The sequence below is a fragment of the Homalodisca vitripennis genome, chromosome 7 (genome assembly GCF_021130785.1).
Source record: "Homalodisca vitripennis isolate AUS2020 chromosome 7, UT_GWSS_2.1, whole genome shotgun sequence".
In the NCBI taxonomy this organism is placed as follows: Eukaryota; Metazoa; Arthropoda; class Insecta; order Hemiptera; family Cicadellidae; genus Homalodisca; species Homalodisca vitripennis.
In genome coordinates, this window is record NC_060213.1 from 124592231 (window position 1) to 124734045 (window position 141815).

The following is a 141815-nucleotide window of genomic DNA, read 5'->3' on the forward strand; positions in this document are numbered from 1 at the left end:
AATTGTGGTAAAGTAGGGGTGAGGTTCCCAAAAAAATCAATGTGTTCGTATGCTGTAAAGTGGTTTTGTTTTATTTTACCGAATTCTCTCATTAAAAACTGCATTTAATAATAGCTAAATCTATTCTTCCAAAAGAAGTACAGCAGTAAAAAACTATAATACGTTATGAATACAAATTAAAAATATAAAATTGTTATGCGTAGCTAAGCCTGTAAACGAGCGTGACCAGTCTGTGCTGCTACATTTGGGAGATTTTATGAACTAACTCAGGTGTCAAAGACTTTCCGGGTTTATTTTTGCTGATTTGAATTACTTCAACGTTGTAATTAATAATTCTAAAAAATAAGGCCTTTGTGAGGAATGAGGTGGATCAAACTAAAACGTTTGTGTTTACGTCTCTTGAAAATAAGCCGCAATTTGTCGTTTGTAGTGAAGTACTGTTCGGTGAATCAATGAAACCATCGAAAACGCTACGTCATCTGGAAACCAAACATTATAGACTCATGGATAAATTTGTAAGCTTTTTTTGACAAATGTCAGGCTCTGAAGAATCTATAAGAAAATTACAATAATGAGTAAAGCTAACAAGCATTCTCTTCATGCTTCATATGCTCTAAGCGCCCAATGTCCCAGACCTCATATAATAGCAGAAGAATTGATACTTCTTGCTGCTGTTGATAATTCCCCAAGAAGCTTTAACCTAAAAAAAATTCAACTGCTAAATCACTCAGTAGCACGAAGAATTTCCGACATGGCTAAAAACCTAAAGGAACAATGAAGAGAGAAATTAAACAAAAGTAAAATACAAAGCGACTGACGTTGGCAGTTGTGTCCCAAGTGTCTTGTTTCGTCCGATATGAAATGGGTGAAGCAATCGAAGATAACATCCTTTTTTGAAAAACAATCCCTTATCACACATCAGGTGAATACACGATCTGTTCATAAAAGCTGAAGAAAGCCCTTTAAAATAGATTTTCTTCTGAGATCTAATTCTCCTTGCAGATAACTTATTTGGACCTCTCCCGATAAACATGACTCTAGATTTCATGACTCAAGTCTGTAACATCGTCAGCTTTCAGACCCTACACTAAGAGGAAGGTAAATGTGAGCTTAACGAAACATGTACATGAAATGTATTTCGCATCCGCAACTTTTTTGAAAGGGTGATATTCCTTGGTATCAATTAAAAAAATTGTTTTCCAACGATTTTTTATTTTTGTATTACTATAGTACAGGTTTTATTTTTATTAACAAAGGAATTCAGTTAGGGCTTATATTATTACGAATACTTAGTCTTAGGGATTGATTGATAATTGAGTGAAGTATTGTCTTCCATAATCTAGATCTTTGTAATAGAACTTGCATACATTTTTATGCATTTCATTTCACAGAGGAAGTATCGAATGGACATTTAAGTGCCACAATTACAAGTAAAAGATTAACTAAAAGAACCAATTTTGTACTGTTCGAATTTCATAAGTATATAATGAAACACAACAGTATAGTGTATTTCCTTTCAAACGCTAAACATAAAGAGATTCTATGAAACAAATCTTACTGCTTTAAAGGTTGTGTCTGAATATAAAATTTTTCTGTAATTCATGATAACTATCGAATAATTTCTAACAGTCTACAAGTAATAGTTATGTAATCCAGACTGATATTAAAAAATAAACTGAATATAGGAGAGGTCTCAATAAGGTCAACTGTATATTGCAGTGCAAATTATTACTTTTAAAAACGATTGTTTGAGTTGTTTTAAGTTATTGTAGGGTACTTAAGAAACATTTTTAATTAGTAAGTTTAAAAAAACGTTTAGATGAGTTGGTAAATTTTTCTTCAAATTTTCTTGTATAAGTTATTTTAGTAACTAATTGTTATTAAAGTAACATTACTGGTAACCTAAAATCATGTAAAAATATAACGGTTTCAATAATATTGCTTTTATATTGAAACTTGACAGTGACGGATGAATTTGTGATCGAACAGCTTCTGCTAACGGCTACCAGGCGAACAGTACCGTCTAAATCAGTCCACGAGGTTGTTGGTTGAAATAGTTTGGACTACGGCCGTTAGGTGCGCTGTTATTGTTGCCTCTTCCTCAGCTCTAAACAATTATTGGTATTTAAAAGAAAAATACACATTGCTAATCCATGTTGTAACATTGCAGTATATTTAAAAATTAAGGTTGTATTAAAATATTTGAATTTTGATTGAACATAAATAAAAAAAAAATGAAATTTTCTGTAAATCTACTTAAAGACATTCCCGTTCCTAGATTTTATTGTAGTTTGTTTATAAGATAATGAAAGCCTATTTTTTATCATCGGAATCGTCACAGGACGGATGAATTCATTCTAAAATACTCTTTAAAAGCTGTACTCGGTCATTCTTACTTGAATGCTGAGACACGGCTCATACTGATGTATTAGTTTAGAATCTCAGCACGAGTGGTTCTTAGAGATCGTATTATCCAAGAGGTGGCGAGGCGATCAACACCATTAAATAAATTGGCATCGTATCGTATTTTATAAAATAATGAAGTTTAATTTTACGATACTACATCGCAAATTAATTGGAACAAATTATCACTTATAACACAATGAGAGTATTTCGTCAACTAGACTACACTATATTGTATAGTCTAGGTGCCTGATATCGAAACAATCTATAGAAATAATTTTAACATGACATTCCAGGAGTCAAGTCTGTTACAGCGCCAAATTCCAGTCGCTGCTCTAAGAGACAGATGAACTGGAGCTAAATTCAACATTCGCATTAAATCAACCCTTATCACTATAGCTACGTTATGAGTAGATAATTAAAGGTGCCGGTGATTTGGTCTTCTGTCTGCCCGATCTAACCTGTAAGTTTCACTCTCTACACGTTTTTTTGTTTTTTTTGCTGTTTGGAGTTAGTTCAACGTTGTGGAAGAAGTGCTACCACGAGTAAAGAGACAGATAAAAGTAAAAAAATGCAGAAAATATAACATCTATTATTTGAAGTTTGTGTTTAGGTCCCTGGGAAATGAGCCACAGTATATTGTATGTGGTGAAGGAACGTTCACTGAATCAATGAAACCACCGAAAATATTACATTATCTGGAAACCAAGCATCGTGGTCTCAAGGATGATCGGGAAAGCTTTATTTAACAGTAATTTCAGGCTCTGAAGAATAAAATCATAAATTTCAGTATAATAAGTAATATTAACCAACATAGTCTTCATATTTCATATTATGTAACATTAAAAATTGCCCAAAGCACCAAACCTCATTTAATATCAGAGAATCGATGCTTCCTGCTGCTATTGCTATGGTTTCACAGGTGATAAATCCCTAAGAAGATTTAAGGGGACCTGTCAGCGCCTATCTCGCCCATGTTAAATTACCTATTTTTAGGTACACTTTTCTCAAAAACTATTGAATGAAACTGGATCTATTCTAGTACTTGAAAAATAAAGATAAATCATATGATTTGAGGAATCTAGGACACGTTTTTCTATCTACTACAACTGTTTTTTTCATTACCTGTAAGTTACAAGTATTTTAATATACATTTGTAATGCTTATACTCTATTAAAATAGACTTCAATAATTAATGTATATATCTTTAAGTCATTATTTATTAAGTTAAATAATTCACTTACAAATGAAAAAAAAATTATTTAAAATTAAACTGATTTAAGAATAATTTATTTCCATAAGTAACAAAATATTTTAGGTACAATATACATAAGTTGAGTAAATTTTCTTTACTCTCATAGCAACTTGCACTTATAGTCTTGTGCTTTACATATATCCTATATTTAATAGGTAACTCTAAATAATAACGTAATTCAACATTTATTTCAACAGTCAAAGCATTGAAAACTGAGAGTGGTTTCACTACTTCATTGATAGAAGTCCACTATTCTCCTGAAATACAAAACTTTTAATCTAACTGCAAAACCGCTGTTGAAAATAATAGCGGTTCTCTGTTTTTGTGGAATATTACTAAACTATTAAATGCCAAAGTCCACCTGGTCTCAACATCTTGTTTTAGTCTTTGCTTGGGAAGCTCCTAATGTTTTTGGGTTTCTTGCGTTAAGGTAGACTAGAGCTATTTCTTTTGAAATGTTGCACTATAGCTTTACCTTTAGCTAAGTTGCAGTTCAGATTATTAACTCCTTTCTGGGTAGCCAACCTGTAATCTCTCAAACTAGCCTGACATAATTCCATCTCTTACACGAAACAAGTTCCCAGCATTCGTCCTGACGTTCTTCTAGGGGTTTTCAAATGAAAGCTAATAAAGTAAAACGATACATGTTTAAAATTGTAATAGAATGTAATAGAATTTCAAGGACATGTTTCCCTTCATTGCTATACGTTATTGATGTCTGGTGAGAGGTCAAGCTACAAATAATAGTTATATTAAAAAAAAAGGCCCGAAAGTTTTAATATGTTTCAAACAAGTAGTAGATGATATAAAAACTAGGTTTCAAATTTCCTCCCTCATATAACATTTAAATGAATTAATATAATAAGTATGAATATAAATACTACACAAAGTATACTAAATTCATTGTTTATCAATTATACACGTAATTTTGCCTAGCTAAGTTAGAACTTGTCAGCGGAGTTCACTAATACTAGTTTTTTGCGATGTGCTAGATGAAAAAAAAATAAAATTATTATTTAACATACGTATAACAGGATTTCAGACATTTGCCATCGTTATATGTTATAAAACGTTAAACAAAGAATAACACAAGTGCTGTAAGAGTACATTCTATGCAGTCTATTAGAGGCACAAATGGGCAAATTCATGACAACGATCAAAAAGTGGCTACTTATCTGTACATCCTTACTGCTCTCACCATTGAAATTATTATAAAGATTATCGGCACACCATCTGCAAATCATAGAGCTTGCCAGCATTGTCACAGAGCTATGAACGATAAGAGGTTGAAGTGTGGTATACCCCGCATAAACATCAGCGTTGACACATGTCTGGTAGTAAGTCTCGATCTAGAGAGCGATAGGAGTACTAAAACCTCGCTCACACTCTGATGAACTGCAAGGAATGAGTTTACAGCAATTAGAGGGTTTAGGTATTTTGGAATGGTTGTGCTGTTTTCTAAATAATGTCTGAAACTCTTTTTAAAATTGTTTGAATACAGCTGAAAACGTTGTTTTACAGTCTAAAAGTTCTTTGTATAAGTTAATTATAAACTACGGCAGGCGTGAAAAGGTAATAAGTTTGCGGCCATTTCCATTTTTTATATTATTAAAACATTGTGTTATACATTTTTTAACATGTAACGATGGAAAATGTACGAAATCCTATTAATCTACAAGTGATAGTTATTTGATGAGGAATGATATGAAAATTAATAAACTGAATATAAATTGTTAGGACCAATTGTATTGTTTTGGATAAAAAATATCCTTTTAAAAAATCACTTAACTAGTATAACTTAAAACTCAATAACTAGTAAGTTAAAAATACGAAATTTAAATTTTTTTATAATTCTTTAAAAATCATTGCCTTTTTTACTTATGGTTCAGCTATAAAATATGACTAAAGTAAAATTATTTTAAAATAGTTTAAAATTAGCACAAACATTTATCCAAGGGAAAGCCCCTTCTTAAACCTGTTGGATATTTCAATTATCCAATGACTATATAAATCATTCCACTATCGTGTTTTTTTATAATGTTGTTTGATTGAAACTTGATCGTGAAAAACTAAAATCATTCTGAATATTATGACAGTAAATTACACTGCTTTATTACACGTATTATTGTAAAACTTAGTTATAAGATACTATTCACATAACAAAGTTATAAATATCTTAATATAAGGTACTCAAAATTTGTTTCTTTACAGTTGTAATGCGTGTGTACTGGTATTAATTGTATTCTATTTAGATAAAAGAATAACTTCTGCCAATGGCCACCAGGCAGGAGTACTGCTAGTTTGGTTCCTGTCCACCAGGTTAGAGGCTGAAATAGTTACAGCTGAGACCAATAGGTGCGCTGTTGTTGTTCTATCTTCTTTAGTACTAAAATAATATTGATATTTAAATTAAAATTACCAAAGTTTTATAAATTTATTAAGACATTACTGTATTGAAAAACGCAGCATTATTTAAATAATTTGTTTTTTGTACAATATGAATGCAAAAATATTAAAACTATAACGTTGTTTTAAAAAGTTCTCGTTTTCAATTTAACGTTTCTTGCATTTATATATAATCATTAAATACCTTGCATTAGGTTAACGTATATTAATTCTGGTTGTTCTTTTAGCATGTTTTGAAGGCAATCAGTTGTTCTTACCTGAATTCTGATATACAGCTGACACTTAAAATTTAAATATTGTTAAAATGTGTAATTGAAGACGAACTTAACTGCATTGTTTTTGTCCAGGTAACACGCTGTATTAAAACCCCCTAAAGAACGGTTATTTAAGTGTTTTTTGTTCTAATACGACTTGTTCTTTTGTGTTGCGCTTTAAACAGTTGTTTAATAAATCAATAATATTAAATAAGGGAAGCTCTTCAGGCAGCGCTCAAATTGCTACCTCATCTTCTTTGCTCCAATGAGTTTTACTGTATTGATGAACTCATACATGACTTTTTTAAATAAATTTATGTACAAAAAGTGAAGTAATTTTAATATTCGTTTATCAAAGACTGAATTGTTGTAAAGTAAATGACAAAAGATCTTTTGTTTTATTTTTAGTAGTGAGGGCGGGCAGAACAGGAATATAGGACATGGGAGAGTGTTCACAAATACAACGGACAGGCGGAATACAGACAATAAGTAAAATTCTGTAAGAAGTCCACTTGGGGGCTTAGACCAATCAGCGACGTAACTAGGTTATTTCAGCACCCGGGGCAAACACCTATTTTGGCGCCCCCCTCCCCCCACCAATTGAACTGAAACTAATTCCTTATAACTCCTCTTATAAAAGTGTGGTGTGTCCATCGGTACCGGGTACGCTACATTAATACTATCTTGAATCTTGATCTTAAAATACTCAACCTCAAGTTCAAAGTATATAGGCCCTAAATATATTTGGTAAATAATAGAATACGTATTTTCAAAAACAAATAGTTTATTTCAAAACAACACCATTTATACTAAAACACTTATGATAGTAAATTATGTAAAATATTGATTTTTAAACATTTAATTGTTCTTAGAATTTAACTTTTCGGGCTTTTCTTGCAGCAAATGTACTGACAATCTCACTGAAGCATAGTTTTGAGGCTACCTGGTGCTCAATGGAAATAATCCCTAGGTTTGTCAGCCTCTGTTGCCCCTGTCAAATTCCGTAAATAATTTTTTATTATTTTAAGTTTACTAAAACTTCTTTCATTCGAAGCCACTGAAACCGGAATTGTCAAGAAGATCCGTAAGGCAGTCAATATGTTTGGATATACATCCTCCATTTTGTTCACACACAAAAAATTTTCAGAAGATCAATCGAATTGGCTGTTTGGATATTTGGTACTAAATCCAAACCATGGTATTTGAAAACTTTCCACTTCAGTTGCCAATTCGTCTTTGTCCAAGTCTTCTTTATATTTGGAGGCTAATTCAATTGCTTTAGCCTTTAGGTCATCCCCACTCATTGTTCCAAAGCTAGCTCCGTTGAGAAAACCAAACAAATGATTTATGTTTTGAATAGAGTTGAATCTTTCTCTGAGTTCACAAAGAATGCGATCGACGATTTGTCTAATAGCTGCTGTTGAAATTTCTTCTCTTCTGAGAATTCAGGTGCTTCATCTTCGGCATTCTCATCAAACATGCGCTTTTTTCTTCTCTTTCGAACTACTTTGAAATGAGGATCAAGGCCAAGATTTGTTGCCATTTCTTTGGCTTCTTTCATTGCAGCGTTTTGAATAGTTTGCCCTTTCCGAGTCTAGTTCAGAGATCAATCGACTGATGTGTTTGGCCGATCTATGTATGGTGATATTCTCCACTTGTAGGAGCTTGTTCACAATGTCAATGCGGGTCAATTGCTTGTACCAAAAACAGGAGAGAACTATAAACTCAAACTGCTTGACATTTTTCAAAAGATTAGCTTGCTTCAGTTTTTGTTTCATCTGAGGTAGTTAGGCTGGTTCTGAGGTCATTTAAAGCATTTATAATTTTACCTAGATGCTTGTATATAACTTGTACAGCTTCCCTCTTAGTCGACCATCTGGTGTTACTTTGTAGTTTTAGAGATAGAGGGACATGTTTTAATAAAACCTCCCATCTATTGGTCGAGGAAGCAAAAAATTGTACAAGCAGTTAAGAGTTCCAAAGTATGACTGTACCTCCCCTGACATACTAGCAGCATTTGCACCTACTAAATTTAAGGAATGAGCCGCGCAAGGCACAAAATAAGCCAGGTTGTTTTCGGCAAGAATCCTAGATTGGACGCCTTTGTATTTGCCAGCCATATTCGAACCATTGTCATAGCACTGGCCCCGGCAGTTTCTTCAAATCTAAGCCATCTTTTTTGATTTTCTCTGAAATTTCTTGCGAAAGACCCAATCCAGTTTTTTCACCAACTTTTACAAAATCAATAAAAACTCTCCACTACCTCCGGACCCTGTTCGGTGATTTTCACATAACGAAGGACTTGAGACATTTGCTCCAAATGACTTACGTCGGGAGTACAGTCAAACATAATTGAAAAGTATTTTGAAGCCTTGATGTCACAAAATATGTTTTCTCTCTGACTTTTCCTGCAATAATGTCTAAAAATTCATTCTGGATGAGCGGCGAAAAGTAACTGACTTGGCCTTTTTTATGGCGAAGAATGTGCTCTTTCAGAGGTGCATGGTAATGAGATACTAGTTCAATAGTGTTCAAAAACCTACCGCATCTAGGGTCACTGAAATCCAGGTTTTCATTGGAGCCTCGTAATGGGCTGCCATCTTTTGCTAGGTGTAAGATTACATCAATGGATAGCATACAAAAACACCCTTCCAGTGTGCCTCTTCAAGTGCAATCATGTCTTGTAGTTCTTTGTCAATGCCAGAAGAACGTTTACTTAAACTAGATTCTAAATTTTTCCAAGCACAAAAGCACTGTTTGTGATTTAAGGAGTTCTCATGCTCAGGAATCCGTTCACTCAATTTTCTTCACTGAGTGAACCCTTCATCTTTGGCTAAAGCAGAAAGAAATCTTATGTGGATGTTGATGTTCAGTGTGCGAAAAAAGTTTGCATGGGATACAATACAAGGAATTGTTTGATTTGCTATAGACTAGCCATGTTCGATGTACTTTTAAGCCATTAGGCATAATTTTTGTAAACCACTCTTTAGTCAACTGTCTCCCATCTCTTAAAGTATTGGTTAAGATCAGGTTCTATTTTCCCTTCATTCAATAATCTCGATACGAGAAAACATCTGTCTGCATCCGAAATGGTATTAGGCCACTTCCCGGATCTTTTAGATCAATAGATTTAGTAGACTCACCATGGGGTTGGATCAGTTGTCAAACTCGTAGACGTACCATTATTATACTTTTGCTCCGGTTTGAAACATCTCGATCTCTTCACCCTCGACGTCATCCTGGGTGACCGTTGGTACAACTGGAAGTTCTTTCCAGCTGAAAGATTTTCCGTACCAAGATTAGCATTAGTTGAAAACACGTCTTGGACTGCATCAGCTGATGACCCTCCATCTTCAAAAGTCGTACTTGTACTACAGCTGATTTCATCTGAAAAAATAAAAAATTCGAGTTACCTTCATTCGATAAAATAATATTATTGGTATATTTGTCAATTTGTGGTAGAACTTAGCTGTTTAAATTGTGCCGTATTTATCTAAAAGCATAGTTTAACGCTAAATTAAACAATACTGCCGACAAAGCATCTCCTACTATACTATTTTTTTTAAATAAAATTATGACGTTCTTAGTTCTTGGTTAAAGCGAAATGTCGTCTTCAAGTGTGACGATGACTAGATTTGCTGCTTGTTAGGCGTTTCTAAGAAATAGCTTAAGAAGAAGAAAGCTTAAACCCTGTGTTCAATTATATATTTTTTAAACACAGATTCATATTCAATAGTACGCTGCTACAGTTACAGAAAAGTTAATTATGATATATTTTTAAGGTTTCAATAAGTTAATCATTAATCTGTATTAGTTAATAAATACAAAGTAACAAAGTACTGTATATCTATCTTACCTACCTTTTACTGTTTGTTTCATTTAGCCATGATGATAGAAGAGACGAGGATTGATGTGCTTCTTTTTTTCTCTCTTTAGCTCTTTTGCGATTTTCCGCACCAGACAGTTTTTTCGACATGACTAATATTCACAAACACGAAAATAATATTGCTAGTAACACTCAAAGAAACAGCTCCGCAACCACTTTAACGTGAACCGAACCACTGATGATGTATATAATGAAGTTAGAAGTATGAAACTATTGTCAACAATAGTAGTGCACAACTGCACAACATACGCAGTTAGTCTGTTAGTCAAGGTCAGGCCAGCGAGCATCGATGTGTTGTGTTTGTGGCAATGTGGCATGTGTGGTGCGGTGAGAGGGATGGGGGAGCTGCGGGTGGGAGCCGGGAGGGGAAGGAAGTGTCTGACGCCGCGCCCGTCCTAGTGAGTCATTCCACAGATAACACAGTGTGCCCATACTCGTTCTGTACAAGTTCATGCAGACCGTAAACATGATTCGTAAATAGTCAGATAGCATTCATCATTTTCACTTTGCATTTTTCTTAGACTTAAATCAAATAAAAATAATAAATATAATGATTTTCTTTTTGCAACACACCTCGCATTAAAAAATATTTTCAACAAATTTTTATTAGAAAAATCTGTGGCCGTGTTGGCGCCCCCCCAACAACTTGCGCCCGGGGGCACATTGCCCCGCGTGCCCCCCCCTAGTTACGTCGCTGAGACCAATACACGCCTTCAGGCAATCATTGGTCTACCTCATTGTTCTATGATATTTATTATGGCTAAAGAGTGAAAGTTAATTAATAATCTTAACCTTTGATTATTAATTCATTAATTAATACATGTGGAGGTGCAACAAACTAAATAGTTTGGGTTCACGTCCTTTGAAAATAAACCACAATATATCGTTTTTAATGAAGTACTGTTCGGTAAATCTACCCAAACCATTGACCAAAGATCATGGACTTAAGATAAACCTGTAAGCTTGTTTTTAAAAATTTCAGGGTCTGAAGAATCAATTAAAAAGATTACTATATAGAGTAAAACTAACGAACATTATTTTCTGTTTCATATGATTTAAGCGCTCAAAGCACCAAACCTCAGATAATAGCGGAAGAATTGATACTTCCTGCTGATGTTGATGTCTCCAAGAAGCTTTGAGTTAAAAAAATGCAGGTGTAAAATTACTCAGTAGCACGGAGAATTTCCAATATGGCTAAAAAGGTTAATGGGACAAACTAAACAAAAGTCAGTTTTACAATACAAATTAACGAATCGACCTACAGTTGTGTCCCAAATATCGTGTTTCGTCCGATGTGAAATGGGTGAAGCAATCGAAGAGAACATCCTTTTTTGAAAACCACTCCCCTATCCAACATCACGTGAGTACACATGGATGGTCTGTTCATAAATCCTATTGATCCCTTTAAAATAGACCTTAATTTGGGATCTAATCTTCAGCTTGCAGATAACGTTGCTAATAAAGAGTGGTCAATACAACTTGCTTATTTGGCCAATGTTTTCCCCAAATAAAAATTCTGAACATAACATTGCAAGGTAAAGTAAATAGGTTCCGTGCGAATCTTAAGTTCACTTCATTTCGAGTTCATTTTGAGCATCTTCTTTGCCGACTTTCTTTTGCTCTCTCTAGACGAACATGACTCCACATATCAGAACTCAAGTCATAACAGCGACAGATTCCAGACGCTACCCTACGAGGAAGGAGAATTGGAGCTTAACGTAAGCTATCATTTACATGAAATGTTAGTCGGCTTATTGAAGAAATTATTAAATTCCGCATTTGCAACTATGCTGAAAGAATGATATTCCTGACGATACTTTTTTTATGGACTTGGATTTTTGTAGTGACACAGGCTTTATTTTATCAACGAAGAAGTTCTATAAGTTTTATTATTATTATTTTATACGAATGCTTAGTAGTTGATATTGAGATCTATCACTTATTTGGCATACAGATGAACATACGGCCTCAAGATCTGACTGAAGGGAGAGACGATGTGCTAGGGATTTATTGATTATTGCAAAATGAGTGAAGTGTTGTCTTCCATAATCTAGATCTTTTTAATATAACGTACATACAATGTTGTGCATTTCATTTCACAAAGGACGTATCGAATGGACATTTAAATTCCACAATTACAGGTAGAAGATGAACTAAAAGGACTAATTTTTTATTATGGTGTCTTTCGCGTCACATGCTAAACATAAAAAGATTCTATGAAACAAATCTTACTGCTGTAAAGATTGTGTCTGAGTATAAAACTTTTCTGAAATTCATGAAACCTATCAAATTATTTCTAACAGTCTACAAGTAATAGTTATGTAATCTAGACTGATATTAAAAATATATACTGAATATAGGAGAGGTATATTGCAGTACAAAATATTACTTTAAAACGATTGTTTGAGTTGTTTTAAGTTATTTTAGGGTTCTTAAGAAATATTTTTAATTAGCAAGTTTAAAAAAACGAAAGTTTAGATGAGCTGGTAGTTTTTCTTCAAAATGTCTTGTATAAGTTATATTAGCAAGTAATTGCTATTACAGTAACATTACTAATAACCTAAAATCATGTAAAAATATAACGGTTTCGATAATTTTGTTTTTCTATTGAAACTTGACAGTGACGGATGAATAGCTTCTTCCAATGGCTACCAGGCGAACATTATTGTCTAGTTCAGTTCCTGTCCACCAGGTTGTTGACTGACTTAGTTTACACTGAGACCAGTAGGTGCGCTGTTGTTGTTCTCTCTTCTTTAGCACTAAGCACTTATTGGTATTTAAAATAAAAAATACACACGGTTAATACACTTTTTAACATTGAAATGCATTTGAAAATGAACGATGTAACGAAATATTTGAACTCTGATTCAATATAAATACAAAAAGGAAAATTCTGTGAACATATTTAAAACCATTCTCGTCCCCAGTTTTCAATGCAGTGTATTTATATTAAAATGTCTGCCTCATAGTTTATCGTCTGGGATAGTACGCGGGTGATGTTGGGTTTTTACTTTATATTTTGAAAGCTGTGCTCAGTCATTCTCAACAGAATGCTGAGATACGGCTCATTCTGACATTGTAGTCTAGAATAGCTAAACGAGTGGTTCTTAGAGAACCTTTCTCAGCTGTAAACACTTATTGGTATTTAAATAAAAATACACATTGTTAATTCATTTTTTAACATCGCAATATATTTACAAATTAAGGTTATAAGCAAATATTTGAATTTTGATTGAACATACATAAAAAAATTAAATATTCTGTAAATCTATTTAAAAACATTCCCGTCGGCAAATTTTATTCTAGCGTGCTTATAAGAAAATGATAGCCTAGGAATTGTTTGTGAATAGATGAACTCATTGTGAAATACTCTTTGAAAGCTGTAGTCAGTCATTCTTGCTTGAATGCTGAGATACGGCTGATACTGATATTTTAGTTTAGAATCTCAGCACGAGTGGTTCTTAGAGAAAATATTTGAAACTATTATCAAGGGGGCAGTGGCGAGGCGAACAACACCACTAAATAAATTGGCATCGTATTGTATTTTGTAAAATAATTAAATTTAATTTTACGGTAATGTAAATATGTTATCAATACTGTAAAACAATAAACTGAATATAAAGTTTCATTAATAGGCTACCTATTGTATTACTTTACAATTTAAAAATACAAAAGATCCTTTTAAAACTCGTATGAGCTGCTTTTATGTATTTTCTAGGTGCATAAGAAAAACAAAAGTCTTTCCAATTTACTGTAGATTACTAAATTTTCTTTCAAAAGTTGCCCTTTTATAATTTATCTAAGCAAGAAAATGTTACTAAAATAAAATTAGCTCGAACCTTAACTTCTAATAACAGTTATTTTATTCTAGGTGGAGTCCGTTTAAAAACCTGTTGGATATTTCAATCATCCCCCGAATGTTTTGTCTGGCTACACCACTGCAAGTGGAGGATTTTGTACGGTATAAATAATGTCACAAAATATTATATAACGTGTTTTGATAACGATTTTTATGAAAACTTTATATATATATATATATATATATATATATATATATATTTCAATATATGCAGGTTCGATTCCAATAGAATATGATCAGGGATATCAAAACTGAAAATAATATCAAGGAATGGATAAACCTACTTCTTCAGGGTCGGACACCGGTCGGTCCACAGTCTTAAGATAACGAAATAATTTGTTCTTCTATAAAAATAATCTCTTTAAATATTGTTTTGAAATATATATGTAACATATTAAACAGGAATTCAAAAGGTTTGTTTTATTTCTTGATATTTTGTTTTTATGAAACTGGATATTTTATATCCAATACAGTTGACGTTTAAACATATTGTCTGTCATATATTAAAGCAATGATTGATCTGAGTTTTAAATCTTACTTTTATTCTACTGCAAATAATATCCATTTACAATGTGTGTGCTATAATAAAAACTTGTACATTTGACAAATAGCTAAAACCAATTATTAATACTAGTTTGCTACGTTTGGAACATCAACGTTATAGCACAAAATTATTGAGTACTAACCAAAATTATTCATTAGTACTGTATAATACTTAATACTTAGAGAGTAATATTCTGCTGTTTCAAGTATACTTAAAGTAATTATAATAATTACTAATCAGTTTCGTATAGCTCAAATTATGCTTTGAGTAAAACGCTGTTAACATTCTTCATGTTAACATTTACCTTAGTAGAAGGTACGTTATACAAGTTCATTAGAGTGAAGAGTGTTTAGGTCATTATTAGAAATTAGGATCGGTAGTCCACCAGTATATACGTGGACTCATTGACCTTAACGTGACGTCAGCCACCATCATAAAAATTAAGCATGGACCTAGAGTCCTACAATGTATGTAATTACACTGGTTCATTGTGTGTGTTTCTTATTAAACGAAGTTTTAAGAATTATAATAGGGGAGAGTGGGGGAATTGTGCGCACCTAAGGGAAAATATTTTTCATATTTTTTTAATGGCTTATTTTGTGTCATCCGTTACACACCAAAAGTTGAAGTGGTTATCATACTATATACACTGGTGTTTTTTTTGAAAATAAAATAACCCTAAGGCAAACTATGTACATTTATTTTTCTAAGAGTATGCAAGAGCGCACAATTGCCCGAACGTAGGGTAATGGTACGCAGTGGGTTGGGTAATGGTGCGCGTTTTGAGCACATATCGGAATGTGGAATAAAAGTCACCATTTATAGTAAACACTTTATTATACAGTGTGTAAGTAAAACATTATAGTGAATAAAGTATAAAATGGTTATATAAAATGTTTTTGGTTACAAAGAGATATTTTTAATATGAAAGAGATAATTTTTTAAACAAAGAGGATAAAAATTATTTTAGTATTTACAGAATTCGCAAATAAAGTCTTTAGCTGATTCTTTCATTGTGCATGCTGCTGCGTGATACCACTTTCCGCACAATATACATCTGTACCACAGTTCCCTGTCTTTTTCCATGATCTCCACAAAAACCACACAACTCATTGGGCGCCCCCTCAACTGCGTCTAGATCGATTACACTTCTGTCTACATCGTCAAACTCGTCATCATTGCAGATGGCTGAAGGGTCTATGTCTGATTCATCTGATGTGTCCCAAACGCTTTTCTCTAGTTTGTGATAAGGCCTAACTTTGGTCTTTTTTACCTTACTGGCAGTAGGCCCATTGCTTTTATTAAGTTTAGGAGACAAAGTCTAAAACTTTGAACAACTTTCTGGTTTTTTTTGGTCAGTCCTCTTTTTTTTCAGTTCTTCTTTTAGTTTTTTTCTTTTCTGCATTAGCTTCTAGTTTTATTTTAACTGGAGTGCTAGTTAGAATTTCTGAATGTTGTTTTTCCCTGGGTTTTTTTTCTGATTTGCAGGCTTATAAACCTTCTTATTTGAACTCAAGAAAGGAGCGTATGCCAGAAAGGAGTTGGAAGCTTTGGTCGATGTGCACGGTAACGGATCATCAAAAAGACTTGGTGCAATTGCAGTTGACTGAGGACTTCCGAAAGTTGATGGTGTTGACACTTGACTTGTGGAAGGGAGTGTTTTTTTCTGGACAAACAGTGATCCTAGTTGGTGTAGGCATTTCATGCTCTGGAACTCCTTCTACTGGAGGGATAGGCAAGTCGCGCATTTCAGCCATTCCGTTGTCAAAAAACTTATCAGGTTGAAAGGGAAAATCCCAGCAGAACGGAAGCCTGACGCAGCATTAGACATGGTAGCTACCATTATAAAAGCTTGATTAAGGAGGTCCGGCAACATCATACTCGGTTTATCTTCTCATGACCGGATCGCATTAGATGAAGATCATATTCTCTATACAAGGCGTTTTTTTCAATGGACCGAAAAAAGTCAGGTCCAGTGGCTGAAGCCGATGGGACGTGTGAGGGGGCAAAGAATATCATATGAATGTTGCTGTCTTTGCAAAACTTGTAGGCCGGTATGGATATATATGACTGTTGTGATTGTCCAGGATTAGAAGAACAGGATCCTCGGGTGTAGGGTGTGAGTGTTTTTTAAAGTGAGCTAGCCACTCCAAAAACAGCTCCGAGTTTGTCCAGCCGTTGTTAGAGAGGCAGTAAAGTGCCACCATGTGGTCCATTCACTTGAAGGTTGGGGGTCATTCTTTTGCGTGGATATATCAGCAATTGGTGGGATGTAGTGGCCACCAGCACTTACACAAAAAACTGCTGTGATTGTTCTTCCCCTTTCCCCTGAAGTAGCCCCCACCTACTCTTTTAGCACCCTTTAGGTGCCAACACTTTTGGGCACTTTCTTTTGGACGGTTGTTTTATACCGGTTTTCGTCCTGATTGTACGTACGGTGGGGGTCTATTTCAAATTTATGTATCACTGCTTTCAAGTTTATCAAAAAAAATCATTAACCTCTTGCTCATTGAACGCTGAAATTCTGTTAAGACTTGTGTTTTCAGGCTGGCGTAACTTCAGGTTTGTGTTGCGTTTCAAGTAGCTATATAACCAGTCTTTGCCTGCCAGACAAGTTTCTTTGTTGAAAGAGTGCTTAAGACCATTGTCTTCAGCAAATCTGTAGGCAATTCGGCGAAGCTCTTTGGGTTGTTAAACCATAAAAAAAGACTACTTAGCAGCAAAACAAATTCACTAAGTTCAGCTTCCGTCTCTGCCGGGAAAATAGTTTTCCGACCTAATCGAAGATTGACGTCTCTTAGGCCTATTGGTTCCTGAACGGCAAGGTATTTTCGTAAGGTCGCCTCTGGAATGTTGAAACTTCTTCCGACTTCTCTGATTTTCCTTTTCTCTTCTTTGACAGCCGCAAAAGCATTTTTTTAGGTCCATCTGGCGAGTACTTTAGGCGATCACCCTTTTCGAATGTAAATTTCTCGGCATCTGAGAACAAAACCACGAAAAAACAAAGATTAGGCAAACCTTTGTATATAAGCGTGTGAGGGGGAATCATGCGCGCAAACGCGTACCATTACCCGACTGCGACCATGTGCGAATAAACCTAACCTAAAATATGCAACTGAACTAATCTAAAGACCAATCATATACCGAAAACAACGCGTAAATTAACGTAGTTTAAGACTATGTACAGATTATTTAGATTGGAGAAATGATGTAGGCTTACCTTCTTATTTCCTGATGAGAGAAAATTATAAAGAAAATCACGATAAACACTTCTTTCACTCTCACTCATTAACAACTGCCAGTGGCGCGCCGGGTGTTGTTGTCTAGTAGTTCGCATAGCAACCGCTAGGTGCAGCACTTATCAGACATCGGATTACTATGTCCGTTTGTCTCAAACAGTGATGCGCACTATTACCCACTGCGCAGAATTACCCCACTCTCCCCTAAATAACATTATACGTAGTTTTATTTCCTAACTTTTTGTTCTTGTAAAACCATGAAATATCCGGTACAGTTGACAGATACTGTCATATATTATACCAACGATTGACCAAAGTTTTGAATCTTACTTTTGCTCAAATATAAATAATATCTATTTACAATTTATACATTATAAATAACAATGTGGTACATTTTACAAATAGCAAAAACAAATTATTTATACTAGTTTTCTACGTTAGGAACATTAACATTATAGAATAATTTTATTGCTACTTTCACAATCTATGTAATAACACTGGTTCATTGTTCGTATTATTTAGATAAAAATAAATTCAAGATTCAACGCAATTAGTTGTGAATGTGTAAATAGTATAATTAGTTCTACCAATGGCCACCAGGCGAGCAGTATTGCTAGTTCAGTTCCTGTCCACCAGGTTACTGACTCAGTAAGTTTGGACTGAAACCGGTAGGTAGCTCTGTTGTTGTTCACTTTTCTTCAGTACTAAATAAATATTAATATTTAAAATAAAAATACAAAATAAGATAAATGTTTTATTACATTAATGTATTAAAAAATTGTAAGCATTTTATTTGTAGTTTAAGAAAAATAGAAAAACACCAATCTGTAACGTTATGTCAAAACACTCCCGTTCCAAGATTTACTTGTAGTACATTTATAAAAATTTCATTTAATATATCATGCAATGGGGTTCTGGTCAATCCACGTAAAAAGTCATAACCAACTTTTGAAAGCTGTAGTCAGTCATTCTTACCTGAATGCTGAGATACAGCTAATACCTATATTACGGCTTACACAAATTACAAACCAAGAGATTTACCTTGAGATCAATGCTAAATCTTTTGTACCACCCGTAATGGTATAACATTTTAAATTATAGTTTATTAAATACTTTGTATATAGTTTTATACCTATGTTTTTCGTTATCATTGACAAGCCTATTAGAATTTTTTGTATTTTAAATTATTTGCTTGATGTGTCCAAACTGATAAATAAATATGATAAATATTAATGCAACTCTCAATACTGTACTTGTTTTGGTTAGTTTGTTGATAATTTTCAGATTCGTGTAGACCAAAACTAATTGGCTCGATAGTGTCAAACACAGAATGAAATAATAGTACATACAATTGAAAACGTCCAAAATTATGGGGAGCTAGATATATATTTGTCAATAATCTCTGACTACTCAAACTGGCATAACATAATACCATCTCTTACGAGAAACAACTATTTAGGAGATCGTCCTTACATTATTTAACCTAGGGGTTTCTAAGGTAATTTAATGAAGTGGAATGACACACTTTCAAATTGCTCACATGTCTGTAATAGAATTTCAAAAACATGTTCCGCCTAATTGCATATGATTTTGACTTTTGCTGAAGTCTTAATTACCAGCTCAAATTGATCGACAATCGTATTAGAACCTATTATTGTTCTCTAGTACATGACAGCTATTGAACTATTACTAACAACTTACAGATTCTTAGTAAAAGTTTGTTATTTACGACGGAAGGTTCGAAAGATAATAAGGGTTGCAAACATTTTCCATTCTTTTTTTATAATTGAAACTTTCTGTTATACTTGTTGTAACATATAACGATTACAAATGACCGAGTAATAGTTATTTGATCAAGTATTAGAAACAAATCAATAAACTGGATGTAAAGTTATATTAGGACTAATTGTATTGCTTTACATAAAAGCGATAGATTCCTTTAAAAATGGTTTGTTCTGATGTTACCGGTTTTGATGTTCTAAAGAAACATTTTCAACTAGTAACTTAAAAATATATTTTTAATATTGAAGCAGTTTAAAGGAAATTCGACACAGCGAATGTATACATTGATTGCAAATTTTGAGATCATTCATATACAAATATATGGGACTTTGTAGATGAATCTTATAATTTCCTCTTATAGTTTAACCAAAATTTACACTAAACATGTCAGGGGCAGGGTCTAAACATGGAGGCCATTCACACCTTCTTCTTGAGGGGCGGACACTTGGTCCATGGTCACAGCCTGGGACCTACTGTCCTACTCAAGGGTCTCTTTGACGAAGGGTTGACAAGTGACTGTACTCACGATGCAGTGGTTGCAAGGGTTTATCGAGATCCAAACTAGAGCTATGAGGGAAAGTAAACAACTTCCTGTTCTGAGTACATTACTGTGGGGTAGACCTTCTGTTTGTAAATGTTAAGAACTGTCTGTACTGGCTGCGATCTCTATTTTAGGCCCTTACCAATACTATTAAACTTCAGAGAGAGGACAAAACAGGGTAGGCTAATTTAACTGTGTTGGGACTGCCCACCTGCTTTAATCTTCTCAGATATATAGAGAAAACTTAGTCTTTTACAAAGCAGGTCTACATGGGAATTCCAGAGTTAATAGTTAGATTGCTCCAAGATATTTTGCCTGTTGCACTCTAGTGAGTTCACACATGACAACTGCCCCATTTTCCTTCTGCAAAGAAAATTTGTGGACTTTCGATTGCGTTAAGAACCAGATCATATCACTACAGTTTAGTCATATTAGTTGCAATAAAAGTTAAGTAAATATTTCTTATTTTATCAGAAGAAGCTAGGGCTAAGAAGCCCTCTCTAACACTTAACCTGGGGACCAACGGCTTAAAGGTGACTTCCGAACTACTAGGCGGGCTGCTTGCAAGGACATTCCATATTTATTTATTTGTGGGATGGTGTAAATTGGAGTTACCACGAATAATAATCAGTATTCACGACCAGTACATACAGTATTTCCAAAATCTCAGAATAAAAACTAATAACCGATTTTGTAAGGGTTTACAAAAATTTAATTACGCCTTTAGTTATTAAGTCGGAACTCTCATACTTATAGGTGACTTCTGGACCACCACTAACGGCTGGGCAAGCGGGCTGCTTGCAAGAACAGGATCGCTCAACGGTCACCCATCCAAGCAGCAGCCACGCTCGACGTTGCTTGATCTGGTTATCTTGCGATAACCGTTGTACCCGCTACACTGCGCCAGTGGAAAATATGACGTAATAAAGGAGCGAACTTTATAATGTTATGTTGTGCATCATAATAAATAATATACTTAGCCACTCCAGTATCCCTACTCACACTCCAAACAATTCTTTTTACACCATCGCATTTTTGCACCAAACTTATTCTTTTATATGTAGAATTTTTGTCTAGAGATAAAATCGTTCTCCAGATATCCTGTGGTTAGTTAGACTAGAATGTAAACACTCATCCAGTAGCCATCATCAAATACAACGTTGGCTATATATAAATAACGCTATGTGCAAAGTTTTAACTCAATAGTTCAATTAATTCTTGAGACATCCAGTGGAAAACAGACACACAGATATACAGACCGCCAGAAGAGTTATTTTGCAAGGACCCTTAGTGATAGCTTCAATCCCAACCATCCTCAAGATATCACACAGATTTCCAGGATGTGCTAAATATCACTAAAATTCCATTCATGGATTTGCAACCACATCTCGTCTATATACAAATAAATTGATGCAATAGAATATCAAAAGGCCCAGATTGGATATAAAGAAAGTCCAGCCAATCAATCCACCAAATATCACGTGTTAAAATGTTTACAAATTTGTTTATTCTGTAATTTTATCGTGCCATCAAGGTTGCCAATAAGATCAATGTTACAATATATGCTAACGCTCAGCCATGAGTTTAAGTGGTATATAGGACTTTTTAGCCCTAACTTCGCCTCTAATAAAGACATTTTCATTTCTTTTCATATTTCACAGAACGACATGCACTATCTAACGCAACTTTTCTTGTCTACAAATGAAGCTTCAGGCAAAATTTCGTCTACATTTTTGTTCGTTTTCGACATATTATGCGGACAGACATACAGACAAAACCGAAATTTTTCCCACCTCCGGAAAACCGGAATTCAAACAGGAAAAATCTAAAAATGAGGAAAACGAGTAAACCGAATAAGATAGAGACGTTAGTAAAATATGTAAGTTTAATGCACTAAACGAGCAATGTGCATGATAATGTCTAATGCATTGTAGCTATTTTGGGAAGGGTTGATTCAATTTGAATGTTGAGTTTGGCACTAAAAGGAAGGCGAACTGGAGTTAAACTCACCATTGAAATTTATGCTGAGCATTTTTAATTAATAGAGAAATTTCCTGTAAACGATCATCAACTAGTTTTGGTGGTTTTCGAAATGGGAGGGTATCAATAGAGTTAAAAATAGGAAATGGTAATTTCGCTCATATCATATTATTCGTGACTTTACGAACTTAAAACTGACCGTCAGATGCATAAATAAATCCTTATCGCCAGCTAACCTTATAGGACAGGCCCTTGTATAGGCAACTTTCAGCCTCTTTATCCACTTGTCTGACGATCGGATTTATATTTTGTTTTTCTACAGAATCTTGAGGAGCCGGGTTCCGACGTCGACGTCTTTTCTCACAGGCTAAAAATATGATTTCAAACCACATTGCAATATACATCTTTATTACCCCAAAAATAGCTTATGTAGTGGCTGCTTCTTATGGCGGGCTATGGATGTATAATTTACACGAGGGGACAACTTTCGTTTCGCGTCACGCAACGTCACGTCACGCATGTTCGATCTGCAGGATTCACAGGGAATAAATATTGTTCATGTCTTTTTCAGTTAATAATAATATTGTTCAAGTTCAATTTATCTTACTTGATAATAAAAATACAACTAAAATAAGGTTGTTTTGCGTATTGGGTTTTACAAAATGAATTACATTTATAAATTTGATTGATTTATGTTGGTTATGAAATTAAATTTATTAAAAATGTTGAAATTTATAAGACTATATTTTTTTAGACAAAACTTACTATTTTAAACACACATTGTTCTTTAGTGTTTTTGGAAAAAGTGTATATTTATGGATATACAGCATTGTGGAATACTGTATTCTTCGGATAGCCTCAAATATTCTGAATCGAGTACTAATCAAAAGGTTATGGTGATATGTGTGAATAACTATAACAATAGTTTAGGTAATCAAATGTTAAATCATAAATGCTTAGAAACTGTGTTTAAAGCCATTTGTTATGGTATTAAAATTTAAATTTATCATGGATTTCTCTAGTTAAAACTCCTCAGATATGTAAAAATTTAACATGTTATAGGATGACAGTATTTTTAAATAAAACCTACAATTTTAAAAAAAAGTTCTAGGAGTTTGCTTAAATTAATTTATGTTTTTCACATGCTTTTAAAGTAGAATGCCAGCTTTACCGAAATGTAAAAGACCGTTATACAATCTGATCTGAACTTAAATGCTATTTAAAGTTTGTTTTACTGAAACTACCAGCAGTCTACAACTAGGACAGGTAATTATAAGAAGTAATTACTTCTGTCGGCCAGTCCCGCAACTGCCTTTCGATTTTCTTACTGATTGGGTAGTATTTACTGATTTTTTTGAGTAAATGAAAAATATTTTGTGTACTATTTTAGATTTTGATTACCAAAAATATGGAGAAAAACGGGTTTCTGTTTCAAATTTAAGCTTTCTTCACTTTAACTCTTCATTGTTCCAAAAGTTATAACAGTAAAACAACTTCTGATGCAGCATTTCTTGTATGTTCGAAGAACGACATACCACTTGGCCAATGGCGCAGTGTAGCGGGTACAACGGTTATTGAAAGATAACCAGATCAAACAACGTCGAGCGTGGCTGCTGCTTGGATGGGTGACTGCTGAGCGATCCTGTCCTTGCAAGCAGCTCGTCTGCCCGGCCATTGTTGGTGGTTCCGAAGTCACCTTTAAACCGTTGGTCCCCAGGTTGTGTTAGAGACGGCTTCTTAGCCCTAACTTCTCCTGATAATATAAACATATTTTACACATAAAGCTGCTATGGTGGGAGGGGTTGGTTCAATAAGAATGTTGAATTAAGCTCCAGTCCACCTTCCTTTTAAGTGCAGCATCTGAAATATGATTCCTATTTTGGGATCCCTTCAGACGAACATGACTCCAAATTTCAGGAGTCAAGTCTCCAAAAGCATCATAAATCAGATGTTGCACGTAAGAGGAAGGTGAACTGGAGCTAAATTCAACATTCGTAAGATATCTTTACTTTATTTTACTTTACTTACTTCCTAACAAAAACACTGAGAGTTCCAAGTTAACAATGGAAAACATAATATCATTTTTGTAAACCCTTACGAATTCGGTTATTAGTTATTATTTTGAGATTCTGAAAATACTGTACTTTGCAGTACGTACTGGTCGTGACTACTGATTAAGTTTTGTGGTAATTCCATTTCATACCATCCCACAAATAAATAATTTGGTTCTTATCATATCGACCTGGCTTTGGATTGGTAATCGATATTTTCCACAATGGAGAATAACTCTTTAGTTCTGATCACTTTGGTCTGGCGTACGTCAATAATACTGAAAAGTTCGAGTGCCAACCCACATGTAAACCGCGACTCCTTTCAAACACCACAAAACTAAACATTCACTCCTGCCGTGCTTGCCAGACCGAGCTCCGACTTGGGTTAATTAGTAGCAACTCAATCTAACATTCCTTTGTGTAAAAGTTGTCCAGAGACTCAAGAGGCTTCTTGCCGAACTGACATTGTGCAACCCGTTATGTGAACTTCGTCTTGTTCCTGCGACAAGAAAACGTTCAATTATACTTCATTTGTAGACTTCAGGTTTCTCGCCAAAGAAGTGTTTAGTAATTTTGTTTTAGTTAGACTGTGTTTTGAAGTAGTTTTAGTTCTTGAGTTGAAAGTTGAAAAGTTGTTCGCACATGTTTATTTAACTCACCAAATATCGTAATGAAACAGTTTAACATAACAATGAGACGGTTTTTTTGTCAGTTCTACTATTAGAGTATTTTGTATCACCCATATTCAATAGGCTTATGGAAAAATGTACGTTTGATGAACGAAATTGTTTTCTCATTACGGTCGAATATTATTTTCAAGGTTTCAATTTGATGACCGTTTCTAATTTTGAAAAGATGATTAACTCTCAGTTTAAAAGAAAACAGTATTTTACGGAATAATAGGATTTCGGACATTGACCATCGTTGTACGTTACAAAATGTATTGAGCAACGTTTCGAGGATTAAAATCTATTCTCTTCGTCAGGTAAGAAGACAATTATGTAGTAAATTAGAACTTGAGACAATGGATTACCACTAAAAAGTAAAGAAAAAAGATTTAAAAAAACCAGAGAGCCGATTGGAGTCGAGACAGGAGAAATGTCCAAAATCATACTTTTAATCCTGGTTTAAAACTTCCATCGTCAATAATAAACTTAAAAAAAGGGTTTTATAATTTTCAGTCGTTTATTTATAGAGTTCCTTATGGGAAAATGAATAGTTAATATAAATTATAAAATATTAACAGATAAATTTTAACAATTCGTTAATATCGAGACATTAAAGTTTAAGTTACTGAAGTGAAACATGCAGTTATGATTTGAGACTATATCCTTCTAAGTTTAGCCCCGTGTTAGAGTCTCAGATACGTGGTTGGCAGATCTCGCTAGCGTGCCTCTTAAGAGCCGACCAGAGGTAGTGAACCGTCATTGAGTTGTAGGCTACACAATTTAGCACAAAAACAATGATTTCATAACGTTTTTGTTTTCAATTTTTCTCCTTGTACTCCAAGGGATACATACAAAATTAATTTACCTTAAAAATTAAGCAATCGTGTAACCCCATCGGGCACACGACGCGCTTTTCGGAATCCCGGTGTGTACCCGATTGGGTACACATGGCACTTGTGAAAGATCGAGTGTACCCGTTGTGGTACACGTCGTCGTGAACGTGTTAGGAGCCGGCTGGCGATAGTCAAATGTTCTTGATATTTTCCACCGTGTTAGAAGTGGAGTCTCAGGTGCGCGACCGGCAGATGTAACTACCGGGCCTCTTAAGAGCCGACCAGCGATAGTCAATCGTCCTTAAGGTTTTTCCCATAAGAACAATCTTAGACCTCATGCTAAATTACGCCCGTATCTGTAATCGTAGTATTATAGGAGATCAAACTGTTTTTTAATTTTTTGTAAAGTCGTTACATTTAATCGATGAACAACAAGAAAGTTTGAGACCTTTTCCTGAATAACATATAAAGATATTGAAAGAACTAGAAAACATTTTAACTATATATTTAAAATGAGATATCTTCCATTGATATTCTTCAGTCTAACATCAATATGACCGCCTGCAAAGCTGGCTCATAACTGATCCAACGAAACCAGGCATGTTAATCATATCAGGCCCTTAATAAAGTATTAGTACCTTTTTTGTAAAAAAATATTAAAAATATTGCTTGATTACATTTGCAAAACATTGTATCTATGTGTTTTCTCCACATTCGCCTAAAACGTAAAAAGCGTTTAAGCAATATTAAATAGTATTAGACGCTTTAGTCACATGTTTCAATATTTTTTAAGGTATTAGTGTGAAACCCTTGAAAAATTTGAAGCTGTGTTATGTATGACCTACAGTAACATAATTTTATAGCAAAATTTATTTGCTCTCCCAAAAAGTATTTTGCGGGAATTTTATGTTATTTGAAATGTTTATACATTATAGTTTTTTTTTTACTTTGTTAGGTTGTAATATGCAACTGTTGTATACAGTTTCTTGAATTAATTAATCGAAATAATTAACTGCGTTAGCGACATGAGTATTGAATTTTTGACTTTAACTCCAATTCATTTATTTTTATTACAGCGTCTGGTAATAACGATCTCAGACTTGATTCATGGAATCTGCAGTCATGTTCGTCTGAATAGATAAAAAAATCTGTAAGGAAGAAGCTCAAAACGAAACATTTACATCGTTTCAACATCAGAAGCACCTATAAATAGGTGAAGTGGTAGTCGAATTGTTTTATCAGGTACACAATTGAGTTCAGCTCAAGTTTACCTTCCTCTTAGTGCAACGTCTGGAATCTGACGTCACAGACTTACTCCTGAAATCTGGAGTCATGTTCATCTAAGAGATCCAAAAAAATATGATGACAAAAAAGAAGAAGCTCAAGATGAACTCTTTACATCGTTTTGACTCCAGATACACCGGCTCTACAAACTATAGTTTAATATAGGTAAAGAGGTATTCTTATTGTCTCATCATGTATAAAATTGAGTGCACTACGATGTGATAGACTCGATCTCTAAGCACGGTGGAGCAACCGAGTTTTCTACATATAACGTAGCTATGGTAGGAAGGGTTGATTCAATTGAATTTTGAGTTTAGCTCCAGTTCACCTACCTTCCATTGCAGCGTCTGGTATCTGACACTGTCTCAGACTTGACTCCTGGAATCCGAGCGAAATGGGTAATCAAGATTACCTGAATTCCAACACTTACAAATCACCTCCTTTAGAGATATTACTTGCAAGTTTGCCTTAATCATTCATTCTCAAGTACAGTAGCAATCATTGGCGAGAATATCTATCTTGGTCATGGTTGTGGGTAATGAAAAAGCTCTTTAAAACTTGTATTAGTTGGTTAAATGTGGAATTTAATGTTCATCTGTCTGTTTTCAAGCTCTGCATAGGCTGTACTTTCCGTTGGATCATCGCTAAATTTAGCCTAATCTTTCCTCTTGTACATACTAACTTAAGTTCTTTATACAGCCCAATTACTTGAGGGCAGATTCCCAGGATACAAATCAGTTACTTTTCTAGAAGACTTCTTATAAAGGGATTTTAAAGAATCTTGATTTTCAAGTCGGTATAATAGCATATCTACTCGTAGATATAAATTTACAAATATTTTAGATCTTTCAATTTGGGTTATAATCTACACTATGGTACATTCTACATTTTTATACCAAAATGTCTACAAACATTCAATTATAGTGAATATTTGACTTGCTTGTGTTGAGAAAAGTGTCGTTGTAAAATAATTAAATAATTACCTACATATAAAGAAACAGAACATTACATTTCTTTATATTCTTTACTGTTTTGAGTAGCTGTGTACGAGGTTAGCAGAGCAGGATAAGTGAAGAATTTTTATTATTATGTTCTTAATAGTTTTGTTTTATTAACAGTACTTATATCCAATCCCTATTATTTAGATTATTGTTCTTTGTTTGATTTATATAAGACTTGTAAAGGAAATACTGATTCCTATTGTGCGAGATAAATGCTATTGACTAATTACTGTCAATTTAAACGTAGTAAACTAGTAGTGTTTATTTTGAACGTTGCGCAGGACTATAAATAAGTTGGAATATTGTGATCACTAAAGCAGTTCGAAGTAGCTGGCTCCAAACAGTTGGCTTTCAAGCAGTTGGCTTCCTACTACCTAACAAGTATCTGGCTGACAAATAACTGCCTTACAAGAACAAAGTTTACGAGTAGCTTGCTTCCAAGAGCTTGTCCTACAAGTATCTGGCTTATAAGTAACTGTCTTTCAAAGACATGGTTTACAAGTAGCTTGCTTCAAAGCACTTGTCCTATAAGTACCTGGCTTACAAGTAACTGGCCTCCAAGGACATGGTTTACAAATAACTTGCTTCCAAGCACTTGTCTTACAAGTATCTAGCTTACATGTAACTGGCTACCAAGGAGATGGCTTACAATTAGCTTGATTCCAAGCAGTTGGCTTATAAGTATTTAGCTTACAAGTAACTGGCTTCTAAGGAAACGGTTTAACAAGTAGCTTGCTTCCAAGCGGTTGGTCTAGAAGTACCTGGCTTACAAGTAACTGGCCTCCAAGGACACGGTTTACAAATAACTTGCTTCCAAGCACTTGTCTTACAAGTATATGGCTTACATGTAACTGGCTACCAAGGAGACGGCTTACAAGTAGCTTGCTTCCAAGCAGTTGGCTTATAAGTATTTAGCTTAAAAGTAACTGGCTTCCAAGGAAACGGTTTAACAAGTAGCTTGCTTTCAAGCGGTTGGCCAAGAAGTACCTTGCTTACAAGTAACCGGATTCCCAGGACGCGGTTTGCTAGTATCTTGCTTCCAAGCAGTTAGCTTACAAGTATCAGTCTTACAAGTAACTGGCTTCCCAGGACGCGGTTTGCTAGTATCTTGCTTCCAAGCAGTTAGCCTACAAGTATCAGGCTTACAAGTAACTGGCTTCCCAGGACGCGGTTTGCTAGTATCTTGCTTCCAAGCAGTTAGCCTACAAGTATCAGTCTTACAAGTAACTGGCTTCCTAGGACGCGGTTTGCTAGTATCTTGCTTCCAAGCAGTTGTCATGCAAGTATCAGGCTTACAAGTAACTGGCTTCCAAGGACGCGGTTTGCTAGTATCTTGCTTCCAAGCAGTTGTCATTCAAGTATCAGGCTTACAAGTAACTGGCTTCCAAGGACGCGGTTTGCTAGTATCTTGCTTCCAAGCAGTTGTCATTCAAGTATCAGTCTTACAAATAACTTGCTTCCAAGCACTTGTCTTACAAGTATATGGCTTACATGTAACTGGCTACCAAGGAGACGGCTTACAAGTAGCTTGCTTCCAAGCAGTTGGCTTATAAGTTTTTAGCTTAAAAGTAACTGGCTTCCAAGGAAACGGTTTAACAAGTAGCTTGCTTTCAAGCGGTTGGCCAAGAAGTACCTTGCTTACAAGTAACCGGATTCCCAGGACGCGGTTTTGCTAGTATCTTGCTTCCAAGCAGTTAGCTTACAAGTATCAGTCTTACAAGTAACTGGCTTCCCAGGACGCGGTTTGCTAGTATCTTGCTTCCAAGCAGTTAGCCTACAAGTATCAGGCTTACAAGTAACTGGCTTCCCAGGACGCGGTTTGCTAGTATCTTGCTTCCAAGCAGTTAGCCTACAAGTATCAGTCTTACAAGTAACTGGCTTCCTAGGACGCGGTTTGCTAGTATCTTGCTTCCAAGCAGTTGTCATTCAAGTATCAGGCTTACAAGTAACTGGCTTCCAAGGACGCGATTTGCTAGTATCTTGCTTCCAAGCAGTTGTCATTCAAGTATCAGTCTTACAAGTAACTGGCTTCCAAGGACGCGGTTTGCTAGTATCTTGCTTCCAAGCAGTTGTCATTCAAGTATCAGTCTTACAAGTAACTGGCTTCCCAGGACGCGGTTTGCTAGTATCTTGCTTCCAAGCAGTTGTCATTCAAGTATCAGTCTTACAAGTAACTGGCTTCCAAGGACGCGGTTTGCTAGTATCTTGCTTCCAAGCAGTTGTCATTCAAGTATCAGTCTTACAAGTAACTGGCTTCCCAGGACGCGGTTTGCTAGTATCTTGCTTCCAAGCAGTTGTCATTCAAGTATCAGTCTTACAAGTAACTGGCTTCCTAGGACGCGGTTTGCTAGTATCTTGCTTCCAAGCAGTTGTCATTCAAGTATCAGGCTTACAAGTAACTGGCTTCCAAGGACGCGGTTTGCTAGTATCTTGCTTCCAAGCAGTTGTCATACAAGTATCAGGCTTACAAGTAACTGGCTTCCGGGACGCGGTTTGCTAGTATCTTGCTTCCAAGCAGTTGTCATACAAGTATCAGTCTTACAAGTAACTGGCTTCCAAGGACGCGGTTTGCTAGTATCTTGCTTCCAAGCATTTGACCTACAAGTATCTGGATTATAAGTAACTGGCTTCCAAGAACACATTTTATAAGTAGCTTGCTTCCAAGCAGTTGTCATACACGTATCTGACTTACAAGTAACCGGCTTCCCAGGACGCGGTTTTCTAGTAGCTTGCTTCCAAGCAGTTAGCCTACAAGTATCAGTCTTACAAGTAACTGGCTTCCCAGGACGTGGTTTTCTAGTAGCTTGCTTCCAAGCAGTTAGCCTACAAGTATCAGGCTTACAAGTAACTGGCTTCCAGGAGTAGCAGCTTCCAAGCAGTTAGCCTACAAGTATCAGTCTTACAAGTAACTGGCTTCCTAGGACGCGGTTTGCTAGTATCTTGCTTCCAAGTAGTTGGCTTACAAGTATTTAGCTTACAATTAACTTCCAAGGACAACGGTTTACAGGTAGATTGCTTCCAAGCAGTTAGTTGGTTTCCAAGTGCTAACTTACATGTAGCTTACAAGTATCTGGCTTACAAGCAACTGTTACAGAAAAATATATTACCAAATATGTAGAGTCCCTAAGGATAGTTGAAGTTCATTGTACAAACCCCACATATTCGTTTTACTATAGGAAAAAGTTCAGTATTGTTAGGGATGTAACATTTCTTAACACACTTTTTGTTTTACTTGAAGTATTTATGAACAACAGATTATTTCATATGATCTGTCAACAATTTCAGATTAAACTAAATATCTATCAATTTCAACAATTACATAATCGAAAATATATCACAAGAATAATAAGCTCCTTTTAGTAATTATAGTATCTAAATACTGTGGTTAACACTCTTGTCTGAAGACATTTAACACGGTCTAAATAGATTTTCGGTCATATATTCAAATCTAATGTAGCCATGGAGGATTTTAGTTAATCTAAAATCTCCATATAGGCTGAATTTGGTATAACTAAGAATTTTTAGAAATTGCCTTTACAATACGATAGTACTAAGATAGTATAATATCGTACTTTCTAGAGTTATTTATAATTTTATATTAAAATTACCCTTAGTTTCCAAAAATATGTTTTCGAATTGCACACAGTTTTAATTGAATTCAGTAATAATTTGAACTTTTGGTGAATTTTTATTCAATTTTATAACCAATAATGTTATAACTCATTCAAATGTGGATTGCAGGCTCATCCCGACATTTAGTCTGCGATCTTAAAAAAGGTCATCTCTATCTCGTCTTGCTTGGAGGAATTGTGCTTTGGCAGGAAGCAATAATGTTTCTTGCATCAAAGCATTTGGTCCATTCTCTTTTTCCTTCTCTTTCACGAGATGACAGAAGAATTTAAGCAGCCTGTGGTCTTATGAAGTAACACGAAACCAACCATAAACTTTGACTCAAGCATGTTGGAAACTCTGTTTATTCAGCCAAATTGTCTTAAATAGTGTGAAATATACGTTTTTGAGATGGTGGGCAGAGGTAAACCGCGATAATTAGTTTCATAAAATCCGCAAAACAAATATTTTAAAACTTTGAAACCCTAGTTTTATCATTTTTGTCACCATAACGATTGTTTGCCTATTGTGGTTGGGAGCCATGGGTAAGGATTCGCAAATTGTTATTTACTCTTTCATTTAAACTTTTTTAATTAAACTATATTTAAAATTAGATACAGGAGAATTTTTGATTATGCCTTTGCAAAAGCTTTTCTATCCAAGTACATGAAAAAGTCTTCGAAGATGTAAATAATTCGGGAATTCAGAATGTTTTATAATTTGATAAATCCATTTAATTCTTTGAGGAGATATTCCATAATTCCATAATTAGTTAAGTACCATTTCCTCCAAGAAAACATATATGTTGATACTTCAGAAATGTCCACTGCTACTTAAGATCCGCTGCTGGACTGATGGTTTAGGTAGATTTCAAAATATATGTGAGTCCAAGTTGTAGGGTAAACTTTGAAGTTCTTATTGAGAATTTGGTCTCCGATGTACCATTTAATACTGTTTTGTTTTTGCCGAAAAGAATGGTGCAATCAAAATTAAGAATGGTTCAACCATTTTGAGAAACCTTACTTTAAGAGGAAAATTGGAAGTTCTGATTAGGAGATAGGTATGTAACAAAATGTGTATTTATTAATATTTTTAATGTGCACTAAACAGTTTAGTTTTGATCCCCACTACTATTATTATGTAAAAACAAATTAAATTAGATTTTATATAACTGGCTTATTTCGTTAAGGTTTTAAGAAGTATATAAAGCATCAATGAGAAGAAACGGCCACTTCCACAGTTCTTGAGTTATACCAATAACACGTTATATGTTTACTGTTTATGCCCCGGAAGATTTCAAAAGTTATTTTTAATGGATCAAAATTGTTAGTACAGCCCGTTCTCTTGCACGTTTCTCTACAATTTCAAAATAATAACTATTCTATTAAATAATTTAAATCGGAGAGCTTTTGAATTCACACATTTTTATCAATATTGAGATCTCTTTATGCAATTGAGATGTACTTGCAATTATTTAGGTATGTTTTAAATGATTAGAGCTATTAAAATAAAATACCTTCTAAATTTTCAATATTTCAATATCATTTAGACAGCCATTAAATATTTAATGTGTAAATTTTCTTATAAACCTACTAATGCATCTTTACTCTAGTATTTAACGCTTTACGGGTAATGTATTGTCATCTTGACTATGCTGGGAGGTATATTAATATAATTTCAACGTGTTTACTAAACAAAACCATGTAAAATGTGTAAATTTTGGTTTTTGAATGAAGAATTAATTATTTTAATATTTTAAAACTTCAAAAAATGGATCGAATAAAAAATTTATGAAGGCTGAATGTTGAGTTCAGCTCAAGTTTACCTTCCTTTTAGTGCAACGTCTGGAATCTAACGCTGTCACAGACGTGACTCCTGAAATCCGGAGTCATGTTTCATCTGAGACATCCAAAAAAGGTGGTGACAAAGGAGCTCAAGATGAACTCTTTACATCGTTTTGACTTCAGAGACACTGGGTCCACAAACTATAGTGTAATATAGGTAAAGAGGTATTCTTATTGTATTCAATTGAGTGCACTACGATGTTTTAGACACAATCTCTAAGCACGATGGAGTAGCTGAGTTTACTACACATAACGTAGCTAGGGTGGTAAAGGTTGATTCAATGTAAATGTTGAGTTTAGTTCCAGTTCACCTTCCTTTGCGGCGTCTGGAATCTGACGCTGTTACAGACTTGACTCCTGGAATCTGGAGTTATATTTGTACGAAGAGATCCAAAGAACGAATGAATCAAGTGTTTTTGTGTGAAGAGAGACCTTTTCAGAGCACTGCACTAAGAGGAAGGTGAACTAGACCTAAACTCAAAATTTGAATTGAATGAACCTTTCTCACCAATAGCTACGTAATGTGTTGAATACTGATGATCATGGATCTTTTGCGTTATACGACCTCATTCCTTAAAACGTTTTCTACGTTTACTAAGAGTGGTTGTCTGATGCATTAATGCTATGAACACATTTTAGACCTGTATTACATCAATACATGAAAGTAGATAAGCAGTAACCATTGTTCCTTATCTTATCACAGAATCCGGTTTTATCTGCTATTGGCGCAAGTCCCGGTCTACCTATGCAGTCAAAGTGTCTTGTACTCAACCTAACCTAACCCAACCTTCTTTAAACGTAGAAAACGTTTAAAGAAATAAGGTCGTATAACGCAAAAGACCCATGATCACAATGGAGAAATATTAATAGTCTAAATAAAATGTTAGATCTACAAACTAGTAAAATTTTATTCAGAATTTTATCTCATTTGAAAATATTTTTGATCTAACAATAAAATAATGTTTTCATTAAATAACTGTTCAAGAATTGCTTCCATTAAAAAACATCAAATAAAAATCTAACTTTAAAATAAAATGGAGTTTTAAATTTAATTATATTTAGAATTTATTACTTACAAGCAGTAACGGGGTTTTTAAGTTGAGTGTTTGTCTCCAAAAATATCTTACAACCTTGGATTCTTGTCTGTTAGAAGTATATCCTCCTACTTTGTTGGTATGTGTACGTATTCTAAAATAACTTACGATGTAAAATACATACACTAAGGAAATTAGGGAAAGATTTACAGAAACGTCGCCTGTATTCAGCAAAACTTTATTTCTTTACACAATTAATTATAGTTACATACTAGAACAAAACAAGAACTCGTTCACATGCATTCTCTCGAGGTGTGACAATTCAATCACCAACACAATCAAACCTTGACATTCTCAATAAATAAAGTAGGACAATGCAGGTACAGTATTAATAAATTAATCTATAACAAAGAGTAAAAAGTTATAAAAATAAAAATATTTACAATATTGGGTATAATAGCTAAAAGTTTTTCTCCTGTAGGAAATAAAAACATTTCAAGTAAAATAAATCGTACTTATATTTTACTCTGTATAAAAATATAGAACCTAAATAAGTTATACATTAATTTCATATGCGTAATTTTACAAAAATACATGTTTTAACTTACATTTTATAATTTTTAGTACTTATGATATACAGGTATTATATAATTCTAAAAAGTTTCAAACGTATTCTGGAACTTTTAAAGCAATGATATAAATGTTTTCTCAATTAAAAACATTACTTTGGCCTCACAACATAATTATAATTAAATACATAAAATATCAGCTCCTAAAAGGTTCTTGAAAGCCTGTAGTATTTTCAGGTTAAACAGTTTTTTGAATCCGTTTTTTTATTCGAGATGTACAAAAATGTTTTAAATTCGTTGTCATAGCTATGAGGTAAACTAATAAAACAATTTAGTCATGTCTTAAAATAAATTTGAATAACATATGTTATTATCACCTGTAGGAGAAAATATGGCGTTTTCGCCTTGGGTTGGAGAAACGCAAAGTAAATTTTACAACATAACATTAATAATATCATTTTTATACTAAACTATAATTTCTATCTACTCGGATGGAGAACGCAATTCTGAACTACAATACCTAATAAAGATCTGCACCCAGAAATAAGAAACTTTATTTACAAATTAATAACACTAACAAGTATGAATGTAGAATTCATTGTTATAAAAACAAAATTGAATACAGGTTTAATACCTTTTCGGTTTTGACACCAATTTCTCAACTAATAAATCAATATCAGGAATGCTTTATTTGATAATTTATTTTTCAAACAAACAAAATATTCAGTTTTTTACTTGTTTGGTTAAACAAAATAATACTGTTTGAAAGAAATACAGACAGTAATGTTTTCTTTGAAATAAGGATGAGCTTGTTCATAATCAAATGAAAAATCTATGCTTGACCATTTCTAAGATTGTGAACAGATATATATATGTTGTGAATGTTGCACCTTACAAAATTAAGAACACATTTTCCAAGTTGCCATTTCCAGAAGAAACGTTCCTTTTGGCCATGGCTACTTGTAAACATTAGGCCTTGTTCATTTTAAAATGTATTCTTAAAATTTTATGTTACGGAGACCTCTTGCTCTTTATTACCATCACAAAACATTCCTCAATCAAAATGATATTTTCAAGTTTAATTGCTGTATAAAGGGTGTCAACAGTATATTTTCTATATTTTTCTTGCTCTTTGACATTTTTTTCTGCTGGAAAAATAAAATACCTATATTTACAACAAGGGGTTGTCCTTGGTTGTGGCTGGTTGCCAAAGGAACGTTTCTCGGTTTAGTTTCGACCCCAGGAACTCCACGCGTAAGAGTTTCGCTTCCGCCCCATGTTGCAGATCTTGAAATGGCACAGCGACATATCTGTTATAACACAATGAAAATATAATAATATTTATTTCAACTTAATTAGTATTTAATGTAATCTACTGATATTGCAAAAAACTTATAACGTGGTAGGAGTGTGCAAAAGAATGTGTGTAACAGGTTCAATGCAGAATTTCTAATCTGTAGCTCATTTCATTATTGACAGACTAGCAGTTGTCCGCGGCTCCGCACGTAATTCCATATTAAAAAACAAGGACACCATGAGCGCATTCTTTTTAAGTGGTAACCCAAACAATCCTGGGATGAGTGATAGTCACTGTAAAATATCCAAATCTCTTGATCCATTTTTGATAAAAGTTTTCAAGATGGAGTCCTCAATTCAGAAAGCCTTATTAGGAACCTCTGAAATGTCTATAATTCCATATTGAAAAACATACTATGGGCACATTCTTTTTAAGTGGTATCCCAAACAATCCTGAGATTAGTGATAGTCTATCAGATACAAAATCTTTTGATCCATATTTGGTTGTTTTTCAAGATGGGGTCCTGAATTCAGAAAGCGTTTTTAAGAACCTCTGAAATGTCTATAATTCCATATTGAGAAACATACTATGGGCACATTATTTTTAAATGGTATCCCAAACAACCGTGGGATAAGTGATAGTAACTGTAAAATATCCAAATCTCTTGATCCATTTTTGATAAAAGTTTTCAAGATAGGGTTCTGAAGTCGGAGAGTGAGACTGTTTTTAAGTACCTCTGAAATGTCTCAAATTTCTCTCCGACATTCCATAAGTAGCTTCACCGACTTCAGTAACAATTACACTATTTTAGGCCGGTGTGGGGGAATCCTGTCTCTAAGGAGACTAAAGTAGTTTGCTTTTCAGTTAACACATAACAGATGGCATTTTACTGTGGTTGGCTAAAGTCCTAATAAACGTAAACCCAAATGAAGAAAAGCTTCTTTACTGACTGACAGATTAATAATAACAAACGATTACTACTTATTATTTTTGACTTTGACAGGTGATTAAAAACACATTTAGTATCTGCTCATTAAGCCAAGTCCAGAAATACAAAGGACAATCAACGTAGAAATAGAAAGTTTATTTTTTATTATTTATGTTGTAAAAGTAATTCACCAAGGAATGTACCATCCGAACTCCGCTCGACTCAGTAATCCATTGTGTTAATTAATCAGATGTGTTCAAGTATGAAAGCGCTGAGACGTTTCAAGTGAAAGAAAAACAATAACTACGGGCGAATCTCTTAATTAATATTAGAGTAAGGTTAGGAGTTCGACATCATTTTGTTCTTGTTTAATTTGACAAACTGAACAAAGAGCTGCATAACTCACTAAAGATTTCCTCCACCAGGTCGGTCTGCACGCTGCTGTGCGCTTCTTCTCGGAACTATGTCCAACATTTCTCTTAATCCTCTCCATTAAATACTGTTTGTAACAACATAGTTTTTAAATTTTCAAACCTTTCAAAGTACCCATTTTTCTGTTCCCTTGATTTTATTACTCTCCATGGTCTTTTGTATATTAAATTTGTAATAAAAACGAATGTGCCAATCACAAATCCTTATAGTAATGTATGTGGTTATGAGAATTTTAACATTACTGTGGAAAAAGTGAACAATAAAAATTAACTCCCCCATAGTTCCAATAATAGGGCAGCAGGAAATACCAGAAATATGCCGACAACTTCTACAGTTCTCAAATTCTTGGGATTATGTGGGTTGAACATTCTAGTTAGTACTCGGTCAATTTAACTTCATTTGGGAATCTTTCACTTTAAACGTTCTAGTACTCTGTCATTTTAAGCATTCTAATACCCTGTTACTTTTAACATTCTAGTACTCTGTCGCTTTAAACATTCTAGTACTCTGTCATTTTAAAACACTCTAATATTCGGTCGCTTTAAACGCTCTAGTACTCTGTCAATTTAAACATTCTAGTACTCTGTCACTTTAAGCATTCTAGTAATCTATCACTTTAAACATTCTAGTAATCTTTCACTTTAAGAATTATAGTAATCTATCACTTTAAACATTCTAGTACCCTGTCACTTTAAACATTCTAGTAATCTATCACTTAATCATTCTAGTGATCTGTTATTTTAAACATTCTAGTACTCTGTCACTTTAAACATTCTAGTACTCTGTCACTTTAAACATTCTAGTGATCTGTCAATTTAAACATTCTAGTACTCTGTCACTTTAAGCATTCTAGTAATCTATCACTTTAAACATTCTAGTAATCTTTCACTTTAAGAATTATAGTAATCTATCACTTTAAACATTCTAGTACCCTGTCACTTTAAACATTCTAGTACTCGGTCGCTTTAAACATTCTAGTGATCTGTCACTTTAAACATTCTAGTACTCTGTCACTTTAAGCATTCTAGTAATCTATCACTTTAAACATTCTAGTACTCTGTCACTTTAAGAATTATAGTAATCTATCACTTTAAACATTCTAGTACTCTGTCAATTTAAACATTCTAGTACTCTGTCACTTTAAGCATTCTAGTCATCTATCACTTTAAACATTCTAGTACTCTGTCACTTTAAACATTCTAGTACCCTGTCACTTTAAACATTCTAGTACTCTGTCACTTTAAACATTCTAGTGATCTGTCATTTTAAACATTCTAGTGTCCAGTCACTTAAACTCATATGTGCCCATAGTTCCTAAATCGAGGCAGCAGGAAACCCCAGAAATTTGCCGACGCCTTTTAAAGTCGCTTGTAAAATTTTGGCTTTATATAAGATAATAATATCCATTTATGAATATTTATACACAAGTTTACATAAAGCTCAAACTATTGTATTAAAAATTGGGTTTCACTGACGAGCAGCCTTTGAACAACGTAGAAAATTAGTTACAAGTTCAAAAAAAAATTGTATAATTCTAAACTCGTATACATTTAATATGACAATTTATACTCGACGTTCTTCACGAATTTGTATTTTAGAAGAGGAACTTGTATATTTAAACCGTGATACACCTAATCAAAAAATAAAATAATTTTTATGAAATGGCCTTTGGCAACATGCTTACAAAACTATACATCCACACTATTTGTATACGTGTATTCTTTAAGACTTGGTAACTTCAAAAATGTGTGTTCTTCATGTTCAAACATTTGCACGGTCAAACCAACAAGCGTATTTTGAATCAATCACGGGTGACCTAGAGGTTGACTTGCAAATGAGCCGAGGGCATTTCTATCAAGGGCACTCCACATACACTGAAGTACCAGGTCAACCGCACAATCACGAGGATAATACTCACTGAATGTCTTTTATATTTAGGATAATAGTCAAATCACAACAAAGAGGAACAATGCTGTAAATCTTCAAAGACAGTTGTAAAACTTTATGTACTATGTTTTAAAACTCAACCATGTTGATTTTTTATGGGTACTGAAGCATCTCGAATACGTACAAGTATGCAATATTTTTAAACCTGGCTGAAATTTTATTTAATTATTTACAGAATTTCGAAAAACGTTTTTACGCTAATGATCAAGAACGTAGCCAGGACAGATTTGGGGGGTCCAGACAGCTGATATTTTCCTGTACAGAGGGTAAGGCCCCATTTTGTTCCTTAAAAAGTTCTTGCCTGTTTCTTTGTTGAGAACGATATTTCAGCAGAACATGTCAGTAGTACTGATTAAAAAAAATAATAATAACAATCGTTTACTAAAATCGTAATTGATAAAATTGAACATTTGGGTGGTCCGGACCGCTTGGACCCTCTCGCTGGCTACGTCTTTGGGTAAAGACGAGAAGTGCTTCTTTGCATAAATTTTGTAATTTACAATGGATATTTGAACAAATAACAAGATTCCGGACACTTTTTTTAAATTCAAACACTTCTTTTCGAGGATTTGGATCAATCCTGAGGTGTAAAACCGTAAGACGTAAGGTTAAACGAGCACAAAATCTTAAGTTTGCAATATATTTGCTTCTTTAACCTTTTGTCTGCAGGTTTTTTTACACCTGAAGAAGGAGATGGATGCCAACCATTGAAACGTTGAAATTTTGGGGCCCTCTTGAACCCCATAGCTGGCTACGTCCCTGCTAATGATCATAGTTGTTTATTGGCTTAATTAGCACAGGTACAAATTACAAGAGCCACCCATATTCATAAGGTTACATGTAACAAGTATACCACAAAGTGAATTTTTTGGAGCCAGCACTTCCCTTATTTTTAACCCAGCCATATGCTGATAAGCACAGTAATGCGCTGCATACTCATATACCAATACTTTACCAGTTCGATACTTATTTATACTTAGTATTAAGGATGTTGGCTTTTCTTCTCTAGAACAAGTTAAGCTAGAAATCTATCGCCGTTTTAGGTTAAGTTACTCTTAAGAGCGAAGTGAATGTACATTATTACTGTAAAGGATACTTACAACTGCCTCTTTTGTCCTTTATGAATTCATCCTTGTCTTGCAGGGCCAAGAGGGGTAGCCTGCCCTGGAGGGGAAGAGGAACTGGTAACTCTTCTCCTTCCCCCACTCCTTCCTCCAATTCTGCCAATCGTTGGCGCTGCTGTTGTTGCAATGCTGCCAACTGTAGCAGTTCATACATGCCGGCCATCTTGCGCAATTCGTTGCTTGACCCCTCGTTGGCCTGAATAAAATAAAGTAACTTATTTTTACATCCTTTTTCATAAGATTTCAAAAAATACGAGTAAAATATAGCAACTTGATGGAAAAACTGAAACTACATTTTCATTTTATTGTAACTTTTAATTATGCAATAAATAAAAAAAAATTGAAGGCCTATATTGTAATTGAAATAATGCATTGTCACTTAGATAGTATGACTGAAAAGTCAGAGCGAAGTAAAATCTAAGGCAGCCTAAAAAATTAGGAAAAGCTAGCTTCAACTACGATTTGTCATTTACTCCTTACTATTTATTTCGCGTATTAATATTATTTTCATATTCTTGTTTAAATTCTTCATTTTCAATTTTTAACTTGCCTTCATTCAAGAAACAATAAACTTTATTGAATGAACATGAATTTTCTTCTTAGTTTTTTTAATTACCTGGTTCAGACGGATTCGAAACATTGATAGAAAAATTAAAATTTCGGATGTTTTGGCAGCGCTGTGTACATTCATATTCAGCCAAAAGATATTAAACTGAACTGGTAGACCCAGTGGTTATATTGATTTGGTATGTTTGATTTGATTGGTCTACGAATTTTCATGGGAAACAAGACGTTCGTGAATACGTCATTTCAGGGTAAGAACAAAATTAGAACACAGCAGTCTCAAATCAAACATACAATAGAGCAGGGCCGTGCGCAGAATTTTATTTAGGGGGGGGGGGGTTCTATACTTATTTTATGAAATAAAAAAGAAGAAACTTAAATAAGTAATAGATTAAAAATTAATACTTATGGAAAATGAGTTTATTATAAAATTGTAAAACTACATACTTTTAATACATTTGTAACTCATTCTTTAAACAAAGTAAAAACTTTTTCAAATAAAAACATATGTGATTTATTCTTTCAATAAGTTGATGCGTCGAGGTACAGAAAAAAATTCATCTAATACTGAGTTCACATCTACTTCAATGTCTCGATGAATGTTCAGTGATGCCAATCCGTTCAATCGATTTTCACTCATGGTAGAACGCAAATAATTTTTCAACCTGCGTAATGTTGAGAAAGAGCGTTCGTTTGTCGAATTTGTTACTGGTAGTACAGCCATTACCCTCCGTCGCTCTATCGCTCTGGTCCGCGCATGCGCGCTCCGTTTTTGGTCCCGCGCGACCAATTGTGTAGCGCGTCGGAGTTCCAATTTTTAAACAGTATATAACACAAATCAGGCGGAAAGCGCGCGCAATCAAACGATTGGAAATATTTGCGCGCGCTTGCGCGTAAACTGACGGCGCAATAGAGCACAATTAAACTGATATATGGAAACAATATGATATATCCCAATCTTCAAGGGGGGGGGGGTTTGAACCCCCAAACCCCCCCCCATGCGCACGGGCCTGCAATAGAGTCCAAAAGCGCTGAAGAACTCACAAACATTCCATACTGTAATCAAAGGATAGTTATATATACTTAGAAATAATCAAGAAAGAATATAACTTCAACGAAGAGACAACATTAGATTATCAAAAAGTTGGTGTATTTGTGATGGTCATCCTATTGATCGCATATTGATTGAGCTCCAGCCAGTAATGATCAAGCTCCGCCCCATATGTTCACCTGTATAAGTGGATGTGTATCACTGTGTGGTTTTGTGCGTGCGCGTGCGCGCGTGTGTGTGTGTGTGTGTGTGTGTGTGTGTTGTGTGTGTGTGTGTGTGTGTGTGTGTGTGTGTGTGTGTGTGTGTTCATAGTCTTTCGATTGAAGATGTATTTCGACAGTGAGACGAAAATAGCTCAAAATGTGCTAATAATGTAATTATTCAGCAAGCCTAGATGATGTTCCGCATTTTCTTTTTGAACAAGAAGTGTAAAATTTATTTACAAATTTTGGAAAATAGTGGATATTGCTAACAATTATGCATGTTATATTAATGATTTTCTTCACAGAAATTCATCAACATTCGGTATTTTGTTTTATTAGCAATTACATTGATATTAGGCTAATAGGCCAGTACTAATGTGAACTAGCCGTTTTTGTAAGAAAGCTCAAAATATTAGAATAAGTACAATTAATTTTATTTAATATATTTTATGTTTACTTTTTAAATGTATAATTTTATCTTAAATTAACATTAAAACATTAAATAAACTTTTTCTTTTTTTTTAGTTTGTGACCAAAATAAATATTATCCTTGCTGGCTACCACATTGAGTTTCAGGCACTCCATCAGTACACTATATCAGTTGTTTCAATGCAATATTATTTTCCAGGATTATAAAGTATTATGCAGCCTTCCACATAGAAAGGCAAGAGAAAGAGTGGAAAACTTGATTACTCAATTTATTTGTTTAATTAAGGACATAATTCCCTCAGTTCTAGGAAATTGGGTCTTAAGAAATTGAGTCGACCGCAAGAAAAGGTATAAGGGTTGAACTTAATTTCAAATTAATTGTTCCTCGGTAACTAAAAGAAACCACTTTTAATTCGTAATGATCCATGTTTTGTCTGTCGTTGATTATGTGGAGCAATTACTACTCCTCAACTTGGCAATGGAAGTAAGTTACTTTCGAGGGATGAGACCGCACCTTAATAAGCCAGACTTATGAAAACATTTCCTCTAAGGCGAAACAATGAACCGTTCCGCACCGTCCAGTTTGTAATTAAAGGATCCAATTCCCCTACTTCCCCCTCTTCCCCTTAAAATTCCCCCTCTCCTGGACTGATTGCTTCATCACTTGAATCATAAACACCTCATACTGGGCGTTTTATTACTCGGGAGGACTTTTATGGTAATGTCTGGTTTAAAAAAAAATTAACACTTAAAACCGACAAATTCCACTTTTCACTTTTAGGATCGTGCTTTACGATGTTTTGTTAGTTTCATAAAGTTTCTGACCTTTTTGTAATTAATTCCATTAAGTGTAGCTCGCTTTGAAATTAATACATTACGAATCATTATACTTGTATTTCTTTGGATTTTTGATTTAATATAAAAAAATATTTAATATACAGGGTGTTCACAAAGCGTGTCAAACTTCTGTGGCTGATAGTATTCATCATTTCAAACAAAATAGATCGTCTAAACATAGGTCTATAAATTTGTCGTTCAACCGCTAGCCACCATTTTTTATTTAAAAAAAGGTTATCGCTAAATACTAGTTAAGCTAAATAAACCAAATTTTGCACATAGGTTTGAATATATAAGAGGAAGGTTTCTAAAAAATAATTGCTTTATTTTATTTAATATTAAGAAAATGGTGTCAGTTAACAATTTTTAAGTCAACTTTAAAAAAACTTTTACTTTTAAAAAACCTCGTATAGTTATATAAAATTGACAAGATACCAACTATTTGAAGAATTTCATTATACTTCCTAAGGTACTTTTTTCAACAAAATCTGTCAACGCATAAGCGAGCACGACTGCTTTAAAGATACCAAGCCGGAAGCAGCAAACATTTTGTCTTTTGATAGGCATCAGCTGTTTTTATATAGCTTATACAAATTTAGCAAGAGAACAACTATTTTTCATTTTTTTATACCAATTCTAAAGGTACTTTTTCCAGCGAAATCCGTCAACGCATAAGCGAGCACGACCACTTTAAAGGTACACTTGCACAAGCCAGGAGCAACAAACATGTCACAGTTGAGAGGTATCAGTTGATTTTTTCCACATGTATTGATAAAAACCACCGCAACTACATCTATTAACAGATTGGAAACTCTCGATTTTTAGTAAGTGAAGTGTTTCAACTCAAGTGCTTTCATCACTTCATATTCACAAACGGACATCCATTCAAACCGCTTTGCCAATATTGAAACTCTCAACTTCATTACTGTCCTGCTGTTTCTTTTGTGAACGCCGCCCACGATCGGCGTTCTCGCTGAAAATTGAATTACGCAACACTAGGGACTGCTTCTCAGTATCTTAGTGTAAGGTTTTCCAGTCACAGATGTTGCACCAAAAACCTGTGGCTTTTGAAGTTTTAAACCTTAAGTGAATGGACGTAAATAATTAAAAATGCTATGTTGATCCAGGCTATGTTTACTGTCTTGTTTCTTTAAAACGTAATTTATAAACAGTTTTTTTTTATTTACTGCATTTCTACGAAGTTTGTAGAGAAAGACCTGACACTCAAATTTAAATTTGTAGTGACAATTTTGATTTTGTATACACAAAATAACATATTTCATATTACAGATTTATGATGTTATTTCTACATTTTCCAGAAATACATACTATATTTGCATGATTAAATTTTACACGTGGAATTTAATTTATAATATTTCTGAAGCACTTTCTGTAGAGTTCATTTCTAGCTTCTTCGTTGTCGAATTTTTTTTGGATCTCTTCAGAAGAACATGACTCCAGATATTCCAGGAGTTATATCTTTAACGCCTTCATGTTCCAGACGCTGCACTAAGAGGAAGGTGGACTAAACATTCACATCGAATCAACCCTTCCCACCATAGCTACGTTATGTGCAGAAAACTCAGTTGCTCTATTGTGCTTAGAGATCATGTTTAAAACTTCGTAGTGCACTCAATTGTGTACCTGATGAAATAATGAGAACATCTCTTCACCCCGACTACGCTATATTTTTAGTCTGAATGTCTCTGATGTCGAAACGATGTAAAGATACCTTTTTTGACCTTTTCAGACAATTAACAAGATTCCAGATGGTACACGAAAAGGAGAGTGAACTGGAGTTGAACTCAACATTCCCAATTTTCGTTTTGGCCAAAGACATTGTGGTTAATAGATTTATATACAGCATCGAATTATATATGCTAAGTAGTCATAATCCGTACATTACTATAAACTTTTGCATATATTGTATAAATAAGTAATGAAATTTATTTTAGACTATAAAGTTGTTTTAAAGTTAAAATGAACTAAAACAGTAGTGCAGGGGAAAGAGAGCTATTTTATTATTATTATTATTTTATGTATTACATTATAAACAAAATATATTTTTAGAAGTGATATATATTTATTTTTAGTTTTATTTTTTATTTTACATTTCAACGGACATCTCCATTTTTACAGTTTTGAACAATAATTAAACAATGAAAGTAAACAACTACAGTGACAAATAGAGCAATAACGATTAATAAACTATTTAAGTGACGAAACGGATATAAACTATGAATGACAATAACGTAATTAATTATTAGTGTACCGTGATTTGAAGTATGGAAAACAACGAACAATAACAGCAATAAATTAGCACGAAACAATGAGAATAAAATCATGAATAAACAAGAATAGACAAGAATTAACAAACATTTAGACCGCTTTATGAAAAGGTAAAGAATGATTTTGGTCTGATCGCACATTAAATGTTGTATTACTAATAATGGAACCTCTAAACAGGCTTAGCCTTAGAGGCCCTACATTTTCTCAAATTATGTACTGTATATGTTGATATTTAGTTGTAGAATTAGTAATTATTTGAAATTTTTATTTACTTTTACCTACAACTATTAGACGATTTGATTTATGTTTTATGTGTAAGTATTTATATAATATATACAATTTGATTCTTGAGGCCAGATCTGGTATCTAAGTAATTATTGCTTGTAAAGCAACTGTACATATTTAAAAAAATAAAACATTATTATTATTATTTTAGACCGCTCATAATTTTTAATCATACAGTACAAATAACAGCTGTTTTTTTATACGTCCACTTAGGACATGAAGTGATTTTTTTGCGTGGCCTTGTAACAGAGATCAGCTGGCACAAAATTTAAGTTTCTTTTCAATGTGTTAACCTCAACATTTGTTAGTGTTCCAGTAGGAGTATTTTGCACAAAACACAGCCAAGGACGTAGCCATTGAGGGAGTTCAAGGGGTCCGGACCCCCTCCAATTTTCAATTTTTAGTCACTCGTTTTTATAAACGTTTATTTTAATAATTCAGTATTACTGATATGTACTGCTGAAAGATCGTTCTCAACAAAGAAACGGGTCAAGGAACAAAATGGGGCCTTACTCTCTGTCCACTACGGGAAAATACCAGTTGCCTGAACCCCCCAAATTTTGTTTTCTGGCTACGTCCTTGACCACAGCTGAGTTTGATATGTAAATTTGACAATACGACTATATTTACACCTATGTAATATTTTTTTCTCATTTAAGCCTCAGCGTCTTAGCCATGCCGGCTTCGATGTTCACTGGTTTTTTTTTTTTTTTTTTTTTTTTGTTGAAGTACATGATTGGACCTCCCCGGGATATGTACCCGTGATCTCTCGGTTAGAGAGCCGATACTATAACTATTGTAGACTACTATTAGTCTACGGAGGAGGACCTCCTATGTATTATGAATGAACGAGTCGGTGTTTTGTATAGTTATCATACAGTATTGTGTTATTTGAGAAACACGAATGTAAACCGAAAACAACAATTTTGATCCGTATGATGAATAGGCCTACTACTATCTGAATCGACAAAGTTTCTAAAATTTCAAGACGGTGGATCACTAATTAAATTTTAATTTTCTCTGTACCAGACAACTATAAGAATTAATTTTGAGTGACAAGCTGGGGATTTTTACCTGTTGCAAAGACGCCAGCAGCCCCAGCGCCTCCTGCGCCGTGGCGGGCGGTGCCTCTTCTTCCGTGGCGCCGGTCATCGACAGGTGACAGCAGAGCAGAGATACACACCACCACCAGAACACCGGCCTCAACATGCCTGCGGACAGAATGTACATTCCCATCAATATCAGCTGTTCAAATCAAAAGTCCTGCACGGAAGCACTCATGTCGTAACTGCCTATTCTCTGCTGTTCATTCGATGTCATACTTCGTAAGATAGGATGACTACTTTTTTGGCCAATTCTAAAAACTCTTTTTGTGACACCACTGATAATTAGTTTGAAAAGGATAAAATTATTTAAAAATTCTTTGTGGGCAATTAAAGTGATATCTTGTGTTATGTTTTAATTAGGTTACAGCAAAACAACTGAAGATACAGACACTGTTTATGTTTTATTAATTTTTACAGTGTTTATATATAACTACAAAAGAGTGCCAGGTTAATTATACATGAAAAATATAATTCCCTTAAGTTATAAACTACTTTAAACTACTTAAAAACTGTGTATTCTGTATTCTGATTTCTATTGCTATGTGTTACGAAAATAGAACGCAACGTTTCAAGAGTAGGGATCTATTCCCTTCTTCGGGTGTTAAAAACCTGCAGGCATAAGGTTAAAGAAGTGAAAATATTGCAAACTAAAGATTTTTGCTCGTTTGACATTACGCATTACAAGTTTACACCTCAGGGTAGATCTCAACTTTCGAAAAGAAGTGTTTGGATAAAAACAACTTCAGTAAATGTTCGAAATCGAGTTATCTGTTAGAATATCCATTTTAAATTTAAAAATTGAAGCAAAGAAGCACATTCTCATCTTCACCTAAGGACGTCACCAGCGAAGGGGTCCAAGGGGTCCGGACCTCAACTCAAATTGTCAACTTTTTTAATTACTTTTTAATAAACAATTATTATAATATAAATAATTCAGTATTACTGCAATGTACTACTGAAAGATCGCTCTCAATAAAGAAACGGGGCAAAAAAGTTTAAGAAACAAAACGGGGCATTACTCTCTATCCACTACGGGAAAATATCAGTTATTAGACCCTCTCCCCCCAAATCTTTTCCTGGATATGTTCTTGTCTTCCATCCGTTTCCCCTTAAAACTGATTACCTTAAAACCCGAGTTCACCACGTCCTCAGCAAATCTCCTAAACCACTAAACTAGATTAAAAGTAATTTAAACTGTTTCTGAGAAATAAAACTTTACTAAATAGTTGCATCGTTAATTATCTTCGTTTCAAAAATGTGAGTTTGGTAATTTAACGTGCCGTCAACAAATACATTACGTCCATGTAGGACGAGGCGTCTCTCAAGGGGATATTTTTCACACCTTTCTATCCGAGTCATAGTTCTCTGGGGTCTAGTTAACGCCCACCCCTCATTCTTCCAAGCTGGATAAAAGCGTTGTTAGAAACCTGCAATATTGATGTGCTCGTGTACAAGTCTGTACAAGGGTAAAACAAAAGCTTCACCATCCATCCTATTTAAGTCTTTTAATATTAAAAAAGTCTAAAACTTTGTGGGATGCTTATTGAACTATTTGCAAGTTGTTTTACATTATATTTTGAGTTTGATCGAAATAGGGGGGGCTATGTGGCATTTCAATTTCTTGTATCTCCCCCCCTCCCAATATTTATGACACATGTAGGAACATTTGAACTGCTAACATCGTTTATACACAAATGTCACCTCATTCATATATAAAACATTGAGTCTTATTGACAATTCGAGATTTTGTGTTTTAAATGTCATAAAATCATACTCTGTCCCTATATTAATCGTAGAATTAATGGAAAATAGACCACATGACTGTGAAGAAATGTATGATTTTCAAAAGTGGGGAATTTCCCAAATGAAAATTTCAAAACTACAAACTATCAGAATGAAAAATAATTAAGTAATAAAAAGGAAACTCAAGCCAACTACACAAAGATTTTATATTTTTCCATTTTAAAAATTGTCACACAAAACAATACAAAATTTAGTATTATTTGTTTTGGGTTCAATATATGTATAATCAACTTCATTTTAGAGGTTTAAGATTTAATATGCCTTTTACTTATGCACTTTAATAATTATTTTAAGAAACGTTAATAACATTGGTTTGAAAGGGCAGCCCTCTTTTTAATTAAAACTGAAATATACAATTGCAAAGTTCAATCTATCATCTTTATTTGTAGTGACAAAATTACAATTGTTTATAAGCGACTCGTTTGATTTCAAAACGTATGTTCTTTAATTTAAAGAGCTACAAAGAACTTAACATTTTGACTTGCTCCTGGACACCCCTTCCAACAATTTTTGGAAAAAGGAACAAAATAAAAGGAACTTCAAAATTGCCTAGCGAACATAATCATTTTAGCATTAAAGCAATTAAAAGTGATCGTTTCATTGATCATACTTCATGTACCAAGCAGTTCTTGACTGGTGCTTCTATGACGGATGACCTTCTCATTTGTAAAGACTCACCAGACGCGCAATTCGATAACGATAACGAGAACGATAACAACGACTCCTTTGACCGAACTGTCACTCTTATCTCCATCTTCAACCCGTTCATTGTAGCACGCCCCTGTTTGATGTGATCGTCATATTTTGCGAAGTTTAGTTCACCGAAAATAAACCCCTTGTAACACTTCCTCCTTCACAATCTCTTATGGTGAAAAGAATTTCAAGGGAGGAAAATTCGATTTGTACAGCCCACTTTTGTGTGAATATATTTTGTTTACTATATTTAAACTAAAACCCTAATCTCGTATCAAAAACTATACATATCTGAGACTGTATAATTGGCTCGCTTAAACGAGTACCCGCCGGCACTCTGTTAAATTAAATATGAATTACAAATTAAACGTTTTAATTAATGGTTTACAAAATTATACGCCAAATATAATGACTTTAAGAGTTCCATTAAGAGATTAGTTGCGATGTTTTTGAACAAAATTTGGTAATTTACTAAGAACGTTTCTATAAGTCTACAATTTCATACTAAAAATTTTGGACACAAATTTGAAAAAGTTGCAATTTGGTCGGGCAGCGCCAAAAACCGCTGTAATTTCATTATAATTTTTAATATATCTATAATGAAATTTAATGACAAAATTAAAAAATACTTATTCAAAGTAAGTGAAGTTTAATACTGTTTTTTTTTTTTTTATATATATATATATTTCACTATGAGTAACAGTTGCTATAAGTATGAATGTTTAATATTTTTATGTTTTTTTTAAGTAGCTATGTAGACTACACTTCATATAATATTCATATGATTTGTGATTTTTTTCACTTTTGCTTGTGATTTTAATTATCAATTTTCAAAAATTACATATTTTCGTGTTGTATTTGCAATTTTTATCAATTACATTTAACGTTTTAAATAATCTAATCTGTAAACAGAAGATCTGAGTAAACAGGACGTGTAAAAGGCAAACATTAACCAGAGTATTGTTTACCTCATCACTTTTGTTGAGCCAAACATATTTTATAAAGTGTTATAACATCTCTGTGAATGCGGCTATTAACGTAATTGAATCAATATACGGTAAACAAGGTTTTTACGATATAAAACCTTGGTTGCTTATCGCCAAGTACATTTGTATTGTGCCAGACAAGAGAAGGGTGGGAGGGAGCACCAAAAACTAAACCACTAACCACCCAACCAAACCACAGGTTGTGGTCTCCGTGATAGGGGCTAAACCAAACCCTAAACCACATCTTAGACATCCTTGTGTCTTTACACGCCACGAACTCTTTATTGGCACATATCGCTGTTACTCAGTTGTTGCCTTTCGTAATAAGACCATATCCTTTGGTTAATTTATGAACAAAGGCACCAATAATTAAGAAATTTTATATTTGTGAGACCTTTCGTGTGCAATGAACGCATACATCATCATACTCAAATAACAGAAATAAAAATAAAGTAAGAATACAAACAATTTAGACTTAAATGAAAACAAATGTCGTTAAAAATACAAAGAGATAAAATTTTAAAGGCCAGGAAGTACTGGTGGCGAGAGAAAAGAAGAGACCTGGCCCGTGCCGGCGCACAGCTGTGTACTAGTGTGTTGCCGTGCGGTAATTTCAGGCGCTTCGCCCCACAGCCAACCCTACAAATTGTTTAACCTAGCAATGGAGTTATTTGTTTTCAGTAATGTGGCAATATTCAATATTGTGTTAGTCAGTAAGGTATCAATGTTAAATTTTATATACATAAAAGCACTAGATTTACATTATACATATATGAAAATTAGTAATTGTTATATTAACAATAAATCTTAAATTTCAGCAATTCATTCCTTTAATTATTGTTTGTTTACAACCACAGGACTGTAGAGCCTAATTATTAGAATTTATTACAAACATAAATTTTGCTCAATTTTAATTGATCAAAACAGTACCGTCATTTGAATTATCTTATAAAACATAACAATTAGGCCGCAAATCAATCAAAACAGTGAAACAATAATGGAATTACGAAACTAGGCGCGGAAACACACTAGTAGTAGCGCCTGCAATTTTCAGATAGGCCAGAATACAGGTCTCTTCTTTTCTCTCGCCATCAGTATGTCTACTGTATATGTAAAAATTAATATTTAATTAGATTTAAGGCAGTAACGGTGAATTTTGGAGAGGTCCAGAGTCATTATTTACTAAATAATTTTGATTCTTCTGCATAAGGATCGTTTCGTAAGCATCGATGATTTTTTATTGCTTTCTTTCAGTAGTTTTACTTGTGAAAAGCAGTGTCCAGTATGAAATGCATGTTTTGTCATGGCCGATATTTCCTCTTTTTGATATTTCAGACATGCTTTATGTTCCTTGACTCTCTTTTTTATCTTCCTTTTTGTTTGGCCAATGTATTTTAAATTACGGTCGTCACAATTAATTTGATAGATTTCAGATTTGTCACCATCTATTTTATTCTTAGGATTTCATTATTATTTTTTAGTTTGATTTTTGAATTTGAGAATACATTTATATTGGCATGATTTTTAAAACTTTTAGTAATTCCTGTAGCTAAATGGTTGTAAGAAGATATCCATTTTCATGTTCTTTGCGTTTAGTCTAATAAAGAGTTGTTCTAGAGTTTATTTCAATCATTTTCTTTTTTATCATGTTGTCAATCATTTCAATTTTGTTTAAAGTTGTTTTTTGTCGATGGAAGGATTGTGAAGGAAACAGGACTTTCCGGACGTTTACCATCGTTTAGTGATACAGTAACACAATTACTTTTGTCAGTGTAACTGATATTCTGTAACACTGAACGATAGCAAATGTCCGGAAAAAAATACGAGTATGTTTCCTTCAGAAGACCATATTACGCACTTTCTTACCGACATTTTAGTCCTACTTTGTGTCTAAATACTATAAGTGCAAAATGTTAATAATGCATTTACAAATAAAACTTTAAAATTCAAATTGTAACAAAATCTTTTAAATACATACAAAACAGGGACCTTGTGAATTATGCTACACTGGGAATATTGCTAAATGTAAGGGGGAGTTAGTGAGATAATTTTAAATAGAGACTTCATTTTATATTCAAAAGTTTTGAAAAATATGTGGAGTATTTTAAATAAAATAGTCTGTATATTATTTTCTCTAAATAAAATCCAAATTTTTCTTGGAAAAGAAGGCCTACGCTACCGTTGCTCTTGATCTGTGTTATGCAATTGTATTTGACTAATATAAATAAATATAATGTAATATATAACTAATATAAACAACAACCAAGGGGGATTGATATAATGTTTTATTGATATAATAACAATTACCCCCTTCATAAATTGGGGGTAGACCATTTATTTTAGGATTCCCGAATTTCACATAGAACTTGATTTTTAAGTACTTACGTATTCTAATCGATTGTGATGACAGGTATATTACATGATTAAACCACCTGGAGTGTGCCAGAAACAACCTTTCAATATCTAATCAATTATTTTGGCCGAAATCTAACACGTAGTTTTTATACATATGAGTAAACTTCTCTATATGAACAGTTTTGTACATTTTATGGGTATATAAAAGTGGTGACGTTTGGTTGCTGACGCAAACGTGTGTGAAGTTTGTTGCAAGTGACCGTGCGTCAACAATGTGTTCTAGTAACGTGTTTACCGCTCCCATCCAACCGAATGGACGCTCCATAAAGTATTTAGCCTCGTTAAAACGACAGCTTATTCGAGCGTTGAGTGCACCAATACATCTCGGAGCTCTGTTCATTACCAATCAATCGCCGCTACTAGCTTTCCGCCAGCACATGTTTTGTTAATGTATGGAATTTCGTTTTTAATGAGGTGCAATTATTTAGGGGGTTTCAGGTAAATTTGCATTTCAAACTATGGACGGTTTCAATATTTGGAAACACGCAATAAAGTATTTTTTTTTTACGGTCAGATTCCGTTATATGCCCCCAACGCTTAAACCTTTTTCGATGAACTTAGAACGTTATAAAACGATGCAGTTGAGTAACAGAACTAACATTATGCCCCAGACGCTAATTTTTCATTTAAGGATGATTATAATGCATTACAATTGGTTACTTGGAAAAAAGGGTACTTACGTATTATATCGACCACACCCCTACATTTCTCCAAACACAAAAATTCAACAAAAACAAACATTACCAAACAATAACTAAACTCTTTATTGTAAAAAACACAAAAAACTTGTTTTTATTCTTGATCACACTCCGCCACCCAAAATGCGAGTGCCTCCGGCCATCAGCGCGGGCTTCGGCAGCACCCCGCGCTGATGTCAACGAAAGAGAAACATCCCTCGAGATAGTACCTATCAGTAAAATATCAAATTCTACAGGGGCTGATCAGAAATATAAATTCACAAAGGTAGCTGTCCAGCAAATTCGAATCTACTTAACTGAACAGGTAACAGAGTTGAAGTGAAGCGTTGTGATGCCGCGCCGCCTGCCGTAATCGGGATCCTTGAGAAAGATAAGATAACAGCGACAACAATACCGACCGCAATACCTGGAAATGCTTGTTAATTGATGGAATGCTAGTTCTGTTACTCAACTACATCGTTTTATAACGTTCTAAGTTCATTGAAAAAAGTTTAAGCGTTGGGGGTATATAACGGAATCTGACCTTTTTTACTAATGACTCATATGATAGTAGCAGTTACCCACTGCTTTGCACGTATATGAGCACATCTAGACATTTCCGACGTCATTGTCAAGTTTGCCTTGTTACCACGTTCAAGAAAATATGTCAAAAAGGGTTTATTTATGGCCTTTGAATTTTTTTCTTTGTTTGAAGTTTATTTTTGACGATGAAGGATTATGAAGGAAACAGGATTTTTTCTGGACATTTGCCATCGTTCAGTGATAAAAAAATCAGTAACACTACGTTTCGAGATCTGCAATCTGATCTCTTCTTCATGGTAAATGTCTGAGAAAATCCTGCTTCCTTCACATTTTAATTTAGTCTGGTCTTACTATTTTTTGTAACCTCCTTGATTTTAACTCGTTCATTATTATAAAAATTATGTATTCGTGAATTAATGTAATATTGCCATTAATGTAGATGTATTTATATAAAACAATATGCGTGTAAAGTATATTTAATATAACCAAAAAACATTTTTATAAAATTTTCTTCTTAGATTAGCAATGCTAGAGGGTTAGGTATAGCTATACGCATATTGCAATTTAGTCAATTCTTTTCTGAAAGTAAATGAATTTTGAATTTTAATTCCACTTTGTTTCTCTGATTAAGGAAATATGTATACATATACATGTTTGAGAAACATATTCTGTCACAAGACCACTAAGATAGGTTGTATAAGTCTTTAAATATATAGTAAATGTTGGATAGTAACAATGTCTTTTATTTCTACATTATTACGAACCAAGCACTGAGTACTTAACTCTCTAACTGTTGTTTATCAAAATTTTGATAAACATAACCCTTAGCGGATTGTTGTTCGTCAAAATTTTGATAAACAAACATTCCCTTGCATAACCACTCATAACAGTATATTCCGACAACGTATCGATTCGATTCATGCACCATTGGATTCGGGGGAAAAAGCCTAAGGAATACTATAGTTTTATTCCTCTTTGTATTGTAGTTGCAACGTACCAAGTTCGTAGTTTGGAACGTAAAAGATGTGACCGCCATGTTGTCGATGCCGTCTGAGTTGTTGATGTGACGAGTCGTGTTTATTAGTAAGTTTTAGTAGGTTTATTTGTGTTTTAGTGTTGTGTTTAGTGTGTGGTGAATTGTTAAATATTGCAGTAGTGCAAATAAATATATTTTAGAATAAATAAATTTCTCGAAAATTTTTTCGCAAAAGTTTTGAGTAATGACAAAATGAAACTTTTTTCGACTCTTCACAAAAAAAGTTATGGAATTTATTTTACTACTGCTGTATAGTTTACTTCATTCTGAGTAATAAAATATGCAATATAACATGTATGGAAGTAAAACTGTATTAGTAAAACTTTTATTAGCAAACTCTTACATATACACCCTATTTTCACAATTTATGCGCATCGCTGCTTTTTGTTATATAGTGTTATTATAGTTTCATAAATTTGTATAATGCTTATGTGTTTCTGAAACTAGAATAAATTTGACACACAATGGTACTCTCACTTTTATAGTTTTCTTACTATAACTTGGTTTGCTAGGTATGGTCCCCCCCAAATAAAAAAAAAAAAATGTAAATTTTGAATTTCATGGAAAAAGATTTTTAGTAAACATTTTTTAAGGCCAAATTTAAATACTAATATTATTATATGTTTAATTCTGAACACAAAAATATATACTTCTATATATATTACTTTTAATTTATATTTTTAATAAATTTTTAAAAAAACCCTTGCACGAGGCTCGAAAACATGCCGCCACTACAGGAAAAAATGACCGCCAGTTGGAGGGGATTTTTTAATATATGCAAAAATGTACAGTTAAAAATATATTTTTACTAAAACATTTAAGTTTATTATCTGGATACTTTCTTAATCTGTGCGCAACAGCGGAAGCTGAAAAGGTTCAAATAATAAATATCGCTGTTAATTTTTTTTGAAATAATAAATATCGCTGTTAATCTTAATCAATGCTTTTAAGTCTGGATGTAAACAAATTGAAGTAGTAGTAAAATTAATTAAACATGTGGTTGTACTGTCGTACAAGAATGTTTACACCAGACAGTTGATGACATTTAACAGGCTCTTTCAATGTATACTAGGCCTATTATATAAAACTTCTTCTATTTACCTATTTTTTCAAACTTTTATGATATTTAAAGCCATTCTTGACTTATAAATTGTGTAACTAACCCGACTTTGAAAGGTATCCTGGTATGTTATAATTGGCAAAGAGTAAAAATAGATAAATTGAAATTCATGCCGTGAAATTAAGGTAAATCTGATAGCTCCATCTTAAAATCATGTCATTATCTGTCCGTCCATATGTTTGTGAATTAAAGTATGCCTTATGTTGCCAGGATAAGTAAGGACTGAGAAACCCTCTTGAACAACCTGATTTTATTTTGGTTAGGTTTAGTTTGAACCTGGGTATCAACAGCTTAAAGGTGACTTCCGAACCACCACCAATGGCCGGGCAGGCGGGCTGCTTGCAAGGACAGGATCACTCAGCTGTCACCCATCCAAGCAGCAGCCACGCTCGACGTTGCTTGATTCGGTTATCCCGCGATAACCGCCGTACCCACGACACTCACCATTGCTGTTTGCTTAACTGTACGTCTGCACGGTAAGTCTTTATAAAGTGATGTGAACCTAGTGACTTGAAACTTGATATGTAGGTTTATCTTAGTGTAGAAAGAAATGTATTGTTTATGGGCTTAAGGTCAGATTTAAGAGAGAGACAATGAGTTTCGATAAACTTATGTGCAAAACATTCACAGGTTTTTTTCATCAAGGTGAGTTTTAGAACACCGTTTATATATTATTTTCAATGCATTAGATGGTTTATTCGTCACTGGTGCAATCTAAAGTAAAAATTAGATACTAACTTTGGCGTTCAAATATGCAAGTTGGATCTAGAAGTTAAATCTGAAACCAACACTACTGATTAAACAATGTGTAATTATTAAATATTTTCATAAACTTAAATGTAAACAAATGTTTCTGCTACTTGGTAAGTTTGAGTTGGAAGTGTCAACAGCTGTTTAGGGTCAGTTAACGTGTCGTAAATATTATAAATATTTTCCAGAATTATGAAATAAATATTCTGAGAACCATTTCTAATGTTTCTCACCTTTTAAGCCTTCCGTGGGCTTCTATAAATATTTCAAAACAAAAATTAAGTTAATCGGTCCAGCCATCTCTCGAGTTTTAGTGAGAGTAACCAACGTTATTTATTTTATATATATATATATATATATATATATATATATATATATATATAGAGAGAGAGAGAGAGAGAGAGGAGAGAGAGAGAGAGAGAGAGATTTAATTTACCATTTTAATTCTGAGACACCAAAATGCACTGATCACTGCTATGTATATCTATTGTAACCTGTTTTTAATTTCACTGAACCATGTATCAGAATGAATACGAATATAACATTACAACAGTTTATTGATCACTGATTTATTTGTAGTCCGTGAGTCGATTAAATGAATGATATGAAACATATAATTCATATATTACACGAATATTACAATGCAGTTTATGAATAACACGAAACAATTATATCAGTCATATTCGGGATGAAGGATTCTGACATTTCAAAAATACCAGTGAAGATGAAAGAATGTAATAACTGCTCCAATTGGTCAATTAGGCGGATGAAAGGTTAAAAGCAGCCAATGGGAACATGTCACATACATCTTTGTTCCGTGTGACAAAAACTCAATCAAACCTTCACAGGATGGTTTACATCCGCGGGCTTTTTGGCTCTATGTGTAGAGTGATAACTGGGCTTTATTGTTGGTAGCATCGAGTTAGAGCCTGGCGGTTCCACTTTAAACTTTTTGTTCATTTGTGGGAACCGATTTGGTTGGTGTGGGCTGAAATTGGTGCCGTGCATACCACGAACATGTTGGCTGAAAGTTAGCGAAGTTTATTACTCAAGGGGTTGGAAAATGTTCATTTCTGGAAAACGATCTTACCTATAGACTTTAAATTTTGCACTAGGCTTCATTTATACGTTGGCAGTACAGAGGTCGATAACGGGTTATGTCACTCCATTCGGTTTTTGCTGAGCGTTAGCGAATATCTTTACTTTGGCTTTATGAGTAACCATTATGGTGACGAGAAAACACCAATTTTTAAACAAACTGAGATCAATCGTATGAGATTTTTACATGTAACATTTTTAATTACTGAATAAAAAGAATAGAGTAAAAATTTGGGTGGTCTACTTCTACATAGTATTATACACACAGCTTTTTAATTTGCTCTAGTTTTGTGTTTATCAGAATTTCGGACATTTGCCATCGTTGTAGGTTATAAAGGTGTATCCTTTTATCAATCCCTCCCCCATCTGACGAAGAGAATTGATTTTAATCCTCGAAACGTCGTGTTGTACCTTTTACAACCTATAACGATTGCAAATGTTCGAAATTCTGTTATCCTTTCAAACCTTCCATCGTCAGTAACAAATGTTAAACAAAAAAATCACATTTACATGTTTCACTACATCTTCTTTCACTTCTTATTAAGATGTACTCAATAAAAACATATTGTGAACCATTCTTTAACTTAAAAATGTTCTAAAATAATAAATTTTCAAACACTGGAAACTATTCCACGCTACTCAGTCAATAATCTCGAGATTTACAAAAAAAATCTTAAAAAATCTCCATTCAACGCTAAGAAATAAATGTTATACTGATTGTTTCAACAATACATTCTGTAGCCCACAAATAATAAATTATAGTTCACACCCATCTTATTGTGCAATAATTGAATAATTGTGCAATAGACTTGCTATTTAGAATAAGTAAAATATAACTTAATGAGCTTAATTCCGATTGTTACATATAAAGCTAGGCGATACTATTGTTAGCAATATTTTGTTCGTGTAAATCTATCCAAAGTAAAGCCACCGCTTTTACTACGTAGATTGTTCTTTCCAGTTTCCAGTTAGAGAATCAGATTTTCAGTTTCATAAAGAAAATTAAGCGTTTAAATAATTCGTTAGACTCCATTAGGGCTTTCGCAAACAAAACGGTTGGAAACAGAGGAAGATCGACTTTTATTGGGTCTCGGATGAAACGGATATTTTATTTCTTTCAAAGGGATAGTTTCGCGTTTTTCCAATTACTGAATTTAAACGGTTCCGGGAATAAAGTTGCCCTGCTTGCTCTCTAAATAGCACCCGAACTGTGCTGTTGGGGGGGGGGGGTTGTAGATGCGGGCCCTTACATTAAAACTTTAGTTCTTGCAGTTAACGCGACTTAGTATTAATAACCAACATTTTGTTACATTACAGCATCCCGTTTAGATCTTTGGACAGGTTTGAACGACAAAAGTCTTTTGATGGTTACAGATTTGTTTTAAACATTGGTTACAAAACAATGTGTGCTGTAAACTCGAGTCTTTTTGGTTGCTTACACAACATTCTGATAGCACTTTCATCTCGATCTTCGAGTATTCATTCGGTGGTGGCCGGACTAGTGATGGGAGAATCGAATAGTATTCGAATATAGCCCGGGTGTACAAATATTTAAATGATAAATAAATTTGTAAACATTAAAGACAAAAATGAGTGTTCATTCATGTCGTTATGTAAAAGCAAATATCATTGAGATTTTTCGCTTCAACCTATTTATACGATCATTGGTGACAAAACCTGCAATAGGAAAGAATCTTTTAGGCGGGACTGAAGTAGCAAGTATACAAAATAACTTTTTTCTGAAGTTCGTTAATCATAGGTGTGACATGATTGTAAGAGGCATAAAGAAGGAAAGGATTTTCCCACTTGCTTGGCAGGGCAATTCCAAATAACCCAAGAAACAATGGTTTTACACCTCCTTCACATATTATGTTATTTTCTCCAGCGAACCTCGTCTGAGGCTCGTTATCGCTATATCAGGGCAAACATATTCCCGATTTGGCCCCACACACCCCTTAACCGCCATACACAAATAGCCGACGACCACGTGATTCATATCTGTGTTTGTAACCCTCCCCTCCCCGGAGGGGGAGAGGGAGGGGGATGCGGGCAACGAAAACAGTGTAACATTAACATTTCTACAGACGTCAGGCACACGGCTAGTCACGTGACACCCTCATTGTTCTTTATCTGTATTGTGTGTTTGCCCCTTTATTGTTGTCATTGTAATAGTTTTTAGTTTGAAGATTTAAATATTACAAAAGATGCTTTGAGTTAAGAAAGCTGCTACGGAAGTGACTGCCCTTTTTTATTCTTTGTTTCAAGTTTGTTATTGAAAATATACGATTTGAAAGGATAATAGGGATTCAGCAATTGTCACAACGTTTCGAAGATTGAAATCTATCCCCTTCTTCAAGTGTTAAAATCAGTCTTACGGATTTTCACAGATGACAGTGGCGTATATGGAAAATTATTTCGGAGGGAGCTGACACAATGGGTGCTTTTGGAAATATCTCCAACAAAAACAAAGGTTCGGGCTTCTACCCCCCAGAAAATTTTTGACCTTGTTAATGTGTTCTAGCGTATCACAAAATACAGGGTGCAATTATAACATTTGCCTTTTAAATTTCACGGGGGTGGGGGGCGAAGCCCCCTGAGCAACCCCTTAAATACGCCCCTAACACATTACTAAGAGAATATATTCCAATCCTCTAAACGTAATGTTCTATTTTTTAAATTTATATAATACTATAAATTTGACTTGTACATCTAATTTGAAATGGCACCATTGAAGAAGCATTGTTTTATTCAAAATCAGTTTAATAATATTTCTTTATTAATTTACTTTCCATGGAAAATACCATTTTATAACTTTAAAATTACTTAATTGCAATGTTAAACAGAACTGAAATTTAAAATTAAATGCATATACATTGAGAAGCTATTTTATTATTTTTAACTCGCCAAAAAGTAAATCCTTTCAACTTGGAAAAATGGTCGCAGTTTCTTTTTTCTACTTAAAATTATGTTGACGTAGGCAAAGTTTTTTTGGTCGCCACAAACTAAGTTTTATAAAATGATTCACGCAATAATATGAACACGTTATCTGCCTTGTTGAGCAGAATTATGAAAATTGTAGGAGTAAACAACCTTAACTCAGAAATTGTTACTTTTCAACAGTCGTTCTTTTGATCTCGCTTCTTGACGAGACTGGTTGTAAACAACGATGGTGCTGTTTCTTTACAACGATACCTCAACAGATAAACGTGGCTGTAAAAACCTGTCTGGCGGATTAAGTAGATATTCTATGAAAATTTTGCTTAAGTAATTCCATTGTATTAAGAAAATTAAATTTGATTTACTACCCGTTAAATGCAGCCCCCACTCGGGTATACCTTTTAAAAGACGTTTTTATATTCGTAACTTAATTAACAAGCTAAAATTATATTTTTTTGTTGTAGCCCAAATTTTGTTAGGAACATTACGTTCTTAGTTTTCGAAGTTCGATTCCTACCTAACTGAAGTTTCAAGTCATTCTATATTTAGAAGGAAATATGTTTGTAATTTCATAAAAACAATGCGACATATTTTTCAGGTTATGTGTGTATATTTAAGTTATATACTTTAAAACCAAAGACCAAAAAAGATATAAAATATGAAAGTTATTAGACTGCTCGATTTTCGAATTTCTTAGGAACAAAGGCATCTACAATGTAAAACTTGTTAGGATTTAATCAATTATAATATTTGTATTGAATAAAACAATTTTCTGATATTGAAATTGAGTGCTGATAAAACTATTACAATAATACATCAATCTAAAATGTTAACGTAGTGCGCAACCTCAAACGAAAACTTACTTTCTACCGATTTTTTAAAACAATAATTTTCATAATCTGTTTTTTTCTTTTTTTATTGAATGTATTTTTATTCATTATCGGTGTAGACCTTCAAATTTATTTCCGATATAAGTGAGCGACCTACGAGAAGGGGATCCACCTTACTGTCAATTCCTGTTCATCGATCGAACTTCTTCAGTAAGTCGTTCACTGTTCAGGCATGTCGCCTCTGGAACTCTCTTCCTGATGATATACGTATTATAGAGGGCCGAGCTCGTTTTGGGGCAAAGGTCAAGGACTTGTTGCTGGCCGGTCTGTGGGGGTGACGGGTGGCGGTGCTCGTGGCGTGCTTGTGGTCGGGCTGTGTGTTTGAGAGAATGAATGTAGTAATAACGAGAAATTCTTTAAAAAGTAATCTGTTAATTTAAGTTTTAATTTAACTTTGTTTGAATTTTTTCTATATATTAAGCTGATAAATTTTATTTTTAATTATTAAATAGTATGTATATATTTTGGTTAATCTTTAAGCATTTATTTTAATTTAAAATTTGTTATTAGTTAAGATCATTCACTGTACATATATCTGTATATTATGTGAGGTTGAGTGGTAGAGAGAGCTAAATAGCCCTAACTCCGCCTCTTAAATAAAGGCATATTTCACCTTCATAAAAAATAAGCTGGTATCAAGTGGGTTAGTGGATTGAGAATAACCGTCTGAGAAACGCGTTTTTTTATCAGCTGTTTTAACTCAACAAATATACTCTCGTAAGATTAACATTGGGACTTTGAAAAGCCAAAGGGCAGAGCCCTATGGTTATATAGTTCACAAAAGGCACATCTAGGGTGTATTTGGCTTTCGATTGATGCCTAATATGTAGATAGTTGACGAAATCGCCAAAGACAAATCTAGAATTTTGATTTATAAGTCCAGTACAATTAGATTAATAATATAGATAACATTTATATGAATTAGCTTTTATCTTGAGGCTTTATAATTATCTATACGTATGGATAAATTAAGAGTAGTTAGTAATAATATAAGTATTTATTTATCTAAAGAATTGATTTAAAATAATACTCCGTACATACGCTACTGTATATAATATTGAATACAGTTTCTTACTAACATTAGTTATATCGAAAGGATTACTATGTCCATGTTACGTTAAACCATAAAAACGTACGTGTAATAAAATCTAATATTCAATAAGCCGTCCGTGCACGGAACGCCTTCATTCCGAGCAGGAATTGAGTTGGCAATCTGTGTACAGCATTTAGATAGTATTTCTGCCTTCCCATCATTTAGATTTATTCAATATCCATAACCAGTCGAAGTTTAGCTGCCGAGTGCCGATTTGTATTGAATATCATAGTTTTTTAGTGTGAAGCCTTTGGGTGTATTTCCCCAAAGAAACAAATCAATCGGGAGCCACTCCACGGTTGAACCCAGAGTGTACCGAAAGACTTACAAGTATGGAGCGACCATTTTGTCTCAGGTCATATGTTTTTTTACTTAAACCCACAAAACTAACTATAAGAGACGCAAATAAAACTTAAATAAGCGTTAGCCAACTATATGTATGCAGGTTGATTGAAAATTGTGACATTCAGCCTCTTCATCATGTTGGGTCAGTGGCGTAAATAGAAAATTATTTCGGGGGTTTGGGAGGCTGATTCGCTAAGTGCTTTAGGAAGTATAAAATACTGTTTCAAAATAGTAAAATAAGAGCTCGGGAATTTTCCTACTAGAAATTATTGACCACACACATTTGTTCCAGCTTAAAACAAACTACTGAGTGCATTTCTACCTATGTCTTCCAAAATTTGGGGGGAGGGGATTGTGCCCCCCCCCCATGTATACGCTCATGTGTTGGCTTACATAAATCTATTATTTGGATGTCTGGCGGTTGATTTTGAATGTATCAAAGAACATAACTTGACAAAAATGAAGTTTGATATTTTTTAACTTTTTTCCGTAGCGCCCTATTTCGACCCCTATCGAAACTCGAATGGCTGGTGATCAATTTATTTCTTTGGAAATAATCATCGTCTATCGATTTCACGAAATCAGGTTTTGCTCTCATACAATGCAAGTAGTTTTTGGCTCTTGAGCTATTAAAATGAGTTTATCCATCTGAATAAATCATACATCGATCTATATAAATCAAGAATGAACAAAAAATATGAAAATGATCCAAGGGTCTGCGAGGGGGCTCCCCAGTGTGCGGTACACCCCTAGAGATCATCTTATGTTGAAGAAGTGTATAAATAATGCATTCTGGTTTGGCGCATAACACGTATTCGGGCTCCAACATATTCCGTAATCTCGTATAGTTAGCCTATAATACGTGTTTAATACTACCAACACAACGACTCCTAAACTTTTTCTCTTGTATATACCGCACGTAACGCTTATTCATAACGATTGTAACTATAACTAACTGAGCAGATAATCAAAGGAAACCTCTAAATTATTTAATCTGAGCATTTAAATCTGTTCTTAATTTAGCAATACGCTCAAAAGTATAGTTGTTAATGCAGTTTTCTAAAAATGAACGTCATTCCATGTATATCGAATTAAAAAGCACTTATTTTACTCGCGTATGCGAGTACGTTAAAACCCCAGATCTCTTTGACAATGACGGGAACTAAATCGGCTAAACACGACTCTAAGAACGGGCAAATCAACGTTTTCCGCGCGGGCCGGGAGGAAATTAACTCATTTTATTAGGTTTTAAAACCGCCAAACGGAAATGGAACGAAAGGCGAGAAAAAGTTGTTCGTCCGCTTTTGTCTCTTTAAATCCGGTCGAGACAGAGATAGAGAGAGTGAGAGAGGAGGAGAGAAAGAGACAGAGACAGAGAGACCGCGCGCGCACGGAATCTGAACGCGTTTTGTTGTTATGTGCGAATTAAATGTTGTGTTAGAACAGTTCTCTTGGTGTAGCGCCCCGACATATTCACTTAACATACGTTATTTTCAACACAAGTCATCGCTAAATGCGCTTCCATCCGATAAAATGAGAACATTAATGGCAATAAATATTTTTATTTACGTCCATTTCAAATTGAATATTGTGCTCAAAAATCAATGCGTGGTTAGTTTTAATAGCCTGTATTTGAAACTGGCGAGCATAAAGAAATTCATGAAGCCCCTAAAAGAGTTCCGGAAAGGAGTTAGATCTTTTATTTGACTTGTTTGGTATTTCAGCGAGAACTGTATAATGAATAAACTTATTGATCGTTACCTGTTTAAGTTACTTAAATGTAGCGTTTGACTTGGAACGAAGTCCGTACTGATTTCTTGGAAACTGTTTACTTCACTGTAGCTTATTAAAAATATCCCAGTGTTTTCGAATTTTCCTGTTGCATTGCCGATTATTGTTGTGTTAGAACAGTTCTCTTGGTGTAGCGCCCCGACATATTCACTTAACATACGTTATTTTCAACACAAGTCATCGCTAAAAACCTGTACTGGCAGGTTTAGGTCGATCGATCGGTCTTTTTTAGAAAACTGTGTTAAAACTAAAGAAAATCGTACAGAATATTGTGTGGCAATATCCCTTACGATAGGTTGCCTTATAGACATAATTAGATTCTTACCCAGAAACTTAGCAGAGAGAAACTAGTCTCGTGATCAAGAGACGGAGAAAGTTTATGAGTTTATGGATGTAACCCAACGTTCAGTGAAGTATATCAACTCTAATTTGATTACAGTTTCTAACTAGACCGTGGCATGCGATCGTCTCCTTAAGATAATGGAGGCACTGGACTCTCAACCTGATTATGATCGAGGACGTCTCCATTACAAGAAGAAGATAACGAGTATTGCTTGAAGTTGGGTTTTTGACGATGGAAGGGTTTTGAAGGAAACAGGAGTTTTCGAACTTTTAGAACAAATTTTCTATCTATAAATGATGGCTAATGACCTACAAATTACACAACAAACATATTTATTTCACGTCGATTTACTAAGATATCTTAGTAACAGTTATTAGTAACAAGTAAACCAAAATCTACCATAATTTAAACGATGGGTTGTGAGCAGGGTATCCTTTTGAAATAGTTTACACTCTGAAAAGGTTTTAGCCTAAAACCTCTTGTTACCTAACAACAAGAGGGGCTGAGAACCTTCCCAGCACATGCAAATTAAACATTAAAATTATCAAGAAATTTCCAAGAAATTACTCAAAATGTACGTCATTTTAGGTAATAATATGATAAAGAAAATCTATCTGTTCTTTATTATGTTAAAACCATTAATACAATGGACATGCTTGCTTGTTCCTTTTGGAAAAACTTCTAGAATGACATATAGTAAATAAACATAAAAAATCTTGGAAATAGTAACTAAACATGCGTTAGACGCATTCAAAGGGCAGCTACGTTTATTAAATATTTTCAAAATGGCGGATGCTCCTACCAGTATGAAATGCTACTAATCAATATGTACCAGAAAAAAAACGTTTCAAAACTTATTCTTAACCTCATTTTATAACTCTTAGGGTTACAGGTTGCCGTTTCCTCGTCCTTTCGAAAGGGAAGTTATATATTTTTATTTTAGTTAATGGTCGATCAATCTGAAAATCTGTTTACATTTTTCAAGTGTGCTTTATCCTGAAAATAAATTGAATATATTTATATATCAAATAAATTATATTATATAAATAATATTTATATTAATTATATTTACATCATATATAATATATATATATATAAATATACATATCATATATATAATATATATATATTAATTTTAATACGAAACCATTTGACGGAAACGAATTAAATGTATGTCTAATACAAAAGATGTATTATTTTGATTCAAAATATGATCACATAGTGTTCATAGTTATATTAAAACAGTTTATTTCGAAGTTTTTTATGTTTTCGCTGGATACAAGGTAATACAGATTTCGAATGAAAGAAGTTTATTACTCTTTTGGTCAGGAGAGGTGTAGATTATATTTCACTGTGGGTCTCAAAGGAGCTGCTGCTATCAGATCAATTTGGAAATGTATATCCCGTCCGCGTTTAACGGTCCTGACCCGAATTTGGAGTCTCCGAGACATCAAAGTAACGAAACTGGGGATTTGGAGAGTAAAGTAGCTACGACATAAATTATGTTAATGATTAATAAGATTTTCACCATAACCTAGCGTTAAAAATGCGTCCCTCTTACTGAGAGGTCACAGGTTCCATTCTCGGTTGGGCCATTAAAATTTAGCAAATGGCTTTCAACCTTTTTCTCCTAAAAATTTGTAATATTTCCAATTCAAATTTCCCGTTATCGAACAAACAGCTCATCAATGAGAAATCAGTATGTCGCCAATTAATATATTAATTTAAATTTACAACATTAACTACTAATAAAGTTAATGCTTGCAAGAAACTACAGTACAACAAAACTACTGTTTTTACTTATAACTGGGATTTTTGTCTTATTATTAATTCTGAGTTCCAATATTCACGACCAGAGCCTACGCCTAGGCTCATTAAGGCTCTTCCCAATTATATTACTATTCTTATTTTCAAATTTTAGTGGACTTAAATAGAACTGCTACAAAGTATATATAATACGAAATAATTAACTATGTATAAGTACTGTATTGTTGCACTCTGATACATGGTTTCAGGCATTGTATGTATGTAAAAACGTGTGTTGCAATAGGTGTAGGTGTATATATGTATTTGTGTTTGATAGTACTATTTTTGGGAAAAGAAACCATTTTAATTTCACTTCAGTAACAAATATATTTGTGTAACTCTGGTATTAATTTATTCAAATGGCAAATCCTTAAAACAAATTTTTGAGTAGTTAACTGTGAATTAAGAAATGCTGTCACTTTAATCTCGAAATGGAGATTATTGTTATGGAAATGGAGGTTATAATGTATCATATGTTTTTTAGTAGTATTAACTTATTTATCAAATAGATTTTAAAGTTACATCACCATGACCATCCTAAAACCCAGACCTTGTGTTTTAATTTAAGCAACCTTTCTCGAAAACAAAAGAAATTACTCGTATTATTCCGTGAATAATTGTATGCACTAAAAGTAGTATTTGAGTGTATCTTAAAATTGGACCTCATGAAAAACGGCTTAAAATAAGTATGCATATAAAATTTGACTTAATTGAATAACGCATTTTTAGGAAAATAATGTGATTTTTCGTATTGTCGTATTAAAAACCTGTGACGCTCTTGAATTATTTCAATTTTTTAATGGAATTTTGTTAAGTCATAAAAGTACATTTCATTTTGTGAAATAAAAATCCATATACATTCTGTAAAAAAGCATATAATTTTCTGTGGCCTGATCAAATATTCTCTTAATAGTGCGTAATTGCCTACGATTTCTTATTCAATGATAAATAGGCATATTTTATAGGGCTATGCCTCTAAAATAAATAAACCAAGTAAAACCTAATCTTACTAGCATGCGGTATTGCATTCAACGAACGCCGAGAAATAATAATAATTTGAGATGAAGAAAATTTTGTTCAAGAGTATGATTTTTCTGGTTCATTGAAATTTAATATATTTTCGGTTTTAAAATAAAAATAGAAACACACTTTACACTTGTCAGTTCAATAGTTCAACTCCAATTTTTTTAACTGTTTCATAAGCATTTTACTTAGCATATCAATAAATCGGTGGGAAGAGGTACTGATAAGGCATATTTGCTTAATAGCCATAGTTAATAATGACATATTGTATGAACATTTTGAGTACTTTATGAACCAGATTGTATTTTCCGCAAAGTACATTCTCATACAACTGTAACCTTATTAGGGGTCTTGTATGTAATCTCTTCTATTCTTTTAATGAGCGATAAACCAACTATTTGATACATATTGTATATACTACAAAATGCAGAATAAAGTATGTTTATATATTAAAAAAACCGTTTTTATGCTTAATCCATCTTAAAACTTGAATAAAGTGATGGCACATTGTATAATTATAGAACTTATACTACACCCTAGCCCTTACATAGGCCGGAAATTAACCAGAGCCAAACATTGTTTATGATTTTATTATAATTTCCGGGACTTAATCCGCCTCAATATCCTTAGTGACGTCACCCTTGACTTTTAAAGGAGTAAAGCTCTTATAAAAAGCAGTGTTGTTAAAGCTGTTTATATTGTACAGCATATTTGTGTAGGTATATATGCAAGGAATGGAATGTCAATCACCAATTTTGTTGTAGTCTTGGAAAATATCATAAAGAGTGGATTCGAGTAAACACCCTAATGTGTATTATGTACTTTTACTTTGCTTCTAGCTTCTAATCGCCTGTTTTCCCATTCATAGAAAATTAAAAGGTTTCCTTTCATAAACATAATATTTAATAATATACACATAATTATTAAAAGGTACGAGCACGCCACATCACATGACACATAACAGACTATGTGGCATGCATAATGTCATGTGTACAACGCGTTTCATTCTAGATATATCCTGAAGACAGATAGACAGACAGACATTTATGCAGCAAAATATGTTACAGCCCTCAGGCAGATAGAAGAGTAATTGTGCCAGCCTAGTGAGTGATAGGCTTCAATAACGCTCAGCCAAATCCAATCGATGGACATTCACCATCATCGAACTAATTATTGTAAATGTAAAAATTAAGTTTCATGCAGAATTTAAAATCTACAGATGAGATCTTGCTCGAGATATCTTTCGGATAGTCAGTCTTAAGGGATATTGTTGTGTTTATATTATCAAATTACGCGCTAAAATATCAAATTAAGTGCTAAAATGTCAAATTACTGTACTCAGCTAGTTCTACGTTTGCATATTCTACAGTTTTCTTGTTGCCATCATGGTTGCCTATGTTCGCTAAAGCTCAGAAGAATTCAAAGGAGTGACACGCACCACCATCATATTAGACGTTGCCTGTACAGAAATTTACATTTATACAAAATTTCACATCTATAGGTCAACTTGTTCTTAAGATATCGAGTGGACAAACAAACAGAATTGAATTTTTTCAACAGAAGAACTTTCTTCTTCTCTTTTCTTAATTATTTTAGATTGATGGAAACATTCCATATTGATGGAAGTATTCAGGAATGATCATTCCAGATTGATGAAAGTATTCAGGAATAATGTATACATTCCAGATCGATAGTATTCAAGATTGATGGAAATATTCCAGATTGGTGGAAACATTCCAGATTTATGGAAGGATTCAGGAATGATAGACGTATTCAGGAGTGATACATTTCAGATTGATGGAAGTATTCAGGAATGACGTATACATTCCAGATTGATGGAAATATTCCAGATTTATGGAAGGATTCAAGAATGATTGACGGATTCAGGAGTGATACATTTCAGATTGATGGAAGTATTCACGAATGATGGATACATTCCAGATGATTGGAATATTCCAGATTTATGGAAGGATTCAGGAATGATGTGTACATTCCAGATTGATGGAAACGTTCAGGATTGCATTCCATATAGATGGAAGTATTCATGATTGATGGAAATATTTTAGATTAATGGAAACGTTTAGGATACATGGAAACTTTCAGGGTTGAAGGAAACATTCACAATTGATGGAAACATTCAGAATTGATGGAAACATTCCAGATTGACGAAAGCATTCAAGATCGATGGACCATTCCGGTTACGTAATACAGAGTTGTAGATGTAGGCCTACGCAACAAAGGAGGTGCCCAATAATGACAGAGCGGTTGAGACAATAACTTGTCAATTGGTGATTTTAGCCTTGAATTAACTATTGCTGTCCCAATAATTTCTTTCTGAACCACAATGTAGGTATTAACTAAACATTCACAAGTAAAATGTTTAAGAGTTCACTTAATTAATCGACAGAAAAATAAAAGAGTTCCAATTTTGAGTTCTCAAATAAGGTTTTAAATTATTCATTATCTCACACAAAGAAGTGCGTTTCGCATTTATCACATTTTATACTAACTAGATGTGTACTGATCGTCTAGGGTCAAATATAAATAAAATGCACACCACTGATTTGAACCTAAAATAGTGAAATCTATAACACGTTTAAACCACATCTTGAGTTGCTTAGAAAAAAAAGTAAAGTAAAGCTGTCTTATTTTTCCAGGCGAAGTTAGGGCTAAAAAGCCTTCTCTAATATTTAACCTGGAGACCAACGGCTTAAAGGTGACTTCCGAACCACCACCAACGGCCGTGCAAGCGGGCTGCTTGCAAGGACAGGATCCAAGCAGCAGCCAAGTTGACATTGCTTGATCAGCTGTTATCTCGCGATAAACGCTGTACCCACTACACTGCGCCATATTCATTGGTCCGATTTAATTTGAAATCGAACGCTCAAGGAGTCCTCCATGTTTATCTACGAGCAGGTATGTTTAGCAAGCTTCAACCAAGTTTCTCTTTATCGAAATTTAGGCTATAGAACAACGAAAATTCTGCCTTGCAAAGGAGGCTACACAATCAAATATCTCTTACATACATATTTAAAAATGTATATTGTTTATAAATATACAGGCGTGAGATATTCTGGAGCAGCCGTTTATTCAATTTTTGTGTTGTTGCCTATTCGTTTAGAATCTCAGTGTGGGCCATATCTTGTCACAGTAAACATGCTCTAACTCAGTTATTTATTATTTAATTTGAATAACTTTGGTGTCATTAGATTTGAGATAAAATCCACTATAAAACTCTATTTTTTGTAATTATTTAGTAAAATTGCTGGTTTTCAAAATATTTAAAGTTAAAAATGTTTTAATTGCAGCCATTCTTAAAATATTAAAGATAATATCATAATATTTTTTGTAGTGATTAAATGTTTTACCCAAATTTGGTAGGATTTAATTTATTACTTTTTATTAAAAACACAAAGAGACAGGAAACCAAGCACCGGAAACCCACGTTCATATGGTGAAGTTTGTCTTGATTGGAGCAAGAACGTGATACAACTTTGCCCAAAGGGTTAAGGGCACCCTGTATATTTTATATCTATGTACATGGATTTGTTTGACAGCTGACATGATCATATTACAATGAATGGTGGTGTAATGATGCCGCCCACCCTGGTCATTCACCGGATATGGAAGTGTTAAATCGCCCATATTGTTAGGCTATCATAAAACTTCCGGCACCGCTCGCCCAGCGCTGGTGTGGAAATATTGAAAGGACTTTCACACTACCAAATTCACAGTCAAATCCGTAGTTCTCACAAAATATGTCACAGCCAAGAAGCATTTTATTATTTAAATTACAATCTTATTGCAGTTAAACTATTTCTTCAGTACCCAAAATAAATAGTAGTCAATTAGAGAAATAAATATTTACGACAAAGTACCTTTTTGCACTATTGAAATGAAACATTACCATTCCTTTTGGATTAAAAATTGTCTTCATTTTGTGGAATATAATTTTTTAATCGTCATCCATCAAAAAAAACTCTTATTCCTTAAAACAAATCATAACATGTTGGAATTAATATTGCCTTAACTGAATTTAAAATATACATTATCGAAAATTGGAAGATGTAATTTTTACATCTAGATACTACTTTTACACATTCTAAACTGGTTTACTTAATTATTTGGGCTGCATTTTCGGGTATAACGTTTTCTTAATTATTATAAGATTTAATTTTTAATTTATCTTTATGAATGAAATAATTGTAAAACCCCCACATTTTTAGCATTTTTAATGGCTTAGGTTTTTTAGCTTTTAAATAGTCTTCAATTTAATTTGAATACAAAATTGATGGCATTATGTTATAAAATAAAATACATAATACCTATAATTCAATAGATTTTCAAGGTTTATGTCAAGAATATGTAATTTGACTCACAGATTAAATATAGACTCTTCTGAAGCTGCACTTTATAATTCATATGTGAACTACAAGTCGAATGCAAAACTGTTTGAGAACTCAAAAACAAAATAAAAGAAGTCAACTATGAAAACTTATACTTTGTCGTTTTATTTCTCATCGTACTTCAAGAAATAACAGTATTTTAAATTGTATTTAGCACTTAAATTTACTTAACTGTTATTACATAGTTTCCCATGTTTTTTTTTCAAATAATATTTATATATATGCATTATATATACTGTGTATATATATATATATATATATATTTCTTTGAAGAGGGATTTCAAAACTTAGTTTTAAGATATGATAAGTGCCTTAACAAACAAGGCAACTATGTAGAAAAATAAAGAAAAGTATGCAGATTCTGAAAATAAATGTATTTTGAAAAAAATAATTGTTGTTTATTTACAACAAAAAAAAACGGCCCTTACTTAAAAAACAGCCCTCGTATATAGATTTCAATACACAGTATCTTCCCGCGGCGAGGCAGTGCAAAAGATAAAAGTTTTCAAAGCGCCTGCACACTATAAACTGCAATTACGAGACGTATATTAAATAGCCAAACACTATTTGAAGGCGCTATCTATATTTGTCTTTAAGATAAATTTCAAGTTGAACTTAAAGCTTAAGTGTTAGACCACTTTATAATAAAGTACATGTACGTGTACAATGGCTGTAAACATGCACAGATTTTCTTTATCGTGGCAACAAGGTAAACTCTACATTAGCGTTGGAAATAGAATTTACTTGAACCAGAAGTGTATGTACACGGGCAAAGCTAAAGAAAATTCTGCGAAGCCACGGGATACAGCTAGTTTATCATAAATCTTTTAAGTAATTGTTACCTTACAAAAACACAAAAGGATTTTATTTCAGTGCCAATTAAATTTAACTAAGCATAAATAAATTTAACACGTGAGTTTTTATTTTATCCTTAACGGGTAAGTTGTTAAATTTGACATATTGTCGGTTCCTGATGCTTTTTTAAAATACTTATACTTATTTCAAAGCGGAACAGCTTCAAATTATATTTGGCACCCTGTATTTATTTGAACACTATCTGCAGTACAGTTGTGTACTGCAAGTGTAATCGAGCAGATGTAGGCGCTCCACTGCCGGGAAGTCCGCGTCCGCTGTTTATTTACAGAATAACCCTCAGGTGACACCTCGGTTAATAACCCAGTTTTCCCGCCAAAACTGGCAAAAGCGTTCTTTATTGTATCGCAAACGTCCATAACAACGTTTAGACTATGCATTGCTGTTTTCAGGTGAAATAACAGTGATATATTCCCCCCCCCTCCATTTTCTCGACTCAACTACGGATTTTATTATTTTGGTTGCTTATTATTTAGTTTTTGTATCTACGAACAAAACATGAATTTTTTATTCATTTATATGGGCAATGTTAACTATTTTATTGTGTCCATGTACATTATAGTCTACTAAAGAAATCCTAAACACAGTTTCCAAAATAATATTTCATTAAACAGTCAGATTATTTAAAGTTTATAGAAAAATATCCTGACAGCTCTGCCGAGTCGATTGTCAATTGCTATCGTAACGTAATAAATCGACCCTAATGTCCTCCGATAGGATCTCTCGTATCGGTAAGTGCACAGAGCTTACGCGTAACCTTTTGGCTGAATATGATGTTATTGTATCACTTTTCTTTCATTTGTATTCATATGATGTGCATATTAATTGCATTCCAGTACTAAAATCACAAATTTACAATAAGTACAGTTTTATACGTTCTTGCCTAATCAGTGATGAAATTATTTATAACGGTCAGTAAACAATAGATTTTGTTGCGTTGCGTTTACGAAATATTATTTATCTCAAAATATGACGTGTAATGTGTAAAACATACCGGAAATGTTACAAAATTTATCCCATGAATGGCAGCATTTATGTGACCAAATTTATTTTTCGGTTGCTTCCTTTAATTTTCGACCGATTTCAATTTTGAAAACTGCTTTTTAAAATCTAGACAATCATAGAATTTGGTGTTTGGAAAAATATAAAATGAACAAATGAAATTTTGCAAGTAATAATTTTGCAGACAATATTTTTATGAGAATTTTTAAATTTTTATTTTAAAAATCGGTTTAGTAATTTGATCAGAATCCTTTCTTCCATTCGGTTTGGAAGCCCGTGCTTTCAAGCAACTGCTATATAATATCCTGGGTTTTGTAACCTTCTGAATCTGAACCTGTATAAGATTCTGTAATCCAGACTGATTTACACAATCAGGGCCGGATCTATGATTGGTGGCGCCCGGGGCAAGTGTAGCCTCACCGCCCCCCCCCCCCCCACCAAGTTAAATATGAAAAGTTAAATTCTCGTCGTTATCTTACTAAGGAATCTATGCCAATTATTTTAGAATATAATTTTCATGCACGTATGCTCGTTATCTGTCATATAAACGAATTGACTGTGGGTGTGTTACCACGCTTTCTGTTTTAATCTGCGAAGGCAGCTTCCGTTTTGTACGGCCCTGTATGTAAACGATGCTTGAGAGAAGGTGCTTACCACTCGATGGAAGGTTAACACTGATGAGATACAGATGAGTTAAGGATGCCTGTGTGCTGTACTGAATGTGCTAGAGCAGCTGTTCAAGCTATACCTTTGATTTTTTTGTTCCGCAGAAGACATATCATTCATATGGGTGAGTAGGTGAGTAGAAATGTTGCTATACGATATTTCTCCCCCTCCCCTCTCAAAAAAACAATTCCTAGTCACAGCACTATCGCATAGGTTTAGTTTCCCCATCTTAAAACGAAAATATGTTCAGTATTGTAATGCCTATTTGAAATCTAAATGTAATGCTTTAAGAAGTATTTACATACACTCTTGTGTAACTAGAGGCAGGAACAACTACCGAACTGGGGCACACAGGACGGTACTGTTTAAACGCTTGCCTTCCCAGGCAGGAGTTCTCTTTCTCAACAGATTACCGAATACGATAAAAAATTCCCCAATTCCGAAAGCATTTAAAGCTCGTCTGAAATCAACTTTAGTCGCAAACGCTTTTTACAACACGGACGAGTTTATGGCATGTAATTGGGAGACACTCGATTGGCAGAATGACTAGGGACTAGAGTTGGACAATTCTAATGAGTGAGAGAGAGTCACTGCAAACAATGTATGTAAGAAAGAGAAATTAGTGGTAGAATGAATGGAAAATGTAGCCTATAGCTTTCTACATTTGACGATTTCAATACATTTCTTGTAAAAATTTTTTATGGAATAAACGATTTATTATTATTAGTGAATCACTGATCTAGATTATATAGGTAATCTTCAGCATAGAAGATACTGATCGACAGGTTGTACTGATAATTGACCAAGAGTTTATTGTTAGGGTTTATTGTAAGACAGGGCCTTATAGCCCTAAATTCGCTATTTTGTATGTACGGGTATATATGATACAAATAAAGTCATTTGAATGAAGAATAAAGAAAAAAGAGTTTTAGCTATTCAAGCACGACTGAATGTTAAAATTCTTCCTTTGGCAATCATTGATATCAAGAATGCTTGGAATACCACAAATAAAGATAAGTACGTCATATTATAATACATTAAATTAACCATCCGTCTTCTAGGTCAGTCTAGACTAAAACCTATCAATAAAATGCTTAAGAAGCAATCCAGTTGCTCATTTTTTGTAAGAAGAATTTACTGTCTAAGAGTGGGGGAACCGGAATCGATTTCAAACTTAAAGTGGAAAGTATTAATGCCCGCAGGGATTGTGTTTGAACTTATTGTTTGAATCTGTTCATTCACAATCTCTTGTGTGTTCTCGACACGATTAAAGGGTCTGTACATTCTTCAGTAAATACACTTCAAAGCTTGTGTGAACTGGTGAAATATAAATTAAATATGAGTTTTGTTTCTTTACAGTACTTTTGTAAATCAGGCATTACTGTTTAGTCATCTTCCGGAATATTTCTTTATATTTTAGAATCTATTCTTTTAACATATTATGTACCACAGTGAAAATAAAATTAACAAATTTGTTACACCATGTGTTGCGTAACAGTATTCGCTGGAGTTCCATACAGAATTTCAAATATGTAACTAATTTTATTCTGGATTTTATTGTGGGCAAATAGACAAACAACCACTGAGGAAAAAAAATTGACACAAAAAATACACTCCGCCAAATCCTATGGTTGTATCATCATAGACCAAATTCTTGTCTATAGAGATATGAAGTTTCGTGCAAAATTTGAAGTCTACGGTGAAATCTTTCTAGGCATACCTTGCCACGCTTACAGATTTGGTAATTAAGTTAGCTTCGATAGCAGTGTTCAAATAATAAAATGGCACTACAGTGCAAGGAGTGCTCTGAAATCGAATCTTTTTAAAGAATTTTAAGAACTTAAAACTTTCCACTCTATTATTATGTTTTCGTTGCACTCTACTAATATGAATATTACAAGTTAAAATCTTCGATTTTACCCGTTTTTTTTGCAAATTTATTTATTCTGCTACTTTATCAAAGTTGCTCTTAAGAGCAATGCAAATATGTTCGCTACGGGTCAGGTAAATCCCATGGGAGACATACGTCATCATCTATGGGTAGACTGATCTACCCACAACTTTCCTACGGATTGGCTTTGTGGTGAGGTTGCACAACCGCAAACTTTCCAGAATTTTCATCCTTAAAAAAAAAGCAGTTCGAACAATTGCAAAACTGCTATGGAGAGAGTCGTGCAGACCAGCTTTCAATAATCTAAAATTGTTGACATAACCTTGCCTCTACGTCCTGGAAACGTGTCTTTTTCAAATCCAAATGCGAACACACAAGAGGTAGTGATTTACACTCTTATGTAACTAGAGGCAGGGATGACTACCGAACTGGAAGACACAGCACGGTAGCTCACGAGCGTTTGCCTTCTCGGGCAGGAGTTCGAATTGTCAACAACTTTCCGAACTCGATTAAAAGTGTCCCCATGCTGAAGGCATTCAAAGCTCGTCTAAAAACAACATTGATTACACATGAACAGTATAGACGAGTTTATGGTACACAATTGGGAGACCTCTCAATTGGTTGACTGACCGGGGAAGTGGTGGATACATTCGAATGAATGAGAGAGAGTGAACGCAAAAATTATACGTACGTAAGGGACTTCGATGGTAAAACGAATGGAAAATTTAGCTCAAAATACTTTACGATCGCTATAACATTGTTTTTATGTTTTACGCAATAAATAATGTATTATTATTATTATCGAACTCAGTGTTGCCTGTATATAAATTAAGCTTTCTTTCTAGGCGTACAGTATACGGAAAAAAGTGGCATTTGAAAATCATTGTCTTGGTTCTAAACGGGTAAATTACGGAATACATTGTCAGGAATGAAACATTTTTATACTGTTCTATCATATTTTATTTTATTAAACAACTTTATTTCTTTGAGACCTTTCGTTTTCAAAGAAAACATCAGACCCACATAATTGAAATAAAAGGGTCTGATGTTTTCTTTGATATCAGACCCGAAATATTATTGGATATCAGATCCAATAAGAAAGAAGTTGGCACAATGTTGTTTCATATCCGAAATTGCTAAAAAATATAGTTTTCGGTTGGAAATTTAAAAGTTGGCCTTCATATTAGGGGAAACGACAGCAAATTTTAGAAATTCGTATTTTTAATGATCACTGAAAATGTTGTGATATTTCAATTGTCCTGCAAATTTAGTCGTTTTTCAGATACAACCACTTGTTATTAACGAGCCTACAAACAAATGAATCTAAACTTTTGGGGGTTCGGATTCCGTATGAATACATGGCACTCAATTTTATTGCATTATAGTTTCAGAGAGATGTGTTGAACAGACTTTTCATTTCGAAATGCAGACCAGAAATATATATATTCGAACCGTATGCGTATGAAATATATATTTATATAAAACGAGCTCTCACGGTCAGATAAGTTTTCAGGATCTTGGTGTGTTTGTTATAACGCACGAGGAGCTTCAGCAGCCTCCTTCCTGTTGGAGGCAAACATTTCACTCTCGATCCTCAGTACGAATAAAAATGAATAAATATTTATACGAACGTCTCAGGATGTTGGTCCGTTATCTTTTACGTCAAACGAATTACTGAGATCTTCGATTTATAATCTACCGCCAAGTCGATCCCTAAACATCTTTACGTTGCATATAGTACGTACTTTAACAAACGGTTTTTTGTACGGGTTTACACTTGAAAACGTCAAAAATGTAAAAATATATCATGTTTTACGTAATTCTGAAATAATTTGTGCCTATAAAATGTTGGGTGTAAAGTAATCGTTTCCTTTTTCTTTTTTAAACTGGCGGCAAAAAGTTCCTGGAATCCAGGAAGAGCAGAGAATTAATTGAAAGAGAATCATATTATGTTTGGGGCATTTTAACTATGGGGACTAAATTAATTACCCATAAAATTAAAATTCTGCAAAAAACACAAAATACTTCAATAAAACGGGTTGTGTTAAACGGTTAACAACGTTTTGGATCACAATTATGTGTCAAAATTATTCTTATTCCTTCTTTGAGTTTTCACGTTGAAGGAGAAGATGCAAACTTCATAACCATGTATTATTTAAAATAATATAGCAATCATTTTATTGAATCAAAAATTCTTGTATCACAAATCGGATTTAAATCAATCATTACGAACAAATGACGTTTCCTCAAAACGGGTCATTTTATTAGCATTTTTTTAAATAGTTATTTAACTTGAATGATTTTTTCCATTACGGAATATTTATTAACTTCTACATTGACATGTATTAGCGAATTTTTCATACGTTTCTCAACCAAAAAGGTGATACAATGCGTTGAACTGCCCTATCAATTTTAACATTTTAACATAATTTATTAAATATAATGTAAACTAAATATAGAATCTTTTTAGCACTATAAGAAAGTTGCTTGTATACAAAATTTTTAATTCATAGCAAACTTAATTGAATTCCGTCAAATTTTCTCTCTTTCTGTCAATGACTGACGCAGATATCACTTAAAATTAAGCAATGAAAATGAAAAATAAAGATAAATAATACAAACAAACAAAATAATTTAAAAATAACAGTATTTAATAATTGTTTACGTCTTTTGTCACGAAGTCTGCCGGGCTAAAAAAGAGTAACCTGTGAAAATTATTTATTTTGGTATTTTGTAACCCTTTCAATACAGACCCACGTCAAAACTATTATACGACGAATTCTTTTCTTAGAATAAATTACCGTATCCATTTTATAAAACGTAGGTTGTCTTCTTTGACACTGTAGCAGTAGCCTCCTAGAATAAAACTGTAATATAAATAAATCTATAAACCTTTGCTTCACGATTTTCGGAAACAGTATTTGATAAGATGAATATCGTTCTTAGAATTCCAACGGCTACCTATCTAAATATTTATCCACCTTCACTACGTCCAGATCGCTAAGTCTGAGGGTCAGTTGAGTACACAGAGTTCGTCGTACTCTTGAACTCTAAAGTACTCGAACAATGACACCGCGAATTCTGTAGCGATAGGTCAGAGCTTAAGTCTAAGAAATCTTAGTAAATAGCAGATGGATGACTGATAAAAATGTTTTTTACTGTTCCGAGAAAACTACCAAGCTTCAACCAATCCGTTGAAAATAATAGTTACGGGAAATAACACAAGCTGCAGAAGTCTACCAGTAGAGTTAGAGATAAGTTACGGAAAAAAGTTTAAATCTACTTATAAAAAAGTAAATGTACTGTGATTCATACTAAGAAGCGGTCTTTTCTCATAACGGCTAGTTAATTTTCATAATTTTGTTATTATTTTTCTATCACTCTGAGTGCTGGAAAAATCAAATTTCCTTTCTGCCTGTCTATCTACAATGATGAACAGTTGAGTGTCAATATTATACCTGAACTTACATGAATATGCCAGACTTCTCCCAGAAGTTAGCTTACTATTACTTGTGGATTATCTTTCTCAAAAAGTATATGTATTTTTATAAAGTTGTATTATAAATTTACGATACTATTTTATTATCCTTTCATTCGAGGGGGTGGAAAACTTTCTAGAAATCTTTCTCTGTCTGTACTCAAGAAAGTTACATATAGACTTCAAATTTAGCATGAAGCTTCATTTCTAAGGCACATCGATGATGGTGCATGTCACTCCATGGTATTTGGCTGAGAGTTTAGAGAACATTTTTTTGTCTTATGGGTAATCATGATGACAACGAGAAAATCCCAACATAAATGACTTTTAACGGAGGAGAATCATGAAATTGTAACAAGTGACGTAGTAAAACATGTAGCCTTATAAAATTAGGTTTAGACTCGAAATTTTGTATGCAACCTCAGCGAAGACAACACGTGATGTGTTTTAGTTAATTTGAGCGACTAAAGAATTATCAAATAATGTTTCGGTACAAAATTTTCCGAAACAGTCACTAAATTTCTAGTTAAATGAAGGGGTTTGCTTTACATTCGGTGATAGATGAAATAAAAATTATGAAAGCAAAAATACCAGTCAAAATGTTTATAAATCTTTACTAAATAATAAATCTAAACTAATAGGATTTCAGATATTTACCATCGTTGTACAAATTGTATAACACAACGTTTCGAGAATTGAAATCTATCCTGTTCATTAGGTGAAGAAATAGTCCATTATAAAAGAAGAAAAAGAAAGAAAACAGGAAGAGAATGAAAACAAATTTCTAGCAAATAATTCACAAACTAATTTAAAACAATTAAAAATATAATTAGATTCAATTTAATGTGGTAGAAGCGTGGCCAAAATCCTGCGTGTTACATTTCAAAATATATTCCTCAGTAATTGAGGATGATGTGGAGATCAAGATCGATCATTTAAAGAGATTTTCCCAGGTTTGCAGGCATTCTCAGATTTGAGATTCTAAAAGTCGTATCGTGACCCATACCAAAGTTAATTGAAGGGGGTGGGGGGATAATACTCTCAGAAATGAGGGTTTAGAAAGAAATTCCACAGCGTAGGAGTACAAACGTCGTTTACTATATTTGCGCTTCAAAGCCGCTGGGATGGCCCATTAAATACATACGGTGAAGCTCTTTGACGCGTTGGATGACAATTTGACTGATTCACAAAGTACTTAGCTTGAAGCTATTATTGAGATGTCACTGGGTCGTTATGTATGTCTACTGATCTACTGACACAAACCAATTTGTATTGATCCCGTTACGTTATACAAATTCAGTGCAACAACGACCACGCGAATCTTTTCAGTGTTATTTTATTCCATTTTTGGACATAATCCTTTTCAGATTGGAGTCTATAGAAGATTTTTCCTTGGGGGGGGGGGGGCTGACAAACTAGGTGGTTAGAAAGTGTAAAATACACAACTTCCAAAAATAGGGGATCAGGGATCTTATCCAGGGCAATTGTTGAGCTTTAAAACCTCATAGATGTGTTCCAGCTTAAAACAACCTACTGGGTGCAAATTGTATTGTTTTGATTTAAAGATTTGGGGAGGTTTGAACCCCCTGAACCCTCCTTATATATGCCCATGGCAGCAACCATACTTCTGCTACAAGAGAAGATCTGTAGGGCTAAAGTACGTTAACTGAGGCAAGGCTGTGACTCTTATCCGGTCTAGGATTGTAGGACTGAAGGTCCACGCCTAAAATTGACGAGGGTGGCTGACGTCACGTTTCTACAAGGTAGGACAGTTAATCCACACGCCAACTCCTGTGGACTACCGATAAGAAATGACCTGGCCGTGCAATAGTTTTTCTACCTGAACCCATTCTAGTGATACTTCCATTATATTCGCAGCGCGTGCTGCTGAGGTAGCAAATATTAACAACAGTTTACTAAAACCAAAATTTAAGCTATCACATACTGATCGCGAGAGAAAAAGAAGAGACCTGGATTCTGGCCTATCTGAAATTTGCAGGCGCTACTACTAGTATGTTGCCGCGCCTTGTTTCGTAATTCCATTATTGTTTCACTGTTCCATTGCTATGATAAACAATTCGCAGGGTTGGCTGTGGGGCGAAGCGCCTGAAATTACCGCGCGGCAACACACTAGTACACAGCTGTGCGCCGGCACGGGCCAGGTCTCTTCTTTTCTCTCGCCATCAGTATGTAGTGGATTACTCTCTATTATTGTTTTTTAAACAAATCCCAAACAGCATTGTATTACTATCTGAGTAGTAGGACATTATAAAAATGAATCATATACATCTAAAAAGTATGTATTAATCCCTCTTGTTCTATCGTCGGTATAATGCTGGTGCATGCGAGTAGGCTTACATGAAATTTGCAATGGATAGTTGTTGTTTTGTTATTACTGTCAAGAATAAAAAACAAACAAAAAAACACTCAGTTTATATCTAAGTTATAGTTGTATAAAGGTAACTACAAGAAGCTAAACTACTGTATTACCTTAAATAGTGGCGCTTGGTATATAAACAAAACACTAAACGAAACTTATCTATCTACAGAGACTTATCTACTTTCTGACACAGATAAAGAAATCAATAAAATTATCTCGCCGCTTAGACCTCCTAGACAATACCCTCACACAGTGACCAATTACTGGAAATTATTGTGAAGAAAAATAACTCTGCCAAATTAGATTTTTTTATCTTTACTGGTATTTTAAAATTAAAATAAAAAATAAAACATACGTACAGACAGACGGTAAACTATACCTGACCTATGTTTATATTTATAATTTTCTTTGTCCTGATGCGAAGAAAAATATCCCAATATATTTTCGGAGTTTGAAAACACTCCGTAGATAACTTTTTGAACTGGGGGGGGGAGGTTGTGCTCTATTGGTCGATAAAGATATCTAGAAATTTTCGAGTGCTACCATGAGGGCTATTTCAATAGGTTGATTTTGTACACATAATCTACCTAAAATTACCAAAAATTGAAATGAAAATCTAATTCAGGTGGTAGATTTGTAGATGAGCCGCCCATAGATTCGGGTGTAAGAGGCTTTTGAGTTATATTGTGGCCAACGCCTAATGAGTTTACATAATTATACATGGCCAACACATCCTTTATTTTGACAAATGGAGTTTGATATTATCCTCAGGGTGTGCTAGAAATACTGCTACAATAGTTTATGTTAAGGTAGTTCCAGTTCATCTTCCTCTTAGTGCAGCGACTGGAATCTCACGTTGTCATAGACTTGACTCCTGAAATTTGGAGTCATGTTATATTATACCAGCTGTTTCCCGCGGTTTCGCACGCTTTTCGCAACCTTAGTCCGTGTATAAGCACTTCTGGTTAAAGTCAATTATATTTTCAACGTAGATGTAGAGTTTACCTTGTTGCCACGATCAAGAAAATCTGTCAAAAGTAACACGCATATGTACTTTATTATGAAGTGGTCTATCACTCAAGCTTTAAGTTCAACCGGAAATTAATTTTAAAGATAAATAATGTGCATCAAAAATTATCGCCTTCTAATAGTTTTTTGGATATTTAATAAACGTAACTGTATCGTAATTGCAGTTTACAATTTGCAGGCGCTTTGATAACTTTTATAATTTGCAGCGCCGCCTAGTGGTGAGTTACATCAATAGGCATAGGATATAAACCTTCTCCTTGGAAAAATACGTATAATTAAAAAATTTCATAATGATCGGTAAAATAGTTTCTGAGTCTATAAAGGACACACAGACAAACATTAATTTAAATATATTTCTGAATTGGACAAATTTTTGACTCGTTGTGTTAGTATGTGTAAAGACTAAAATTATTATTGTTTTTCCGTCAAAATTAGTTTAACACTACATATAAATAAAATATGTGCAAAATAAGTGTTGGTGCCCAGTCTAGACATACGTTTAGGTTAACACAAGGTACTACTGTACTAGAAGTACTTGTATTGTAGGGTAAACTTCTGTATTCATCCATTTTTTTGTACAAGTGAACTAAACTTATTTGGACTACACAGTTTTGAAACAAAACAGAGGAAATTGCGGAATATTAGAGTAGCCTAATTATAATTGGATTGTAATCTGTTATGGTGTTATAATTAGGACTATAATTGCTTGATTGAGCTATACATGAGTAGTTGTTCAATACTGATTGCCAACGCTGTAATTTCGGTAATTATATCATTGAATTAGACGTACCATTGGTATCAATTTCATGACTTAGGTCCATCTAGTCACATTACTTTAATGACCAGGGTCCAATGTCAATAAACCATTCTCTCATGACTAGTGTCACCGAAACAACTGCACCACTCGTCTAGATCCACCCAGGCTACCAGAACAATTTCATGACTATGGTTCATCAAGGGATTCTAATTGCATGACTAATATCACCGAAACAACTGTACCACTCGTCTAGATCCACCCAGGCTACCATAACAATTTCATGACTATGGTTCATCAAGGGATTCTAATTGCATGACTAATATCACCGAAACAACTGTACCACTCGTCTAGATCCACCCAGGCTACCATAACAATTTCATGACTATGGTTCATCAAGGGATTCTAATTGCATGACTAATGTCACCGAAACAACTGTACCACTCGTCTAGATCCACCCAGGCTACCATAACAATTTCATGACTATGGTTCATCAAGGGATTCTAATTGCATGACTAGTGTCACCGAAACAACTGTACCACTCGTCTAGATCCACCCAGGCTACCATAACAATGTCATGACTATGGTTCATCAAGGGATTCTAATTGCATGACTAATATCACCGAAACAACTGTACCACTCGTCTAGATCCACCCAGGCTACCATAACAATTTCATGACTATGGTTCATCAAGGGATTCTAATTGCATGACTAATATCACCGAAACAACTGTACCACTCGTCTAGATCCACCCAGGCTACCATAACAATGTCATGACTATGGTTCATCAAGGGATTCTAATTGCATGACTAGTGTCACCGAAACAACTGTACCACTCGTCTATGTCCACCCAGTCTACCATAAACATTTTATGACTACGGTTCATCAATGGAGTCATTCTAATTTCATGACTAGTGCCACCACAGCAACTATATTAAATTTATGACTAGTATCTCCAAGAAAGTCATATTAATTTCATGATTAATGTCCACCGAGACAGTCATATCAATTTCAAGACTAGTGTCCATCGAAGCAACCTTATCAAATCCATGACTAGTATTCATAAGAAAGTCGTATAAATTTCATGACCAAGATCCACCGAAGTAGTTATATTAATTTCATGGCTATTTCATGACTAATGTCCACCGAGGCAGTCATTTAATTTCATTCCCAAGATCCACCGAGTTAGTTATACCAGTTTCATGAGTAGTGTCCACCAAGGCATTTTATCCACAGAGAATTGTGATATTTAATTGCGAAGAAGTTACTGTTATCTATGGAACACACCTTATAATAGTTATAATAATATTTCACCTTTGTGAAAATATTGATTCTAACGTGAGATTGTTGACATTGGAAGTAAATTTTATTCGGCAAGTATATTTTAAAATTGGATGTTCGAAATAAGTAACTAACCTTTTCATATGCAAGACATTTCTATTTCCTCCACAATTTAATTTATTATTAAAAGCGTTTTCGCCGGTTAAGGCATCATCAGTTATTGTTTACAGAAAAACATATGTATAAAATAGAAAAAAAACTTATGATAAAATGGTTAGAATAAAATTTAAACTATTTGCAAAGACCAAAAACTAATAAATTCTAAAAGTATTATGTGGAAAATATGATTTGCAATTCATAATTTTTGAACGGATTTCTTCTTTCATTAATGGTAGAAAAATTTCAATGGAATTTGCAATAGGTTGGGAAATACATTTATCTTTCAAAACCGTCATACATTCACTTTCAATTTTGTTTCTTCTTCAAAGTCCAGGAAGATTCTTTAAAAACTACACTGGATGAAAATTTATATGGTGATTTTCTTTTATAGTATGTTCAACTAATTTTTCAATGTTTTCTTTTTTATAATTAAAAAATGTTTTTAGTCTCATTTCCAATTTTTTTTTATTTTACTTTTTAACATACTTGAGTTATGTTTTTAAGTCCTCGAAAATTAAATTTCTCGTTACAAAATTGTGACGTATTTCTTGTTATTTTTCACAATTTGCAACAAGTGCAATACAGTTGACAAAATTGGCTCTGACACATTGGAAAGAAAACTTTTTGATGAGATTTTAAAATCAGTTTTACTTCAGTCGGGTTGAAGGGATTGCATAGAAAATATACCTAAATCTATTTGAGCAGCAAGATTACGTTAAGTAAACTCAAGGTAAAATTTCTTCCGGGATATTGTTCTTCTCTGTTACGTCCAATATTTTGTCACCTCTGTAAACATTTCTCCTTTTCGAACAGACACGCGTTCTCTTTATTGTTACTACAAGCGTGATCGCTTTCACAATACATGTGTAAAAATGCCAAAAATATTATTATCATATTTGTCAAAATTTGTAGAAATAGGTCGACCTCCAACTTCATTCACTTACATTCAATGCTTGAATTATCAATAACTTTAAGTGGTAGTTTTAACTACGCATTTAGAGTGTTGTAGGAATAAATTGATTCAGATAAGTCATATTAATTCCAAGATAACTAAAGTTTCTATAGTTGGTTTTACAGCCCGATAAATTATTTAAGTATCAACTTTACTGAATAGTTCGTGTGTCGAGTTTAACCTAAAACTTCAGTGAAAATATAACGAAATCGATAAAAACATAGTATACATGTGTGTGTTTAAATTATGCGCAAAATATATCACACTTAAATAAAGCCCATGGAACACTAATCAAACAAAATGGAATATTTTACTTTGAAATCGGCCAGAAGTTGTATTCCTTTGTATTTATAGACTCAATTCAGCACTATATGAATTATTTTGCAGGATTTACTTATTTAAGTAAAAAGAACCTGTTTTATGAATTTTGCTTGATACTTATACCGCCTTAATGATTCGTGCTTTTTAAGTGTATAAAGTATATTTTAAGATTTTATAAGCTTGCCTGTGAATTTTAAAACATGCCAGGGCGTCATCACTTGCAGGTATGTGTTTCTACGGCTCTTTTTTGTGAAAAATATCTTAGTCGTTGTGAGTGCGGGAATTCTCTTTACCACTAAAAAGCATTTCACTTGAGAAACCACAACGTACTTTTATTGTTTGGGTTTCATAACAAGAAATAATCAACTGAACTTAAGTAAACATTAACTCAGACTGCTAATTATTATTTACAAAGCTCGAAATAAGGTCAATGTCTACAACGATAAATATTATGTAACAATAAACTTTGCATTTTGTTCATATAAACCGGTTTTCCGCACCCTTATCGGTCTTATCTCAAGATAACGCTATCTCTAATAGATAACATAAACTGTAACAGCGTTATATGAAAATATTCGTAGATTAAATTTATACTAATCTTCCTTTGATATATTTAGTTGCTAAACATTGCAAAACCATGGTAGAGCTTAGTGGTAAATAATTTTTAATAGTTTAAAAAAAATATTTAAAAATAATTTTGAAGCTTTTCAACAAAACGATTTTTTTATATATTAAATCAGACAATTTTGATCTAATTGGCATTTGGGACTTTAAAAGCAAACTAAAAATGTTAAGTTAATAAGCTTATAGACCTACTTAAAACTTGTTTAAAACCTTTTTTATTATTACTGCGATGAAAGAAAGTTCAGACCGTATATTAGGTCAATTACATAAATGTAAATTGAAGTTAAAAATCATCTTCAAACCTAAACAGATTCGCACTTCACATGACCTAACTTAAACAAGGGAATAATAAGCTCATAGCAATATTTAGATTTTACTTAATCAGGCAAACGATGTAATAAATATTTAAATAATATCCATTTAAAATAGATTTGTTTTTATTTCTATAGACTTATTGACAACTTAAAAGACTTGTAGAATATAAGAAAGTCGTAGGACAGAATATTTCGCGTATTTTGTTCGCATTTTATATGCTTTCGACAAAGTATTCTGTTGTAATAGATGATAAAAATGATTTCACCAAAATTTAAAAAGTGTCCACGATTAATTTAAACTTATCTTAAACGTGGAACTATGGTTCTTAAAGTAACACATGTAGTGTAATGTGTAAAAACGTTCAATTTCATTTATCTAACCATAACCATGTAATAAATTAATAGTATAAGTGTTAAAAGTAAAGGGCTAAAGGGCCCATGCAGAATGAACATTTTAAAAGTGACAAACATGTCTTCTTTGAAGATAAATGTGTCACTTATGAAAGTAACGGGAATTTTTCGGACAGGTCCCGTTGTTAAGTGTACAAAACGTTAGTAACTTTGGAATTAACAATCCTTCGATTGCCAAAAACGATCTTAAAACAAAAATGTTTTAGTTTAATTATTTAATGTAATACCTATATAATCCGAAAATGTGACGCAAAAGTGTTAATTGTTCTTGATGGAGAAGAAATAGCGCACATTCCCTAAACTTTATTTTCATTCACCTAAGAATAACCGCATTATAAATTAAATGTATGTCCCAGGAAAAAACAAAACATGTATAATTACTTATGTATGTAGGACGAATAAGGTGTCAAAACACAGTCGAATTAAAAAGTTTTCCCAAGATGCCAGATTTTGAAAATTAACCACAAACCAACCAGTAAAGCCGCAGTAAGTTTAACAAAACCTGATCAATGTAATCGGTGTTAAAAATCAAATCTTATAAATAATGGTTTACAAATTGAGACACTAAAGATAATGACTAAGAATTCCATTGGACCAGTGCCAAATGTTTTGAACGGCCTTGTCAATAATAAAAGTAGGATTTTGTATATAACATTTTGAGTATAACACAATATATATATATATATATATATATATATATATATATATATAATGAATATTTTTCTGTATGTCCTTTATAGAATCAGAAATTATTTGTCTGATCATTATGAAAGTTTGTATGTACATGTATTTTTGCACGTATAAGGTTTATAAACTATTCCCATTGGTGTACCTCACCACCAGGCGGCGCTGCAAAATATACAAGTTATCAAAGTGCCTGCACATTATAAACTGCAATTTACGAAACGATTACATATATTAAATAGCCAAACACTATTTGAAGGCGCTGTTTTGATGTATATTTGTCTTTAAAATAAATTTCTGGTTGAATTTAAAGCTTGAGTGATAGACCACTTTTTAATAAAATACATGTACTTGTATAATGGCTATAAAAATACACTTTTGACAGATTTGTTTGATTATGCCAAGGTAAATTCTACATCGGCGTTGGAAATATAATTCACTTGAACCAAAAGTGCTTATTCACGGGCAAAGCTAACGAAAAGCGTGTGAATCAGAAATCTTAGATGTTTTACATATATATATATATATATATATATATATATATATATATATATATATATATATATATATAAGGTTCTTTTTCTTATGCGTATCCATGTAAGGAATAATCCAATAAATTTAAAATCCAGTATATGAATGAACCATATATCCATATATAGAATGAAAACCTTTACATGAAGAGTCTCCAGGTTCTTTGAGCGCAAATCGTATTGTCACAAACTCGAATCTTATTCATTCAAATAAACATATTATTTACAATTCCAAAAATTGAATTTGGAAACAGGCTTTTATCACAAATTTCAATACGTAAATCTTGTGATAGTAAATCTTAAAATATGGTTTTAACTCGATAACAGTTCAAACTGGTTTGTTTGTTCTACAGTTTGAAAGAAGTGTTTATTCTATTTGTAAACGTAACGGGCACCAATAATTAGGTTTTTTACATGTGCCATATTGGACATTGTATAAAACGAAATATACAAAAATGGATTACATTCCGGTAGCAATCATCGTACCCCTTACATCGGAATGTGTAAAGAAGCATTGCTTTATTTCTTAAGCACCATTTATATTGGTCATCTTAACAAAAATGGTTTATTCATTAATCCTTGTTTAGAATAAAATATGAACTCGGTTTGTTTGGAATGTTACTATGACAGGTTATAAATTATAAGTGAAAAATACTGGTACAAAGTCATTGACAATATTTTATAGTAGCCGCGATTTTGAAACAAATTGTTATATTTTAAAACAAAAAATCGGGCAAAATCGGTTTTATTTTAAATGTTTATACAGGTTTCAAAGCATGTTTCATGCACTGGACTTTACGTTGCATACGCACAGGCACAAACAAATTTAATTATTAATTCAGCATTTCATAAAATTACATTTTTATAATCTTGTTTAACACAGGTTTAATTGTTATAACTTACACGTTGAATAAATAAATAGTGCTTAAAAGGTTTTTGGCAACAAACATAATGTCATAATTTATATTATCTCTGAATTTCTCATACTTCATTAGTTTTTCAGTTATTTCTTCGTCTAATTTTTCTGTATATCCTGTAGTCTTTGTTAATACAAGACAAAGATATTTTTTGAAACGCAAATAAGGTTTTTATAAATAGTTCAACTGAGACTATTTTAACATTTTTACTTTAATATTGGTGTAATCTAATACCTACAGCATTAACTAACCAAGTTTTATTGGAATATAATAAAACACGTATATGTTAAAAGGTTATTGTATTTCTTAAATCAACTCACTATGTTCTATATTCTTTATAATAAAACAATATAATTTTATACACAACTTAAAAACAACCTATATTTTAATCTAGTTTCAATTGAAATTACAAGATTTTATAATTTATTTATGATGGATTAAATTAACTTAATAAGTAGCGATTTCTGTGTGATTGAAAATATTTTCATACAATTTTATTATAATATCCAATGCAATATAATCTGTAACAATTAATTAATAACTCTCTAATTTGTATGAGAGTAACTGAAGAAACTTTATTTACAAATTTTACACGAGCGATAGTAAAAAGTTGCCTTTACTTGTTTTTCTTATTTAAGGGTAGTTTTAATGTATTCAGCACATACAAAATAAGTATATTACGATAGTTTCTCTTTTTTCAAGTAATTTACTTATACGATTTTACTCGTTTGAAAATGTACATTTGTCTAAACACAATTGAAAGAGATATCAAGAAAACATTCCATTATACCAGAAAACCCAATTACATTAAATTTAATTGAGTGAATTTACTGTATTCACAACTTTTGAGCCATAGTAATTTATATCTTTATATCTACACCAGTGTTCGCGTTTTGAATGAAAATTTTTTATTTTTGTTTTCAATTACATAAATTATTTGTTGCCCTTTCAGAAAGTTCAACTTTTTACATTTTACGATCGTAAAAAGTGACTACCATCTTATTGATCTGTTAAGATTAGTTTTAATTTTTGTTTTATCGAAATTATGCTTTTTTGTTCTCTTTTTAAAACTTGCCTTCTAAGAATTAATCTAGATGTTTTGCATGAAAATATATTACCTTGTTTGCCTGATATTAGTTTTAGTGTGAATTGTCCTTGGAATAGGTGTTATCAGAAATGTATATTTTAACGGTACGAAAATATTTTTAAAATGTGGTGAAGATAAATTATTTGTTACCGTTTAAGAAAAGAGCACAACTTTTTACTTTTTTACCATCGTTACTAAATTTACTACCATCGTATTGATATTTTAAGAATAATTTTAATAGTTGTTACTTTTACATTGTTTTTTTTTTATAACGAAATTCTCTTTATAAAACCTATTTTCTAAGAATTGAGGTAGATGTTTTGCATGTAAATATATTACCTTGTTTGCCTGATATTAATCTTAGTATGAATTGTTCTTTGAATAGTTTTTTTCCGAAATGTGTATTTTAACGGTACGAAAACGTTTTTAAAATGTGGTAAAGATAAATTATGTATTATCATTTTAGAAAGGAGCACAACGTTTTTCTTTTTGCCATCGTTACTAATGTTACTACCGTCGTATTGATATTTTAAGAATAATTTTAATAGTTGTTACTTCAATTTGTTTATTAAACTCTCTTTATAAATTTTACATTCTACGAATTGAGCTAGATGATCAGCATGTAAACGTTTTTACCTTGTTAACCTGATATTAATCTTAGTGTGAATTGTTCTTAGAATAGTGTTTTTATCAGAAATTTATACTTTATGGTCCAAACCGTTTCAAAATTTGGTAAAGTTTAATATTTTATTTTACATAGGCCTTAGTGAGAGTATTATAGAGTATTTTAATTTTTTTTACTGAAATATCATCTCGATTACTGATAGGTATGGACAGACGAACCAGGTGGCAGGCCAATGTACGTACCTGTTTGTGTGATGAACGCCGCGCTACAGACAGAGGGAGAGGTTGGCGGGAGTTTATATACTTGGAAGGTTGGCACCCCTTGCATTGTTGTCCCGCCCTCCCGCACACCCCCCGCCCCCACAACGTGACACCAACACACAATCTCCATTTGTTTTGGCCCCATATTCACTTATTTCGCGCTTTGCGGAATTAGGAAATCTGGTTTGACCATGTCAAGAGATATTGTGACCAAAAGGACTATAACTTAATTGCTGCAAACTGCGATTCTGAGAGAGCAAAAATGATAATTAATTAATTATTGCAGAACCGGTTTCCATACAGTGAATTCCTTTTCCTTATTATTAGTGAAGCAGACAAATGGGTAAATTCATTTTAATTGTAAGTTTTTAACAAATTTTCTTCAAAGTTTAAGTTTTCTTTAAGGCTTTGACGAGATGGATGCAAAATTTCAAAGCTATAACTACATACTATGGAAATGTTTTTACGTTATCTGCTTGTGCTTAGTTTGTTGACTAATTTATTTATTGTACGATTTTCTCGCTGTCATAATGGTTAACCAGAAGACAAATGTAAACTTTTTTTTCTCTATGCTCAACTAAAAAATATAGACTAACATGACATTTTTTTCTCGAGACATCATGCAGAAGTGCAGCCTTTTCGGAGGATTCTCTCACATTATTCAAAGTTCAGGTAGAATAATTGACAATTCAACTGTCCAATAAAGGGAACTCGGATATAGAATAAGAAATTCAAATTATCAAATTTTTCCAATCATGCAGACTTTATTATTGGCTGAGCTTTAGCGAAGTTTATCACTCCAGAGGCTGGGAAAATTTTATTTCTGTCTGTCTGTCTGTCCGCACGATATCCCGAAAAATAAACAACCTACAGACTTTAAATTTTGAAAAAAACTCCATTTATATATGAGCAGCACGGAGTTCGATGAAGGGTCCATGAGCGTTTGCGAATATTTCCACGTTGGTCTTATGAGTAGGCCTACCCATGATGGAAACGAGAAAATATTGGAATAAATAAATTTGTAAACAAACTACGTACGATGAAATGTGATTAGAACATGATACATTGTATTCACAGAGTAAAACGAAAAAATAATAGAGTGGAGTTTTGATTTTGGCGCACTCTTGCGTTTTAGTACACTCCTTAGGTCATCGGAACTTTTATATATTTTTTTTAATTGTTATGATACCTAACTTAGTGAACAAATATTCGAATAAAGAGTAAAGATATATGGAGGAATATTTCATCCGTAGAATTCGAATTTTGTACGAAAATTCATTTCCACATTCGCATGAATTTGTTTTTCATGATGGTGCATGTACAAGCATGAAATTTGGCCGAGCGTACTTTCGTGTCAATATCTTTTCTGCACGAATGGAATGAATCGCTATTCAGTTCCCATTCAAAATAATAATTCGAGAAAATTTTAATGAAATCTTTACATTTACAAAACACAAGTATAAAACACGTTGAAGATTAAAAATATAAAAAAAAACAGGATTGTTGAGGCCTGCAACCAAATACCACTTCAGAATTTTCAAAACGTGACAGAGGAGCTCACCCTACGCTTGTCTCACTGCCAAATAGTAGGAAGACTCCAGTTTGAACATTTTTTTTTTGACTTGACAATTTCGTAAGTTATTAAAAATATTGTTTTGGTAACATTTGCAGTTATTTTGGATGGGAAAGAGATGGCGATTTCTTTTTCCCTATTCCTTAAATCTGTTTTTTCTCTTCAAAATGCGGGGTTACTTCAGAGGGGTTTACATTCGAAATTTAGTTGCCCACAAAATCCCGCATTTTTGGGAGACACAAAAATGTTCAAAATCATATATTGAAACTTCCTTTCCACATTGCTCCACTACCCAACTATTTCATTTGGTGTTCTACAGTATTTCGGAAAGTTATATACTGGCAACAAAGTCATCACAGTAACAAGTTTTTATGAGTTAACCTTCAAAACTGTCATTAAATTTAACCCAATATTTTAAGACGGCAACCACAGATAAAATTGATCTTTTTTCCACCTGCACCGAAAGTTATATTTTTTCGTTATTTATGTTAGAAATTTCAACACAACCGAAACTAAAAAAATTTTGAACTAGATTTCTAAATGTGCAGCCATAATCACGAATTTCCCCACGCCTTAGCGATCTTAATGACGTAAAACGCCATCATTTCCGATGTAAAATTAAGTTACAAACATTGTTTGAACAGAATATTTTCAGATTCAGTATCTTGCTTCCCAACCCAATCGCAGCAGATATAATTGAAACTTAAAGTATCAGAAAAGTTTCCCACTGGATGCTTCACCCCCCACTTCGTATCACCCCCCAAAATCCATACACCATCCCCAATCCCCTCTCCCTCCATTAGTAATGTCGGTTAAATTTCCACTGATGGAAACTTTTAATAATTTAGTCACGGGCAAAGCCGAATGTGTTGTCATTGTTCATTACCTATTAACTAAATTGTTCCGTAATTAATGGCCAAAATTAAATTTTCTACCTCTTTAAAAAATTTAATTAAAGTTAAACAGCATCAATAGTATCGGCTGTAATTGATACACTAGTGCCAACCGTAAATTTTTAAGTAATGGTATATTCAATATTTAAAATTTGGCTAAATCCATCCTAATCTATGGTGTAGACAAAGAAATTATTTTTAGCTCAAAAGGATTTAGGTTATTTTTTATTGTAAAGGAAACCGGCTTTTTCCGGACATTTGGCGTCGTTTAAAACAAAAAAAAATCAGTAACACTACGTTTCGAGATCTGCAATCTGATCTCTTCTTCAGGTAATTAACTAATCTAACACATAATTACAAACTAGGTTAAAATAAACAAGTCATGCTCAGCGTGGTGACACGCGTGTCAGGAATCACAACCACCATGTTGTGTTATTTACCTGAAGAAGAGATCAGATTGCAGATCTCGAAACGTAGTGTTACTGATATTTGTTTGTTTCACTAAACAATGGCAAATGTCTGGAAAAATCCTGTTTCCCTCACATTTAGGTTGTGTATATTTTTGTAATACTCCACTAAGATAAATCGTTTTAATTCAATTAAATTCCTTATAACTCCATGACTATATTAGTAAACATACATAAATTATGGTTGTATTGTCCAAAACAAAAAGAAGTTAATCTTACAAGAATTTATATGAGGAAATAAGAGTCAACCAACAACAAAATCTAGTTTGGGGGAATTTAGTGCCAAACATCAAAACAGTTGTCATGCTTTTTCATTAGAGGAAATTATAAAAAAGATCAACAAACATGGTTTAAGGTTGAAGATAGGGTTTTTCGCTACTTTAGAGACCAGTGGGGCGTAGCCCGGAGGGATTTTCGAAATATGAATAAGCCTATCTGTTAACAAGAGGCCCTAAGAACGTTCATGTATAAGTTCAGTACAATCGTCCTGTAGATTTTACGCATATATTTACGTTACGTGTAGTTTTTGTGCGATTGAGTAACAGACACACAACAGAAAGATACAATTACATTGTTTCATAGGGTGGACTCTGGAGAAAGGTATACCACGTTTTGTTCAGGTCAAGGCAAACATATTTCACCATATGAACATATGTCTCTGATGCTTAGTTTCCCATCTGTCTGTCCGTATGTGTTTTAAAAGAAAATAATATCTTAAAAACTATTAAGTTCAGTTTTACCAAATTTGGCTTAAATGTTTAGGATTCAAGGCCAGTTACTGAAAAACGTCATGAAATTATCTCCAGTATTTTCAAAATTGCGGTCATTAAAACTTTTAAAAACTTTGAATGTCTTAAAAACCAGGAGTTTTCTCAAAAATTACAAAAATAAAAGTTTTTAGAGAATAGGCTATTATCACAAATATAATAGCACCAAAGTTATTTAAATCGAATAAATAACCGATTTAGAACAGATTTACTGTGTCAAGTCATGGCCCACATTGTTCTCAGCGAATAGCCAAATATACATCTGAATAAATTAAAGCATCTGAAAACTATTATCCTTGTAGTTCTTAAGAGTTCTTAAGAAGTTCTTAAGAAAAACTGCTGTTTTTTAAGATATTCAAAGTTTTACTAACCGCCATTTTGAAAGTACTAGAATAAATTTCATGTTTTTTCAGTAACTGGCCTTGTTAGAAAAATGGAGTTAAATTTGTTATAATTTAAATTATTAGGTTTTGAGATATAATTTTTTTATAAAACACATACAGTAGAGTCCCGTTAATCCGACCTAATTGGGACCGAGCGCTATTCGGATTATGTAATTGTTCGGATTAGCCAGAATTACAGATAAATGCGGTTTTAAAGTTGAGATGGGTCTATTTTGTTATAGAATTATCAACATTGTTTATTAAAACATGTTTTCTGACTGTTGCATTGTATTTCTTGACAAATAAACGTGTTTGCGAATACTAAGCACATTTACCGTATTTAGTGTGAGAGTTCTATTGTTAAGCAATGTGAGCGTACTGGATATTGTACGGGTCCACGCGTTCAATAGTTGTACGAAACTACGCGTCATCCAATAGACTCTTCAATGCGACAGAAGACAATAACTGAATTTATGTCTTTTAACAATTAATATTGTACTCAATAATAATATCAGTACTGTACGTCCAATTTTTGTTTGATTTCACTTCTTAATACAGTAATTTAACTAATACTTAACCTATAAGTTTCAATTTGGTACTGTATTTAACTTCATTATTTATGTACTGTACCGTACACAATTTGTCTTAATAAAATATTGTATGTCTATTTAATTAAAGTTTTCTTTGTTTATGTACGAAATGATGCACCCATTTTCATTTTTTATGTAATTAGTTCCTATAACTGTTCATTATCGTTATAAATAATTCCTCCTGGACCTGTTCGGATTACACGTGTTCGGATTAGCGGGACTCCACTGTATATACAGAAATATGGGAAAGTAAGCTCCAGAGACCCATGTTCAAATTATAAAATATGTGTGTCTTGACATAAACAATGACGTGGCATACCTTCGTTCAGAGAGTTACGGGACATCCTGTACAACCTAACAGATTAGTATTTATTAAATCGTAACTTTTAAGCGAAACCTATGAATTTCAATTTAATAACACAATATACTGAAAACAAAATCCATAATTTTGGTTTTACTTTTCAGAAATAGAGTTGGTTAAAAGTGAGAAATTTGAGTTTGACTTATCATCCAATTTAGTTTGGTTTTATCGTTCGTCTTTGACAGCCATACAAAGATTTCAAACGTGATCTCTTGGACTCCTAACATCTACTTATACTTATCAAGAACTCCATTCTGCCAATAGTGTTCCGGGTCACAATGCTTTGAAGAGGAGAAAACTAAATATTGGAATATTTAGTTGAAACCAGAACCGAACTGAGCAACTACTTCGATCGATATATAACTATCGATATATTATTCGATATTTTTCCAACAAAAAATTACCATCGGACTACCTCGATCGATAAATAACTATCGATATATTATTCGATATTTTTCCAACAAAAAATTACAATCGGACTACCTCGATCGATATATAACTATCGATATATTATTCGATATTTTTCTAACAAAAAATTACAATCGGACTACTTCGATCGATATATTATTCGATATTTTTCTAACCAAAAATTACCATCGGACCAAAGTTCAGTTAATCCTTCGCTCGAACAGAACTTCGAGACGGAAGTGGATATGGGACGTGAGAAGTAGGGTGGGCGATAAGGTTTATCAGATAATAATTGGCCTCCTTTTAAGACACGTAGTCAGACTGGACTTTGATTGCTCCAGATTACGGAGTTGTCTCACAATTATGTCTTCGCTCGCGTCGTACTTTGGTATATTCGATAATCACCTCCGGGGTGGGGAAACCGTGTGGGTTGAAAAATTCATAACGTAGTATGTAAAATGTCTGGAAATTTCATAATATTTTTTGAAGCAAATCCGATAAAATTAAAAACCAATACATAATATTATACAATTTTTCTACTTTGATACATAATAACGATCACATGCCTTCAATTAGGGGGGGGGGGTAATTAAAATCTTAAATGCAAGTTTCTCAATGTGTAAATCATTTTAAAGGTCTTTATTATTTAAAAAATGTTGCAATTTATTACAAAGCGGTGGCTGTTGAAAAAAATTAATATTGAACTTTTAAACGCCATTTGTATAGGATAAATGACTTATAACAAGAAAATAAAGAACTTTGAGTGTTGAAAGAATTTAATTTCGTAAAATTATTGAATCTTTGAATCCTAGGGATATTTTGGGAAAAACACCAGTATATAATATAACCTGTGATATAATTACGGTATCACTGTTATTTACTTATTATTTAAGGTTTCATCCTATAACATTAAAACCTTGTAAATCATAACAGAACATTGAAGAGCTATATTGTTGTATTTGTCTACGGCTTATACTTTTCCAGGGGCGCACTGAAGGGGGGGGGCGAATTGGGCCTGATTTCAAAATGCTCGAAGTAAAAATGTGTTAAATGGTTTGTGTTAAAAATTTAAGGTTTTAAATAGTTATTTACAAAATTTCACGCTCAAGATAACGACCAAGCTCCATAATGCGACCAATGCCGAATTTTGTGGACCGAACGGTCAATAATAAAAGTTGAAATTGTAATTTAATAACAACATGTTTTTAAACTATTCTTAAATTTACCTAGCACAATTACAATTACAGTACAAGTGTCAAACATTTATAACGCACAAATAAACCAGCTAAATTTCAATATAACTTTCGTTATTGTAGCTCTATTATATGGCTTGTGGTCAATTTTCAAAGTCGGATATCTGTACTTTTTGATTCGTGAGTAGACATCAGGATTTTGTTTTGGTCTTGAGTTGTGATAAACTATTTTGTTAATGTTATAATTACATTTTGTTTTAGTTAAATACTCTTCATATAAACTGTATTTGTTACAGAAGATTGTAATTATCCCTTTATAAACTTCCCCTGGTGATTGGTAGTGGAGTGGTTTTACTGTGTTTTTCGGACACCCCCCAAAGAAGATTTCTGGGTGCGCCACCATACTTTTCATCCTCAAAAGTATGCTAGTGCATGTTACTAGGCGGAAAACACCGAATGAAAATTTGGGGTATTGGGAGATTGTTTCAAAAACAGCGAGATTACGTTAAAATGTAAAATTCATTATTATCTGATTCCCGTCATCGTCGAATTTAACTACGATTGTATTTCCATCTACTCGCATAACACGAAAATTGGGTTATCAATGTTCTAAATTTAGACGTTAGTAATATTTCGGACAGCTGTAAGTATGAATTTATACTTATTATTGGTATTATCATTGGCCAGTATTATTATTGGTCTTAGATCATCCAGGTGTTCACAATTTTAAGTAATCCTACTTTTGTTTACATTTAAGAATATCCAACGACACAATGTGTAGACAGATTATTTCTTGAAAGGTGAAAAGGCATTGATGGCATAAGACCATTTCCTTTCCTTTGTTGATGCCCATACCTTCAGAAAGTTTCTTAAACTGAACGATCCATATATTTTTATCTTGAATCTTATCTTAGACTCGGGACACAGCATAATAAATTCTGTAAAAGGTTTCACTACTGTTACACTTGCCTAGCAACCAGCAGCTAGGCAAGAAACATAATAAATCACATTACAACAATCAAATTTTAATTATAAAATTTAAATCGTACAATATTCGTCCTAGATAAGAAAATAATTAATTGGAGTTCGATATTGATGGTTTTGAAAGTATAACAGATTATTAGTTTACGATAAAGAGGTTCGATGGCTGAGAACGTAGTTATAAATAAAGAGGCCACGAGAGGCAAGGATAAAATATAATAAAGAGTGATATAGAGATAGATATAAACTAATATACAAAATTATGGTAGACAACAGAAAACGCGGTAGACTAACTAAGTAACACTTGACCGTCATTAGTCAAAGAGACAATACAGGCAAGCAGTGGCCTCCAACACTTGCCGCAAGTAGTGGCCTCCATCACTTGCCGCAAGTAGTGGCCTCCAAAACTTGCCGCAAGTAGTGACCTCCAAAACTTGCCGCAAGTAGTGACCTCCATCACTTGCCGCAAGTAGTGACCTCCACCACCTCCTGCAAGTAGTAGCTTCCGATACTTGCAGCAAGTAGTAGCTTCCAACACTTGCCGCGTGTACTGGCTTCCAACACTTGCCGCAAGTAGCTGGAGTTACAGTACTAAACGACCGAGACTCGACGAACATGTGAAACATATAAAAGACATACCAAAACAACCACAAGACAAAAAGTCTACTAAATAATGCTTTTCACGTACATAAGGCGTACTAAAGTTAAAAAGTAATTTAAATACACTTTCTTTACGGCCTACCTGACTGCCTGCGCTTGTCATTTGATGCGTGATTTTGAAACTCCATTTTTTCTCTGCAACAGATTGAACATAACATTAATTATGTCTAATATAATTAATGTGTCATTAACACGCACACTTCACAGTTCACATAATTTTCCTATAAATATATACAGGGTGTTCACAAACTTCCGTGGGTAACAGACCGTACACAAAATTTCATACATAAAATGTCATATAAACAAAGGTCGAGAAATGTCTTGTTTAGCCGCTAGCCGCCATATTGTATTTTTTTATAAAAAATATATATCTCTCTAGAACTAGTAAAAGCTACAGATGCCAAACTTCCTACATAGATATTAATATATAAGGAGAAATTAAAAACTAATGGTGTTAATTTCTTTAATATTAACAAAATGGCGCCTCTTGAAAATCTTTAAAGTCAAATAACAAAAAACCAATATAGTTATAAAAAATTCACAAGACAGAAACTATTATTTATCTGATTTTTTACAAATTTTTTATCAGTTTAAAGGTATCTGCTGTTTTGAATTAGCTATAAAAATTACAAGATTTTAACTATGTTTGTTTATAACAAATCCAACGGTATTTTTCCTCTACGAAAACCGTCAATGCATAAGAGAGCACGACCACTTTATAGGTTTTATTTTAATTAAATAACTTCACTTTTAGATTCCAAATGAAGGCATTTACAAGTTTTCAATATTAAATATCTCTAAATGCGTTCACCCTATTTTCAAGGAAATTCTTTTGTTTAATATTTAACAGCAAATCCAACGGTTTCATATTTGTGAAAATTATTTGAACAATGAAAGGGTTGTGGCTATTTTAGTGGTGGATAGGATAAGTATTCTTTCTTACACCTGGCAAGGGTAGTTTTATATCAGGAGCGGCGTTAGGGTAGGGCGCGTTTGCATTGTATTATTCCTTGTTATTGTAATTTAAACGTCATATTTTAGTGGTTTTATTAATTTTAATTGTTTTCCTTGAAAGTATTTAAGAATGCCATCATGAGCACAGTAAAACTACTTATCACGATTTAACTAATCAGTTTGCACCTGGTTATTGTCTTATCCCCATCTGAACCGTACCAGACAACCTTAAGTATCATTAAGATAATTGGTGAGATAACAATTATACACAAGTGCTAGCATTGCCATGCATTCTAATTGATATAAGCTGATAGACTACTCTAATTGTATAAGCCATGGGTAGTTATGCGGCTTACGGTTCCCAATTAATCTACACATTACAAATTAGTTATTTTTAAAGTTCTTTATTGACTAAGGATAAATGAGGTTGTCACGTAAGAATAACTGGATTCTGTACATTTGCCACCGTTATGTGTTACAAAATGTGTAACACATAACGATGTGTTGCGTGTTATACGTTTTGTAACATATAACGATGGAAAATGTATGAAATTCTATTATCCTTTCAAACCATCCGTCGCCAGTAACAAACTTCTTATAATTAAATTATATATAAATAAATAATGTTCTACGTTTTTAAGAGGAAACGTGCAATTTTCAAATTTTAATTTACGTCCCTGTGAATGAAACCTATGACCTCTGAAAAGAGAGCAGGTTTACCCTCAGGGGTTCTGTAAAACCTTATCTCTATACATTATCTTATCTCCGTGAGCCGACCTACTCGTTTAGTCGTTACGATATTGTAATTCTGATTTGTTTTTAAACTTTTCTAAACTTTGTTTTGCAGAAGTAGATTCCCTAGTGTAAAGAGGCAGGAATGAAGGCGCAATCAAGACACCGGATGTTTTGATTGTTCTTTTGTTACTGGCTACTCGCCGTTACAACCGAAAGCCTTTGATAATCAGCTGTTTCTTCTGAGAACAGATACAATTCCATCCAGTCAGATTGTTTCCTCAACTATCAATTTCATTACAGCACTACGGAAAATTAATCGAATATTATATTAAAACTTTAATTCTTCTAATCGATATTTTTTTGAAGTGACTACTTCTTTTGGCGGGCTATGGATGTATGTTTTGGTCAGGGGAAAATTGTTGTTTCGCGTCACGGAACATCACGCATGTTTTCCTCATGCTTTCAAAGGAGAATTACAGCTTGAAACGTAAAGAAATCATTATATAAACATCTGATCTGAACTAACATGCCGTTTAAAGCACTTTTTACTAAAACTACCAGCATTCTGAAGGAAACAGGACTTTTTCCGGGCATTTGCCATCGTTCAGTAATATATAAAATCAGTACATTTTACATTACATTTTAAAACGATGTACATCTTGAGATATGCTTACGTTAAATTTTTTGCCAAAATCCTTGTAGTCCAGTATTTCATTTACTAAATTTAACTTTCACAACTTGAACTTAGACAAGAATAGTAAACCATCTAGATCAGGACCTACATTGTAAACATTTCAAACTTTAAACCAGCATAACTTTTTAAAGAGTAAACCTTTTGGGGTTGGATTTTCGGCATTGTACTCTACTAATAAAGACCTTTAATATATCAACTACTCGACCTATGCTCTCGTTTCAAATTTCCTACTGACTCCTTGCGGGTCATCCCCCTGACGTGTAAAAACAGTTATTACTTCAAAAAGTGGATTTAAAGGTGCAGTAATGATGTACCAAGCTTTAGTTTACCTGTAATAGTTCAGGAATTATCAAGCCCGTGAGGGACTTTCTAACACCCTGTATATTTACAATCCATTATAAGTAGTCACTTCTGTCGGTCATTCCCGCGACTTTTTTTTCGAAATACGCCAAAACTATAAAAGCTTTGCTACATTTAGCTGTAAATATTATACAGAGTGTCCCGTAACTTTCTGGACAAAGGTATACCACGTCATTGCTCAGGTCAAGACAAACATATTTCACCATATGAACTCGGGTCTCCGATGACTAGTTTTCCATCTGTACCTTTGTGTTTTTTATTAAAAACATTAATATCTCAAAAACCAATAAAATATATTATACCAAATTTGGCTCAAATCTTTATGATAACAAGGTCAGTTATAATTATATATTATGAAAAGTTATTATGAAATTATCTGTAACATTTTCAAAATAGAGGCCATAATTAATTTAAAACTCTGAATATATTAAAAACAGCAGTTTTTCTCAAGAACTAAACGAATATAATTTTTTAGAGGATGTTATCACAAATCTAATGACACCAAAATTACTTAAATCGAATGATAAACATTTGATTTAGAGTAGATTGACTGTGACAAGACATTGCCGACATTGGAAGCTGCCGTTTTTGTTTTTGCATTGTTGGCTACAACTCTCTGAGAACCTCAATATGGGTCATGTCGTCACAGTAAATATGCTCTAAATCAGCTGTGTATAATTCGATTTAAATAATGTTGGTGTCATTAAATTTGTGATAATATCCTCTAGAAACTGTTATTCTTGTAATTCTTGATAAAAACTGCTGGTTTTTTTAGATAGGTATTCAAAGTTTTAATGGTCTCCATTTTGAAAATAATAAAGATAATTTCATTATAATTTTTTCGATAATTGGTCTTGTTACCATAAACATTTGATCCAAGTTTGATATAATTTAATTTATTGATTTTGAGATATTAATTATTTAATAAACACATACAGACAGATGGGAACCTAAGTATCGGAGATCCATTATTATATGTTGAAATATTGTCTTGACCTGAGCAACAACGTGGTATACCTTTGCCCAGAGAGTTACGGAACACCCTGTATAGTTTACAAACAAGACCTTGTTCTTAATGTGCGAACAGTGACGCAACAATGACGCTGCAGATCGCAGCTTGCGAACTTTGAGTCCAGTATCAGATTGGCCCTGGCTATATTATATTTAGTAGTTCGGGTTGCATCATATTTGAACTTCGACCCCATGTAGCGTACTCTGGGCTAATTACAGCCTTTGCACGTAAATGTGAGGGTCATAAGGCGTTTTACCCGACTACAATATTATTGATAACAGTGCGTTGTATTTTGATAAAAATATTATTTTTAGTGGCACTTGTTATTTATTTACTAGAGTGCAATCCCACGCTCGTTTTGATTGCAAACCTCAGACTGGGTTGATTACTGTTATTCACGTCATAGTTTTTAAACATCAACTAAAGAAGATCCCTGACGGAGCCGGGTCTCGGCGACCTGTCTCACACGCTAAACATCACACTTCAAACGTCTACCAAATTAAAATATACACCTATATTATCTCGGAAATAATTGGTTTATACTACTTGTGTAGCATTTTTCCATGTATTTCAGTGAAAGAAAAATATTGTTTGTGTTTATTTGTATTTTTATAACCAAAAATATGGAGAAAAACACAGTTTTCTGTGTAAAATTTAAGTTTTCTCCACTTTAACTAATCATTATTCCAAAGGTAACGACGGTAAAACATTCTTATACAGCTTTTGTATGTCTCTTGAATAACGACTTACCAATAATTGAGTTATAAGGTAATAATTAAAGGCGTAATTAAAATTTTTAAGCCCTTACGAAATCGGTTGTTAGCTATCATTTTGACACTTTAAAAATACTCTATGTTACTTTATTTTTTTATAATTGCATCACGCGAACATTACAATTATTTACTGTTAGAACAAATATATTGCCACCTCTCAGTAGGATACGGAGTTATATTTCACTGAACGATTTAAATGTTAAATGTTAAAAGTGTTTAAATGTTGGTTGAGGCTGAGAAAAAACATTTCTTTTGGGGACGGTTTTGTTTTATGGGTCATCCATGACAGACCGTCAGAGAGACACATCGGGTTGTGGTTCCACTCAAAGTCCTGTATCTCACATAATATCTCTCGTATTTAACTAAAATACCGCCGCTTGTAAGAAGATTTCTGAGTAACTTTCTCTTGGGTTTGGTTTTAGTGTTTCATTTCATCATATAACAAAAAATATTGTTTTTTTATTACAAAAATACTTTATTGATAGTTAGCATACCTCTATGGTTTCGTAAGTCAGTGATTATTAGCTCTAAATATTTCTATGACTGGATAGTAATAAATTTACGAAATAACTATCCAATTCATTTTTCACAGTTATTGTTAAAATATACACTTTGCTTGTGGGTCTCAAATTGAATCTTGTAGATTAGATTCAAACATTCCTTCCTTACTATTAGAGAATCTATAGCTAGTCAACCTATTGAATAGATACAGTTCGCAGTACTGGCTATTTCTTTCAAAACAAAAAGTGGACTCGCCTTAAAAATTTTAGGTCAGATTCCGTTATATGCCCCCAACGCTTAAACTTTTTCTATGAACTTAGAACGTTATAAAACGATGTAGTTGAGTAACAGAACTAACATTCCATCAATCAACAAACATTTCCAGGTATTGCGATCGGTATTGTTGTCGCTGTTATCTTATCTTTCTCGAGAATCCCGATTACGGCAGGCCGCGCGGCATCATATGATTATTTAAGTTTTTTGTAAGGTACATAATTGCCTTTCCATTACAATTCAATTTATATGTCTGATCAGCCCCTCTAGAATTTGATATTTTACTGATAGTTACTATCTCGAGGGATGTTTGTCTTTCGATGACACCAGCGCGGGCCAGCACCGAAGGTGCTGCTGAAGCCCGCGCTGATGGCCGGAGGCACTCGCATTTTGGGTGGCGGAGTGTGATCAAGAATAAAAACAAGTTTTGTGTGTTTTTTTTTCAATAAAGAGTTTAGTTTTTGTTTGGTAATGTTGGTTTTTGTTGAATTTTTGTGTTTGGAGAAATGTAGGGGTGTGGTCGATATAATGCGTAAGTACCCTTTTTACTTAGCTAGTAACCAATTGTAATTCATTATAATCATCCGTAAATGAAAACTTAGCGTTGGGGGCATAATGTTAGTTCTGTTACTCAACTACATCGTTTTATAACGTTCTAAGTTCATTGAAAAAAGTTTAAGCGTTGGGGGCATATAACGGAATCTGACCGTATTATATTTATTTGTAAAAATATAATAAATAACTAAGTAAATATTAATGGCCAAATAAAAGTGAACAAGTCAAGCAGTTTTTATTTAATTGAATCGGCGTATATATTTCAACACAAAGGCGACTTCTCAGAAATGAACCTTTATGTAGTCAAGGCAAAAAGTGTTTGCGTCAGAATGGAAAATTTCTTTCTCCGAAGTCTGTTCGCGCCGCCTGACGTGGTCGGAGGCTCGACGTCTTATCACTGATAACCTTTGTTATCAGAAGCGGCTACCGCGCCGTGCGCTAAGCTGCCCGTGGGCTGTTATCTCTGAGATAAGACCTCGTACGATGCATTCACAGAGGCCTCATCCTTTTGATTCACAAGCAATGTTTGTACAGTTAATGAATGACTTGTATGACCGTTATGGGTACTTAAACCACATTTATATGATGTTTATGTGCGATAATATTCGAATTTGTCTGTTCTACGTTATCGATAAAGTCTTACTATCAGAGATAATAATTACGTCAGATAATAAATAAGTCAAATTCACACATCAAGCCATTTAGATTTAGTGTCCTGATTGCGGATATTTGTTATCATCTATCACACAACCACAGAAACACAACGTTTCGTGAACCGGTATCTGATGTCTTTTTCACATGATGTTTATGTGCGATAATATTCGAATTTGTCTGTTCTACGTTATCGATAAAGTCTTACTATCAGAGATAATAATTACGTCAGATAATAAATAAGTCAAATTCACACACATCAAGCCATTTAGATTTAGTGTCCTGATTGCGGATATTTGTTATCATCTATCACACAACCACAGAAACACAACGTTTCGTGAACCGGTATCTGATGTCTTTTTCACATGATGTTTATGTGCGATAATATTCGAATTTGTCTGTTCTACGTTATCGATAAAGTCTTACTATCAGAGATAATAATTACGTCAGATAATAAATAAGTCAAATTCACACATCAAGCCATTTAGATTTAGTGTCCTGATTGCGGATATTTGTTATCATCTATCACACAACCACAGAAACACAACGTTTCGTGAACCGGTATCTGATGTCTTTTTCACATGATGTTTATGTGCGATAATATTCGAATTTGTCTGTTCTATGTTATCAATTAAGATTTCTTACTATCGTAAGAGATAATTATTACGTTATATAATATTTATTATCTGACGTAATTATTATTCTATGGCAAAATTCAGTGTCTTTGTAAACACCAAGCCATTTGGATTTAGTATCCTGATTGCGTATTATCTGTCACACAACCATATTAAAGCGACGTTTCGTGAACTAGTATCTGATCTCTTTTTCAGGTGTCAAACCCTGAACATATAATAAACAAAGTTGACGCCATAAAACCTGACCGTCAAAACCATAATAACGCTAAGGTTAGATGTAACACTTGAAGAGGAGAGTAGATACCATTTCTCGAAATGTCACGCCTTTTTTGTAGTAACGATTTCTTAGCTCCTGTTTTTGGCAGCTAGTTGTTTTAACTGGTGTTAGATATGTCAGTTTTACCACCAAGAATGTTTGTATTCTAACCTAAGCACTTAGACTATTCTAAAAACAACTACCCTACCTCACGCGTTAGTTGAAGTTGTGAAATATAACTAAAACGGATGAATAATTATTGCATCGTAAAAAAATTAATATTTCCATCTTGCGAAAAAAATTCTGAAAACTTTGATGCTCATGTGTGTAATTTCGTGATTGTTTTATTACGCCTACTCCGATTCTACGAGTAGGATAATATCCAGGCGTGGAAACATCCGACAAGAAACTATATTCATCACAGGTTGGATTTCAATTCCTCGATATATTTTTATCTTGCCTAAAGTTTTATTTTACAATGTGATAGTCATTATCTCGTGGGGTGTTTTTCTTTCGTCCCCATCGGTAGATAGGAGGAGACCTAGGAGATAAGATAAGATAGGAACATTATCTGACCCCAATTCTTGTAAACAAAGGTAAATTATACCTCTGCAGGTATAAACCCTCATAAATAACGATTACAGCTTGATGATTCCATATACAAGACTTTGCAAAGTTCGGTGTTGGCTAACAAAATATACCTCGGTTAAGTCCGTTATCATTTATTATTTCTCATTCTCAAGGCAGAGCATTAAAAACTAATCAAAACACATTCTTAGTTATAACTGTCACATATTCTTTGTTTAAAGTTTGTTGTTGACGATGGAGGGTTTGACAGGATAACAGGATTTTGTACATTTTCCATCTTTATGGTTACAAAAGGTGTACCGGTAACACAACGTTTCGAGGATTGGAATCTATCCTCTTCGTCAGGTGGGGGAGGTATTAGTATAAAAAATTAAAGAATAGAAATTCTTTTCTTCTTTATATTCTTTATTTTTTTACGTACCTACTGGTAACGATGGCAAATGTCCGAAATCCTGTTATCCTGTAAATTATTTAGATTATTTATTTCAGGAATAAATCATACAAGTGGACATGTTTAGACTTTTATTTAAAATCATAATTTGTTTATTTCTTCTTTTTGCTTTCTTTAAATATGATGTAATTGAGAAATCAAAGCGAATTATAATGATACGAGAATATTAAATTTACATTAACAGTTGTAAAATAACTGAAATCAGTAAGATTTGTTTACATGATCTTTGGCAATGTAGGAATATTTTTTAATGGTAACTAGTAGTTACCAGCGGCTTCGCACGCAATTTCGTGGGCTTCGAGCGTGTACGAGCACTTCTGGTTCGAGTGAATTATTCTTCCGACGCAAATGTCGAGTTTGCCTTGTTGCCGCGATCAAGAAAATGTGTCAGAAAGCGCTTATGAATGACCATTATAGTTTACTCCGGCTTTAATATATTTTCCCCGATCAAGAAAAAAATATATATATATATTTACTAAACATATTTTGTGAACGTGTTTATATCAAACGTGTAAATCAAATTAAGTCACAACAATACACTAAAATCAAATAGATTCTTACACGTTGAATTAAAAATGGCGGACAAACATTTATACTACTGAATATTAAGTAAGTGGTGCAAAATATCTAGTTAGTAATTCTATATCGTAGCGAAAAAATCCTTAAGTAATTGGTTATTGAAAATCACCTTTATAATATTACGACTTTCGAACATGTACAAATGTTAGTATCAATACATTGTTAGGATCTTCAGGCAAAAGATGTAATAAAATCAACCTTGCGTATCTTTTATTATGGTTTCCCTATTTTTAATTGCATTAATATTCAAATTCAATATTAGGCTATGTTTATATTATATTCAATTTATTATATTATATTCAAACAATAGGAGATTTAACATGACAAACAAAAGGCGGTGGTTGAAAAATTAGTAAATTAATTGTTATCACTGTAACATAATGTCACAATTATTGAAGTAACTAAAAACACAACTTGGTTCTCTTTTTTGTCTTGTTTTTCCCTCTAATATTTAAATACTATTTAAAATAGCGTTCATACGTAAATTCTACAATAACCTCCACACTCTCGCCCAAGACAAAACTTCATAGCGCACTCTATCGAATAGTGTATTTATGAATCAAGTTTTCTAATTAAATGGGACAGTATTTGCTTACCGAATGAGAATTTCAATAAGCTATAAATTTTTGAAGTGTTTAAGTTGGTATAATGTTTTGGATGTATATTACGTGTAATTTTTAAAAATCATTACATTTTCATTCATTAATATTTTTACAATTCTAAATATTTATTTCCACTACGAAATTAGATATCTAGAATTTTTTGTTTAGAGTTTGTTTTGGTTTAATAAAAATGCACATTTTGGAAGAAATTATTAAATTGTATTTCAACTGTTATGCACTATTCGGGCTTAAATACATGTAACAAATTGAATTAAAGTACAATACACTCTTAAATTAAACCTGTTTAAACCTGTAAATGTTATCATACGTTATATAAAGTATAATTCCAAAGTAAACTACTTTTATGTTTAAATTATATTCATAATTATGTTTATCAGGACATGAACTTACTTACTAATAATAAGGAAATTATAAGGCATTATATGACGTTTATAATGCAGTTAACTAACACACAGCAATAAATATTTGGAAAATAAATGTTACCGTCATGCAATCCAAAAGTTTGGGGCATTGAACCCATTAACTGATTGTGGTATCTACGTCAGATAAGGGCAACCCAATCGCAAAGAAGAGGAGATTGTGCAAGATATTACAAAGGAATTAGTACAAAGGAAAACAGATCAATGAAAACAATTTATGAAAGTAAGGCGTAAAAGTTACGTCTCGGTTAGATCCAAACAAAAATGGAGAATATTCAAAACTGGCCTATCTTTCTCACATCTGAGGAACAGCTGATGAAATACGTAGTATATAAAACACACTATATCAAATCTATGTTAAAGACGGCTAGGACTTTGAAGAACTCTTGGAAAATACAATGGACCCGATTCCTTTGAGTTATGGTTCTATGAAATTTCATATAGGCTTAGCTTACATTGAGGAATTTAACATGTACACGATTTACTCAACACACTAGACAAGTGAAACGTCAGGTATGAAAATTGGCGTAGTCCTGATAAAATTTAAAAAAGGATTAAACATAAATGAATTAGATATTTTCTACCTAACGTTTTTTAAAGCCGTGGTGTAATTTAATGCTGGAAGAAAATAGTTCTTAAAATAGTTATTGCAATTATACCTTTACTCAATTACATTGGGCCTTACCTTACATTCACTTAAAAAATAAATTACGTAAAAATAGATTTTAATACAACTTTTGCTGCAGAAACATCAAAATAATTACTTGACTTTTGAAAACATGAATTAAATTTAACAATGTTAAACGAAAAAACATAAGAAAAACGAGATTTGGGACAACAATACATGCTGTGTTTACGAAATATTTAGTAAGATTTTATTCCTGACTTGATTTCTTATTTCAGTTATCATAAACCCATAATTTCTTTTTAAGATTATAATGACGATGAAAATTAAGTAATTATTTCGGAAATACTAGATTATAGTGAAAATTATACTTCTTAAATTATAGAAACTAATACGAACGATAACAATGAAAGTATATAAATATTTATTACTTTGATATTAAGAAGTCAGTGATCATTTTAATATACGAAATGTAAAAAATATTACAAATATATGTATAAAGTTTATATAAAATATAAAACTGTTTTATATTAAAGAATTGAGTACCTATAACATCTTATTTTAAAATACAAAAATAACAATTTATTAACTATCAAACGTACTTTGTCAAGATACATATTCACAGCCCCAGTTATAAGAAGTAGTCACTTTTGTCGGTCAGTCTCACGACTGCCTTTCCATTTTTGGATTTTATTTATTTTTTTAACCCTGGTGAGGTACTAATTTAAAACATATTTAATAAATACATCCCAACAATGTGTGGTTTTAATATAATTCAATATTTAAATAATAAATAAACCGATTTCATACTTTTTCTACTTGTATACTCCGAATAGAAAAGATGACATACCGTATGTACTAAGAATGTCAACCAGTTCGAAATCAACTAACGAAGAAAACTGATCCCACCGCTTTGAATTTCTGTATGGTATAGTACGTTTTGTTTACATGTTACATTATTGTTTTTGTTATTATTGTAACGCCAATCCCTGTTATATAATCGTTAAAAGGGAACCTTGTAGTAAAAAAATCTAAAAAAAAAATTTTTTTTTTGTTTTTAATTGTTTTTTATTCTTCATTTAATTCTGAACAAAATGATATATAAACACATGTATGTTTGGCACTTATTAATAATTAAAATAAAATAATTAACAACAAACAACACAGTAACGGATGTTTGATTTCAGTTGCATCGCAACGAGTTTGACTTTTGCACTTTTATACATAATACTAGTGACACAGAGGTTATTTTTACACAATTAGTTTTGTCAGGTTGGCTAATCTGCTTTTAATTTAAAAGCATATGTTTTTATTTTCATGAGTGTTGTGTTTGTTTACTTATGTAAATGAGCTTTGTTTTTCGTTTTGCACTGTGAGTTTTTGTGTTGACTTTCTGAATATTATTATATTGTTTGTAATTATTTTGTTGTGAGCATTATTATTTAGTTTCTTACAAATGCCTAGGGCCAAGAAGTTTGGTAAGAATAGATTCAAAGGTAATCAGTTTACTACTAGTAAGAATAATAGTGATGTACTAAACTCTTCTAACCCTACTTCAGAGGAGAAACATTCCTGATAGTTTTAGGCCTAATCCAGAGCCATGAGTCCAATACCTCTGCTTCTAAAATAAAGTGTAAATACATCTCTTTGTGTGTGATGATATTGAGTACCTTCCTGTAAATAACACTAAGGGAAACTACATAATTAATTTAGAACTTTTGAACCAAATTTTACTGGCATCCACAAAGTGCGCTAACTGTGGAAGTGCTTCTTTAGAAATTAGTGAAGTTCCTGCTAACCGTAAAGGCCTGGCTGTACAGTTTGTACTTAGTTGCAATAACTGTGGACTAGAAAATAAATTTTATACCAGCAAGAAGACTGAGCAGACTTTTTTGACATAAATGTGCGTTGTGTATATGGTTTCCGTTCCATTGGTAAAGGTAAGGCTGCGGCAGAAGTATTTTGTTCAGTGTTGGATCTTCCAAAGCCACCAAGTAGGTTTCAAGCCTATAACAAACTTATTCATAGTGCTGTTGAAGAGGTTTCTATTGCTTCAATGAAACAAGCAGCCCAATGAAGCAGTTGTAGAAAACGAGGGTAATACCGACATAGCGGCTGTTTTTGACGGAACGTGGCAGAAACGTGGCCATACATCTTTGAATGGCGTGTTTTCTGTCACGAGTATGGATACAGGGAAAGTTTTGGATGCTGTTTCACTGACAAAATATTGTTCATGCAATAAAATAACTAAAAAAACAGCCCTACACACAGAGAACAGTGCTCAAAGAATTATGACGGGGCCGAGCGGCGGTATGAAGGTAGAGGCTGCTATTCAGGTATTCAGGCGCTCGGAACAAAACCCTTGGTGTAAGATACACAAGTTATTTAGGAGATGGTGACAGCTCAGCTTTTTTGTCAGTACAACAAGCTAAGCCTTATGGTGATGAGGTTGAAATTAAGAAGTTGGAATGTGTAGGACACGTCCAGAAGAGAATGGGAAGTCGGCTGCGCAGATTGAAGGCTAAGTTGCGTGGCCATAAGTTACCTGACGGAAAACCTCCCTCTGGACGTGGTAGGCTGACAGATGCATTGATAGACAGTGTACAGACCTACTATGGCAAAGCTATACGAGAAAATGTGGATGACGTTGAAAAAATGAGGAAGGCTGTTTGGGCAACCTACTTCCATTTACTTTCAACCGACGTGAAACCTCGCCATGAACTATGCCCAAAAGGTGAACAATCTTGGTGCAAGTACCAAAAGTCTTTAGTGACAGGTGAGGTATACCATCATAAGCATTCAGTACCTGAGGCTATTTTATTAGAAATAAAAATCAATTTTACCAAGACCTGTCGGACACTAACCTACTCAGAAAATGCCTGCACGGTCGAACACAGAACCCTAACGAGTCCTTCAACAACGTAATCTGGACCAGAATTCCAAAAAATACTTTTGTTGGGCTCAATACCTTAAAAATTGGAGTGTTGGATTCAATTATAACATTCAACAGTGGTTGCTCTTGGCAAAGTGGAGGGAAGTGTTGCAAAAGCTGTGTGGTGATGCCGGAAGCAACTGCGTTGTAGGCCTGAAGCAAATCGACAAGAAACCGAGTTTTTAGATGCCAAACAAAGCAGCTTTGGATGTTACTAAGAAGAAAAGAAAGCAGAAAAGAAACCTAAAGAGAAAAAAGATAAGACAAGGAGGGAAGAAGGAAAGTAAAAAGTATGATCCTGGAATGTTTTAGCGTGGCTGCCAAGGGGTACCGCACAGTTCTTGAGGTCTCCTGAAAAATCACACGTTCTGACACGAAGGTACACTTTTCTACTAAACCTTTTAAGCTATCTGCATGATTTTTTTTGTGTATTTTATTTAAGTCATTATCAAAAGACTTAACCTATTTTATTTAAGATAATTTGCTTTTAAGTCCTTTAAAAAAAATATTTTTTGTAAAAAAATTGTGTTTTTTTGGTATATTTAAAAAAAAAATCATTACTAATTTTTTTTTTTTTTTTAATTAAGTTTAAAATAGGTTAAACTATACTTTAAAAAGCATTAAAAAAAGGCATACAAAAGTTTTCAATGCTGTAACTGAGATAGTTTTCTTTTAAATTATACCTAAAGTTAATACTTTTAACATGTACGGGTATATGGACTACAGGGTTCCCTTTACACATTTTGTTAAGTGTCGTCCCAGACAGCTCCAAAGAACGCCTTCATTTTGATGTGGCCGAAAATACTTAATGTTATTATTTACCAATATGGCAGCTCTAAATATGCCAATATGTTATGTTAGAAAATCGAAAAAGTGTTGTGCAAAAAAAATATCTATAGTATACTTATATTCTCTAGGCAGAAAATCAATTTTTTTCTTTGTACAACTTATGTAAAAACTCTTAAGCGTTCCAAATATTTATTATGATCTACTTTTGTGAGAAGGCATTATTAGTATTTTTTTAAATAACATTGCTTCAAAGTTCGCACCTCTAAAGCGGTTAGACTGCCAAATTGTACGTGATAAACGTGGCCCTATATACAATTCTGTATATATATATATATATATATATATATATATATATATATATATATATATATATATAATTGTTCGTTACATAAGTATTTTGATTTTTTCGTGTGGCCTGTCAAAAACGCTTTATACGCTAAATAAAAATTTACCGGAAAACCTTGTTTAGTGCCTAACTTTGCAAGTATACGTAGTAATCATGTTCATTTACATCAAATTCATTTTATTGAGGTAACAACTGTAACTCCACTAATATTCACTGTTAATAATGCATATCATATTAATTAATATCTATATATATAAAAAGAAAGTCGTGTTAGTTACACTATTTATAAGTCAAGAACGCCTGATCCGATTTGGCTGAAAATTGGTAGGGAGGTAGCTAAGAACTGGGATAAGAACATAGGATACTTTTTATCCCGTTCCCGATTCAGGATTCCGCCCCACTGGTCTCTAAAAGTTACAGAAATACCCGTAAGAAATGCATTGCAGCAAACATATGTTATTAAGTGAAAGAGCCTTTTCAAATTTAATCAGCTGTTCTTTGTAAACATGTATAATGCGACAAAAGAAACATATGTTTATATCATTTAATTACTATTTTTACATTTCTTTACACTTATACTTTGAAAGCATAAAGTAAGCTTAAGAGAAACAGCAAATTTTGTTTCAACTGTTTCTGCAATCACTGTTTAAACATAGACTTTACTATCCAGATAATACAAATTTTAATTTTTTTTACAATTGAAAGCAATTATCTCTGCATCTCCAAGTCAGATTACATTATTTGCTATCATCATTTCGACATGCTTTACATCGAACCCATCTAACCTGTTGGCACAAATTACAAGGATAATATGGCAGAAGATATTTTACATCAAATTCGTGTCAATTCAAGAAATTCCCAATCTTGAAATGAATTAGGAGATACATAATAGGGCCTTGCTTTTGATTGAAGACATGTGCTATCTCATATGCGGTAGTTTATTAGTCAGGTTAGGAATGCCAGTGCCAAATTGTGAAATGAATGACGCATTTAATCGATAATTGGAACGGAAACCGTAAATATGATCACCAGGAATTAGATTTAGAAGTTCAAACGAATGTACCCCTGATGAATCCCCAACAAATGGAAGTTTATGATACATTAATGAAGGCAACTGATGATGGAAATGGTGGTTTCTATTTCCTGGATGCCCCTGGTGGAACTGGTAAGACATTCCTCAATGTCAGTTAATTTTAGCCACTGTTCGTGCAAGATCCAACACTGCGGTTGCAGTTGCTTCTTCTGGAATAGCAGCCACATTACTAAAAGGATGTCGTACGACACATTCTGCATTAAAATTGCCGTTAAATCTGATTATAAAAAAACCAACATGCAATATGGCACTCTCCGATATGGCCAAAGTTTTATCAGAATCGAAGATCATCATCTGGGACGAATGCACAATCGCGCATAAACGTGCATTGGAAGCACTCTACCGAACATTGCAAGATCTATCTACTGGTAGCACTCAATGATACGTTGCAAGTCTACGTAATGAGGCTCGAGATGTTTTTGGAGGTCAATGATTTTACTGCCTGGCGATTTCCGCCAAACATTGCCAGTAATTTCCAGTAATCGACTGCTGCCGACGAGATGAACGCTTGCCTCAAATCATCGAATCTATGTTAAGAAACTTCAGCTGACAACAAACATGAGAGTTGCATTGTTGAACGATACATCTGCTGAAGATTTCTCTGAGCAATTGCTGACTATCGGTAATCGTCGAGTACCTGTCGACGAATCGAGCGGATTGATTTCATTTCCTCCGAATTTCTATAACTTTGTCTCATCGAAAGACGAACTCATTAACAAAGTATTCCCAAACATCATTACTAACCTCAAAAATAATGAATGGTTGAGTGAGCGAGCAATTTTGGTAGCTAAGAATTAAAGATGTAGATGACTTAAACTACATAATTCAGAAAGATCATTGGTACACTACATTCTATCAAATCTATTGACTGTGTAGCAAATGAAGGTGATGCCACCAAACTATCCAATTGAATTTTTAAACTCCTTGGATGTACCTGGCTTACCACAGCACAATTTACAACTAAAGTTTGGTTGTTGTAATCATGCTTAAAAAACTTAAACCAGCCAAAACTGTGCAACGGAACACATTTGGTGGTAAGTAAAATTGATGAACAATTTTATTTACGCCACAATACTCAAAGGAAAATTCAAAGGTGAGGAAGTTGTCATTCCGAGTATCCGATGATCCAACCGACATGCCATTTCAATTTAAACGACTTCAATTTCTGATCCGTCTTGCATTCGCCATGACTGTAAATAAGTTACAAGGCCAATCGTTAAAAGTTTGTGGTCCTTAATCTCGAACATCCATGTTTTTTTCCCATGGTCCATTATATGTGGCATGTTCACAGTCGGAAGACCTTCCGCGTTATTTTTTTCGCGCCTAATAAAAAAAAAACATAAAATGGTTTTATCAAGGTGCTACAATAAATGGCAAATAAAGAATCATTGAATAATTATATTTTTTTTATTTACAATTAATCCTAATTTTAAAGTACAAAAATGTGATCATGTGATATTGCCTTTAAAGGCGGAACAAAGCTCGCTGGGTCAGCTAGTTGATATTATTAAAATATGACGTAATATTAATGTAATAGATTTATTTAAGTAACTATAGTTAATATTCACAAGATAGACCTGCTTTTACCCATCTGTATTACGTTAAAAATCAACATTAAACAAAGAATAAAAGATCAAAAATACAGATATCCAAAAAAACATAAAAGATTCATATTAAAGATTTTAAAGTAACTCAAACTTTAAAATGTTTTTATAAAGTAACAGTAAATCTTTTTATGAGTTTAAACTGATATAATATGCCTTAAAATTCATATTTTTGGGTAGATATGTTATCAAAATTATTGCATAAATATTAAATATCAAATAATTATTTTTGCCGAGAAAGCTAAATTATTTTTCGGATTTATTTTTTATTTTTTTTTTTTTTGCTTGATGTAGAACTGTTTATAATATGGTCTTCCTTTGTATAAAATTCTCAGGTTTATTAATTTAAATCAATCCGACTACTTATTTTCAGTAATAGGTTGAAATGTATTTTGAAGAAACATAGCAAACTTTTAGTTAAGCTCTAAAATTAATTTTGTAAATCTGTGCTATATTTTTTTCTAATAACAAGTTATTTTTAGTGTTAAGATTAGTATGTAAATTAGCCAACATTAAATAATATATTTAATTATTAAATATTTAATATTCTATGAAGTAAAAATGGCTGTTTTAGGATACCCTATATGTATCATTTAATTTTTTAAATAAACAAAATAGTTAATACCTAAATAGTAAATGAAAAAGTTACTCACTTGATGAGAAAGCGTGTTATAGCCGTCTATAAATTACTAAAGCACTAATGTATAATACTATGATATCTTACTGAACTCTTCTCTGTGACTGAGGCTATCTCGGAGTCTGAGACGTTATATAGTCCCAGCAGCAGAAGCTGGGCAGTCTGCTTGTCTCCACAGCCGCGCCGCCAACACAGTTAGGTTAGGTTAGGTTAGACCTCTAACCTTTATTATCTTATCGGCTGCCACACTGCTACTTGCTCGGGTAGCGAAGAATTATCCGAAGATAACTCTATCCTTTGGCTGCGATAGTGTTTCTTTTATGTCTGAATTGAGCCAATGAGTTTTTTCACAAAAGAGCTGCTCCGAAAAAGAAAATGAGCGCTTGCGTTTAAGGGAACAAATGCGCATGAATGAAGGCTTTTGTCTGGCACAGTCTGCGGATGAATACGTTTTTCCATAACTTTCACTTACAGAGTTTGCTATGGATTAAACGTTTCTGAGTGTAACACTTGACGAAATTCCCTAATTTACATGGAATATTGACGACTTATGTAAGAAGTCTTGAAAGGAAAAGAGGATTTCGGACATTTGCCATTGTTTATAAAAGGTATATCACAACGTTTCGAGGAATGAAATGTAACCCCTTCGTGAGGTGGAGGAGGTATTAGTATACATACGTACAAAAGAAAGAACAGAAGAAGTGACGAAGGGAAATAAAAGGGTTTGAATATACCCAAAAGCTGCTTGGAGTCCATTCCAGGCGTTGTCACTGAACAGGATGCAAGTCCCAAGCACAAATCACAAGTACGAGGATAACAATCACAGATCACACTATCACAGGCTACAGTGAGTATCTCAGAGTCTACGGATATCTGTCTAATCTACTGGATCAATCTCTGTTATCCACTGCCCACCATATCTCAATGTACGTGATAAAGCTATCACATGTAACCAGTAGCGTATTATTTCAGATTATTATAACTATTTTAGAGGGCGCAGATACACTGAGTGGTTTAGGGTGTATGAAATACCATCCAAACACAGGGGCTCGGGAATCTTTCCCCGGAAAATTCTTGAGCTTTAGAGCCTCACAAACAAACTAGCTTAAAATAAACAACTAGGCGTAATTTTAATGTTTAGTTCTCAAAATATAGGGGGGTCTTCTGCCCCCTGAGCCCCCCCCCCTTATATATGCACATGCGTGGAACAAAAACTAGCTACCTGTTAAAGTCAAGAGTTTGAAAGGGGATTTACTTGGAAAAGCTAATGCATGCTACACCCATGTGAATACATGGTGTAACGAAAAGGTTGGACTGGTTATACATTTTCAGATTCTGTGTGATTCTAAGCTACAAATAAAGAACTTTTTCCAATTTTCACTTCTTTTAGTAGTTAAACGCCATTGTGTTTCTTTTTATTAAAACCGTTTTATCATCAAGATCGTTACCAAACTAGGTAAACGGTCCATTTCAAAAGGTATTATATGAGAAAAAATATTTAAATATGTTTTAATATTTTCAAAATGGGGACCATTCCATTTTTGTTTGATGAAATATCTAATTGGGAATCTAAAGAGTATCTTATTTATAAAAATAGACCAAGAAATATATGTTTTTGGAAAGTATCGTATTACAAAAGCATTATAAATTGACCATAATTTGGCAGTATTTGAACAGCTGTTTTATAATTCAGCTGTTACTGTAATTAAAATTCAACCCTGAAACTGACTATTGAAACTTTAACATCTAATAAATGTAAAAATAACCAAATAACCTTTGAGCTGTCAGCGATCCCGCATTATATGCAAGAAATGCCAGAATCGCTGTTAGCAACTTCTGCAGTAACGCTTATATTTTATATAGTATTTATCTAAATTGGCTCAATGACTATACATACGCATTTCAAAGGCTTCAACATAACTTTTGATGTAGGTTTTTTTGCATTTTGGTTAGATTCTGATTTTTACGGCGGTTCTAAAGTGAGCGCGTCAGTCGCGTTTAGAATCGGCCGCTACGCGGACGAGCCGTCACGTGTTTTGTTTGCGCTGCTGTTTATTTCACGAATGATATTGAAAGCTTTTAAGTGTAAATGGGTTTGTAGTGTTAGTATCTTCAAATTATTTCGATTGTGTATGTTGTTCTAGTCTGTGTGTAAGTAGAACAATGACGGCCGCGAGTTACGGCGATCGTAAGCATCTAGTACTTTACTAAATACGTTCGTATAGTTTTTATGCTTTTGTGTTTGTTCAGTGATATTTATAAACAATGAGTCGTAAAAACATTGCTGACAATGACGACCTAGTATTGCAGGCATTAGATTTTAAGCATTATCAGTGTAGACAATACACAGAGTGTTAGGTTAGGTTAGAAAATTTCTACTTTTGTAGTGGTTCATATTTTCATATTTATTTTCCAAACTTTATTTATAAGTATAAAAAATGTTTATGTGTCTTTTTGTAAAGAATTAAATGGAGTATAAGATAGAATAACTAAAAGTAAAAAAAAATAAAATATTTCAATAACACTAAGTTGTGTCAAAATAAAAACTTAAATGTTTTTGCTCATAAAGTTTTTATTAATGATTTTTTTTATTTGTATAAAAACGTTAAATAAGTGATCAATGTATTATATGTATAAGAAAATATATTAATCTAAAAAAAAAAAACAAAAACCCAACACATTTTACCAATAAATAAATTTGTTATGAATTTTTAACCAGACCCTTGCAGAATCAGATTTTCGCTCGGCATTTTATGCATACCATATAGCAAAACGCTGCGGCACTCAAAAGGTTAACAAGTTTGTAAGATGGGTTTGCAATTGGTAGTATATAAATAGTTATTATTTTTCATACCTACGTCTGAAATTCCAATTTAGCACATAGAACCAGACCATTCTACGGTAGAAGAATTTCTTCATAGGTGCTTGCTTAGTTATGGTAACACTCAATACAGCATGATGTACTGTTTGCATTAATTTGTTTCAATGCTGAATGTCAACATATTGTCATGAATAATGTAACATTTGATTTTTTTATTTTTTAACAACATATTCTATCCAAAACCATTTTACAAGAATTTGTTTATTTTACATTATACAATATTTTACATTTACAAAACAATATTTTACATTTTATTATAATAATGTGATTCACAACTTAGTATGAAACTTATTTGTGTTTATATATTTGAAAAATATAATTTACCCAGATACTGAGAAATCGCTTTAAGTTTCTTGCTTCTTACTTAATTTTTTTTCGCAACTCCAATATTGTTCTTTGTAATGTAACAAACGGAATTTTTATTTCTTAGAAATTTTATAAAAGCTTTCTTGATAAATTGCCATGTTAGATATTTTTATTTTCTCAGAACTAATTCATTTTTTTTACGATTTTTCTACACGTGTTTTGGCATTATACCAACTTAATAGAGTTCAAATAATCTTTTTTAACAAGATAAATAAATATTTATGTATGGAAATGTTTTAAACGTACTACATTTGTATTTTAGTGCCAAATAAGATACCTATTTAAATTTGAATCATCCCAAAAATTGTGTTATTTTGTTCTTTAGATTTTAGTTTAGAATATATTTAGGCTGCTGTACATTCTTTAGGTAAATGTGTAATTCCTTTTTTGTATTAAATGTTTCTTCTTTTATTTTAATTTCTAGAAATCCATGTTTTATTGTGTATTATGGTAGTTATAGATAGTTAATAGATGTCCAACAGAATTTGTTTACTTATTTTCAGTGCGTGTAGTGTTCTTGAAATGTTTACTTATTTGTCCAATCTAATAGTCGTCTTTGTTACTGCAGTTAATATTGTGGATTTCACAGCTCTTGTATATTTATTTTTTTGTTGTTGACAACATGTGTATAGAAGTCTTGAAAGGATAACAGGATTTCGGACATTTGCCATCGTTATAGGTTATTAAAGGTATAACACAACGTTTCGAGGATTGGAATCTACACTCTTTGTCAGGTGAGGGAAGTATTATTTATGGAAGTACTATTTTGGATCACTTTGTTTTCAATTATTAAAAATGTATTATTTTGTTTGTTTTGTAATTAAAGGCAATTTTTTTTTAAATTTGAAAGTCTTTCAATCAGCATTGTTTAATTCAGTGTTAACTCGCACACAAATAGCCTATACCTCTAAGTGTATTTAGAAGTGATTTGGAATGAATTTAGGTTGATTTAATTGGTTTGCTTGTTTACGTTGTAATATTTTTAATGAAAAAGGGTTAACTATTCAATATCTTATTGTTCTGATTTCACCATTCAAAGGTATGCTTTACATTGTTTTGTAATTGAGTGTAATACGGAAAATTTGTGCTTCCAAGGATAGTCAGATGTTGATGATAAGAGTTTCTACGAATGTGTAAAATGCATTGTACTACAAATGATTGCATCATTTATTTATTTATTTATCAAATATCTTATTTTTGAATAACATGATATTTAAAGTGATGGTTCAAAATCTTAATATACATATATTTTTAATACAGTGCTTTAACATGGTGCATAGTGTAGACAAACTACTCAATGGCTAGCAAATACCCTAAATACTAAGTATGGCCTAAGTATTTAAAACCTCAGTAATCCATAACGGTGTAAATCTCCACGTACTATTTTAATAAAAACTTCTGCCTACTTTCGTTTAAGGGCTGGCTTAAATGCACCTCAAGAAATCAGCTTATTCGGTAACAATTATTTTAAAATTTAAATTTATCTTATTTTTATCGAGTTTAGCATAACAATTTTCATACCGTACATACTTATTCCCTAGGATTCTTAAGAGTTTTTGTCATTTTATCACTTTTAGAATATATTTTGGATATTTTAAAACGATTTATTATGTAAGTTTTTGACACATAGTTCAGCAATTGTATTTAATGTTTAATGAAGGGTTTAGTTTATTGCCTCACCACCAAATATTGAAGCATATGCTACAGAACAATCTACTTCAAAATTTTATTCACACACCATTTTTTAAGCATTTACTACTCGTCCGGGAAAACTCTAGAACTTACTACCACTAGCAAGTGCTAGTGTGTTTATTCACACAAAACGTAGCATTTACTTAAGAAATCCCTAGTATTTGCTTATACTAGTTTTTATTCACATGGCCCAATATTTTCAAGCCTGGTCTGGGGCATGCTAGACTTTTTCCTAGCATTTACTACCTGTCTGCTCAGTCCACAGTTTGTTGTTGATCATGGCTGAGTTTATGCCTATTCGTCAACGTAAAATTTATTCTGTTCGCTCTGAAATAAACGAACGTAATTGTAAAGAACTGTTAAGGTTTAACAGTGAGAGTGTTGATTTCCTTGCGGCACAGTTTCTTGAAGAAAGTGATACTCGTGGCGGTGGTATTTGCAGAAGACAGCAAATGGAAATATTTCTGAGGTTTGTGGGTGATCCTGGCTTTCAGTCTGGTGTAGCTCAAGATGTGGGTGTACATCGTACTACTGCCAACAAGACTATAAGGTACGTGATGAGTAGAGTAGTTGAACAATCACACAATTGGATACGGTTTCCAACTACAGCTGAAGATATGACCGAGGCTAAAGTTTTGTGGCAGAGACATTTTCGTTTGCCGTCTGTAATTGGTGCTTGATTGTACTCAAATTGAGATACAAAAGCCTGGGCTGCACGGTGATGAGTATATTTGTAGAAAAGGATATCCTAGTATAAATGTCCAGGCAACATGCAATGCATTGGAACAGTTTACAAGTATTAGTGCAGAGTGGCCCGGCAGTGTTCACGACGGCAGAGTGTGGAGGAATAGTCATGTCAGAGACATCGTGTCACAGTATGATGGAGCAGTTTGTCTTTTAGGAGATTCAGGATACGGTTTATCGCCGTGGTTGATTACACCGTTCAAGCCTCCACGAACGCATCAAGAACGAGAGTTCAATCTAATCCATGCTAGAGAAAGGGTTATAATAGAAAGATATTTTTGGCCAGTTAAAAAGGAGATTCCCAATCCTGGGAAACTGTGTTAGAGTTGCATTAAACAACATTCCACAAGTGGTAGTCAGTTGCGCTGTGCTACACAACATTGCCAAGCATCTAACGGATGACTGAGTATGGGGATCTTGATAGCGTCCCAAATGAAGATGACCAACCTGGGGTGGTTCGTTATGAAAATCCCGACATAACATTAAGAGGCAAAGACAAGCGTGCCAATGTGATGGCGTATTTGAATATTCAGTGAGGAAATTGTTTTTTTGTTAAATTGAACTTAGTAACGTTTTCATGTTTTTCTCACGCAAGCACCTACTTGCACACAATTTTGTATATATATACAGTATATATATATATATTTTTTTTTTTTTTTGGGGGGGGGGTATGGGTTTTGTTTATTTACTGAATAAAATCATCTTATTTTATATACTAGTTTTTATTCACACATTACTGATTTATTTCAAATTACAAGTTTGATTACAATGGTAAGAATTATAATCCTAAGAATTACAATCCAAAGGAAAATACAACTTATGCAGCTTACAATGTGAATAGAGTATGGCAATCATCAACAGTTACATCAGTTTGAGTAGACTTTCCAATGGTTTGCTTCTTCATGGTTTCCAACAATATAGTTTCCTTCTCCAGTTTGATCTTATTCAGTTTGTATTGTTGCAACAAAACAATCCTTTGCAACTGCGGTGTGGACAGGTCTTTAGTTTCATCTGCTTCATGATTCGACACCATTTTTTTACTTTTTCTGATCTTATTTTTGTGGTGGTCGGCATCAGATTTAGTTTTCATCGGCTTCTTTGTTTCTTGGCTCTTCGGTTCTTCATTTTTATTTGGTTTCCCTTCAGTTTCTGTATTCGGCAAACTTTCTTGGATGTCGTCACTGGTTGGTTGCTGAACTGGGGGCCCGGCACTTGTGCCAACTGAAATATTACCCGGGATTTTGTGGAATACTGGGTTATCATCTTCTATCAACTCCAAGAATGTTTTCTCCCACGGTTGTAGTTTTATTTTCCTGTTTCCCGTCACTTTTACGTCAGTCTTCTTCTTGACGGTAGACTTCACATTGTTCAATGCTTTTATTAGTTGGCCTACAGTAACTTGGTTCCCCAATGCACCACAGTAGTCAGAACGTAAGGTTTCCCAAGCTTCTTTCTTAGCATTCATCACAGCAGGGGTTTTTGATTTGCTAAGTAATACACTGTGATCCGAAAGGAGACGTACAAACAGAGCGCGATCAATTTTTTCTATTTTATTAAAATCATTATTGTCACATTCTTCTGATGATGAATACATCTTGGTGAATACGTGGTTGAACAGAGTGAAAGAGGGATATGCCACCGATGTGGAGTTGACTGAAAGGTAGTGGAGGGGAGAAACGTGTCGTGACAGGAACGTTAAAACTTAGCATTTACTTGGTCTAGCATGTACTAACCCCGCGAGTAAGTGCTTGGGTTTTTCCGGATTCTACTAGACTTGCCCTAGTATTTTCTACAAATCTTTATTCACACTGATTTGACCAAATACTTACTAGACCTAGCATATGCTAGTTAGAAAGTGCTCGTTTTTATTCACTTGCGTAATTGTGTTTTCCGAAGTCGCAATGCCTAATAATGTAATTAACAACGTTAGTAATTAATACACGGGATCTGGAATAAACAATACATTTTGAACGGGTTTGGTTTTGTGCTCTAGGGCTCATGTTTCATGAAATTAAACAGAATTTTTCAGTAAATTATACCATTAGGACATTTTAAATTTAGGGTGAATTTGTATTCAAAGTCTAAACAAAAGACGGTTTTGATGCGATTGTCACATCAAACCCCCAATTATCAAGTATAGGAAGCTATTCCCTTGGAAATTGTAAGAATATTTTCAGAATTTGTTTAAAACACTTCGACACATCCATGAATATGGTTAAATGCGATGAAAGACTGTTCCATAATGTGAAATGTCAGATAGAAATGACAATATGTAGACCAAAATAACAACGCGACATAAGGTAAGAGGTAGTTTACTTTCAGGTGGTTTTGATCAATAACTGAATATGTTACTACCTTTCTTATAAATTAAATTATTGGCTTTATATCGATACAACTGTAGTTTCTGATTCGTACTCCGGTATTATTCGGAGGCCACTCTATCCCTATCTACTACTTGTTATTAGACTTTATAAGTAGGTTTGGATTATCATACAAATGTTACTAGTAGTACCAAAGTTAAAGTTAATACCTTTACAAGCGCTCACGTGATCTGAGCTAGAATTTCGGTACTGTCTCGAGGGATGTTTTTCTTTTTTCGCCGATGGTGCCACAGAAGCCCGTAATGTTGGCCTTCGAACATTTCCGATCGGTACTTTCCCGACCTCGCCCAACGTGATGTGACGTAAAATTTGGACGTTCTAGGACGTGATCTAAGGTTGGGAAAGTACCGATCGGAAATGCTCGAAGGCCATAATTGCGGGCTTCAGTGGTGCCGTCAATGGAATATACAAACATTCTTCGAGATAGTACCGAAATTCAAGCTCCAGATCACGTGAGCGTCTATAAATGTTAACTTATAAATGTTATAAGTTTTCTATTTAGAATACGTACTTATGTATTATTTACTTATGTAGCCTAATAGCAAATGGTAGATAAGGACAGAGTGGCCTTCGGATAGTACCTGAGTACCGAAATCAGTGATGTTTTATAAGTAGCAATTACGTATATGGCCTTTTGCTAAAATTCTAATTAATATTCTTAATATAACCACTAAAAAAACATAAATGGGGAATGTGTTATAAAAATACGATTTGTGTAATAGTATTTATGCCGATTTTTATGGCACTTTTCCACATTGTCTACATGACGTAAGAACTACCAACGGGAAGTGAAAATGACGAAAAGAGGGGAAATTATGTATTGACACTTATTTTCCCTTAAGACTCGATAAATAAATCACCATGTGGACTTCCAATACTGTACACTTGCATTTGTAAACTAAAGGCTCTTATATAGGTTTCCTTTTTAGTTTAATTCAGATAACATTAATTGGTTGAACTCCGAGACCCTATTACCCACAAAAGCAAAATTAAAAATACCAAATAAAAAAAACTTACCGAAAGAGGCCTAAATAATTGGCTGAGCGTTAGCATAATCTATCACTCGAGAGGTTGGAAAAATCGTATTTTTATCTGTCTGTTTATCTTTCCGCATGAAATCTCGGAAACGAACTGTCCTGCAGACTTGAAATTTAGGATGAAGTTCATTTTCATTTATGTACAGGATGTTCAGAAAAGAGCGCCACAAACTTCTGTAGGTGATAGTACTCGTCATTTAAAACAAACATATGTCTTATAAACGTAGGTTGAGAAATGTCTCGTTTAGACGCTAACTGCAATTTTGTATGTTTTATAAAAAATTATCATTTCTAAAAATACTTAAAGAAAACCAGATTCGGCCCATGGGTTTGAATAGATAAGAGGAGAATTAAAACCTAACTGTATTATTTTCTTTAATATTAACAAAATGGCGTATGTTGAAAATGTTTCAATTCAAATACCTAACAAAAACCCCAGTAGTTATAAAACATTTACTAGACACAATTTATTTGAAAATATTTCATTAAAATTCTAGCTGAACTACTGTCAATGCATAAGCGACCACTACTACCATTTTGAAGGTAGGATTGCACAATTCGGGAGTAGCAAACATTTTGTCGTTTTAAAGGCATCAGTTCTAAAAAATTTACAAGATACCAACTGTTTTGAACAATTTTTTATAACAATTCCAACAGTAGTTTTTCCAACGAAATCCGTCAACGCATAAGCGAGTAAGACCGCTTTAAAGATAGGCTTGCACAAGCTAGGAGCAACAAACAACTGATACTTCTCAACTATGACATGTTTGGGGGCCTAGTACATTTTTTATAACCATTTTTTTATTTGGTTATTTTCTTAATACTAAAGAACTTTTCTAAATTCTTACTACTCTCCTCTTACCTATTCAAACCTATATGCCAAATTTGGTTCTTTAGAATAACTACTAGCGGCTAAAAGAGACATTTCTCGATCTATGTTTATATGACATAGTTTGTTTTGAATGATGAGTACTGTCAGCCATAAAAGTTTGTGAACACCCTGTTTAAGCAACGCTAAGTTACAGACGGTTCTTGTCACTCCATAGGACATCTCGAGAATGAAAAGGGCTACAAATTTCAAATTTTGCATAAGACCTGAGCAAAGCATGTTGGGCGACACGTGGTATGGCGCAATCCTATCTTGTAATTATATTAGGGTCATCATGTTAGAAAAGTCTGACAATTGCCATTCTCAATCAATAGCCTATCTTTTTCTGCTTTGCTGGCAGTAGCTTTCTTTTATTTAAGCACGACGTTTAGTTTGACGTGTGCAAGACTTCATAGTTTCGTTTATACTTCCAATGTCATTCTAATTCAGCCTTCACGAAATCTACGCTGTCATGACCAATTTCCTTTTTAGGAAAATTCCTCTAACGATTTCACAAAATGCGTACACTTAACATGGCTATAGTTGGAAGGGTTTATTCAGTGATCTTCAGACGGTCATTGACTCCAAAATTTCAGAAACCGTGTCTGTGACAGTGTCAGATTTCAGACCCTGCATCAAGCATGGTGTACTCTGCAAATTTTAATCTCAGTCTTCTCAAATATAACCGAAGCAATGTACTCTTGAATGAACAAGATTGCGCCTACAAAAAGCAACATAAATTATAATACAAGCGTTTCTTCCATCTAGACCGGATGTGTAAAAAAGTAAGGAGAAAAGTTAAGAGATTATTGGGTTCACAGAAAAGGTCAAGAAACATTTGATATCGAGGAGTAGTAGAGATCAGCAACTCCGTATCTTTATAGTTCTAGGAGGAGGTCTGCTATCTCCTTTGTTAAGATTGTAGTTGAGCCAAGCTGGTTAGCTCATCGTTATAAACATCTTATTGTGCTTTTCAGATTAATGCAACAACTTGAAAAGTAAATGTTGTACGGTGGTATAGTTTCTTGGACAACTATTTTTACTTAAATAATTATCACTGATGTCAGCAGATACCAATGTCCTACACAAGGTTGTAAAGAAAATCACTTAGATACCGTGTCCTACGATTTAAAGTGCTTGAGTTGAAACTAACACTTGTAGATGAAGATTACAAGATTACCCTTCAGAATATCTACCCCGGGAGCGACACCAAATCGACCAATATTTACCATTATCAATTTAGATCTAGAGGTAGTATAGAGATGGAGTTTCCCACCAAACTTCAATCCTCCAAGTTAACACATTCGAAAGTTATCGAGCATACAGATCAGCGCAAGAAAAACCAGAGCTCTGTTTTCTTCATTACTGGTAAGAGGGACGCTAAACACTCAAGTAATTTCGTAGTGGGTCATTTAAAATGCATGGGTACGTATCAAGGGCACAAGCCGAAGAACATCTTCTGAACAGAAGTACACAAAACCACTTGTGTATTCAAAACCAAGCCAATAATTTAATAATTGCATTGTCCATTGGCTAACATCAATTGATTTTCAGGTGGCAGAAGATATTCCCTCTAATTTAAGGGCACTATCCTAAGCATATAGAAACACTCGTGTGCACCATTTCAATGCCAATGTACAGAAGAGCCAAGCGATTTGCGCACGCGGGCCAGCCGGCCACCTGATCCTCCAAGAGATCTCAGATGCCCTGAGACTCCAGTAGCGTGAGGAGCTTTCAGTGGCTAGTAGGACACACGAGGCCAAAGCTTACACAGCTCAAGAGATCTCAGATGCCCTCAGACTCCAGTAGCGTGGGAAGCTCTCAGTGGCTAGTAGGACACACGAGTCCAAAGCTTACACAGCTCAAGAGATCTCAGATGCCCTCAGACTCCAGTAGCGTGGGGAGCTCTCAGTGGTTAGTAGGACACACGAGTCCAAAGCTTACATAGCTCAAGAGATCTCAGATTCCCTGAGACTCCAGTAGCGTGAGGAAGCTCTCAGTGGCTAGTAGGACACACGAGACCAAAGCTTACACAGCTCAAGTGATCTCAGATTCCCTGAAACTCCAGTGGCGTGAGGAGCTCTCAGTGGCTAGTAGGACACACGAGACCAAAGCTTACACAGCTCAAGTGATCCCAGATGCCCTGAGACTCCAGTAGCGTGAGGAGCTCTCAGTGGTTAGTAGGACACACGAGTCCAAAGCTTACACAGCTCAAGAGATCTCAGATGCCCTCAGACTCCAGTAGCGTGGGGAGCTCTCAGTGGTTAGTAGGACACACGAGTCCAAAGCTTACACAGCTCAAGAGATCTCGGATGCCCTGAGACTCCAGTAGCTTGAGGAGCTCTCAGTGGCTAGTAGGACACACGAGACCAAAGCTTCCACAGCTCAAGTGATCTCAGATTCCCTGAAACTCCAGTGGCGTGAGGAGCTCTCAGTGGCTAGTAGGACACACGATGCCAAAGCTTACACAGCTCAAGAGATCTCAGATGCCCTGAGACTCCAGTAGCGTGGGAAGCTCTCAGTGGCTAGTAGGACACACGAGTCCAAAGCTTACACAGCTCAAGAGATCTCAGATGCCCTCAGACTCCAGTAGCGTGGGGAGCTCTCAGTGGTTAGTAGGACACACGAGTCCAAAGCTTACACAGCTCAAGAGATCTCAGATGCCCTGAGACTCCAGTAGCGTGGGAAGCTCTCAGTGGCTAGTAGGACACACGAGACCAAAGCTTACACAGCTCAAGTGATCTCAGATTCCCTGAAACTCCAGTGGCGTGAGGAGCTCTCAGTGGCTAGTAGGACACACGAGACCAAAGCTTACACAGCTCAAGTGATCCCAGATGCCCTGAGACTCCAGTAGCGTGAGGAGCTCTCAGTGGTTAGTAGGACACACGAGTCCAAAGCTTACACAGCTCAAGAGATCTCAGATGCCCTCAGACTCCAGTAGCGTGGGGAGCTCTCAGTGGCTAGTAGGACACACGAGTCCAAAGCTTACACAGCTCAAGAGATCTCGGATGCCCTGAGACTCCAGTAGCTTGAGGAGCTCTCAGTGGCTAGTAGGACACACGAGTCCAAAGCTTACACAGCTCAAGAGATCTCAGATGCCCTCAGACTCCAGTAGCGTGGGGAGCTCTCAGTGGCTAGTAGGACACACGAGTCCAAAGCTTACACAGCTCAAGAGATCTCAGATGCCCTGAGACTCCAGTAGCGTGGGAAGCTCTCAGTGGCTAGTAGGACACACGAGACCAAAGCTTACACAGCTCAAGTGATCTCAGATTCCCTGAAACTCCAGTGGCGTGAGGAGCTCTCAGTGGCTAGTAGGACACACGAGACCAAAGCTTACACAGCTCAAGTGATCCCAGATGCCCTGAGACTCCAGTAGCGTGAGGAGCTCTCAGTGGTTAGTAGGACACACGAGTCCAAAGCTTACACAGCTCAAGAGATCTCAGATGCCCTCAGACTCCAGTAGCGTGGGGAGCTCTCAGTGGTTAGTAGGACACACGAGTCCAAAGCTTACACAGCTCAAGAGATCTCGGATGCCCTGAGACTCCAGTAGCTTGAGGAGCTCTCAGTGGCTAGTAGGACACACGAGACCAAAGCTTACACAGCTCAAGTGATCTCAGATTCCCTGAAACTCCAGTGGCGTGAGGAGCTCTCAGTGGCTAGTAGGACACACGAGGCCAAAGCTTACACAGCTCAAGAGATCTCAGATGCCCTGAGACTCCAGTAGCGTGGGAAGCTCTCAGTGGCTAGTAGGACACACGAGTCCAAAGCTTACACAGCTCAAGAGATCTCAGATGCCCTCAGACTCCAGTAGCGTGGGGAGCTCTCAGTGGTTAGTAGGACACACGAGCCCAAAGCTTACACAGCTCAAGAGATCTCAGATGCCCTGAGACTCCAGTAGCGTGGGAAGCTCTCAGTGGCTAGTAGGACACACGAGACCAAAGCTTACACAGCTCAAGTGATCTCAGATTCCCTGAAACTCCAGTGGCGTGAGGAGCTCTCAGTGGCTAGTAGGACACACGAGACCAAAGCTTACACAGCTCAAGTGATCCCAGATGCCCTGAGACTCCAGTAGCGTGAGGAGCTCTCAGTGGTTAGTAGGACACACGAGTCCAAAGCTTACACAGCTCAAGAGATCTCAGATGCCCTCAGACTCCAGTAGCGTGAGGAGCTCTCAGTGGTTAGTAGGACACACGAGACCAAAGCTTACACAGCTCAAGAGATCCCGGATGCCCTGAGACTCCAGTAGCGTGAGGAGCTCTCAGTGGTTAGTAGGACACACGAGTCCAAAGCTTACACAGCTCAAGAGATCTCAGGATGCCCTGAGACTCCAGTAGCTTGAGGAGCTTTCAGTGGCTAGTAGGACACACGAGTCCAAAGCTTACACAGCTCAAGAGATCTCAGATGCCCTGAGACTCCAGTAGCGTGGGGAGCTCTCAGTGGCTAGTAGGACACACGAGTCCAAAGCTTACACAGCTCAAGAGATATCAGATGCCCTGAGACTCTAGTAGCGTGGGGAGCTCTCAGTGGCTAGTAGGACACACGAGTCCATAGCTTACACAGCTCAAGTGATCTCAGATGCCCTGAGACTCCAGTAGCGTGAGGAGCTCTCAGTGGCTAGTAGGACACACGAGACCAAAGCTTATACAGCTCAAGAGATCTCAGATGCCCTGAGACTCCAGTAGCGTGAGGAGCTCTCAGTGGCTAGTAGGACACACGAGTCCAAAGCTTACACAGCTCAAGAGATCTTAGATTTTAGAAATGTGTACTAACTAAATCCAAATTAACCTTCTAAAATTGGTGGGAATGCGCAACGTGGTGGATCCCGTAATAAGGGACCTTCCCTGTTAAGATACAGTGGCTGCCTATGTGACAGAACCTTACGATTCAAAATGCAGGTCTGCATCCTGCATACGGTTTCCATAGGCAAAAGGTCAGCAATTTTTTTTAAAAAAAGCTACACATGGTCGAAGCGTTTCAATTGTTTTTTTAAAGGAATTGCAGAATTTTACAGTTTCTGGATTCGTTCCACGTCACCCTTCGAGATGCTATTATTGAAGGCAGGATAACAATAAGTAAAGCGGAGTAGACGAAAGCCTGCGTTAAGTGCTACTTTGCGGACTCAGGCAGCAGATCTCTAAAGCTGTGGAGGTCCTTTGCCCTACTAATGCACACTGCATAGTGTATATGACATGGTCAAAAATGTTATCTCTGTCCAGTATGATCCTGAGAGTCTCCACGCTGTTATACATCCAAACTCTCCAAAGTCACCATGAGTGACTTACACACCTCTGCCACTAAGGGCTTCCACCAAGTTTTGTGGAGCAAGATGTAGCAAAGTGCACTTTTGCACATTGAGTTTGAGGCCATTCTCGACAGACCACCGGCTGATATTCTCAAGATCAGCTTTTATCAGAGACATTGCCTCATCAATGTTCCCAGGGTCATGGGGCAAGTGCAGCTCTGAGTCATGCGCATACATATACTCCACAATTTCGCACACAATTAGGAAAATCAGCAGTGTATATTTTATAAGACAAAGGGCCTGGGACACACCTCTCTGTTTAAACAAAAAAATCCTCGTTTCCAATCTTGTCAACCAGCATCTGTCTTCCAGAGATACCGTTTTACCTATCTGATAACTCATTTCGCAAATCCACAACAATTCATCTTCTCCATCAATATTTCAAGATCTATGGAATCAAAGGCTTGTTAATAGCCCAGCAATACTACTGAACTACATTTCCTTTATCTTTTCCATCAAACAAATCTCTGAAGAGATTTATCGTGGTAGTGAACGTGCATGGCCTTTTCTGAAACCAGATCGTGCGGTTGGCAAAATGTGTTCTCTTTCTATGTAATGTGTTCTCTTTCTCAGTCTGTTGAACTACTACTTCTTCCAATATCTTAGAGATAAAAGGCAAAATCTAGATGGTACGTTGGACATTATTTAGGGCTTCTACTTTCGGTAGAGGGCTCACAAGACTTAATTTCCACTCCTCTAGAAACAGTCTACCAGCCAACGATTCATTTATCCCATGTGTGATAGCCTCAAGGGTGTAGGGACAGCCTTGATCATCCCTATTGATATTTCACAGTTTCCAACTACTTTTGATTTTATCTCGTTCATTGCTGATATCACTTCATCATCATCGCTTGTTCTAGTTAAAATTTGATTTTGTCCTCTCATTTTCCTCTTTTTCACTCCCAGTTTCACCAGTAAAATACAGTTTTGTCATTAACATTAATATGGTGAAGAAGAACAACAATAGTTTCTTCCTAAAATGGAGCAAAATCTCAAAATGTCTGTATAGTTGGAATTTTCTACAAATTCAATCCAAGAAAATTCTAAAAAGAACTAAAACATTCTGTGAAATACTAACAAACAGTTTAGTAAATAATTATACACTCTCTAAACTGGCTGTATAAAGGCATTTAAAAGACTTATTTAGTAATGCTATGCGACATATATGTTGAATTCAGATTAGATTTTTAGGGGCAGGTTTTTCATTTCTAAGTCTTTTAGACTTTTAAACTCTTAAATGATTTGAGTTCAAACCAGTGTAAGCCAGCTTGGTTTCTATCAAAAAAAATTTTAGATTTTCTTAGTACGAAAGGACCATAAAATCCAAGCTAAATTGTTTATTTATAATACTAGATCGGCAGGTATTAGTGCAATAAATTGAGAATATAAGGAGACAATATTTACCAAGACAGTAAAAAGCAAAAATTCAGTAATACTACGTTTCGAGATCTACAATTCGATCTCTTCCTCAGGTGAATAACTAACCTAACACAACTACAACTTAGGTTAAAATAAACCAATCATATCAGAGCGTTGTGATACGCATATGTCAGAAATGACAACAACCATGTTGTGTGTCAACTCCATGCACACTAACTCTAAAAAAAAACTTCTGAGAAAGATATCAGATTGCAGATCTCGAAACGTAGTGTTAATGATTTTTTACATCTCGACTGTAAATGTCCGAAAAATCCTGTTTTGTAAAGGATCCTTCCATCGTCAAAAAACAAACTTCAAACAAAGAATAAAAACTTGTTAGCAAAATTAGAAGCCCCAAGTAATATAAGAATATAGTCAATAAACAAATCTTCACATTTTAAACGATTTGGAAGCGTTATAAAATATCGTGGGAAACTGTTGCAATCAATTGGAACTTTAGTCAAAGGAGTTTTTGGATTTCTGGGTCATTCCTTTTAGAAGCAACCAACTCACTAAAACTTTCCGTTAAAACCTTAATTTTTATCTCAGTGTGTGATAACCTTGTTAGGTAACAATTTTAGAGGTTGAAAGGAAAAACACTGATCAACATAACAATTAAGACACACTTAAACCTAGAATCCTAGGGCTGTTATATATAATAGTGTGTGATGTTGTGTTGACTTTGTTAGATTGCTACTATTTTGACGGCGTTGAATTTGAATAACCTTTTGTTTGATTGTTTAGAAATCATCTTCAATCAATAGAAACCAAGTCAGGAGTTAATTTTAAGATGTTTTATCGGATAACATAAAGTTATACAGTAACTTCTTTCAATTTACGTGAATATTTTAAGTAATTCTCAGTGGAGTCTTATAAATGCCTTTTGTTTTATTGTATAGAAATCGTCTTCAATCAATAGAAGCCCAATCAGGAGTTGATTTTAAGATGTTTTATCGGATAACATAAAGTTAGACAGCAACTTCTTTCAATTTACGTGAATATTTTACGTAACGCTTAGTGGAGTCTTACAAATGCTTTTGTTTGATTGTATAGAAATCGTCTTCTATCAACAGAAGCCCAATCGGGAGTTTTTTTTAACTGTTTTATCGGATAAAATAAAATGAGACTGTAACTTCTTGTAATTTACGTGAATATTTTACGTAATGCTTATAAATAGTGGAGTCTAACAAATGATTTTGTTTGATTGTTTAGAAATCATCTTCAATCAATAGAAGCCCAATCAGGAGTTGATTTTAAACTGTTTTGTCACCTAAAATAAAATGAAAGAATAACTTCTTGTAATTTTCGTGAATATTTGAATTGATATCTATTTATTGTTTACTTTTTGTTTTGTGAAACAATCAACATCAGAAATAGTACACTAAATTTAGATTGATAATCTCAATTGATATCTAAATCTGGCGATTACGCGGTTTCCTGTAATCGCATTGTTTGATGAGGAGCAAACCCAATATTTACAAAACACAAATGTTTACACAAATTTACAATTCACGGTTTGATGGTTTATTACGTATTTCTAGATAGAGACTGGTGGTGAAGAAATCAGCGAAGGTCATGACCCGCCATTGATAAAAGATCATGGCTATAAATCCATTGACCTGATTACAATGCATATACATTCCCCATTGATTGGTCAAATGCAACGAGGCCCTAAATGGTGCAACAAGAGAAGATCGGTTGCGTCAGAAAAACGATCCCGCGTTGGTAAACACCAATTGAAGTCTAACCCATCCCTTCATTAGCAGTGACGATTAGGTAAAAGGTTATCATGAATTGCTCTTGAAATTACGTTTGATTAGAGCACTGTAGGTTTTACTGATTATCAACTGTGATAACAGATTTTTCAGTTAGACTTTTTACTCAAAGTCATGTTTTTGAATATTTGACTATTCAAACGAGTAAATTTGTCTTTATGTATTCTTAATATCTTTATGTTTAATAACATCTTTAACAACAAGAAACACCCCTAACCATGAAAAAATAATTATTATGAATGAAGTTAATCAAAGATTCCAAGAAGCTTATAAATTGCACTTAGTCCTGTAAGAACATTAGCGCTGCTTCCGGAGTGACAGGATGTGTAGGTTAGGAGGTAGGGGCCGCCTCCTATCAAGATCCATGAGGAAGAATTAGACACTAATCTCAAAGTCATGTCCCCACAGAAGAAGGGGAGGCCAGCTCTGAACCAGCCTCTTCAGTCAAAGCAAGCAGGAGGTGGCACACCCTTGTTGAGGCTAGCAAGATCCTCTGATACTTAGGGAACGAACCCTACCAACTCTAAGAGTCATCTCCCGCAGTAGACTAGACCTATCGAATTACCCTTGCATCCCAGAATCTTGACATTATTTGTGGCTAGTGATGTGCCGCTCCTGGACATCTATAAGGTTGCCCAGATTTAAGTGACACATCACATTTTGCTGTAGGCTACCCAGTGTGGGTTCACCTGGAAGGTATAAACCAGCCAGAAGTGATCCCTGCTGGGTGAAGATTCTGCCATATAAATGATAGTATGAATATGAATATATTTACAACAACACCGAATTAGCTTATGCGTAAACAAATTTTTGACTATAATAAATATATTGGAGAAGGAAAAAGCAACTGAGATGAAGGTGGGAGGTGACAAAAGAGTGTTTTGTCTAAGGCGCCAGAATATCAAAAAGTATTTGTATTCCATTTGAGAATGAAGATTACTATTATTTCTGGATATGTTAATTTGTTCCAAACATTTATCCGATGGTAAGATTTCCTATTTGACACCTAATAGTACAATGAGTTCCATGTGCATTACCACACTCGCTGTAGGGCATTATTTTGGTTTTATGCAAAGGGAAAATCCTCAGAATACACTCAGGAAAGGGAAACCCTTTGCTTAAAAACTGCCAAAAGTAGAATTAGCCTTTTCTATTTCAGAAAGTCTTATCCTAGCTACTCAGAAAGGATAATCTCCCGCCTTAATTTTTCATTATATGACTTTTAAGAGCTTATTCTATCCCTATCTTAAGGTGTTTAAGAAATTCAAAATAACTTAAACCGCCAATTGTAACCATACGATTTTGTCCTTACTCCTGTAACTGTGGGTCAGTCTACAAAAAATTAGCAAAATGTTAGTTGACAAATTCTGACAAAAATACCAAATTAATTTCACTATTATTTTAAAATATGAACAGAATATCCTATTTTTTTAATACATTTTTTGTTGGTATTTCAAAATGTGTCCAAAAATGGTGTTTGTTTTTAAATTATGGTAAATATTATAAATCACAGTACCTCTTTTTGTTTTTTTTTTATATGAAAGGGGATTTAGATTGATAATACGAGTACAAACAACATTTCACATGTTGACTACGGCAAACGTCTTATTGAACAGAACAGTAGGTAGAGTAGCCTACTCGTTCTCACTAAGTATTGAGCCGAAGTGATAGGGTTATAACAATGAAATGTATTAAAAACACACACAAAATAAAGGGGTTTTTTGAAAAAAGTATAATTTTATAACTTGAAACTTTACAAAATTAGCTTTTTATTATTCTTTTAATTGCAAAAAAAAAACACAATTTTTAGTGTTTCAGTAATGTTATCAGTCAGCATCTTTGAAGCTGCCATACGAGCGGTTATTATCTAAAAACAGAATATATTACATTACACTTTTAAAAGATCTACATACACTGTGGCCATGGGTCTAGGAGACCTGGCGCCTTAGTTTTTTTTAACAACCAGAGATAAACATTTTTTGGGACAAAAAACTGCTTAGGATGTTAGAAGGATCTAAAACATAAATTTACATTAATTATTTAAACCTTAAGATTATGAAAGGATAACAGGATTTTTGACATTTGCCATTGTTATGTTACACAAAAATACAACGCTACATTTTGAGTATTAAAATCTTCCCTCTTCTTCAGGTGAGAAAACACTAAGTTATTAAAAAACTAAAAAATGTGGCAATGGATGCCATTCAAAGTTAAAACAATTAAGTGATACCTGACGAACTGACTGGAGAGAATGAACCCAAGTGATGTCATTGCATAGTAGCCAAGAGCACATACACGTCACATCTGAACTAGCTAAGGTGAAGCAATGGTATTTTTAGTTTTTTAATTCAAGGGGTTTTCACCTGACGAAGAGGGTAGATTTAAATCCTCAAAAGGTAGTGTTATTCTTTTTTTGTAACATATAACAATGGAAAATGTCGGGAATCCTATTATATTTTTACACCTTCCATCGTCAATATTATTATTTTCTTTTAATGTTGTATACACAAATCTGTAGAAGGCCTACCCGAGGGTACAATTAAGTGGGGCCTTAACTGCATTTATGAAAACACAATAAAATTAAGATAATCACTAAGATAACAAAATAATAATATTTACACTCTGAGCACAAATTGGGCGAATAAGAATCTTATTTTCTGTACAGCAAAATTGTTGCCAGAAAACTAGAAAATTATGTGACAATACTTAACTAGCTAATATACAGGATGTAACTGAAATACACTGTCAAACTTCAGGAGGTTGTTAATGGAGTCAAAACAAACCAAAAAGTTCCTATAAAGGTATGTCCTAAAATGCATCGTTTACTGTCTGTCCGTCTATTTGTGATTTTTACATTAAAATGTTTTTCTAAACAACCATTAAAGGTAGAAAGTTATCATTTTTAACATATGCTAATCTAGTAAAGATCGTCAATTTAAAATTGAAAATTTTTGGTCAACAAAATTCAAAACGGCGGCTTGACAAAATCTTTGATGATAAGTTTCTTAAAAAATACTTCCTATATAAAAAATGTACTAGGATCAAAAAGTGTTATACATTTTATTCTAAAACAAACAGTACCTCATTTATTGAAATCGCTCAATAAACAAAAAAGTTGTGGCATTTTTCTTAACCTCCAGGAAAAACTTCATGAAGTTTGTTGGTGTATTTCAGTTACACCCTGTATATGATTGTAGTCTTCTAAGTCTCAAGGGACAATCTGGAGAATGCAGTGGCATAACTAGGACTTAGTTTGGGGAGACTATGGATCAATATAAAATTTAAATAAATTAGATAGGCCTAATCCAAGTTAAACATCCAACTGCTGTGTTTCAAACAAGTTGGATTACTGTTATAAGTATATTTTAAAAATTATTTAGTGCTTTGGAAGGGGTAGTATCCCCCATCCTAGTTACACCACTGGGTGGATGTAAAATGTTGCCTGGGTTCCAGAGAGTGTAC

At 33.8% G+C, this 141815-nt stretch overlaps 1 protein-coding gene across 1 annotated transcript; it reads right to left on the reverse strand.

Annotated features, from left to right (window-relative positions):
• Positions 1–34694: 34694 nt before the first annotated feature.
• Positions 34695–120034, reverse strand: LOC124366258. The gene is made up of 5 exons (XM_046822654.1): positions 119905–120034; positions 101886–101938; positions 47503–47639; positions 40747–40966; positions 34695–36352 (listed from the first exon to the last, which is right to left on the reverse strand). The coding sequence occupies exons 2-5, from the start codon at positions 101929–101931 to the stop codon at positions 36270–36272; spliced, it is 486 nt and encodes a 161-aa protein (XP_046678610.1). The 5' UTR covers positions 101932–101938; positions 119905–120034; the 3' UTR covers positions 34695–36269.
• Between the last annotated feature and the right edge of the window lie 21781 nt (positions 120035–141815).

What these genes read in the sequence shown, in the direction of transcription:
- LOC124366258 (XM_046822654.1), bottom strand. Translation starts at nt 101,931, where the DNA reads ATGGAGTTTCAAAATCACGCATCAAATGACAAGCGCAGGCAGTCAG. An exon ending in TGCTGGCGTCTTTGCAACAG is followed by an intron (nt 40,967 to 47,502) that starts GTAAAAATCCCC and finishes TATTTTATTCAG; the next exon opens with GCCAACGAGGGGTCAAGCAA. An exon ending in AAAGGACAAAAGAGGCAGTT is followed by an intron (nt 36,353 to 40,746) that starts GTAAGTATCCTT and finishes GTGTTATAACAG; the next exon opens with ATATGTCGCTGTGCCATTTC.